This window comes from Camarhynchus parvulus, chromosome Z, assembly GCF_901933205.1.
Source record: "Camarhynchus parvulus chromosome Z, STF_HiC, whole genome shotgun sequence".
In the NCBI taxonomy this organism is placed as follows: Eukaryota; Metazoa; Chordata; class Aves; order Passeriformes; family Thraupidae; genus Camarhynchus; species Camarhynchus parvulus.
The window spans coordinates 28,368,766-28,512,944 of record NC_044601.1 but is presented as its reverse complement, the minus strand read 5'-3'; the positions used below and the strand labels follow the sequence as shown (position 1 = coordinate 28,512,944).

The following is a 144,179-nucleotide window of genomic DNA, read 5'->3' as shown; positions in this document are numbered from 1 at the left end:
ACCCCACACTCACGGGTCCCCCAGATCCCAGCAGACACTGTCCACTCACCTGATAGCCCAGCTCAGAGCTGAATCTCCCCTCCTCAGCAGCTGGGGTCAGCCTGAAGATTGCCAGTGGGTGCACACACACACACACACACACACATACACAGACACAGACACACACATACACACACACACACATACACAGACACAGAAACACACATACACACACACACGCATACACAGACAAAGACACAGACACACACACACACGCATACACAGACACAGACACAGACACACACACACACATGCATACACAGACACAGACACACACGCATACACAGACACAGACACACACGCGCACACACACACACACACACATACACACACACACACGCATACACACACACACACAGTATCTCTCTATCTCTCTCTCTCTCACTCTCTGTCCGTGCACAGCAGGTTTTGGGGAAGGTACAAACACTCACCACCCCTTCCAGCAGCTGGCACCTGTGTGTGACCCGTGCTCCAGCTCCAGCTGACAGTGCTGAGACCAGCACTGGCACTTCTCACCCCAGAAGTTGGTTTTCAGGGTACAGACAGTTCCTGCCCCAGTGCTGGGGGTTAAAGACCCGCCCCCCCTCGCTCCAGCTGCTGCCCCTGAGACCCCCCTCAGTCACTCTGAAGCCAAGAGCCCGGCCAGAGGCACCCACAGCCGCGGCCTGGCCCCGGCAGCCACTCCCGGGCCTCACATGCTGCTCCCCCCGCAGCCGGCACCGAGTCCTTGCAGCCCTCACTGCCTGGCATGGGGAATGAGGTGAGCAGGATGAGAGCAGGCAGGGCACACGGTGGTGATCAGCTGCAGGGCTCCCCCAGACAAGCCCAGACCAGGATGAGAGCAGGCAGGGCACACGGTGGTGATCAGCTGCAGGGCTCCCCCAGACAAGCCACTGAGCAGCTGCAGCTCACAGGCAGCAGGCCCCTCCTGTCCCCTTGTCTGCCCATCCCAGCTCTTTGTTCCTCCCTGCTCCCTCTTCCCTGCACATCTCCTCCGTGGCTGGTGTAGTCTCACTGATGCGCTGCAACATCCTGGAGCCTCAACTTTACATTTTTATCCTTTGCAAATTTCCAGGTTTGCCTACAGATTGTTAAAGCTCATTAGCTGGTGTCACTGACCAAGTTTGTTTCTGGTTATTGTTTTCAGCAAAGGTAATTGTCCAGATTTGAATCTGATTGTTTCTTTTCCTTTATTTATTGCCACAGCTGAGAAAATAAAGATTCTCACATTCCATATACCTGTACAAAAGCATCTAATTTATAAGCTTTTCTGTCTACCCCTGTATTCTGCCCTTTCCCCTGCATGTCCCTTGATACCTTCACTTTCACCAGCTGGTTGTCCAAGAACTACTTGGGTTGGAAGGGACTGTAAAGATCACTCAGCTCTTAGCACTTTGCTGTGACAGGGACAGTTTCCAATAGAGCAAGCTGCTCTAAGTTCTATCCAACCTGGTTTTGGACAATTTCAGGAACAAGGCACTCTCTAAGCAACTTGTTTCAGTGTCTCATCACCCTTACAGTGCTTTGCTGGTATAAAATTCTCTGCACCACTTCTTTCCTTACCAGTTAGTGCAACTGAGCAGGCTTCTTTTGGGCCATTGTCTTTATTCACAGTAGTTGATCAGGACTTCTGTCCTGTGAGACAACCATTTGCTCCTTCCTATCATCCCAGTTTTGCAAAGGCCCTTGTTGGAAAATCTTCAAGGAATAAAGATTGTCACACTTCCTATATACTTTCATTCTTGTGTACCAGTTGTCTTCAAGAGACTTGTCAAATAAATTCAGGAGTAGGTTTTTCCAGTTATTCATCTGGTTTTCCAGGTGAGGCCATCAGGTAGATTCGTTTGTTGCTTAGTTTGCACAGCTCCCAGATTTCCAGTCTTCTCAACTTTCTGGGCCGCTTTTTCCACAAATTAAATTATTAAACAAATTCATTTCTGCTGCTTATCTGTGTTTTCATTCCAGTTTAGGATAGAATAAATTGATATTTGAAAACTTGGTGTTTTTTCCAGAGAATTGAAAAGTCCATTTTCTAGTCTACTCTTGGTCTTGATCTCCTTTTTAGAAACTTGGTAAAGTGCTAACTGCAGTATGCATAGTCACATACTGAGGAATTAATCACATTTTGTTGTATGCATTTTTATCACAGACAAAATCTCTCAACCATCAGAAATCTCTAGGGTTTTCTGTGTAGTCTCACTGAAAATATGCAACTGAAAAATATTCAGGAAAATATCAGTCAAGGAGAGGAAACTAGCTGTGTATCGTTACACCTGGCAGATTGATGGCTGAGGGAAGAATTAGGATTCTAGGTAAGCATCTTAATGAACTGAGCTGAATTAGATGAAAAATACTTAACTGTTAGGCATCATGACATTTCTAATGCAGTGAAATATTAAGCACAGGAAAATAACCATCCATTCTGTATCCTTTAGTACCTGTCAGGGTAATGATCAGAAATTCATTGCGGGTAGTGGGAATGGTCTTTTTAGCAGAAGAAATTGCCAGGGGCCTCCTAGTATACATATTAATATTTCGCTTCACAAAAACTTCTGTATGAATTCAGCATACTAATAATAATACCATAGCAGCTCTGGAGCAAAGACCACTTCTTTGTTGTGGGTGCCCCATAACTTGCATAGAATTTGGTTAATTAATGGCCACTCAATGCATCATTTTCCTTTCTTCAGCCTCAACATCCTCTCTTAATATGTAGCTGCAATATTTATACAGTTTTTCCTGGGGGACCTCCACTGGGCACTTCTGTCAGTAGCAGCATTTCTCGTGTGTGTATGGTTGATAATTTCCAAGGGAACTCTGATGAGCTCAAAGGGCACCCCTTGCCTTTAACTACCAGATTCTGTGAAACTAGACTGACAGGGATACCCAGGTGAAATTAGGATTTGAAAATTGCATCTGGCTACCTACGCAGCATTTCTTTATGGTGTCTTGGGACAATATTTAGAGGGCCTCGTGTTATGCCTCTGCCAATCCCTTCTCTGTGTACAGATATGCAAGTAGAGGACTTGTCTTCTCCTGTGAGAAAAGGTAAAGATGCAGTCGTTCATTGAGCACCGTTGCCATCTTAACCCACAGCTTATAATTCAAATGGCAGGGATTCAAATGGATTCAAATGACAGGGCTTCGATTTGGGAAATTGCAAGAGCTCTGTATCCAAACACTGCGAATCAACCAAAGTCTTAGGGCAGAAGCAGCTTCCAGACATTCGAGTATTAGTAGAGTCAAACTGCTTCTTTCTAATACTTAAAGTTCAGTAAATATTTTGTGGAGAAAACAGATTTTTGAAATGAATGTCAGCAGAGCCCTTTCTTCAATACAAGACATATGTATTTTGAAACACCCTTTTATCTTATTTTGTCTTTTTAAAGCATAACTTATATGTCCAGTAGAATAAAAATGTCTCTTGATCTCTGCATTAGCATTTGTCTCTCTCTGTTTATCCCGCTGCAGACCTGCGAGTGGATCTGGACAGTTTTCACCAGTCAAAAAATTACTTATCCCTTTCCAAAACATTTATTTTTCTCTCAGCTCTTCCTTTCCTTTCCTTTCCTTTCCTTTCCTTTCCTTTCCTTTCCTTTCCTTTCCTTTCCTTTCCTTTCCTTTCCTTTCCTTTCCTTTCCTTTCCTTTCCTTTCCTTTCCTTTCCTTTCCTTTCCTTTCCTTTCCTTTCCTTTCCTTTCCTTTCCTTTCCTTTCCTTTCCTTTCCTTTCCTTTCCTTTCCTTTCCTTTCCTTTCCTTTCCTTTCCTTTCCTTTCCTTTCCTTTCCTTTCCTTTCCTTTCCTTCCCTTCCCTTCCTTTCCTTTCCTTCCTTCCTTCCTTCCCTTCCCTTCCCTTCCCTTCCCTTCCCTTCCCTTCCCTTCCCTTCCCTTCCCTTCCCTTCCCTTCCGGAACCTTCCCGGAACCTTCCGGAACCTTCCTTCCCGGAACCTTCCCTTCCCGGAACCTTCCCTTCCCGGAACCTTCCCGGAACCTTCCCTTCCCGGAACCTTCCCGACCTTCCCGGAACCTTCCCGGAACCTTCCCTTCCCGGAACCTTCCCTTCCCTTGTCTTGTCTTTTGTCTTTTCTTTCTTTCTTTCTTTCTTTCTTTCTTTCTTTCTTTCTTTCTTTCTTTCTTTCTTTCTTTCTTTCTTTCTTTCTTTCTTTCTTTCTTTCTTTCTTTCTTTCTTTCTTTCTTTCTTTCTTTCTTTCTTTCTTTCTTCTTTCTTTCTTTCTTTCTTTCTTTCTTTCTTTCTTTCTTTCTTTCTTTCTTTCTTTCTTTCTTTCTTTCTTTCTTTCTTTCTTTCTTTCTTTCTTTCTTTCTTTCTTTCTTTCTTTCTTTCTTTCTTTCTTTCTTTCTTTCTTTCTTTCTTTCTTTCTTTCTCCCTCTCTTTCTCCCTCTCTTTCTTTCTCTTTCTTTCTTTCTCTCTCTCTTTCTTTCTCTTTCTTTCTTTCTCTCTCTCTTTCTTTCTCTTTCTTTCTTTCTCTCTCTCTTTCTTTCTCTTTCTTTCTTTCTCTCTTTCTTTCTTTCTCTCTTTCTTTCTTTCTTTCTTTCTCTCTTTCTCTCTCTCTCTTTCTCTCTTTCTCTCTTTCTCTTTCTCTTCACAGTAGCAAGATGAAAACTGTAGAAAAAAGCAACAAAATTCCTGAAAAATTAAAATGCCACCACTTTTTAAAGTTCCAAATCAAAATCTTATTGAAATATCTCAAGGGTTTCACTGAAAAAAATGGTTTAAATTTTTCATAGGGCTTTCAGTCCAGAATAAGCACTGACAGATAGATAGGAATCTTTATGTGGAACACCATGAACCTGATCTTCTGCATGTCTGACACACTTCAGGTGATCCCCATTCTTGTTCTTTCTCTGTCCCTCCCATTTACATACAGCACTGTCATTATTTCTGTGGGATTTTTTTGTCCAAATCAAGTTTTGGACCTTCCAAATCCATCAGCTTTTTTGAGTCCAGTCACTGACCTGCAGAGTGCTACCACTGTGTATGTATCCTGGGACATCATTATGATTTCCATTATGTAGTTTACCGGTACTAGGCCAATTCAATCAGCTTTACAACTGATTTTATTAAAATGCATGGATACAGAGAAGTGTATTTAGATTCCCCAGTCATGCCTACTTGAAGCCATATGTGGTATCTCTCTGGTTCTGGTGTTTCCAGAACAGATTCTGTCAGTTTATCCAGAACATACTTTCATGTTATATTTCTGCCTTTTTAATAACACTTAGATTTCTTTTTACAGCTAATTCATTTCCTAGGCATTGCAATTGTTCTGCCTTACATTTTAATGAATTAATGAAAATAACAGGACCCGGTATCATTGTGCCCTCTACTTGTGAGCATTTCAAGTGTCCTTAGGGGTTTCCTTTATGCAAATGACAATCTTTTTTCATTTGGCTTTTATTGCTCAATTTCTCCCTAATGAGATGAAACTATTTTATACCGCTTTGGGATACTTTTTAGTGTTTTTGTCTCAAAGGTTATGATTCTGTGGCTGATTCAACTAAATGGAAGAAAAATCCAGAGAATCCAACAGAGCAAGTGTCTTATCTCCTAAATGGGAACACATATCCTTGTGACTTCAGCCTGTCTCATACAGATTTCTGATGTTTCATAAGAGTTTGAATTATGTAAGCCTTTCTGTAAAGCATTATATCTCCTATTAATTGAAGATAGGTAAAAAGCGCCACATGTAAAAAAAGGAATGTCTTTTACTTGCACAAAAAACACAAACAGTAAAACACTGTAATTGACTGAAAACAATGGTTAGCTTAGAAAACGTAACGATGATCCTGCCCTTATACTGAGCCTTAGTGAGGCACATCTGGAGAGCTGTGTCCAGTTCCGGGCTCCTCAGCACAGGAGAGACATGGAGCTCCTGGAATGAGTCCAGAAGAGGGCTAGAAGATGTTTGAGGGATAGGAGCATCTCTCTTACAAAGAAAGGCTGAAGGAGCTGGGCCTGTTCAGCTGAAGGGACAACTTAGAGGGGACCCTGTCAATGTCTATCAGTATCTGAAGGGAGGTGTCAGTGTAGGGAGCCAGAGGAGGAGGGAGCCAGGCTCTTCTCAGAGATGCTGAACAAGAGGCCATGGACAAAAACTGACCCATAGGATGTTTCACTTGAATAAGAGGAAAAGTTTCTTTGCTGTGCCGGTGACCATGCTCTAGAACAGGCTACCCAGAGAGGTTGTGGAGTCTCCCTCACTGGAGATATTCAAGAAATATCTGGATGAAATCCTGTGCAATGTGGTCCAGGATGACCCTGCTTCAAGCTTGAGCAGGAAGGTTGGAACAGATGGCCCACTGTGATCTCGTCCACTCTTACCCATTCTGTGAGCCTGTGATACATTTATAAATAATTAGTTTTAACAAAAGTATTTGTTGAAATTACTTGCTTTTTTTGTCCTTTAAATCTAAACACATTCCCTGTTCATTGCTTACGCTTTGCCACATTCTAGTTACATTCCGTCCTCTATATACTGTGGTATCTTTCTGCTGACACATGAAGATTCCCAAAATATTCATTACTTACAGGAAGGTGCATATCCAATGTCTGCCCAATGCAGTATGCTTGTCCCCTCAGTTTCTGATATATTTGCAGTAGCCAGGAGTGAGAGAGCCATTCTTGGGCCACTGATGGAGAGCACCAAGTGTTTCCCTCCCTACTTGTAGTAAAGTAGTTCTCCAGCCAGATCTGGAGTTCTCTATAGAGGGTAGAAAATGTAGACAAATGAGATGGGTAATTCACAAGCCTCCCAAGGCTCTGAGAGAAGGAGTAGTGCTGCTGGAAAGACTCCAGTCAGGAATCACTTCTCAAGGGAGAATACAAAACCACCAACACAATGACAACAATATGACACAGGATCTTCAGATCCATCTCTGAGACATATTTGATTTACTCCAGGCAAATAAGACTGGAGGAACCTGTGGTCCCAAGCTGTTTGAAAGGTTTTTCCAAGGTCTTTTCTAATTATCTTAAGAAGGAGCAAATATTTTCTGAAGATCATTCAGAGTTGTGAAAGATTGTTAAGAAGGACGTGCTAGATGTATCACAATTCCATGCCAGCTGGGAACAGAAATTAATTAAAAGAACTTGGGAACATTATTCCTATACACATGTGTTTGAAATGGTGATTGTTGTGAATGAGACGCTGAAGATCATTGACTGAAATAGTTACCTCAGGTTGTGGATCTCACCTGTCCTCGGAGTTGAGAGGCATATCTATCTTTCACATTGATGAGTATGAATGAGGCATTTGCCACCCTTCTTATGGTGGCATTACTCCACTGTACAAAACTACCCCAAAGAAGTTTGGAGCAGGAATCAACAGGTGCAATTTGCTCAGTGCAGCACCATGGACCAGGTTAAGTTTCATACTAAGTGCTCATGTCAGTACATTTTTTCTCCAAGGATGGGTGAATGATAAAGCTTCTTGCAGAAGAGGTGATATTACTGATGGCAAGTCCTGAAACTCTTTTGAAGTTTGGAGTAGGTAAAATTTGCAACTGTGCTATTTTTAGTTTCTGTGCAACAAAACATTCTATTTTAATAGCTTTATCCAAATCTATATTTCTGTTTGAGCTGTATCTCTGTGCAAGATGCTACAATACCAATACCTACAATGTGACTTTGTGCAGCATATATCAGACAAGAACCAAACAAAGCCTAACATGCAAAGTGTTTTCTCTAAGTCTTGTGAAGACCTAGATAGAAATCATGGTAGCAAGAAATTATAATACATATGCACCTGAATTCCAGACATTCCTGGAGTTTTTGCCAAGTCATCAAGACTCAAGTAGAATTTATGAAAAAAATGGGACAAACTTTGTTTCAGACAGGAAAAAAGTTCCATGGAACTGAGGTATTCTGTGTTAAATGAAGAGAAGGATGTAAGGGATGTGAAAATTTACAGGCTTACTCTAATAACTTCTGAGTGGGAAGGTGCCCCATTATCACCAATTCCTACACTTTTGAAAAACCAATCTAAGATTCAGCTGCCGGGAGTAATTTCCAATACTTGCTCACAGCATCAGAAAAGATTAGTTACATCTAGCACTTCAGTGTGTCTGTAGCATTTACTGTGGCTGCATATATTCTGTGTGATGTTGTTGATTAATTAGATTTCTGATAACAAAGGATAGTAGAAAACAGATGAACAAAAACTGGACTCTATATGAAGGGCAACTTGTCTTGGTACAAAAGTCCTCTTTTTTGCTCTGGCAAAGCCTTCAGAGTTGTTCAAAAGCCTCACAGCTGGTAATGGAAATATAAGATTTTTGGTTTTCATGACTGATTATAGGCTGGGGAAAGAATTTACAAAACAAACAATAAAACAAACCCCCTCAAAACAACAAATGAACGAAAACTTAACAGCCAGAAAACATAGAGACTTTCTGAGTATCCAGCTCTTCTTCCAGGAGAAACTTTCTCTGTGATCATGCTCAGCTCCAGAAAAATAACAAAAAACCCAAAATTATTATGTGTTTTTTAAAGGGAAAACAAATCCCAGAAAGAATACTTGTCTAACAAGAATAAAAGAAGGTAGTGTCCCAGACCAACAGGTTGAGTGGCTTTGAAGTGCCATTGAAGTTCTTGCTTCTACAAAAACCACAGTCCTCAATTGGAAGGGAAATGAAAGTGAAGCAGTAGAATTGTTTGCAAAAAAAGAAAAAGTCATGAAAAGCACATGTGGAAGGAATAAGGGCTAAGCCGCTTGAACTTATTTGAAGTGTACTTGTCTTAGACACAAAATACATATTGCTGAGCATGTGGCAAGGAAAGAGTAGTGTTTTGTAGACTTCTTTATAGGACAAGGCAAGACTTAGAGGAAGGGAGAGAGGGAGGGGTGCAGAATGCAGAGGACTTCCAGATTTCAGAAACATATTGTGTTTATTGAAGCTTGGAATGTAAAGACCTCCTTATGCCAGCGGCAAGAATAAAATGATCAATGATATTAAAAATATGTCCAAAGAGATACAATCTAGGAAAGCAGAAATACTGCATTTTGCCAAGTCTTATACCTGTGGAGGCCAAGTGGGGACTGCAATGTCTTCTAATATCTCTTAAAGTCACATTTACAGACAAGAACTAATCCAGACAATCATTAATTTTTATCAAAATATAGTGGTCCATTCTGGATGCAGCCCTGCAGATGAAATCTTTTCCCCTCCCCTGGAATGTGGATTCAATATTCCTATTAATACATCCCAAAAGAGATGCAGCAAAATCTGGCTGTTCTTTGTGAGTTAGATTCACCCTCAAATCCCTAACATTATACTAGAGACCTGGTTGCCTTTCTCATAAGTGACATTTGGTTTTTTCCCCTCAAAATATATCACTTGTCTCTGTGGCATTTCATCTTGGTGACCCCAGGTCAACTGTCCAATTTGTAGAGATTGTTTTGAATTCTGTTCCAGTCCTCCTGCATGCACCTCTCAGTTTGGGTCATCTGCAAGTACTGTAAATGCACTTACTCTTCATCTTCCTGGTCATTAATGAAACAACTGAATAACACAAGGCTCACACAGACCCCCATGGGAACCAATTTGCATCTCTTCCCACAAATTACAATGAATCTTCAATAATTATTCTGACTGTCTTCTAAGAAACACGTAGACCACCACCCAGCCGGGTCTGGTTCCCAAGATAGCTCCCTAGAACCACAGGTTCATTGTGTGTTAACAAGGAAGTCATGTGCAGGTTTACTGAAACTGTTATGTCTTACATCCGCTGAGTGTACCCTTACAAGTGAGGCCAGATACTCCACCCTTGACAAATGCCTTCTTCCTATCTTTGCCTTCTTTTCCTCTACAGTGAGCTCTGTTTGGTCCCAAATTCTGCGGTTTCTGTGGCTGAAGTTAGAGTGATTACCCCAGAGCTCTCAAAGGATCGTACTTTCCTTTTGCAGAAGCGGTTGTATGTTTGCCCTGCACTTTTACAGGGCTTCACATTCCCTCTACTAGTTCTCAAAACCAATAATCCTTATGATTACTTTGGCTGTTTCCTTCACATTTCTCGAAACTTGGCCAGGTTTCATGGTGTTTTTATGCTGCTCTTTTCCTTACTGTAGCCAGTGGTTTTCTGTGCTATAATGCTGTCTGAAAGAAAAAGAAGTGCAATATTTGATCGTATCGCCCATTGTTTGCTCCTTTTTCCCATGTAGCAACAGATCTATTCTTTGTTTTCAAATATTCTGTTGTTCTAAAGAAGAGTTTTTTGTTGCTTTCTCATGTGTCTTATGCATATTCCTCCCTGTTCATATCATGGTACTGTAGCTTTTGAGCCTCTAGGGTAACATTTGTAGTAACAGCTGTGAAGACTTCCATCAGTGGAAAGGAAATTCTCCTGCAGATGAGATTACCAATAAAAATGCAGATGTGATGCTGTAAAAATGCAAAATGTGAGGAGCTGATGGGGCAAGCATTAAGTGTGGTTGGTAAGGTCATAACAGACTAGTAGAACTGATCTCTGAGAGATAAGACAAGAACATAATTCGCACTTTTGCATTCCCTTTGTGTTGCTTTATTACCTACCTTCCCCTTGTTAGGATGTGTGCCTGTGTGATCAAGAAATAATTGGGGAAATAAGAGAACCGAGAGAATTTGGCCAGTACGCTTATTTTTGCTCTTTTGCTATCATGTCTCTAGGCCACAGACTTAGCTTCAGTCAGTTCACTAGGAATAATCACATGCAGTTGCTCTCTAAAGACAGCTGAATATCTTAAATGGCTTGGTGGCATAATCATTTTATATATCTCTCTCAATGTGATGTTTCAGGCTAATACATATTGCAGCCTGTGGAACTTCAAGTATAAATTGTTAATCAGAGTAATTGGAAGCAGTTTAGGACTGACATTGATGGAGAAGTAATATTTGCAGTTTTTCAGACTAATGTAAGAAAATGAAAGACTAGTCTTATTGTTGGCCCAATCTTAAAAAGTAAACGCCCACAAAGTGACAGCACAGATGGCTTGCAAATCTTGTATGATAGAATTGGCATTAATTGCAAGGCTGAGCTGGAGAACAGTTTCAGATTCCTACTGTTGATTAGGGTGTTTCTTATTGCAAGACTAGTCATTACATATCAAACTGGATATGAAATTAATTTCCACTGGCTAGGTACCTAATGGGTAGAGGTATGAGTGACAGTACCTGACCATTACAGTGCTCATTCCCTAGGTGCCATCATGTCTGCAGATGCTACAGATTGATGAAACACCAGAAAACTATTTTTTTCTTAGTGAAGGTGACTGTCACAGCTTCTTGTGCCATGTGTACTTGTCCCTATTTAGGAACTCTGACCTAACAGCTCTGATCAGCATATACCACAGTGATGATCAGAAATGACTGCATGTGAGAAGACTCCTTCTATCAGGTCAGCTTCTGCTCTTGTGAATAAGAATACAGAGACAATGTGGTCACAGCCAGCAGGGTCACATCTGCGTGTCTAAAGAGTTGGAAAGCTGACCTTCTAATTTCTTGGAAACAAATAGAGGGATTCATCCAGATGGCCTCCTTGAGGATTTTTATTAAGATTCTGGTCATCAGACATGTGTGTTGAGTAGGCAATAGGCAGCAGATACATGTATATGCTTAGCTGACTGATGTTGTGTGGCCTATTTGGTTTAAGCAAGTTTGGAGATACTATGTGTTTTTATTTCAAAAGCTACTTCTCTGTAGAATTAATTTTTTTTTTGTTGACAAGACAAGAAACAAGCCATAACTGACACTCAATAAATGTTTACATGTAAGTGTAACTGACCTACATTATGACAGAGATCATTCTTCCACAATACTACTTCAAGTGAAGCAGTATTATGTATAGGATGTCTTTTGCCACCATGGAAAATTGTTAAACATATACAGCATGCCTGCTTGGAAAAAATACCCTGAAGTCTGAATTAGAAGAGCCCTGTCCCCATTTTCCAGCATTGCATTGAATATGAAGCCTATTGGTACTTGTTTAATGGGATCTGGATAAAGCATACAGGAAGTTAGAGACAAGATGCAAAGTGTTTGACACTGTCCCACACAACATCCTTGTCTCCAAAGAGACATGGATTTGAAGGATGGAGCACTTGGTGGATGAAGAACTGGCTGGATGGCTGCACAGGAAGGGTTGCAGTCAACAACTCATTTTCTGTGTGAATACCAGTGGTCAGGGGTGTCCCTCAGGGGTCAGTAATGGGGCTGACACCGTTCAACATCTTACCAGCAACAGGTACAGTGGGATCAAGGGCGCACCTCAGCAAGTTTGGCACCAACACCAAGCTCTCTGGAGCAGTCAGCACATTGGCAGGCAGCAATGCCATCCAGAGGAGCCTGAACAAGCTTCAGGGGTGGGGATGTGCAAACCCCATGAAGGTCAGCAAGGCCAAGTGCAAGGTCCTGTACCTGGATCAGAGCAACCCCAGACAGAGCTGCAGGAGGGAGGGGATTCTGCCCCTCAGCTTGGATCTTGTGAGACCCCACCCTAAATACTGTAAGCAGCTTTGGTGCCCCCAGCATAAGAAGGGCATGGAACTGTTGGAGCAAGTGCAGAGGAGGGCGACAAATATGCTAAGAGGGCTGGAGCACCTTGCCTATACAGATAGACAGAGAAAGTTGGGTCTGTTCATCCTGGAGAAGAGAAGGTTGTGTGGAGACCTTCTAGCAAGCTTGCAGTATCTGCAGGGTCCTGCAGGGATGCCAGAGAGGAACTCTGCATCAGGAACTGTAGTGTAATGTCAAGGAGTAATGGGTACAAACTGCAAGAGGGGAAATTTAGGTCACATATTGGGAAGAAATTTAGGTCACATATTGGGAAGAAATTCTTTACTCTGAGGAGGGTGAGACACTGGTTGCCCAGGAAGTCTGTGGAGGTCCCAGCCCCGTCAGTGTTGAAGCCCAGGTTAGACAGGGGTTGGACCAACCTGATAGAGTGGGAGTAGTCCCTGCACAAGGCAGCAGGGGTTGGGACTGGATGATCTTTAAGGTCCCTTCCAACTCTTAATTTGCGAGTCTATGAATCTAACCTATTCAGCTTTGCCTCAGTTTTCTGCACAAAGCTTCATGTCCCCTCTACTAGAATTTCTCTCCATTGGAATAGGCAGTCTGCTGTCCTCAGACTTCTCTTTATTTCCTTCAGCACATCTCACCACTCATGGCTGTTGCTTCTGCTTTCACCAAGTTCCAGATTATTTGGTTTTAGAGTACAATGAAAAGTTATAACATGAAAATTCTGGCTATTTCTGCTCAACCAGGTGGGCACTTCCTTTGCTGTCCTCTGTCAGGAAAAAAAAAAAAACCAACAAAAGAAACCTGAATCTCTGGTCCTGACTTTGTCTTTAGGAAGTTTTAATTTTTCTGCAGTTTCACAGGGTGAGACCAACGAGAGATGAAGCAAGACTAAGGAAAACCTTTTTTTTCATGCTCGCTGCATATAGGACTGTCCTCTTCCTCCAGTCTAGAGCCCTGAAGGCTTTCTTCTCCTTTCTTTTTATTCCAATTCTCCTCATTTTCTCCCATCAAGAAGTTGATTATTTTCAAGAATTTATGTATCCAGTCCCATTCACTCCAAAGCAACTGGATGGGAATGTGTCAAGAAGGAAAAACAGTTCTTGATTACAATATCATAATAGAAGAAAAAGCGGTTATTCTGGAAATGTTCCCCTTTATCATATTTCTTCATGACATCTGTCGAGACAAGCTTCATTCCAGGTTCCCTGAGGACAGATTTACCAAGTGTGCTTCAACAGGAAGGGAGGAAATTGAGAAGTACATTTTGGAGTTACAGAGAGTCCTGCCTTGCAGATTAGATCCATGTGGGTCTGGATCAGACCATCTTTAGCATAAAACTAGATGTGAGGTGTTCTGTTTATTACTGTTGAACAAAAAGTCTTACTGTAAGAAAAGAATTTACAAAACAAACATTATAAGAAAAACGCAGTTTCAAAGGAATAAAAAGCTTTTCATGCTTAATTGACAAATATCATTGTTTAGAAATGAAAAAAAAAGTCAAGGAAAGGGTACATATAAGATTTGAAACATTATTTTTAAGCTATGGGGTTTCTTTGAAGTTCGACTTTAATATCAAAAGATTGCACAATCAAAGATAGTATTAAAGTCATTTATTTGTTTGTCAGGCTCAACACATCAAAAACCCAGACACCTTTGGTCATAAAAGGTAGAAGAATTAAGGGGGAGGAAAGTAGTCCTGCAGCTCCACACTGTTTGTTTCTGCAACTGAATGTGGACCCAGTGTTATGTATAAAGGGAGGTTTGCACTGGCAGAGAGCATTATACCAACATACACAGATGTCCAGCACTCCCTGGTTGTGTATGACCTTTCACAACAAACAGGTTTACACAGTTTGGGACAGAGCACAGCTTATACTGGGCTGTTTATGATCAGCACATCCGGGAAGGCACATCAGAGCACCCGTGTGGTAGGCAGTGCTAATAATGCATAGTAAGTAGAGAAGGCAATGCTGCAGTTTTCTAAGAAAGAAGGCAAAGCGGCGGGACCCTAGGGACAGCTTTGGACAGAGATGAAGGAATTCACAGGGATAAAGAGCTGAGGAATATCTTGAAACACCAAGTTCTGAAGAGGGTAGAGTAGAAGAATCAGTAATTGCTACAGAATATGTTGACCTGTTCATGAAAGCTTCATTAATTTTACAGAGGTTCATTTTTTAGCACTAATGGAATGCATTCATAAATATATAAAGTTAAAAGAAAGTTTTGTGATATCCTTAAGAAGATATTAACAAGAAGGTAATTAAACCATCTCTAACTCAATGCTGTATTTTGACTAACATGTAGAAAAAAATGGCATCACAGCTTTGCGATGAAATGGGATGAAGCATAAACATTTTTGAGATGGAAGAATTTGAAATCTTTTAATTTACTTGGAATTAAAAATCTTGGAATTCAGTTTTGCAGCAGAAGTGCTGATATTTCCGAGTGCAAATTGCTTCTGAATGAAAAACAGGTTTCTATTTATGGAAAATATTTTCTGTTAACAACTTCCGAAAAAATTTTATGCCTTTGCAAGGGGAAGAAGCATGCAATCGAAAAATTCCTGACCAGGAGTAGCTAAAAAATAGTGAGATTGATTTCTTTTTCTCTTCCATACTATTAAAACCAAATGCTATCCATGTAAAAGTGTCTTTGAACACTGTGCTTCTGCTAACAGCATAAATCACCAGGATTTCCATGTATTTTGAAGCTACAGAACAGTGAAAATGAGAGATCTACCAGACTTTGTGTTAAGTATAATCACATCAAGACATAGAAAATAAGACTGCTTTCCTGCCTAAAAGAATTGGTTCAAGACAGAAGAGGTCACATGCCTTTTATCCAGGAACAATGCACAGTACAAGTTATATAAAGAGGTTGGGATATATTGACTGCGCAGTTGCTATCTGATTGTGATAAAAATTGTGAACAATTGTGCCAATTAGACAGCCATAAATCACCCATTTGAGACTAGATATTGGTGGAAACAGCAGGAAATAGCTGATCATGTCTATGCAAGCAGTATCTTATTTCCTAGAAGCAGGTAAATAAAAATGAACATGGGCCAGGCTAGTCAAGTGTGTCTGTCAGGTGTGCTGTGTAACAATGTACTAGATATTGTATTGTGTTCTGAAACAGATCTCTGGAAAAACTACATTTTATTTTCCTTTGTCTCATTTCTCTACTTCTCTCAAAGGGGAGAAGGCAGGTCCTGGCCTCTGTACAATTAGCAGATGTTCTGAGAGTCATTTCTATTTTGGTTTTGGTGTTTGCTCTTAGCTTTCCCTGTTAATGGAGCTGCCTGGAAGAAAAAAGTACTGTTTTCTCAACAGTAAAGAATTAAGTATTAGTTTGTTTGGGGTTTTTTCGTGTAATATCTTGATGAAATTAGCATTTTCTTTCACTGTCAGTTTCCAGAGGGGAATTTAATCTTACTTGAATTTATGGGAAAAAGAAACTTTTGACTGGCAAGTTTCCTCACTAAAGAGGACACAATAAACCCTCAAATGGCATGAAATATTTACCAAAATAAAGCTAAAATATTTACCAAAAGAACAAGAGCTTTTTGATGCTGCTACTGAAAAACTGCAACAAGCACATTCCCTTTTCATGTTCTTTCATCTTGTCTGAAAACTCAGAAGAGAATAAGTATAGTGGAAGAATTCTCACTGCCTCTGACAAGATTTTTTTCTACTTACTCTAAAATCCAGAATATTTTTTCATACTAAAGTGAACATTTTTAATGAGCTTGGACTGTTCCAAAGACATTGATGTCTCTGGGATAAATCTGCCAGAATGAGAGTACCTTCCCTGGGGTTTACTTTATAGAGCTAACCAAAGTAGCTGTGGTGCTAAACAGTCTTTCACCTGGATTTTTGGAAGAGTATATGCCCAGTTTATTTCAGCAGAATGAATTCCACTGAAAAAATGCCACAGGAGAGTTCAGAAAATAATCTCTGGGCACCTGCATCTCCTTGTGTTAGTTCTTTGACTTTCTCCATCTTCGTAGACACCAGAAGGTGTCTGAAAGGGGACCTGAAGGGGACCTGAAAGGTACTCAGATCAATATGCCTTTGCTATGAGGTGACTTCTCTTTTCCCCATGTTCAAGCTTCGCTAAGGAAAGCATTCTACTGTGTTTTGTGTCTTGAGAGAAACCTCCTGCTCCTTCTTTCTTTTGCTCAGAATTGCACACGGTACATGCCCTTTTACTGGAATCTGGGAGGTAGCCCATCTAGATGCCTTGGATATTTCAGGTTTGTAAGGTCCAATGGTATTCCATGCAGGAATCAGTGGATAATTGCCTGCTGCTTTTTCTTGCTTGCATGAAAATGACAGCCTAGAGTAATGTCACTCAACATGGACTCAACAAGACCATCTTCTTCCACTATGGACCCAGAAAATGAAAACAGTCTACCCAGGAATGAAGGATTTCTTTTTTTCTCCAAATCACGTCTCCTTGCCTGCAGATCTGCTTTAAGCACAAACTACTGTTGGCAATAAGCATGAACTGAAGCAATGGGAGATGTATCATAACTTTGAATTGGGGAGCAGATGTCACACTTACACTGCAATGGCCCTGTTGAGCATAGCAGCGTCCCTAAGATAATTTATTATCCAGTACAACTGGGATTTACAAGGATAAATATCTGATGGAGTCTTTTAGTGTGAGCTAATGTGATTAATTCATTTGGTTCCCTATACTGCTTGGCACAGGCTCTCTGAGACCAACATTTTTGAGAACTCTGTGAAATTCTGTGATGGTAAGTCATTAGGGAACCTAGCAGGAACATGTGGCAGCAGCAGATTCTTCATCTATGCTCCCAAAATGTTTGTTTGTGTTTAATATTACTTTGATGTAGCATGTTAGGGGTTTTTGTATATTAATGTTAAGAAATGTATGGATTCTGGTGAGTACTCTTAAAAGTCTCCTACCTGATCTGTTCCCATTTGAAACTGAAGAAAGTACTTGGATTTAAAGAATAAAAAACCCTTTAGATTACTGTCACAACCTTAGCGGGTGACGAAAGACTGACGTGTACAAACCCATGGAAACAACAGTATTGCAAATAGAAAAGGGTCAGATTTCCCCAGCTGACATGAAAATGATTAAGGCCCTAAAGCCTGTTAAAGCTTAGTTTATCAGGGACTTCACTTAAGCTTTCCAGGGAACAAAGGAATTAGTATTTGCTCAAGGAAGGGATCAGCCTTCTGTTGCAGCTGTGCTTCCCTGTACTGAAAGATCAGAGCAAACCACTATGATATTAATTTCAGCAAATGCCCTCACTACTTAGTATAGACTCACACTTCACTGCCTCTCCATGTAATGCTGTAAGGTTCAAAGAATTAGCTATATTCTGTACAAGATGAACTAAGCAATCAATTTTCCAGGAGTGCTTTTTAAGTACTAATTTTTATAAAAGCTGGTATCTTAAAATAATTTTTTGCAATTTTATCTCCTATGTAGTGATGAATCTGCCTGCTCTGTACTGCTATTAAAACCATGTACAAAACCTTAACTCTTGCATCAGGTTTTGGTTACAATGTTATTCATCCTTGTTAGTCAAAATGATATCAAATTAATGAATGGGAATAAAAAATGGCAACAGAAGGACCAGGAAGTAACTTCATCTGCATGAAGAAGCAGGCCTAGTTAGTAGCTTGTGCTAAAATAAGGCTTTTTCCACAGCTGCCAGGCAGGAGGGTCCATGCTCTGTAATCCAGTTCACAGCATTATTCTGTGTGGCCTGAATACAAGATAATCTTTGGTTAGCAGCTGCACTATAAGAACACGTACTTTGAAAATGTTTTCAGAAGGAACTGGGCAAAGCTCATACAAATCACAAGAAATATACTGATTTTCAGTACACACCACACGAGCCCTTCTCTTTGTCTAGATCTGCATCACATAACCACAAGTATTTTTATTTTACCATCCACATAGGTATTATTCTTCCCAGAGTGCCGGCCTAGGGCTGAGTGTGTGTGAGTGTCTTTTTTTTCTCTGGTCTCTGGGGCTGCTATGAGAAGAAACCTAGGAAGAGAGTTTACCTTCAGCTGCTGAAGGTCACAACCTTCTTACAGCCTGCCTGTTTGTAGTTTGTACCTGAGGGGTCAAAAATATCTGCCTGTCCTAAGAAACTTCCAGTCTTACAGGAATGCAAGCATCCACGTTAGCAGGAAGACAAGCAATTCACAGACAACATAGAAATGCACTGTGGTTATCATGATGGCTGTCTCAAAAGGAACTATTTGAAAAGGACTCAAAAAGGGAAAGAATCAAGGAATTCTACAACTGAGGCTTTAATTCAGCAGAACAAAAGGCTCAAAGCTGAATTTTCCTGTCTCCTCAGTGGTCCTTTGAATATTTTCTGTCTTCAAGGAAAATGCATTTATTTTGATGGAAGCACATTATTCATTGTTTCATTTTACCTATAAAGGCCACAGACAAATGCAAATTATAAAGAAAGCACTAATGTGAAATGGCAACTTCATGTTACCATCTATAAAAATAACTGGAGGTAGTAAAGCCCATTCTGAATAGCATTTCAAAGCTGTAATTTTCAAAACTATCTAAGAAATGTTGAATTTTTTTCTTGATTACCTCATCTGAAAAATCTTTTAAGCTTTTATTCAAAATCTCAGTGCTACCACTCATAGAAAAAGTGTGAAACAAGACAGAAATTAAGATAAACACTAATGTAAAATGGTGAATTTTCACTATCTTCACATCTGTAAGCAAGAAGTAAGGTGTCAGTGAAAGTGTGAGAGAACAAATACTAACTTCATCTGGTTAAGAGAAGAAATCAGAACAAGGAAATCCAAGGTAAAAAAGTCTTTTTCTCAAAGTGATAATCCTGACCAGTTTTTTTACATGAAGTCCATGCAAAACAAGTTAACAGAAAAACCGTATGCGCTGGTCTCCAATTTCCACAAGAAAAGTGACTAATGACAGGGAACAGTTTTTGCAGAGTTGTTGGACAATCCACTCAGCATTGACTACTGAACTACTTAAAACCCCCATATATTATTATCTTTCACATTTTGCATGAAAGACCTAGAAAGCAAAGAATTACGTAGGTTTTTTTTAAAAACTCTTTATCAGACAATGAAAATATCCTTCCTTTTGATGGTCTTAAGAAACGTTAAGTTACTTTTCAGCTTTAACTTTTGCCTTACTATAGCTGAGTTGGGGGATTAACACAGTGCATATTTCATAAAACTATATATATTGTCTTCTGGGAAAACAGTGTCCCTGCTGTGCCTTCCATAGCCTGCTTTCTCCTGGCAGGCCAGTTCAGAAGATTGATTGAAAATGAGTCATTCTAAAAATACATTGTTTTGTAAATCTTCTTGCAAATTCAAGATTTAATACTGCAAATATATCACTATGACAAATTTAATTAAGAAAGAAAAAAAGGCAGATTAAACCAATGTCTTTCCTAAATGATATGAAGTAACTTTCAGCCAATTAAATTATGTCAGCTTCTGCTAACCATTTTCTTGAGAAGTACAATTAGAAAAAAGGCTCCTCCAAAGATAGCTGAGAACCTGTAAAAAATGTTCTCATCTGTGCTGAAACAATATCCTTTAAACTCCAATTTAAACTATTGTTCTTAGAGTACTTGCATCTTTGCAGGACTGCCACTGCTGAAACCCATTCATTCTGGAAAATAAATGCTTAGCTAGAATTACTTTTCACATGTTAGGAGTGTAGTGATTCATTGTATCCTCAGAAAGTTGTCTCACATAGGTGAGATTAGTTCGGGAATGATAGTGATCCAAATTGACAGCAGGCCATCCTAGTTTGCTTTACAAAGACTTCCTCTTCATCCTTCTGTTGTGGGATGAGAGCTGAGCACAGATCCTGTTTAAGACAGAATTGGCATTAGTACCCACTACTCAGCCTAGCATGAACACAAAGCAATGTTAAATCCCCTGCAAACCAGGACTGGAGGAGGGAGAGAACAGAAAATGACAGAAACTGGATTCTTAGTAAGGCATCAGGCTTTATCCATGAGGAAGAACTGAAAAGGGATTCAGAAAGAGCACAAAGCAGACCTGAAGACAGCAGCTGTTGAAGCAGGAGTTCAGAGCTGTACAGACGAGGTAAGGGATGTAAAACAGTATCAATCCTCCGCCAATTTTGTTCTGCAGAGAGGCAGCTCTGAAAAGCAATGAACAATTAATTGATTGGAAGATTAGAGCAAGCATTTAGCAGCAACAGGGATTAATAGTATTCTTAAGCCCTGTAAACTTGTTTACGTTTTTAATTCAGTTAATGCCCAAAAACATGGAAAACTACTCTTCTACTAAACTCCTCCAAGGAATCTGTCAACATCATCAGCCACACTTAGAAAAGCTATTGAAGGAAATTTATCTAAGATTTACAAAGTTTGGAGATGGTTTCAGTTTTATATCATTTCCCTTACTATCATATGGATAAGTTTATAAATTATATCACCCTCCCAAAAATAATATTTGACACAAAAATTAAATACAAATTGATTAGTAAGAGGAAAATTTCAGTAAGTTACTATCTCTCTGCATCATTACAAATGCAAGAGGTTTTCTATTTCCATTTTCTCATCCCATATTCTTTAGCTCATTAACTAAAGATCCTCTCATTGCTCTGCTGCAGTTAAGCTGCATGACTCTATTCTGGTCTTCTCATCAATTTAAAATAGCACTGTCATTTCTTAACTGCAGCACATTGAAATGCACAATAAATATGTGGTTAAAATCCAGTGTTGCCCAAGTTTTATCAGAAAAAGTTTTTACTGTCTGTGGATCTCTCTTTTTCAAAAAAGTCTTGATGGTTATTGACTATGGATCTAAATTTTATGCTTATTCTTTTGAAGAAGTCCCATCTTCCAGCATGTAACATAAAGATGAGAGAATGTTTTTCTATATGTGGAAGCATCCCCTTGAGCATTTTGATAGCTTTAAAAATTTGATACCTTCACATATTTTGCATTTATAATTCATGCAGATTTCAGTCTGAAATGCCTCTTTCTGGAAGTTTCTGCAGATGGAAATCTCCTTGGAGTCTCAGATGTCTTTTTTTTCCCTTGCAAGAGGAATCTAATAATTAATCCATACCATAGGATATAAACACCCAGTTTCTATGGATTTCAATGTTTTTTAGTTTGAAAGCAGGTTCAGCTCTGTCTTGACAGTTTTCTTCTTCAATGTAAATAAATATCTATATCATGATTTATATTCTAGGAGTGTCTCATAGTCCCAGACACCTGAAGCCACACTGGTACACAGCACCTGAAAAAAACATCAGTGCAAAATTTCTAGATTTGAGGTGAAAGTAAACAAAAAGAAGAGGCAGAGAAAAGGCACAAAAGCATGGTCTGATGACCTAGCTCCTTGTCCATCTTTTTTTCTAGTGATGCTCCAGCATTCTTCCTCTGGAATGCAATTCACCTTCACTGGAACAAGCGAGATTTTCCCCAGGGCATGAAGAAGAGCATTGTTCCTCTGTCACCCTGTACTCATTCAGTCTGGTTTTGTCTCAGCCACAGGGTTTCCTAAGAGCAGGATGAGACACCAAATACTGAATCTTCATTTTATTTTCGTGATACCTTTTACTAGCTAGGTCTCAAAACCAAGAAAAAGGTTCAAGGGAAAATAAGCACTCATGTCATGTTTGTCAATGAGAAAGGAGAATTTTGCTAGCAAGAGCTCAGTGTTTGTGACATAACTTTAGCAGGTTTTCTAGTGGGCTAGGATATTTTGTCTGCCATATGTGTATATCTGAGTGTGTTTGACTGATTGCATGTTCTATAACAGCCTTTTCTCTCATGTGGACTTTCTGGGTAATTTGAATAGGTCAGACCCACTTATAGCCAGCTCTGACAAGTGCTTTCATCTGCAGCTTCCTATTAGCTCCACAGTGTTTATTCAGTTCTTGTCCTTAGTATGGGAGGGAGGTTTTCAAGGCTGTGTTTATTGCTGTGGGATTAGTTCCTCCACTTCTCCCATCAGTTGTAATTGTTATTTTCAAGCAATTCCTTGACAGTGACAAATCTACACTTGCTTACAGGTTTTCATCCTCAAAACTGTGACTGCAATAAAATCCATACCTCATTTGTTGGTCTCTCCTGCCTTTATTTCCCCCCCTTTGTCTTGAACAGTTTAACTTTTGTCCAGCTGCAAAAGTAACCAGGATTCTTTTAAAGCACTGGTAAGCTGTAATGCTAAAATTCAAAGTAATGCCTAGCTTGAATTTTGTGGCCCCACTGGATTCTTTTCTGCAGTGATGGCTACTAAAATACCAGTGCTTGGTAGTGATCACTGCATTTAGAAGTTATTTTCATGTAGAGTGGACATGGTTTCATTATTGTGTTTTACCCAACAATCTCACTGTGAACCAGCATTCCTTTTATGGCATGTTTTGTATGTGGAAAAGGTCTAAGGCAGAGGCTAAAAAGAATAATCTATTCATTTAATTTTACCATTTTACATGCAATGTTATAAAAAAATCATCCTATGCTTTATATCTGATCTTGAATTTAATAGAAAATTGGTGAGTAATTGCCAAGTAAATTGATAGATGTGGTTTTGTGGAAATGACAGGTGGAAACATTGCTAACTGGGGCCTCAATTTGTCACTCTTAGCTTTAGAGCATGAGTTCACAGAAGATGTGCAGGACTCCAAGGAAGGTATAACCTTGTTATTATGAATTTCCTTGTCCTGTGCTCCATCCCATTTCATATCTTTTGGAAGACACATAAGGACATTTGGTTGCTCTTTTTTCTCAATGTCTTGCCAAAGAAGAGCCAAGCTGTATCTGATGACTCACAGAGATATAACAGTGTATTATCTTCTTAAAAAGACATTTCCACTGCACACCTGACCACAAAGGAAGATTAGAAGGAGGGAGCTGCGGAGGGAACCCCTACTCTGTGGAGTCAAGTCTCGGTGGTGTACCATAGCCATGCATCTTCTGCCTTAACTTTTCACAAGAGCTTATGACATAGTTGAAATATGTTCACTAGCAACATGTCCCTGGAAAGCGATTTGTCTTTAGCAGTTAGACTGCAAAAGCTGGTAGTTTCCCAGTGCTGTCTGGTTCTCCCTTCCATTAATCTCAATGTTATTTGTACCACATTCTGCCCACACTGCTGCCTTGCAGTAGTGGCCAAAACATTAGAGCTTCTATTTGGCACAGATAGGGTATGCTACAGTCACATGGCACCCATGGTCCTGCAGAATGTGTTTCTTGATAGAGTCTCATCGCAGAGGGTGACAGAGTGACATAGTCATGTTGAGATGATGCCCACTCACGTGACCTCAGTGCCACTCAGAATTGCTTTGAACCTAAGGGCCTGGCTTTGGATGCAGTGCATTTTCTGTTAAGACAATTCAAAATTTTAGGTATTGAAGGGTTTTGCCAGATAAGTATCTCTGATCGCACTGGGAAATGGCAGGAATGTGCATTATTTGATGAATCAATTAAAATTAATTTCCCCACAGCCAAGCCATCTTTGTGCTTATTAATATGGGTAAATTTCTTGTTAATCTGTCATTTTTTATCACATTAATATCATCCCAAGAGCATGGGCAGCTTAGTATAGTTAATCCTCTTGAAGATGAGAGTTGTTGCTTTTTTTTCCCTCCCTAGAACATGAAGGGCTTCCTTGGAGAAGCATAAATAGTTTCTTTACTGTCAACTGACAAAGCCTATTGGCAATAGCAAGGCAGTCTGTGAAAGATGTAAGCTTAAGTCTCCACCAATTAATGAACCAGAGCACTGTTAAATGCCAGCAGAGATCTAGCATGTACCAGAGCCAGACATTCTCTGCCAAACAGCAACACACTGGGGAAAAGAGAATGTGCATTAGCTCCAAATACGAGCTTACAGATGTGGCTGTCTGTTGTTTTTCTTATTTAAACATTCTGGGGTGACTGCACTTAAAAATGTTGCAAAAAACCTGGGTGAAGCTCTCACTCTTGGGAAAGAAATGGAGCAAGCCTGGCAGAGAAATATGTTTCTTAAGCCTTCTGCTCACAATAAACAAATCCTAGGCTCCTAGGCAAAAGGAATGTCCTGGCATTTTTACCCTAAAAGCAAGGAAGCTCAGTTAGAGCTCAGGTGTGCTATTTAAGGGAAAGGATCTGTTTCAAATTTCCCTCTTTGGCCCACTAATACCCAGAAGTCTGAGAAGGCCCCAGATTCTCCATAAACATATTGGTAACCAAATAATCAGGATGACCATTAGGCAGAAGGAAAGAAGCATGGAAGCAGAAAGCAAAGTATGAAGATGCTGTGTGTTGTCACTGAACTTCCGTGTTCCAGTGACAGCTGGGCAACCTGCTAGCACAGTGTGCAGTTTCTGGGGGGGTCTCCCAGAACAAATGTGGACATCAGCTTGCCAAGCTGCCCTTGAAGGCCAGGCCGAACAGCCTGGTCCACTGCCTGAAACCTAATTCTCACCAGCTTCTTTTCTGCCTGGGAAAAGTTTCTAGCATGCCTGACATGGCTGGCATAACTGACAAGGGAACAAAGAAGCTACTAATCTTGTAAATTGGTGGTAGTGAGGGCAGAGGTCCCAGCTGCATGTCAACAGACAGAAGTAATGAATCCTGCAAACGTGGCAATGGAGATAAGAGTCATTTAATGCAAGGGCGGAGCTGGCCAAAAATGTTTTCACCTGGAAATGTCTCATCCTTTTTCCTTCCAGGTAAAAAAGAAAGAGGTTTGGAAGGACAATTATGTGATGTGTAGGTCTGGGATTTGGAGTAGGCCATGTGTTTCTCTGTAATCATGAGGCAGAGCAGAAAACAGCTTTCTTTGCTAGGCAAGGAAGGCAAATGTGTTTTCTGGCAGAGATTAGTTGACATGAGAGATCAGCAGACAATGCAGCAGCTCTATGAAGCTCTTCCAATATTTCCATAGCCAAGCCCTGAGCTTCTCACGTTTATGAAACCTTTCCCCTAGCAACTGCAAGTCCTTCACTGTCAGCAAGCAGGAGTACTGCCAAGAGTAACAGTGCAGAGACTCACAAACTGCAGAAAGGAGAGGTATGTACCCTAGCCTTGTCTCTCCAGAACATTTCAAGGAGATGTTGAAATGTTCAACATTTCAGCCTTGCTCAGCAGCCTTTTCTTGTTCCATAACATGCCACATCACTATTAGTATGTGTTTGTGCCCTTCCTCACACCTTCTGCTTTTATTTAGTCATAAAATCTGTGCATCCCGGAAAGAAGCAAGCCAGAAATTTACAAGCTAGGGCAGTCAGGGCTTAAGAGGTCTTTCATGGTCATCAGTGGAGAAATGTGATGAGTACTTAGCACAGTAAGCCACTTTCTCACTGCAATGCTCTCTCTCTCACACACATTTCTGCTCTCTTGACCAGACAATCTCCTCTGGCACAGGAGATTTGCTGGGCAGTGGGCTCCCAACAGGCCTGTGCCACTATCCCAACTACAGCTGGTACCTGATATCTGAAACCTTGGATGCAGCCCAGCTTGCTTCCATGGGGAACTGTTCTACACTGGAGACTTCCTGTCACCTATCTGACAGTGACCATGACCAGTCACGGGAATGTGGAACATCACTCACAATGAACTTGGCTTTTGTTCTGTACTAAGCATTGCTTCTCATGCTGATTACAGCCTCTCTTGGACCCTCACTCAGAGCTACTAATGGGAAAGAGGCAGGAAGGGGTCTTGCGAAAGTTTTGCTCTTTGTTATCTCTTACGTTATTTACTAATATGTAAAGCCTTTAGAGTTTTATTCTTTATCTGCTTTATCTGCTTATCTGCTTTTTAAAAACAATTTCCTTTAAAAGCCAAGGTTTTTGTCTTCTTGCTCTTCCTGAAAGATCCTAGGCCCTGACTTGTAGAGGTACTTGACATTCTGCTTCTGCTGGGACTTTAACAAACATTTAACAACCAACAGCATCTGCTGAATTACTTGACTGATACAGGACTGTCTTCTCTCGTCACTCAAAAGAGGAAAGGAGGATTTAAAGAAATTTTTTTGGATGAAAACCCCTTGTAGTCCCTGGGAAATAAAAAACTTTTAAGTGAAAGACGGTCATTCTCTGGTCACCTTTAAAGAGGCTTAGATCAGCTCATGCAGAGGGGAAAAAAGTCACCAACAGGTAAGATTTACCATCAATGAACATTTAATTGTATTGAAGTAACTATTATGTATTGACCTGTTTGCTAAGCTTCTCTAAGGGAGCACTCCATGTCTTCTGCTGCTTAAGTATGGTATAGAATTTAAAGCAGGTAAATAAATTTCCACCTAAAAATATATCTATTTTAATATCTGACTATCAGCTAGGTTGCTCTAATTAATATTCTTGGTGTTATAACCTGCAGCAATGTTTAGCAAAGTGATATCATTTTAATCTGTTTCATCTCTTCAGTCCCAGGAGTCTTTCTGACATAGATTCCTTCGATGTTGTTGACATCTGTTTCAAGAGTCCTCAGAGAATGCTGCTTATGTAAAGTACAAGGTGTCTTGCTGAAACAGCTCAAAGATGGTTATCATTACTCTCACTTCAGTAGTAGGTGAAAATTATTAGCTCTAGCTTCCCCTACTCAGGCAAGTGAACTGACAATGGGCAGTGTTCTCTCTTTTTGCTTTGCACAAGGGTGGATCTCCACAACCGGCTTTTGAGAATGACTTTAGTGTTCGTGCTGAGCTATCTTCCATAACCACAGTAAATAAGAGAACTTGTATAGTCTGCCTAGGAAATTTCCACTAAAATATTCTACTCTCATTTTTCTCCTCTAAATGTAGTGCAGAGCTCTGTCAAATTAACCAAAAGGAAAAAAAAACCAAAAAACAAACAAACAAACAAACAAAAAAACAACAACAACAACAAAAAAAAAAAAAAAAGAAAAACCAAAAAAACACCAACCCCAAACTCATGAGCAGTTACCATCTGCTTGCCCATTATTTTGAATGTGTTGTGGGCTTTTTTTTCCCCCTCTTGTTGTCATAGCCTATTAAGCTATTCTGGCTCATGTCCACACTAAAAAAAGCTGCAATACCACAAGAAAAGGAATTATTTTATTTTTTAGGTAAAAATATGAGATGATTAGGTGTTTCCTATCTCTATACTATAACAAAATGTGAAAAATTTCCAAATGCCCTGCATCTCATTTCCATTTAGCATGGTGAAACCAAATTATTTTTTTAATCATCTAAATAAGAAAGGCTTTCAATCTGTAACTTGACTGTCAGTTGGCAATACACATGTTGGAATTTCTTCAAATATTACTTTGAAAGAGATAATAATGGGTTTTGTCCCCAAGTGTCCCAGATGAGTTTCAGTAGCAAGATATTTTTTCAGAGAATCAATCTCTATTAAACTATTTATTTCTAAGTGCATTCACTTTAAAATGTTCAGATTTCATCTGAGATTCCCACAGCATTCTCCTGGTGGAGAATGTCAGGATAGCCAGACCCAGATAGTGGTGGTGAATGGAGTTACATCCGGCTGGGACCACTCGCAAGTGGGGTTCCTCAGGGACCGGTTTTGGGGCCAGTCCTCTTCACTGATACATGGATGTGTGTGTCCAGAGAAGGGCAATGGAGCTGGTGAAGGGTCTGGAGCACAAGTCCTGTGAGGAGCAGCTGAGGGAGCTGGGGTTATTCAGCCTGGAGAAAAGGAGACTCAGGGGAGACCCCATGGCCCTCTACAGCTGCCTGAAAGGAGGGTGTACGTAGGTAGGAGTGGGTGTCTTCCCCAGGTAGCAAGTGACAGGGTGAATGGAAATAGTCTCTAATTCCCCCAGTAAGGTCTAGACTAGATATTAGGATATTGTTTTTAATTTTTTTTCCCCAGGAAGAATTGTAGAACATTGAAACAGACTGGAACGGGGAAGTAGTGGGTGGAGTCACCATTCCTGGAAGTATTCTAAAAACACCTGAATATGGCCCTCAAGGACATGCTTTAATGGTAAGCATAGGGTGGAGCTACATCGATGGCTGGGCTTGAGGATCTTAAAAGTCTTTTCCTTCCATGATTCTATGATTTGCCATGCTCAGTCTTCACAAAAAGGAGGTTTCTTTGTGGCTGAGGGGTGAATGTCTGATGAGCATCTGCTCAGGTCTTGATAAGATATGGAAACCTGAAAATGTGTCTCAATTTCAATAATTTAAAAGTAGGCTGCTAGATATTGGGTTTGTATATGCAGAAAATTCACAGCTTATCCAGCTATGAAACTGATAGTCCCATATCAGCCATACACTGGCTTCAGGTTGATGACACACATAAACAAATTAGAAATGACCGTACACAAACTTTGGCTATTTTCAGCAAAAGTAAAGTGCAAATTGAAACAGAATATGAAGTATGAATACCTTAATTACATTTCAGTACACATTCTCCCTTTTTGTGCAGACTGGCTTTTATTGGGTTTGACTTTTTTGACCAGCAGCTGAAAAAATTGGAAAGATATGTTCTATTATCTGTAAATTTAAAGATTTTTTATTAAAGATTTAATAGAAATGAACTATACTTTCAGTCAGACAGTTGTTGTTTGTGATGGTCTAAACCTCTCATAGCCCAGCTGAAATGTTCACTGCACAGGTTTTAAATAAGTCCTTTTCTAATTCAAAATATGCTCAGCTGCTGCAGCTTGAGGTTCCCAAACACAATATTATATCTGACCCTCTCATACAAAAATAGTTTTTTTCTGAGAAAAGCAAATCTCAAATGAAAAAATTGTTTCCATCTCATGGCACTAGCAGAATTCAGCTTCTCAATACCAAGGGCTCAGGAGAGCATGGGTGTTTGACATCACACATTCCAGCCATTTGTCTTTTTCAGAAATACAGTTACCACCTATCTCAAACTGTCTGTAAAATCACAGGTGATGGGCTGTAGCAGAGTTACCTTCAACAAGGAATACCCCAATGCAGTTACATTCTTGATGTGGGGGTTTTTGGTGATGGTGGTGGGTTTTTTGGGGGCTTTTACTGAAAAGGGGAGGGTAAGTTACAGAAGAAATAAAAATCTCAGTTGGGATTTTTTAACTCAGGATGTTTACAGTTGCCACAAACCGCCGGGGATCCCAATACACAGAAGAGCATCGTGCCAGCATTGTTCAGTAGCCTTCATTTAAAACACATATTTTCAGAGAGAGCTTTATGGACCCTAGATCATCCATGGCACTTCAGGAAGAAAATGAAATTAACACATTAAAATGGACTTAATCAGGTGCATAATGAGTATCTTTCCACCCAGACTTTCATTTTGAAGTTAAATATTTGCCCCAAATATGTAGTCTATGCCACCCCTGCTGTCAGTGAAGAGAAGGAGCTTGCAGAAGGGCTAATCATTTCATCCTTTCATCCCAGGATCAGTGTCTGAGAAATAAATCACTAATGCATCTTCATAACTGGAGCAATTTTTAACTCCAAAGGCCTTCATGATGATTTCTTCTTTATTTTTTTTTCCTCTGGAGAGGATTTTACCGGACAAAATGTACTTTTTAAATGGGAAAAGGTAGATTGCACCAGCCTAACCACTGGAATTTCTCCTTCCTTTTTTTTTTTAACAAGAAAGCAGAAGCTGTTTAAAAAGAACCATTTACCTCAATTGCAAAATGAAGAAAAGGAAGCCTTTCAAAATCCCTTGCTTTCATTCTCCAGTATCTGGATCTTGTCCCCAACACTTGTCTGATATGATAGTTCTGGTTCCCTTAAGCTGTCTGTTTCTTGGGGAAACCAGTGAATGGTACTTTCTTGCCTTGTTATCTTTGTCAAACACAGACCTCTCCTGGACCCTGAAGTACATGGAGAGCCTGCCCTTGAACTCATAGGCTGCAGCAGCATGTGTCAGTTTTAGCAGTGTTGGGCTCAAATTCTGAGTAGGCGTTCTGTCACTTAAATAATATGGGCTGATTCTCCATGACAGTCCTGTGGCTGCTTCTGTTAGTAAAACACCCCAAAAAAACTGAATGATCAAACAATGGTCCTAAGGGAGGGTAGGTAAAAGGGAATTGGGTTTTCCTATGAGATGTATGGTAATATCTTTTTCTAACGTGATGCAATACTCATGCTGAATACAACAGCTCATGATTTGTGCCTAAGCAAGTAAAATGAGGCTTAGCTGTGTGGAACTTGCCCATCAAAGAATTTTGTTGTATATATCACAAGTTCTGGATCCTGAGATACATTTCATGTCATTGCAAATCAGTGTTTTACATTTTTTGTCTAAAGATCCAAACATTCTCACTACACCATAGCTAAATGTCTGTGTTTCTTTCTGTGTGTTGTTCTGCTCTTCTTAAGGAAAACTAATTCCTAGTGGCAAAACTTGTTTAAAATTTGGTAATCACCTGTGCACATCAAAAGTCATCAGTGTTTCTGACAAATGAAACAATGAGCATATTTATTCAAATAACATCCATGTTGTTCCTCAATTCTGTTACCATTCTATTTGTATATGAGCTACCATGCTTCGATTTCCAAATGTAGCCTGATGGGAATTTCACAGGAAAGCATTGCAAACAATTTATGAAATCACTGGGGTTTTTTATTGGCTGTGATTCCATTTTAAAAGAACATCATACCATTTACCCACATCATGCAGGAAAAAATACCAGTAAAATAACAAATTAAAATCACATTCACAATGTCTCTACTTTAAATAATCTTCAAGTACTGCATGCATCTGAAAGAAAGCTGGGGAGCATTTCTACTAGAGAATGCATGACTAAGTTAAATTTTTCTCTGTGTGTATGAAAGAGAGAAACAGGCAATTTTTTTAATGACAGTACTGAAACATTTTACTAACTCAGTGCATGAAGAAACAGTTATCTTGGTAACATATATTCAGAACAAATACAGACAACTTTCAGATACAGAAGACGTTACATTTAGATCACAACAGCTAATTTCTAACAATGCTTGTTCTAGCACAAAAAGCTTGGCAAAAAGATGTATTCAGCAGCACTGGTATGGTCTTTCTTGATGAAGGAGAGAGGCTGGGAGGGATCTGAGCCAATGTATGATATTAGAAACATAGACAGAGGAACTCCAAAGTGATTAAACACATGATCTTATATTTTGTTTTATTCATTTTAAACACAAGAGTAGCGTTGATAATTAATATTGCAGTCTGATTTCATATGGCTTTCTCTACATATAAATGTGAGTTCTCAAGGTCAATGGCAAACTAAATCATTTACCCTCCAAATGAGAAGGCCCTTTGACTATTTTTTTACTAACCTGTAAGGTCTTGGAGTTGTGAGGGAAAATGACTGCAGTGTCTAGCCAACAACCTTTCTGTGTAAATAAAAACTACTTATAAAACTAAAATACCTCATTTACCTGAGATTGAACAGACCAGTGATGCAAATAAAACAATGCCATGAAAGACAAAAAGATATTCAGAATCCAAACAATGAACCATGCTTCTCTTTGGTCTCTTGTTTAAGTGCTTCATCACCTGCTTGAGTGCCAAGGGGAGAAGTATGTGACACAATGCTTCTGACTTCCACACGTGAGCCAAAGGTGTCTGTGTCCCTTGTTACCAGTTCTGAGTGGGCACGGAAGTAGATGGGCAGAAGAAAAGGGAGAGTGCCTTGCTCTCGAGTCTGTTCAGCATGGATTAGGCACTTCAGGACCATGGAATGACTAGAGGAGAGGTCCACTCTACTCATGAAACATGCCAAAGTTATGTGAGGCAAAACCAAGCAAAACCTATCCAGTTCCTGTGGCAGATCTTCTGTCATGTTTCTTATGGCAAGAAAAGGAAAATGGGAACTAGCAGCTCACACCTGGAGGAACTCCTGTCAATGGAGGAAGGGCTGGTGCAGGTGTGGCTAGTTGAGATGCAGAAGTGATGAAATTGCTGAGCTGGGAAGCCCCCACAATGAAAAACACTCAGTAAACACTATTTAATAAACCACCTTCCCTTTCCGTCCTGTTCTGTGAACCTGGAATGAGGCCTATATGACTCAGTATAGTGATTCTATGGCCCTCTTCAGGGGTTCAGTCCAGATGTTCACACAGCTCAGGAGCTCAGCTCACAAGGGCAGTATTCTTAGTGTTCTGAGCCCAGGGAATAGCACTACCTGCTTAAGAAATTTTACTACAGTCTGCACAAGATCCTGACTTAGACGAGTCATTCAATGCCACAGCTGCTGAGGCACAATTATCTAAAATGATACCAAACACTATTCCTTTCTCTCTCTCTTCTCCCCATTTTCTCCAATTTCCCCACCTTCTGCAGATGCGTGCACGAACATGCACATCAAGCTGCCAGAGAGACTGTGAAAACAATCAGCACTAACATTCTGCAAGGTGAATGCTAGGCAGAAAATTCTGATCTTACAACAGGAACAGTATTTGGTTGGATGAGGAAGGGAATCAGTAATGGGGGCTAGGGAAAGGTCAGCAAGCAAGTGGTAGAGAAAAGCCAAAGTAAAGGAGAATAAACTTATCTTCTCATTTGTTTGTTTGTTTGCAGAGTTCTCCAGCACAAGGGCAGAGGAATATATGAATAGATGTGTTCATTTTAGCACAGGCATATTTCTGCTGGTTTTACTTATGTGTTAGAGGATGCATGCCACAGAGATTAACCAAGGCATTTCAAAAGTATTGATGCCTGTATGTCAGTGTTCTGTGTTAGGAGATTTAGTGGCCAGTGAGTGGCTGAAACCAAGAGCCAGGGTCTGCTTTTTCACTTTCGGGGATGTTGGATGCTCTGTAGCAGAGCATTAAAATGAGCTGCTAACCCTGTGACAGAAATAGAGTTTCCAATTTTGTGAGATTTACTTAAACAGCCTCAAATTACTAGTTGCAGAATTTGCATGGGGCAAGTAGGACACTCTTCCTAGAAAATGGTAACTTGTTCAACACTACCGTGCTGTACCCAAGCACAGATTCATAAAGTGTTCTGGGTTTATTGAAAGTCTCAGGAGGGAAGCCGTCATCTTGCTTTAAATGAAAGTTAGGCGGAAAAAAGTCCCAGTGACATTATCCAAATGAGTAAAACTTGCCTTCTGGATAGCCCTTGGCAGCTTGTACTTGAACAAACAAGTCTTTTTCATAGATACAGCCTGAAACAAGTTGCTTCTTTATCAACTTGTTCTGACTTGTATATCAGTCAAACCTCTTCAGCCTCTGCCTTGGATTCAATAGAAAATTATGATTGAAATTATTTGAGAAGAAGCAAGGATGGCAACACCTGAACAAAAATTGTGTGAGGAGGGCATACTGTATTATTCTCTTTCAAATACTCTTTTCCTATTGCAACAGATGCTACTGGAAGGTACAGAGCTCTAATGCTCAATTCCTTAACCATGGTACAGATTTCTTCTGCTTACCTGGAAAGGTGATAAATGTCTTCTAAAAGATCTTATTCAGGATAATATTGAGATGTTTGCCTAAACTCAGTTGCACTGAACAAGTGAAAAGAAAATCCATTGAAGTAAAATGTTTAATTTAGGTAAATAAGTAAATGTCTGATATTATCCTCTTTTTTGTTGCCAGCAGAAAGAGTGTATTTGCTTTCAAATCTCATCCATGTACTTAGGAAATTTTGTTGTTCCCAGGACAGGGACAAGCAATGTCCTAGTTCTGCACACTGCACACTGATTCTCTTGACAAGATTGTGAGACTGAGATGGTAAGTCTACAGCATCAGCTACAGAGACCTAGCCAGATGCAAAATTTCAGGATTAGCTCTTCAGATGACAAGCCAGATACCTGATCATGAGGACCTGCTTTCAAAATAGGTCTATCTATGTACTGAATCTATGTAGGTATTACCAAGTCAACATCTCCCATAGAGTTTGGATTTTCTTATGCAATTATGTGATATCTACAGTGTTTCATTGAGGAGACCTCTGTACCTGTGTCTGCAAAAGGCCACAAAGATAATGGTGAGAAAAAAATGTTCTCCACCCTGCTAGCATCAAGGGATACCACACACTTCTGTAATATTAATTAGGTCCTGCACAGCACTAAGAAGCATCCTCACTTTATGCTTTTACAGTAGGTAGAGACTGAAACCTACATTTTACAGGTGAAGAATCTCAGTGGGGCAGAAAATAAGTGACCTCCCCAAGGCAATGCAGTAATTTAGCACAATAAACGTAATGGATATTTATGGGTCTGCCATGACTAACATTCAGACCACCACACACTCCCACACACTGCAGGAAAGGGTGGGCAGGACATAGCCACAACAATGTGCTGGAACCCAATGTCCAACCCGCAAGCACTGCTGGAAACAGGATGGTTGAATATGGCAGAAAGAGGAAGATTGGTTAAACAGAGCAGCAAACACACTTGTCATTGGCTTCAGAGGGGTTGGGGAGGTCCTCTACCAGAGCACGGTGCCCTCTTCTATGGTTTCAGCTCTCTGTATGGCAAGTGCCTGACCAATTTGCTCATTCAAGGTAAATGTATGGCTAATTCCCAAAGTAACATGACTCTTGCTTAGATTCTGAGGCATTTAACTTCTACAGCATCTGAGGGCAGATGACTCACTTCTTCCACGATTCTGAGTGATGTCAGCTGTGTAAGTCATGCATGATTTACTTTCCAAAGGATCTATTATTTATGTCACAGATGGAATTACAACAGAAAAGCTCTGCTTCCATGAGAGAACTGAGATATCCCTTCCGAGAGCAGATGTGCTCCAAAAAAATGGCTAATGTGACCCAATCAATAGGAACATTATAATAATGACTAATTATTATCAATAATAAAAATAAGATAATTTAAAAAAATTAAAGAGGCCACTGTTCATACTTAGTGAACACTCGTTCTTGCATTGGATGGAAATGAGATTGTTCCTTTTCTATGCTTGATGTGCAGTGCTGTATTTAACATACATAGTACTATGGCTTATAATAAAAGTTGTGTAGTCTGCAGCTTTTTAATCTTTACATCCATTCAGAGGCATCTACTGGATGTGACTATGTACAAAATTAAGGAATGGATGAGTCTTGGGGCAGAGGAAAGGGAAAGAGGCAGTTGGAAGGGAATGGGAAGCGAAGGGACTCTTAGTGAGCAGTAGAGGGGGGGAGGACTGCGGGATGAATGGCAAGATTTAAATCCCCATTGGGCAAAAGAGAAATCCTTTGCAGTACTGTTTATGCCCATCTAACAGTCTGCAGCTATTACTTCTTGAACATGTCCTGCAGGGGCCCTGGTAAGTATTTGATGACTGTGTCTAGGATGCTCTCTTCTTCCTCCTCCTCCTCATCCCCACAGCCAGGAGGGATCGCCTTCTTTGGGCGTGTCAGACTCCCTTCAGCATTAGCTTCCAGTGCAGCCTGGGCCTCTGCTTCCTTTTCTTCCTTCTTCTTTATCCCATACTGCAGGGGAGAGATAACACATTGTCTGAATCATGATATGAGAAAAAACACATCTGCCGAACAGGAAGCCAGCCATTGCATGTGGTGCCTCATATTCTGCAGTAAGAACATCACATAGTCTCATTTTGCTCTTTTACACAGATACTAAAAATATCCATACTAACAACCCTCCACTAAGTATAGCCCAGGGGATGGATAGCCTTCACAAGTTGAGATGGTGAGATCCCTCAGAAGCAAGCACAGGGGAAAAACTGGGACTGTGCAGCCATGGGTCACTAGTAAAGAGAATATAAGCTCTGGGTTAGTGAAGTGTTAGGGAGGCCTTCTACTGATGTTGATCCTCCTCTTTTCTGTTAACAAGTCTGATGCTTAAGTCCATCGTCCGCACTGATTTCGAAAGTCCATCTGCAGCATTTTATAGTTTATAGATGTGGCAAAACTTCAGGGAAAAATTAGTTAGCAACAAAAGAAAACAAACAGGTCAGGACAAACAAGACAGCAGTGAAGACCACAATATTTAGATATTCTCATGTGGGACATATCCTATAACATTCATTCATGTTCTCTTTTTATAAGTGGGACAGAAAGACCTCTGTGAAAATAAACTATCATGAGAAAATCAGCTGACTCATATTATTTGAAGAGAAACACTCTGAACCCTGTGAGTAGAATGGGTACTTGAAATTTGCTACTTCCACTAAGAATTAGCAGCATGCCACTCAGAGATTACATAAGTAACCAGAATCCTATTTTATATTAGATTCAAGAGGCTAGATTTAATACAGGACTAAACATATGCATGTGCTGCTCTTTCTGTAAATGCTTTTTGCACTGCTTGAGAGATTAAGGTTCTACACAAGGCAAAAAAAATCAACTCAAACTGCCACATGCAAATCTAGAGCAAAACATCTATCTGCAAGCTATCCTCTGTACTATCAAATCATAGAATGGGTTGGGCTGGGAGGTGAATTTCAAGGCCATCCAGTCCAAGCAGTGAGTAGGAACATTTTCAGCTAGGTCAGATTGTTCAGAGACCTGCTCTCTTTACTCAGACCAATTCAAATTTCCCAGACTGCTTCCACTTTTTCTGATGATAACTGGAGGTTAAACTTTCTTGGTACCGTGATCATGATGCAAACGCAGGGAGCGTCCCATTTCTCAGTGCCCAGCTGAGCTTCAAAGAGGCCAGCTGTACATTTTAAGGATGCTTGCAGTCCCCAAGCTCACAGCTCCCTGTCTGGCAGCAGTATTCTTCTGCTTATCCTTTTCACCTTTTGAAAAGCTACCTTAATGGCTGCTCACTATCAGCTCCTGAGCCACCAGTCACCTCACACACACCTGCTCAATTGCTCACAATCCATGTTGCATGAATACACTTGAGAACAACACTGAAAAGAAAATTAAATATGATTTCAAAAACATCAAAGAATTAAGTTGGTACCACGTACTCAATAAGTATCAATAAAAGCTTACTGTTCAATAGATGTGAATTAGATGCTATTTTCATTTTTTTTCATGTTTTCTACTTCTAAAATTAGTACAAACTGTTAACCAGTAAAACCAAAAGTGCACTGCTGCATCCATGACTTTCTGATTTCAGAGGGCTGTTGGATGTGACTTTTCTTCCTAAACATTTCTGAGCAAGGGCATTATTTTTGATTCCCTTCTCCATCATAATTTATATTTAAGATGACAGCCTGCAAAGTTGAAAGCAGGGGCTTCGACACACTGTAGCTCTGTAGATCAATTCTCTCACACCAAAATGTTCATTAAGGACATTTGTTTTATAATTTTTATACCTACTGGGTGCTGGTCACACCTGATTTCACGGGAAAGATATTAAAGACAAATGATATCTCCATTCTTATGTGAGACAAAGAAAGAATTTGACCAACTTGTAGTTACAGGGCTGTATGCCACAAAGGAGATTCAACACAGGACCAGCTACCACGCAGATGGAATGACATGCAGTGCTAGATTGCAGCCAGACTGCCCCATTCTCCCTCTCAGGTCACAAGTAGATGTTTCTAGGTGATTCCCAGTGTAATATATATGCAGATTCTGCCTTCCTTCGCCAGCCAGAGGACAACAGTAGTGGAGACACCATAAATCACAGTAACACACAGGTACCCGGCATGCTTTCAAATCCTCCATCTCAAAACAAGTATCAGCTCAAGACGCATGGATCCTCTGGCTCAGGAACAAATATTCAGCTCACAGGAAGGAGCGAGTGGAACAAAACCAACCAGTTATGAGAATCCAGTATTATCGTTTAAATTTGGTAGTATTCTGTAATGCTTTGCATTAACAAAAATGTAAGCTGTGAAAATTCATAGGTAAATGACATACTTTAGGTTTGAAATTGTTTCAGAGGAAATAAAATTATAGAAATTAAATTCTTAACATGAGAAAAATTTTAAAGAAGTGTCTTCACTTGGAAGAAAATTATTTCTTCCATGAAATCATTTGTGTGAAGTCAACAAATTATTTTTAAAAACATGACTAAAAATAATCATCCTGGTGCTCTGGTTTTCCTGAGGATAGGAAATTTTTCATAACTTTCAAAAATTTGAGGGATGAGAATAGTTTCATTTTTATTCAGGGTTCAACCCCACAAACTTTAATATCAAAAGCTGTATCATTACAAGACGTGAATATGTGACTAAGCTTGGTCTTAGTCACATATTCATGTCTTCTACTATAAGCAGAATTATGGAGCTAACCCAGGAAGATACTGAAACATTTTTAGTAAGCCCACCCTCCTGCCACTCGTAAAGTTATTACTCTGTGGCCACATGGGTATTGGATTGTTGCCACTGGGTTATGTTAGAGAAATACTGTCAGCCTGGAGTCCTCAGTCATCAGCTGGGAAGAGTAGGGAGAAAATACCTGGGCCCTCACTGACTGGATGTCAGGAAAAGACCAGACTAACATACTAACATACAACATCAGCCTCCTCCCCATCTCTTTTCTTTCTTATTCCTCCAGTTTTTCACAAGGCAAAGTAGGTGCATGAACTGGGAACATTCTGGAAATTTGATCTAATGACAGTAAAATTGTCAGAGATTAGAGGGCTGTAGAGCCAATGGGATCTGCAGCCCAAAATGTGAACCTATCAAAAATACAGTTACAATTTCTTAAGACGAGCCAACAGTTTCTACTAAAAATGAACATGTTTATCTAGCAAATATCTAGGCCATGGAATGAATAAGCAGTAATACCCTAGTTAATAGACTTGCAGAAGTAATAGCATGTCTTTGGGTCAGGAGTGGAACTGATTCTGCAGGAAGACAGCAGCAATCAACGTGCAAGGGAGTGGTTTTCCTGGGATGAGATTTCGAACTGCCTACTTAGAAACAAGCAATTTATCTGAAAAAGCTAAAGAACTAAAAAAGGAGGTTTATGGGGGATACAAAGACTACTTGAAGACTATATGGTTGGACAAGAGAAGTCAGGAAACAACTCTTCCCTCCAAGTGCTCTGAGAGCTTGAAACTGGACCTCAGTCCAAATATTACTGCATAGGAAATAATATTGTGTGAAATAATACTGTGTATCACATAAGACTGAGCTTTGTCTTCTGGGAAAAGGTTGGCATGTGAATTGTAGTGGTTTCATCTCTCTTCAGGGAATTGAACTTAGCAGTGGTTTTGCACAGCTTCAGGTAGAGCACTGCTGAAACTATGTCCAAACAGCTGTGGCAGATACAGCCATCTTTGGAATTACTATTTTATTTACATGCTAAGGTTTGGAAAGCTACTGAGAGATTTAAATGCTTATTCATTATCTTGTTTCCTATAAATGTTATAGTCTATACTAACAGCTCTGTCTGTTAAGTTTCATTCATATTCTGAACCTCAATACAAAAAAAGGAAAAAAAAATTAGCCAGACATCAAAGCATATGGTTAGAAAAGACACTGGAAGGGCAACATGCACATCATTTTACCTCGAGAGTTAACCTGACCTGAATAAATCTTTTTCTTAGACTCCAACTACTGAAAACCTCTCACCTGTTCTGGAACTTAACTACCCTTTGCAAATAAAATATTTCTCCTCATGTCTAATGTGATTTATCATGAAATGCCTTAAAAAAAAATCTGGAAAATACGCAGCTCCTACAAAAAGACTTATCTTTCACCTGTCCTATCGGACATTATTTATCAATTGTGCAATGTTCTTATTTTTCTCTTCCATTAGCAAAGAGAACATCAGCCCAATTTAGATATTTCCAACAGTAATGCATGGAATTTTCTGCCAGGAATAAATGATACATGTAGGACTGAAACAAACCAAGAGCAATGGGTAGGGTTCAGCACTGACCTTTAGTTGCACAACTGTGAGAGTCTAGGGTACAGAAAAAGACCCCCCTTTTATCTGATTTCTACAAACTTGGAAGTCTTTCTGCATGATTTCTTTGGTCTCTCTGTGAGTGAACAGGCTGTCAAATACAGGAGGTGAGGGTGCTGAAACCCAGAGGCCCAAGTACACTGTTCTCACCACTGTTTAAAGCACAGAGCCTACTTTGATGTAGATCTGCCCAAAAATGTGTCCTGGCTTTTCTTTCACCTCAAATCTGCTGATTTCATTTTGAGCTAAATTTGGCTCTTTTTGCTTGTTTGTTTTTGTTGGTCTACTTGTCTTTCTAATCAGTTCATTCATCCTGAGCTTGATAGTGAGGATTAGTCCCCAGAAAACTTGTGGGGGAGCCTTTCAACACATATGAAAGGAGGACACTCTCTTGGTCTCTCAAGTAACCCATTTAAGTGCAAGGTCTGCCATACAGTGTTAGAATTACACAGACTGTGTCAGGCAACTCAGACATGCTGACCCTAAATAATCTCTTTGCTTTCTGAGGAGTAATGAACAAAGAATCACAACTTGTCACATGGGCAATCATGCCAATTTCAATCTGTGGCAAGGAATGAAAGGTATGAGAGAGAATGCAGGGTGTCTCAGTCCATGACACACCAGCAGGGTGTGTGGGGGGTGTGCATGGGGGCTCTGTGTGGAATGAGTGTAGGTATGGGCGTTTTCTTGACTCTACATGCTGCAGCACAGCTCTGTTGACCCTGTCAATGTGTTAGCAGAAGACTAACTGATTAATAATGGCAAGGAACAAGGCAAAGTCTGGCAACCGCAGTCCTAAACTACATTGTTCAATTGTGTGCGAGCCAAACAGGAGCACAGCTCAGGATAGAGGTGGCAGAGAGAAAGAAAGGAAGACAATTAAACTTCAGGTAGGGGACACTTGAGATGCAAAGCCAGAGCCTCCTCTCTCCTGGAGAAAGATGTTCCAAAACCATCTCCTTGGGGGCTGTCAGAGTTTTCCAGGCAGTTTTCCAGCAGTGATTATTTGTAAACCTCACTCATGTCCTTTGAATCCTTTATCTCATCCAAGGTTCCAGTTCCCCTGTGGCTACACATGCCTAGCTACTCTGTGCTAGCTCAGGCTTTCAGCTCTGTCAAAATCACAGCAATTCTTCTTGTATGACCTGTCTTGTTTCAGGTCTTCCAGTATGTTCTTCAGTCTCATCCCCATTTCTCTCAGGGGGCTCTCACAGCAAACACAGAGGCCTGCAGCTTTTCTCTTGCACCACAAGCATAAATCAGATGTCAATGCAGATTTCAAAGAGCTCATCTGACCTTCCTTGGCCTCCCATCAGCATCTTCTTCTGGTGACACTGGATGAATCTAGCAGTCTTTCCTTCTCCCCCATGGCAATATTGCTGCCTGAGAACCACACCCCGGCTTCCATCCCAATTAGCTCTGGAACTGCAGAACAGTCCTATGGGAATATCCAGTGCCCCAAGCATCCAAGAGTAATGCTACCCTAAGCAATAGATACGAAATTTGCTTTTCTGCTGCCCCACAACAGATGGAGTGCAAGATAAAGCACTGCTCTCTGGAGGAGATCAGATCTATACTCAACAAGCCTTGTTTGTTTACTTTGATTGAAAACAACATCATATCTATCCACTGTTGCTGTTTAAGTGAAAACCAGAACTACATCAGGTTCCTGATTGCAGAAGCCATCTCTGAATTTTCTGCAAACTCATATTAAGGGGAATTGTTTCACTGGTTTCCATAGAGACCAGCCCAGACAAACCTACTCAAAAGAAAGGGATCATAGGATTATAGAATGGCTTAGGCTGGAAGGGACCTTACAAATATCTCCAAATCATCCCAAACTCCCTACAGGCAGGGACACCTCTCACTAGAATAGTTTGTTTAGAGTTCCATCCAGCCAGGGGAGAGAGGAGAGGTGCACCAGGCCTCTAATCATCCTTGTGCCCCTCCTCTGGACTTGCTCCAACAGGTCCCTGTCCTTCTTATGTTGAGGAACCCAGATCTGGACAGAGAGCTCCAGATAGGTCTCATGAAAGCACAATAGAAGGATAGAATCACTTCACTAGATCTGCTGGCCAAGCTGCTTTTAATGCACAGTGATTTTCTGGACTGCAAGTGCATGTTGCCAAGCCATGTCAAAGTTCTCATCCACCCTCAAGTCCTTCTCCTCAGGGCTGCTCTCAATCCATCCACCGCCCAGTCTGTATCTGTGCTTGGGATTGCCCTGCCTCAGGTACAGGACCTTGCACTTGGCCTTTCTGACCTTCATGGGGTTTGCACAGCCCCACCTCTCCAGCCTGTCCAGGCCCCTCTGGATGTCATCCCTTCTCTGCAGCACATGGCTGCCCCACACAGCATGGTGTCTGTGGCAAACCTGCTGAGGGTGCCCTCAATCCCACTGTCTGTGTCACTGACAAAGATGCTAAATAGTGCCAGTTCAACACCGAACCCTGAGGACACCACTCTGTCCACTTGGACATTGAGCCTTTAACCACACGTAGAATCCTAGAAGACAATGCTAAATGTATATGTCTCAAACACTGATAGCCCAATAGCTATGGAGCCAAACATGCTGGTAATAACAGCCAAGAATTGTTGGTAGTAACATGCCATGGGAAAGAACAAGACATGGCTGGAGATGGGGGCTGTGTAGAGGTAAGTGCAGAACTTTTCCAGGACAAAAATCCTTTTTCTGGCTTCTGTAGATAAGCCAAACACAACCACACAAATGAGGTAAAGAAGTGGGCATGGACTGTAAGGAGGAAACAAGAACACCCACGACCCCTGACAACAGAACCTGTCCCTGGTTACTCCCTCCCTCCCTCCCCTCCTCCCTCCCTTCCGGCACTTCCTTCCTTCCACCATTTCCTTCCATCCATCCATCCATCCATCCATCCATCCATCCATCCATCCATCCATCCATCCATCCATCCATCCATCCATCCATCCATCTCTTACTTCCTCTCTAATTAATCTCTTCCCTTCTCTCTTCCTTTTCATCTTAACCCTTTGCCCAAAATCCACTGCCATGTGCTTATATGGTAGGTCGGAGACTAGCTAATACCAATTTCCATGCCAAGTGTGTAATTTACTAATAAAATGTTGTGAGTTTTTGTGGACCCTCTGACTTTTGCTGTTACTTTTGACCACAAGGATTTTTGAATTTTGCATGTTCCCTCCCCCGTGAGGATGGGATGTTACACCACAGCTCTTTATGCCGATCCAACCAATTCCTTAACCACCAAGTGGTCCAGCCATCAAATCTGTGTCTCTCCAGTTTAGAGGATCTGCTCCGTGATCTTGCTGGGCATTTTTGTTGGGATTCATTGCTCCTGAGTTTGGAGGTAGAGATCCGTGTATATTGAACAGCATTTTGGACTCCTATTCACTTCAAACTTCATCCCATGGTATTCTGCCAAGCAGATCCCTGAAGAGCCTAAGGTCTGCTCTCCTGACACCCACTAACAGGAGTCATCCACCACACCCCTGTGGTGCCAATTAGGTCCTGGCCCTGCAGGCACATGTGCATCTCCAACTCCTCCTGTTTTGCCCCCATGCTGGGTGTGTTTGCATAAAAGCAGATGGAAAACGCATTTTGGCTTAATCTACTATGTGTGCTGACTCTGACAAAGCAAACTGGCCATTCTGCTCACAGCTCAAGTCACAGGACAGAGCTGTTTTCCCAGTCAAATGCCTTTTTTCCCATTACTACACACAAGCAGTGTGAACTACAATTTGTGAACAAATTTACTACTCTTTGGAAACAAAGACACTGAGAAACAACAGACAAAGGTATCATATACCATTCATTTTTCTGAATACTCAGCAGAAACCATGTTTTCATTTTCTCTGTGTTTGCAAATTTGTTTATTTTGTTCCATTCGTGTGTGCAGCATGTATATTAAAATAATGCCTTTCTGCAATATGGTCAGCTTCAGTGCGAGGGAATGAGGTCTTGAAAGCTTCAGGAATGGAGATAATTAAATTACTGATGACTAGCAAAGTTCTCCCATTTTGTAACCAGAGAAGAAATCTCCAGAGTAAGCAGAAAGTATCTGACTCATGAAGAAGAGCATAGGATCAGAGGCTCTAAAATACTGATTTTAGGTACCTGGAGGGTGGACTGAAATCAGTGCACTGACACATGACCACAGGGCCCAAGATACAGTACATACTGAAATCCTAAACCTATTGGGTCCAGTGGAAAAATTTCTCCCCCAGAATCCAACTTGCAGCTTCAGTTAAAAAAATCTGGGTCAATTTTATTCTTCAAAGCAGTTAAGCAGGATAAGAAGAGAGAAAATTTACATATTCCACGGTAACAACTGCAGTTTAATTGCTCACAGGTTACTCATAGGAAAGTTTAGATTTGCTCCATGATCATCAAGATGGGGTCAAGCTGCAGAAGGTTCCCATGAGGCATTTTCGAGTGATGCAGAGCAGGTGTGCTCCTAGCCAAAGCAGGTTCTGATTTCTTGTGTTTCAAAGTCTACATTTAGTTTTCCACAAGAAAATCTTCTCAGAAGCCAATGGCAGGATCCTGGTAATGGATAAATGCAGTTGCTTGTATGAGTTGAGAAGAATTTACGTTATAGCTACATATCTGATAGCATAAATAAATCTACAGGATATATCTTTTTTTATGTGTGTGCTATGTAAGATCAGAACATAGAGTATAAGCTGCTCATCCTTCTTCCTGCCTCCTGCATGTATTGCCTTTGCCAAATGAAAGCCTTTATTTTAGTACAAGGCTGGTACAATTATTTCCCCAGGATACTGAAGCAATTTTGATTAGACACAACTATTTCTTTTCTATAGCCTGTGTTTACCATGTGTGACAGCTCTTTTTTGTTTTGTTTCTTGTTTGGTTTAGGTTTTCTGGGTTTGTCTTTATTTTTGCATTACTAAATCTTATTTTGAAAGCTCTAGTCCAGTCAGTGTGTTTTTTAAAAGAACCTAATAATACAAGTGCTCCAGAGGATAAGAAGCGGTTCACCACAGGATGAGGAGTAATATTTTGTTTTTTGGAATGCAAAGCATGATGAAGATCCAGGTAACTGCCAAAAGAAATATAGTTTGTACTCTCCCAGGCGATAGGGAATTCATTGTTAGCTCACAAGGCTTAAAAATTAATTATTATCCTGCCTTGCTAGATTTGTTCTTGGGGGGGTTCAGCATTTCAATGCCTTATTGATCACAAGCACTTCTGCAGATTGGAGCTTGAAGCCAGCTGAAACTTCAGCTGTTGAGCCCTAAGTGGCTGATTCATTTTAAGTTCAGCTTTCAGTAGGTAAACTGTGTGAGCCCTCTGTGTCTCATGTCTGCAAATCTTTGGGAAGCCATGAAAGCAAGACTTTTTAAAAAACAGTTTCTTACTATCAGTTTTGTTTCTAGCATATTGCTAGATCATTTCTCTGTGCACACATAGCTATAGATAAAATGAAACTTCAGGTAATCCTTGGTGTTTTGTAGTACACTAAAAAGAGCTCATGAACATGTAGCATGGTGTTATCAGCAAAGTAATAGGTTAAAAGCGCTCATCACAGCAGAGCAAGAAGGAACTTAGAAAGGAGTCTGTAAGCGGTACCCTCGTACATGACTGAAAGTATGCTCCAGGTAAATTTGTGTTCCCTAGTGTACTTCAGCACTACAGTGAGGGATAGCTGCATTTGATTGTAGTCTTCTATTAGACAGTAGTTTTGAGGGAAATTAAAAGGATAATTTTCTATCTAAAAATATTCAACAGATCATAAATATAGATTATTACATTAAAAAAAATAGAATAGACCCTACTAACAGGCCCAGATATAAAAGTAGCACTCATATCACTACTGCTAAGTATTCTGGGGACTAACCTGGGAGAAAAAGAGGCCCTTAGACCAACATTTAGGTATGCATCTGCAATTTTCTTGCTTTCTGTGTGACCACATGGGAGACAATTTCTTCTTGGTGAACAGAGAATTTACGTAAGATTTACCCTTCCAAAGGGGCTACACTGTAAGCTCTGAAACACAGTTATTGCTTACAGTGATGCCACACTGAAATATAAGTTGTTTCTCTGTCATTTTCATATGTTATACTGTTCTCAGTAACTTCCCTGGGTTGATAGGATGAATTTGACAGGACAATAAACTGCCTCAAACTTTTCAGGAAGAACTTTTTTTTAAGTAGCCTACACCAAAGTTGTAAATGCTGACTTTGTTGACAGCACAAGGTAATGTAATTCAGCAATAATAAGAGATCAGGAATATTAGTTAGGTGATTATCTTTAGTCCTTGCTTTGAGACTATTTAATTGTTGTCATCAATTCCTTGGGGATTCTTCTGCGTGAAATAAATCCTGCCATTGCAGCTAGGATCTAATTAGCACAGCCACCCTGCCAGTACCTTTGTGGAGACCAAGGCATTGTCACAAACTCTGAGCCAAGACTCAGTAAAATCAAAGGTAGTTAATCAATTAGTTTCAAACCTTTGACACACTCTTGCCTCTGAAGTACAAAGAGTATTTCTCAATCCCATTAACTGGCAGTAGAAGTGAGAACTCTGACATCAAAATGCTTTAAAAATAGGAAGAAAACTCTTGACATCCAAAAGAGCAAGTAGAAAATTATGAGTGTTAATTCATATGCTGCAGCTTTTCAGAAGGACATGAAAAAATGAAGGGCAAGTCACTTCTTTTTCTCTAGCCCTTTTTGAACTGGCACACCAGCCTCTTCCTTACATAATTCAAGGTAGTTTTCTTGCTTCCCAAGAGACTAGAGAAGACATGTTTGTAGTGAAAGCTGGTAAGGGAAAATACCTGGTTCATCTTAACAACCCAACCAAACAGCAATAATGGTGTTGAAGTGGGAGACCCACTCAGTCTGTATAGTGTTGCTATAGGTGCGTTGCTATGACAAACCTCAAGAACTATTTTCAACTGTAAACAGCCACGGCATAAAAAAAATCTCAGACTATTGCAACAGTAAGCAACTGGGTTGATAACTCAAAACCCATTCTAGAGATGAGGTGCATGTTTATTTCCTCTATGTGGAATCAGCTGTTGAGCTTTGCTCATCCTTTCTCTTGGCTGGACATGGTCAGAGAACAAATGTTTTGTATTGTCAGGGATTTGTGAGCAGGGGCAGAGCCCATGGAGCTCACAGCCCACATCAAGCTAAGAGCTGTACAGCAGAAGTGGGGGAGACAAACCTTATGCTGAGGAGCTTGCTGTCTCTACTGTACATTTCTCCCAGGCATACCTTTGTCCTATAGCAACAAGACAAAGGCATTTCATCTCCTACTGGCATCCATTCACTAAAGTACCAAAAGGAGCCTTTTCAAAAGCTCTTTAATAATTTCAATAAATTTCAAAATTTCTCAAGGTCTTGGTTGGGGTTTCCAGTTTTTCTTGCCCTCTCCATATATGCAGGACCTCACAGCAATTCAGACAGAAGGGTATGGAACAGCTGAAGTGTTAACCTCTCAATGCACGGAAGCATTAATCTTCCAGACAGTGAGTCAAGAAAGAGTAACAAGCCCATTTTCTTTCTCTTTCTTGATCTAACTGGGTGGGGATTTTCTGCCACAGCAGTGGATGGAATGCATGAAGCGTGGTGGATTTTTGTTGCGCCCACGTCAAAAAGCAGTTCAAAGAACTTACTTATGGGGTAACTGATACCCAGCCATGCTCATCTTATTCTCTGCAAGCTAAGCAAAGGGAAGCTGGCTGCCTATTTTATTTTCATATTGCCTGAGCACTTTGATGTCATTAATGAAACTTCCAGTTGCTGGGTGTGGGGTGTGGCAAGCAGAGCAAGAGGGCAGAGAGACCTTAAATCACACCTCGGATGACCTCAGGGGGCAAAGAGTGTTGGAAGGGAGCACATTGGTAACTGAGCCTGCACATAAATATGACCATGCACATCACCAACATACTCAGCTGATTATGCTGCTTTGTATCCCAAAACCATTTATCACCTTCCCATCATAAAATATCTGTACATGCCTAGCAACGCCATGAGCCACTAGGAATCTTATTACTTAGGAAAACTATACTGCTTCAGGCCATTAATGAACAATTATTCTTCAGATGCAAAAAAAAAAAGAGTAATAAAAAGGTCAAGAAAGAATACACTTGACTAGCTTTTTAGGGATCACGTGAGCATCTTTTCATCAGCTGCTTGGGGTTTTTGGCCAAACCCTCAGCCTCTTTGGTAGTGGCCCTAGTTATCCAAATTGCTGCTAAAACCTGGAATCTTTTCACGTAACAGTTTTGGTTGAGAAACTGGAGAAAAGCCATTTCAAATCTCAGTCTTTGCTACCATAAGAGAAGTCCTGTGTTAGTGGAAGCATGCCTTTTACTAACAGTAGAGTTCTTTAAAAATTACTACCATGAAAGTACATGCAGAAGTTAGCACAAACTCAGTGACAAATCTAGGAACTCTGATACTGAGAGAAGGAACACTGTGACTTTGAGATGCACCTGAAAAAAGGGCTCTATGTATGCAGAAGAGTGAAGCCACCAGTAAGCTCAGCCCACACTAGAGCCTGGGCCGAACAAATAGAAATAGTAGAAATACTTCCCTGTGTCTGAGCTGTCTGGGATAAAGGAGTGAAAAGAGGTGTTGTTTCATATCCACTGATGGACAGGTCCTGGCATCATGAAAACAGGTTAAGCAAGTATATACTCTGTGATTACCTTTCAGATCTTGCTTGGTAGATGCTGATGTGTCTGAGTTCAGGTACTTATTGTTCTTGACCTTATGTGCTTCATGGGTGGAAATCTGCAAGATTTTTGTCAGAGAGATTTGTAGAATGTGGGAGGGTAGGAAGTTTGAACATTGGCAAAAAAATAGTGCACGGATTTTTAAGTTGGGCACAAGCTTCTAATTCTGGAGTATTTTCAAGAAGAGTGGGAAACGGTGTGCATCTCTTTGCTGATAGAAAATCTCCCTTTTATTTATATATTCATGCATTCTCAGCATCCTTACTGGTAACAGCTTGCCTGTCACTTTCTCAATGTGGCATGTTCCTCAGCCCCAGTTCCTGCTCTTGACTTCCTTCTCACCACAGAAAGAAACTAGCCCCTCCCACTCATGTGTCAGGAGGAAAAAAGAGTTAAGTCTTAGACAGACACAGCCTCTGATTGTCTGAAAACAAGCACAACTTAAAGACATAGCACGATCAGAGCTGGCTCTAAAAGCACCTGCTTGCTCTCTAGACTGCCCCTCAATATTCCATCTCTCACCTGCTTCCCAGTGCAGCCACTGCAAGCCTGAGGACTCTGTGTTATTCAGTAATGCTGTGTGAAAATATTATTTGTTTGGTTATTTGGCCTTGTGTTTAGAAAATAATTTTCTGGGGCACTAACTTCATCAGCCTTTATGAGAGCAAGCATGTGGCTCCCAGGAGGAGAAGGTGCCAGCTCATGCTGGAGGACAGACAGAAACACTGCAGACAATGGAGAGCATAGGAAGCAGAAAGATTATTTGCTTCAATTAATTTAATTAGGAGACATTAACAATATTTTTCCACTTTGTCCTGTGGATCTTCTTGCTCTGATATAATCTGAAAAGAATATTTAAAACAAAAAGTAAAACTCCAGACACTAGAACAATTACCCTCTGAACCTTACCTTAGAAATGCAGGTCATTTCTACAGCAGAAGAGACAAAGTCTGGGAAGCTACACAGCACTGGGTTCATATTTCCAGGTGCTGACAGCAGGGGCCTTACAAGGGTCGCCTCTGTGACAAGAATTCAGGGGCCGCCCTTTGCCAGACACAGCCATCTCCAGCTCCAGAGAGAGAAAGAGACTGCAAACTGGTTTAAGGCCATGACTAAGATTAACTAAGCTGCCTATTTAGCATGATGTTCTCCCATTTTGGGCGCTCCTCTACACAAGGGCTTTGCAATGCACCTGGCAATAGAACATGAGGAGTGAGAACTTGCTCAATAGTTTGACAGCTACAAGTTAATCATCTGTTCAAAGCCCTTCTGGTCAGTGGGGAGAGGCATACACTGTGGGCAGCAGTACACTCCATTCCAAGGTGGGCATCTGGAACGTCATGCTCTCAGGTATGCACTTCTCCCTACCAGGTACCAAGGAAGAAACAACTGCCAGCTCAGGTGGAGACAATGAACAGCTTGATTGCTAAAGGCTCATAAGGCAAACTCATTGATGAACCTGGTTATCCCTGTAATGATCCCAAATATTCTCAAACCTTTCTCATCACCTGAATTCATCTCTCATTCTGATCTCTCCAAGTGCCCATTGTGAAGTCCTTCAATTTTTTAAAACACAGGTACTTGATTACTCATTCTCATTCTGACTGATTCACTAAAACTAGAAAGAATTGAGATTCTTCTTCCATTTTCTCCCTCCCTCTTTCTCTCTCTTTCTTCCCCCCCACCCCACCTCATCTTAGCCATAATCCATTCCTTCAACAGAAATGGAAACAACCATAAATTTGGGTTCAGCTAATGAAAGCTGGTAATAGCAGTGAGACAGACTTCCTGCAATTCTCGTTTCCCTACAAGGCCATTTTTGTTGCTTACGAGACACTCAGCTCTTTTTAAATGTGGTGCCTATTATTTTGAGCAGACCAAAGATAAGTGTCACTATCTCTGATGACTAATATGAAAGACCTTTCACAGAGTTAATGGGTTTCCAGTCAGGATGATAATATTCACTACCTGCCCAAAATTATAATTTCAGCAGGGGAATGTACAGTAGGAACAGATGAGCTCTAGCAAGGTCAAAGCTTGATGCCCCACCTCACTAACTCTCTTTCCCCCTGTAATCTGTGGACCTTTTTCAGTGATGCAGCTAAGCTGGATAATTCCTTCCAGGAAAAGGTCAAGGAATGAGCCTGGAATGTTTTCTCTGCACATCCTGAGTTACAATAAGAGCCATCTTCCAGAAGTTCTTCTCTTTGGGTTCTGGCAAGCCACCACTGTTCTCCAACAATCTGAGGCCCTTGAAGACTGTCTCCTTCAAAGGAGCGAGTGGGTCTTAAGCTTTGCATGGCTGCAGGGTATTTAAATCTCATTGGCTAGTCAACGGTTTTGGAGAATATTTTCCATTTCTGGTGAGAATTAAGATATTGCTCCAAGAATGAGGTTTCATCAGATGCCCCTTTATGACAATCTGAAGAAATTATGCCAGTAGCTGTGTGCTGGGACAATCTGTGAAACTGAACATCATGTATGTTTCTCGCAGCAGAGGGGGATAAAACTGAAAGAGAAAGGAATCTTGGGCAGAGTGTGTGAAGGTCCATAGATGTCAGAGTCAAGTGCAGAAAGACAGAGCATAATGCTGTGTAAAAATATTATCTCCTTAGTATTTTTCTGGTATGTACTATCTAGAAGACTACAGTGACTTTGTCTTCCAGCCATTACATTAAAATTTTATAGCCTTGTTTCAGCATCCCAAGTTCTTTCCAGTCCTGGCACTCCCCTAGCAACTGTTTCCTTTCCTGCAGAAGATTAAAATCATAGCAAGATCTTCTGCTGGGCTTCAAGCAGAGCAGTTGTGCTGTGGTTTGAACAAAGGACTCCATTCAGGTTCCTTCCTTTCTACATTACAGTACTCAGACACATTCATTAGTTTCAGGATGAATAAGAAGGAAATTTGAAGTAGAAAACATGGATTTGTGATAGAGTGATTTCTGTGCCCACCAAAAGGGGAGGGGAGGGGAGGGAAGGGAAGGGGAGACACAGTGACCAGTGTTAACAGCCCAGACTTACTTGCTTCTTTATATGCAGTAGGGATAAATCACTGTCTGGACTTAGAAGGAAAAGAAAGGAGAAAAAACCCACCACAGCTGAAAATGCGTAGCAGGAATACAGTGGCACAGGAAAATTGTAAATACGATGTTACAAAAAGAAGTTGATGCTCTAAGGAGGATTGCAAGAATTAGGGTAATATTAAATGATTCTGCTCTGGCAGCAACTACTTTCAACCATCAGCAGTTCAGGGTCATCATGAAACCAAGCTTGCACTTGGGTTGTCATTTATCTCTTCTCCATGAATGGATGTAATTTTTAAAAAACTCTTGTTATATTTCTTATTTTCTATTCTATTTAAGTACTGCAGAAATGACACTTGAAAACTGTGTGCAGGCTGCAACTGCAACCTGCACACAGTACCACTGCAACACACCTGAAACTGTGACAAGGATTTTGTAAGATTACATTCCTCCTCCTCTGATGAGCTGCTAGGGTGACTTGCCAAATCCCACTCTTACCGGGCATCTCTGAGAATTGGCCGAGATGGGTGCAATTGTCATACATTCTTCTGAGCTTTCATTTTGCAGCATCATTCCTCAGGTGCTCTTTAAACAACAGCTAGAGACTGAACTACTGCATTAAGATCAAATTTCAGAGAGCAGGAAAGAGATTGAGTGTTGTGGGTGGATGTGAGCACTCTTTAATCTGAAGGAGTACTTGTTCAATAAAAAGGTTATTATTCAACCAAACGTGGCACAGTTAGATAGCCTGTTAATAGTCCATTATATTTATTCAAAGATATATGCATAGGGCTAACTCTACAGCCACATGGAAATCTGAGTTCTAGCAAAGACTGGATCCTGGAGAACATGCCTTATAACTGGTTTCTCTTGCTCAAAGCTTTAGTGCAGAGTTGGGACATATGCTTAGAGAAACACTTTGGTGCACAATCCTCCCATTCTGTGTATTTTAAGTTTTTAAAGCTTTTTAAAAAATCAAATTAAACTTAAATATTTAGTGAAATCAGTTCTTTCCAATTCCTCATTTGTGTTCTCTGTCTTTTCTGGGCAGAACTGAAATAGTTTTCCAGTGTGGCATGTCACAAATACTGGTAATTTATAATTGCTCAAAATAAGCTCAGAAACACACCACCTCTTTTCTATATTTTGGAAGTGTATAATTAGAAAGAAAAAAAAGCTTTCACTAAATACATATCAAATAATCATAAAATCTATCCTATAGCTTTATCACACTGTTCTTTATAATTAAGTGTTATAGTAAGACTTTATTGAACTCAATACTGGTCTGAAGATACAGACACAGGTCAGAAATTGCTTGCTAATTTTCAAGATGTATTAATTTCTAATTGCTATGCTTACTCTTTTCTGAGGTAACCCCATCCATATCCTTTGCCAATTTACATTTTATAAATATTAATGACACTGGGGCCATATTTTATTTATTACTTTGTGTCCTCTGATCTTCATACAAACTTTCATTTCTTAATATATTTCTTAATATAACATTGCATTTTCAACTGTGGTTTCAAGCTAACTTAATGTTCAAAAAAGATCAATTAATTCCAATTAACATTAATTAAAGTGTCTCAGTGATTTCTCCAAGCAGGGATCAGTCTTGGGACTCTCCTATTTCTTCTTCTCATCTCTGCTCAGCTGAATAATTTTTACAAATATTATTCTGCTAATTTCTTCAGAGCACTTGCACAAGGCAGGCTGTTTTGCCTAGTCTGCCAAGATCTAATGTACATGAGTGCTTTGCCTTTCTCCATACCACATGAATAGTGTGTCAATCAGACTCCTTCTCTTCTTACACTGTTGGAAATCAGTGGGATTACCAACTCATGCTGTAAAACCATACAGTTAAGCAGGTATAGGTTTTCAAGAAACATGCAGTTTTTCCAGCTTTGCCACTAAATTGCTAGGTCATCCTGATGATATCACTTAACTCATTTTGCCTCCATGTTTTTTATCTTTTCTCAGCTATTCTGAGCTCCTTGTAAGCATTTTTTTGACATTCCCTAACACCACTGAAGTCAATGGTACTTTTGCTTTACTTTAGGCTTTAAAAAAATCCTCAAACTTTTGAAGTTTTGAAAAACAACTTTCCATGTTTGATTTTTTTCCTTCCTCAGAGCCTGAATTGATCTGTTTTAGTAAAATCAAGATATTCCACTTAAACTGATCTTTTTACTCACTGTCAACAAGTCCTTTTTTGAAGAGCTACTCCAGTGTTGCATAAAACAAGTGTTTCCTGAGACAGGGATGCGTCATCAGGCTACAAGCATTTGGTTCTTCTCTTGCTAGATCAAATCTCTTCCAAACTGATGTATTTTCTTCAAGGATCTCCAACATCAGTGTTTTCAGCAACATTTTCTGCTCCGGCAAGGGGTTGATGGAACTTTCAGTGCTACCCACTGCATACATTCTTTTTGCTGAACAGTGGTTTTGCTTTAGGTCTCTAATGCTTCTTTGACCAGAGTGGAGATACACTTTTGGCAGTCAGCTCAAATTTGTCTGAAATTCATTCTGCACCTCTCTGTTCCTCTGGGACAAGCAGAGAATTTGAGCCAATGAACCTGCAAGTACTCCTACCAGGAAAGGGAAAAAAGCAACCTGAAACCCATTCATATTTCAGAAAGGTGATTCAATTCTGGCTGAAAGCATCAATGGCTTGGGGGTAGCTAAGTGAAGAGAAATCATCAGTAAGCAGAGCTGGTCTCCTATCCTAGCATTATCCAAAACATAATTAGGTGTTTCATTCTTTCCTTTATTTTTCTGAGAGAATGCAATTTCCAACTGTAGGAAGCAGTTTTATCTTTCAATGCCTTTTTCTCCTTTTTCTTTCTCTTAAAAATAATACATAATTTTAATGAGATTCAATAATGGCTCTCAGTAAAGCTGCAACTTTTGAAAGAATTGGATCTGCCTTTATTTCCACTACTGAACCACAGGCTTGATTGCTGAAATGAAATCCACAGCCATTGTTATGTCACACGATGATTCAGATGAATTTTTCATGGGACATAATCGCTCTTAATCTGTCCTGCACTTAATCTGTCCTGCAGAAGAGAAAATAGATATTCTCTTCTTTCTATACAAAACTGCCTCACTCCTTAATAAAAACATTCATTAGGTCTAGAGCCAAGGACTAATCATCCATAAGACTTAAAAACTACCTATTTGACAAGGATTCTGTTGGGAAAATCTTTATTTCTTTAGTAAGTATTTCAGGCTAACAATTTGGAAGAGATAATACACCAAGTCTAAGAATGTCCCATTAAAGTGCAAACCAAACTTCTAAACTCACACAAGAATTAAATCTTCCAACCTCATGTCATCAGATGCAGTCTTACTGGCTCTACGTATTTTTATTTCTGTTCCTGATGTACCCACCCTGCCAGCCTCATATCTGGTACCTACAATCTTAGTCATCCAAGTTTCCTCTTTTCACTTCAGTGCTGTTAGCTTGCATCATCTTTGGCTGTGAATAACTTTTTAAAATTTTCATCTCACACACATTGTTTGCATCTTCTATACCTGGAAAAAAACTCCAGCATTATTAATAGTTGTGCAAAATTTATTTAATAGTCAATTAATATTACTGGAACTATTCTCTGGGGGACTGTTTGGTTTTGTTTTTTTTTTTAATAAACATCTTATTGTCTTTAATTCTGCCAGTTCTAGAGTTCTGCTTTTGGTCTTATTCTTCCATTACAAATTCTGGTACATTTTAATAATAATCTTGATGGTACTATTCTTTCACATTTTCTTCATTCCAGTGTATTTTCTACTTTTAATACTGATTTTTTTCCCCCTCCAAGACTGCCAGGATTTTTGTATAATGTGGGCATGCACATGAAATGATTTCTTCAGCAGTTTCAAATTATTAATTATGTTCTCCTAGTTAAATATGATGTTCTAGCTCATTTAGCCCATTATTGTTTGGAACTTTCTAAAGCCACCCACCAGAATATTTAAACTTAGCCTTGACAACATATTCAGGCCATAATCACTTGAATCTGAGACTAATCCACCCTCAAGTATTGAGATGGATTCCTACTTTCTGTCAAGATGAGGCCTAAAGATAGAATTTCCCTGGGACTGGCCAACTGGCTTCTGGAACAAGTGGCAGAGATCTACCACCATTTGCACACATACTGAAGTTTCTTGCATGAGTTATTGACACAGTAAAGCAAAATTTATCAGGACTTAAAGAATTGAAGGACAGAGAAAATATTGGCAACTCTTCTTAACACATAGAGAATATCTCCAATCATGTAAGAACATATTACATATAATATCAGGTTATGACATTTTATTATCAGTTTACATTTATTGTTTAAAAAATGTGAAATCACCTACAGACTGTGTGAAAAACAATCATGGAGCAGAAAGACTGATACCTTGTGTCAGATAAACCATAAAAAGCTATCCCATGAACACCTACACCAACAAAACGTGTTTAACTCTCCACACAGAAAGCATTGTAAAGCTTCCTCCTTCACAGAATGTGCAATGTACAATGGCAAAACAATCCTGCCCTTTTTCCCAAAAAATATGCTGGTTCAGAACAAAGAATGAGAACACAGGCAGTTCTTATTCAAAAGACAGGAAAAAAAAGTCTTGAAGTGGAAAAGACAAAAAATTTTTGGATTAGCGTAACAATAAAAATATTCATTGTTGATCTATAAATTTGCCTTTAAACAAGTTAAATAATGAAGGATATTTCTCTGCAGTTTCTAAATAAAATTATAAATAAAATTGTCAGTTACTTTGAATTGTAGATAACATTTTGGGCTGGTTTTTCTAAGTGGAAAAATATCCATGCATTTATTATCCTGTTTAAGCTTATAATCAGCAACCTACTGTGACTCTGAATTAATTGGCATTCTTTATTTTTTTTTCCTGCTCTGGGGGTGGTGTGGAATTCAAATGTGGTAAGAGCCATAGACTCAAAAGAAGCTTCTACCTATTCTTGCTATGTTCTGTGATGGTCTCCACAGTGGGATGTCTTCTTAAATGAATGATGTAGCACAAGGGACAGGAAACATGACAGATTTAAGTTCTGCTGTCATTATTAGCATAACACTCTATAGTAGAATGATTAATAACACTTCTCTATCATGGTATTATTCTCTTAGCTGCAGTATCATCTTCCTAAAATGTTCTGCCTCCCAGCTCAAGGCAACCAGCTGAATAAAGGAGCCAGAGGAGGACCTGCAGCACCATAAACCAGTGGTTCAAGTAGGATGGAAGAAATCACTGATGACTAGCAAAAGCCCTGTCATGGGGCTAGACCACACCACACACTGTCTCTGCATCTGCTTTCCTGTCACTTTTCCCAGTTCTCTAGGAATGCCCACAAGACAGTGGGAACCTTGTGGGCATACACAAAGCATATGCTGCCCTTCCCCTGAAGGACTGGGGAGACCACATCAACCATCTCACAGCCTTATCTCAGACAAGAGATGGAAACAGAAGCTAGTCTGAGATGACAGAATCATGGAGTCATTAAGAAAAAGACCTTCAAGATCAACAATCCAACCATTTACCTAGCGCCACTGCGCTCACTTCTAAACCACATCCCCAGCTGCCACATCCACACATTTGTTTAACACGTCCAGGGTTCCTCTTCTCCAAGCTATGCTGGAGGTGAATGTGACATAAATGTTACTTCAACTTTCACCCTGTCACAGTCACCATACCTTCTATTCTGGAAAGCCTGAGGCTGCTTACTGGGCTAGAATTTACTGCAATTCCCAGATTATAAAGCTGCTGCAATTCCTGAAATTTCACAAGCGTTACCCGTAACTACAAATGGGGTTCTTTCCTTTAAATTTCTACTTTTGTAAATCAGAACGTTTTAGCCACTGTGACTAGGACCATCTTGCATGCAATACTGGAGGTTTTTAAAGGAGCTGAGCTGCATTAAATAGCATAACTGCTGGAAAGTGCATAGATTACCCTTTTAATTAGACTTGTGATAACAGCTTTGTGTTCTGTTATCAAAACCATGACAAGACAGTCCAACATAGCCTTTTGTTAGTTCTGCAACAACTTATAAATTAGTCTGTTTCACAGGCATCGTGTTGTGCAGCTTCCAGTTTGATTTTTCATTCATATTGTAATGCTGTTCACTAAGATGTGTCCTTGAGAACAGTAAAGCCAGGGAGACCTGGCATCTCCTAGTGAGACCCAGGTGCTTTAATAACTTTTATTCCACTTAGGCAACACTTCAGAGCTTTCAGGTTTGATTTTAATTAGAAGAGCTGTGATATTTTTAGTATCTTTTAAGCAACTTCCTTACTGCACAATCATGATGCTCTGATTACAGAAGACTCGGCAAACAGGCACTCTGCAATGCTTTTGTAAGATAATTGCACTAGAAAGAGCCTAGTTTTGTCCTATGGGGCTTTTACCAAACTCCTCCAAAGCTGTAGTTACCTAGAGTTAAGCTTTGAACTTGTTACTTTGGATTTCTTTGTCAGGACTGTTTACTAAGTTATATGTGCACAGCAGTGCAGAGCTTACCACATTTCTTCTGAGTCATCACTGAGCAAATGTCAAGAAATTCTCCTGAAAACAGTAGAGTTACATTTGTTGCTAAAACTTGCAGGTTGTACAGTTGGGGTAACAGAATGGATTTCCGGCTGTTTGGTGCTATCAGGACAGACAAAACACCTGCAGTGGTTTCTCTGCATCTCAACTACCTCCATCCTCTGTAAATCAATAGCTGATTTCTCAACTCCATATTACATCAGGTTTGGGTGGAATTGAGGAATTTTTATGTTTAGATTTTGAATGAAAGATTTAAATTCATTTCTGAACTACTTTCCACAACTAGAGGTAAACAGTCCTTGTCAGCCAAATAAATAGCTTCACTAAATTTGAGGTATACTTTTTTCTTTTCAGGACATCCTTACTAAAAGCAGATGACAAATCAAAGACAGTCTTTCATAGAGATATTTTGGTTATGCCAGTGCTCTTATTTATACTGCTCTGTGGTTAGGACACTTGCCAAGATACACATTATAGAATTAGACAAGGAGGAGCTTCACACTATCATCTCCTACCAGGACTTCAAATATTGGTTTTGTCTGCCTCAATAATATAGGAAAAAACCACAAGGGGTGCCCAAAGCACTAGGACTTGAAAAAAAATTGTCTCAAAACTGTCCAAGTGGTGAGACTTCTTAAAACACGTCACTGAGCTCAAAAACTTTTATGAAGAAGTTTTATCAAAGGTATGGTTTCATAATTGTCTTAAGCAGATTTAATTTATTTTAGTAAGTTCAAACTATGTGTTATTGTCAGGTATTTGCTCTTGTTACCTGTTATGTGGCACCTCTAACATACATGCACTCATGTATGGATCATTAAACTGAACAAAAGCGACAAAGAGTTTAGACAGATCAGTTCCCAGTTACTCAGTGTGGGAGTGCAGAATCTGAGGCCAGACTTCTGTCCCTTTCCTGATGCCTCTGGAAGTGCTCTCAGTATCCCAAAGTCCCAGGTCTGCCCTTGAGAAATAGCTATATTTTGCAGAGAGAAGAGGCCTGTTGGAAACCCAGAACCAGAGAAGAAGGAGAAGAAAAGGAACACAATTTTGTTTGTTTTGAAATCTGATTTTTCATTAGTAAGCCAAGAAGAGATCAGAAGCAGAGCTGGAAACATGAACTGACCATTTTATTTGAACCACACAAGTGAACAGCCAGAAGGCAGAAGAGAAAAATCAATACCAATGTTGGTCTCCTGAGTTCTCTCGTAATCTGTGATTTCTTTTCCCCTATCACTGTGATGGCTTCTGCCAACAAAATTCACTCACAAATTCTTGTAAAAATATTGCTGATCAGACCTGTGACTTCAGTTTCTGGAAGGCCCAGAGGATACAAAATGCCTTTTACACAGGCTCCAGTGTGAATTGTCAGAATGAGAGGCAGATTATGAGTAGTGTGACAGGCCTTTCTCCTTGACACTCACTGAGCCTGTCAAACAAGGTCGAGCGCTACATCTCTGAGAAAATTGAAGCTTAAACAAGGGACTGCACACACTTGTCAGGGGAAAGAGCCTTCAGAGTAGTCCTGAACCAGTTAGATTCCTGTTCCTTCCCTCACAGTCTCAGATGTCCTGCAGAAACAGGCATAGCTTGCCAGCTTCTTATTTGACATTCTCACACTAGCTTCAAAGTGAAGACCTGAAGCACCCCCTACCTCTCTCCACCTCCAAATCTACACCACAAAGCTGCCTTAAACCACTTGCCAGACACTCAGCCTGAATGATAAAGAGTGGACATTCATCCAAAGGTGGATCAGTGCTTTTCCATTTGTTTCTGTTTGCACATCACCCTTCCCTAGCAAACGTCTTAGAAGTGGAAGGAATACTTTCACCATGCACAAAAATTTGACAACAGCACATTGCTTTCCTTTGCAACAACCTGTAAAAAACATAACATGTATTCTTACACTAACCCTGTAATTAAAACCATTGTTTTGGGATAGTATGATCACTTTTCAAACATCTGTAGAGAGATGTACAGCATTCCCACTGTCCAAATCACGCTCCTCTAGCAAGAGCTTAACATAATGCCCCTTTGCAGCTCTCAGCTCAATCTGTGGTTCTCAATTCCTCCTCTGGAATCTATCTTCTTTCTTAAGGCAAGGGAGAAAGGCAGATGAAGGGCAAAAACACATATCGAGACTCAGAGACTCTTTCAGAACCACATAGAGCTTAATGACTTTTTCATGGAAAGCTATTTTACAAAGCACCACCAAATTTTCAGGAGTTAACTAAAATGCTTTTGTTAAACAGCATCAGACTGATCCTGGGAGAATTCAGGGAACTAACTGTTCATTCATATTTCCAGAAGGCTCTGTGTCATGTCCAAGTCTTTGCTGAGATGCAAGCATACCTCAAAAATATCTCTCTCTGTTTGTTCTTTATAACTTTCCATTCATCTCTCATATCAGAGCTGATCAAGAAGAACAAGTGTTGCAGAAAAGAGTTGTTAGCAATGAGATATGGATAGAGACTGTCTCAGAAGATCTGGTCTTACTGCAGCCTTACTTCTGGATAAAAATAAGCTAAATTTAAGCCACAAATTTGAATTCCCAACTTGAGCTAAACCCCCATGGAAAATAACTCAAAGTGGACAGGGACAGAAATGTCTCCTTTGTCATTCAAACAGAGATTGTCTGCAGAAACTGGTGGTGCTGCCCTTACTTCATTGAAGGCAGCTTACTAGATCCTTCCCTTCTAAACAAATCTAATCATCCTTGCAGACTACAGTGTATGGAAAACTGTGATTACAACACCAGAATGTAGGAAGCAAGAATTTTCTGGCCAGGTATGCAGCTGTATCAAGCACACAGACATGATGAAGCTGATCCTCTGCTTCTCTACAACACTGTTTTTCCCCTTCCACCTTTGCAGGCCAGATTTATAATTTAAATTGGTAGGTTCTGCCTAAAACATCTTAGTCACTTATTAAATAAAAGAAAGAAACACTTTCAGCACCACCCACTAGTCAACATCCAGGGATTCATCAGAAAGCTCCGTATATAAGAGAACAGTTGAGGGATTTTCAAGAAAGGTACACTGGGATGCCACTATCCCCAAAACAACTTGGCAGCAGCTGGAATAAACTTTCAATCAGGCATGCAAGTCCTGATTAAAAAGCACCTAGAAACCCCACTGTGCTTTCTGTATTATCCAAGGGGCAATTTATCAGCTGCTTTTTCTCACATCAGGCCTTGGACTATTTCTGTCTCTGGCTGAAGAATCCTTCCTCTAAATTACAGTCAGCCTGTTAAACAAGAAGACATAATTTACATCCCTATAACTAAGCATGACAGAAATAATGCAGCAGCTGTAAAATTAATAGTGAAATCCTACCAAAGTATGAGGTGTCAGTTTCAAAAGTAAGCTCAGCCCTGTTATGACCCTAAATTCCTAAGGGGCTGCTGGGAGGTCTGGCTTGGGATCCACAGCATAAAAGCAGCGTACAAACTCCACAGTACTTGGTTCAGACTGATACTCTTGTGAAGACCATGTCAACAGTTTCAGGAAATGATGGGAAAATAGAACGTGGTGGCCTGGAGTTGAAAGGCTGCATTCTTCCTCCCTCCATCCTAACCAAGGAAAAGAAATTCCTCCATGAAGCCTTCAAATGAATAACCTGAGTCTGTGCTTCCCAGCAGGAGCAGACATAGAGAGAAGATTCAAGGCTGTACCGAAAAGGAAAGGAGACAATCCTAGAAAACCACAGACAACAGAAATTATGAAAAAGCAAATGTTTCCCAAAAACTTCTCTGCTTCCCTCCCAGCAGCAGCCAGTCTCTCTTCTCCAAACTCTCAGAGTCTGAGGAATATCACAGCCTTTCTTCTGCATCAGCAAGAGGATTATCCTGGCCTGGAGCCCCGGAGAGGGCATTTTGCACTGGAGTCTGATGAGATTAATTTGGCCCTATTCATGACTGCCTAAAAACTGGCCAGTGAGGGAGAGAACTCTTGAGACCCTCAAGAAGGCCATATGAATTGCCAATCACTATGAACAAGGCATGCAAACTGTCCTTTTCTTTCCCAGCTTAAAAATAATCAATAAGAGTCTACGGGAAAATAAAGACACAGAGCAGGCAAGGCTACACAACTATGACAAGGAAAGCGTGGTTAAAACTTTATCACCCTGTCCCATGCATGAACTCAGACCTTGCCTTGGATTAGCCCTTCTTCTTTCAGGCATGGGCTGACTAATCCCCTCTGACAGTCTTAAATCCCAAGCTGATGTAACTGAGAACACTGCCAGAACAGATGCAGAACTTCATGCTGATGCCAGGACAAAATCACATCTTGCTCTAAGGAAGCACCAGCATTTCAAAAGCTCAGCCTGGCTCTGATGACTTTCATCAGAAAAGAATGATGCATCCATTAGCTGAGCCATGAAGGTGCCAGGCTGCATTCTCAAGCAGGCATAACTCCACTGGTCTCATTAATTCCTGGTGAGTTATCTGATCATTCAGGACTCAGATAACTAACTGCCAAAAGAAGAGACATAATGTGGCTATTGCCTGATTTGAAGCACTAATGGGAGCTCTTTGGCTGCAGCAAAAATGGAACAGACCTTTTAATCTTGTTTGGTGACCTTCACAGTCCATTAATTTGTTTGTCATAAAAGAGAAACAACAAATTGTACAAGCCCTTCCCCTTGCATCTGATTTGTAAGCTTGGAAAAGAAAAGTTACAGGAAAAACAATGGTGCAGCTGTACTTAATAGAGGCAATGGTACTGATCAAATTACTCTCTTGTAATTGCATTTTTTTGAGGCTGACAGAGGTAGTATGGTAGTATGATCCAGCAGAGTCCAAAGGACAGAGTTGTCTACCTTTAAAGTTAAGATGAATGAAAGATTTAAAGTGGCTGTATTTGAAAAACTCAGAGCTTCTCCAGCCACTTAGTCAAATTTTATACCATCCTGACTGAGGATTTTTTCCACCAAGGAAACAGTATTTTATTCCCCAAAGCAGCAGAGCAGCAAATAAGCTGCTCTGCTTTTTGATGTTTTCCCTTTTTGGGTTTTAACCAAGAAAAGATTCCATGTAGTCTTAGCGCTACTGGCTAAAGGAATTCCAAGTGGACAGGAGTGAGCATGGCAACCAATTCTAGAGACCAGTGGCAATGGGAACATGTCATAGAGACTCTGGGGTGGCCTTCATTTTTAAGTTCTTCTGCTCCCTGTGGAGGTGTCCATGTTTTCAGGAGGAGAAGAAACCCTATTTACGCATGGGTTAGACTATATCCCTAGTCCTTCCAACACAGAAATGTGATTTCCTACTCAACTACTGCATGATTTTGAGCAGACTGACCAATTTCTCCATCTATAGATCACACACACAAAAAATTAATATTAATCACATTATTAATTGAATGAATAAATAATATTTAATACAGCATGTATTATATTATACATTATATAATCTATATAATTTACATATATAGAATAGAAAACATTAACTAATAATCACTTAAAAATTAGATTTTGGAGATCTCTTGGGAAAAACCCTTTCCTCCGTGCCGCTGGGTCTTACTGGCTGATATGAATAAGATTCAGCCACATTTACAATCACAAAGATGCATGAAAAAGCCAGAAACTGAACTAAATGGTATTTCAGAGGTGAATGTAGAGTTGTACCGGTACTGGAAAAGAGCTTGCAAATGACCATTTGTTGAGGCATATATTCTGTGTCTTTCCAAGTACATGAGCCAAATGCTTGGAGTTTCAACGAGTCACACCCAGGAAGGTTCGAGACACCATTCAGATACGCATCCTAGTTGACTCCCAGCACTTCTAACTGTATGTCATATGTTTGGGGTTATTTTGCACCCGGTCCTGAGTGACTGAACTTCTCAGTGCCATGTCAGCAATGTGCACAGGTTCTGTCAGCCAACAAGACAAAGGTTGTTTAAGTGAGGATTTCAGCTGCATCACTGTAAAGGACACCCTAGTCAGTGAGTAACAGTAAAATAGGCTGCATTTCAAGAGACATGTGAGTAACTTCAGAAGCATCACCCAGTGGGATTTTGTTAGCAAGTATCCAAAGTGACATCTACTGGTGCAGATTTGGACTAGCGCAAAACACAGAAATCAAGTTAGAGCAAGTCAGAGCTGCACAAAGAAGCAGACTAATGAGCCCCAAATGTACCAGTGAGGTAGTCAGCAGCTGGTTCTGCTGGGATAATTGAACCTCTGACTATTATGGAAGCAGATGAAAATTATGCCAATTTTCTTCCGAGTTCCAATGGTTTGCTAAAGATGCCTTCCCACTATGAATTTTAAAAAGTAAAATGGCCTACAGCTACAGAACAAGAAGGAATGCATGCAGGTTTTCCCATAAGGGAAGTTCTGTTAGTTTAATGCCAGGAGATAAGGCCTGGAACACACCTTTTCGTTCCACCTATGGAATTCTATAGATCTACCTGGTTGGATTCACCAAGACCAAGACATGGTGCATATCCTGGGATTCTAAGCAAATATAAAGATGAAACTTCTCAGTTCAGGTAAGAACAGATTCTCTAAAATACCCCTGAAGATAGCTTTGTCTAATAATGGACTTGGAGGTCCTTGGCAGGAACATCAATCCCTGTTCTGTGTTGAAAAGTGTATCTGGGAAGGCACCACTTCCCTCTCAATTTGCAAGAGAGACTGCTAAACTTGGGCATACCCAGATAACTTTATCAATTTTTTTCAATTTGTTATTGTATTTCCTCTTACTGGAGTAGGCTAGTTGATTCACCCTTTCACAAAAAACAGCCACTGCCTTACAGACAAGGGGATGTTTTTAGAGATACAAACCAGAAAATTAAATTTTGTCTGGTATTTCCAAAGGTAAAACGTTCTAAAGAAGTGGGTGATTTAGTAAAATTGCAAAGGGCTGCAGTTTGGAAATAAGTTTGATGGTAAAAATCTGTACTCAAGTCTACGTAAAAAACTGGTAACAGAAACTCCAGAATGTGACTCAGAGGCAATATAGGCCTCAGTCAGGACATCCTTGCATACAACTGATTGTGGGTAAAAGTCCTGGCAGAAGGGCAGAAGTCTTGTCCAGGTCAAATCACTGTATCCCCTTGGAAGCCTCTGAACACCAATATGAAAATGATCTGCAGGGTTATAATGCTCTTGATTCACAATGCAGAAGTGTTTCTTTCTTCCAAATCTGCCTGGACTTCCTACACCCTGCCCTCAATAACCAGCGTATCAAATGTGGGCAGAACACCAAAGGATGCTGTCTTTGCAATGTTCTTCTTCCAGGACAGCCTGTGACTTAATGCTGCAAAGAGTGCAATTGTTATCAGTTTTCACTGTTAGTGCTGTTATGACTGTTCCCAATCATCCCATCCAGCCATTTCACTTCATGGAAGGCGCAGCATAATCCCTGCCTTGCAAAGTATCCCACCGGGAGTGTCACAGCCAAGTCTTTTACTTCCTCATAGCCAGAGGACCTGTGACCCAGTTGTAAACACTTCTGTCTCTACCACAACGAGAATCTGCACTGAACTAAACTAAGCTGGATAATTTTTGGTTTTTTATCCTGATTTATAAAAATCCACTGTAGAAGCAGAAGAGTCCACTTAATGATACCTCTCCATCTGCACAATACATACAGATCTCTGAAAATCTATTTTAAGGCCCCAATACTGATCAGTAGACTTATCTTCATTAGATCACAAGGGCTGTATAAAAATTTACACCATTGGTTTAATATCAATGATTTAAAAGGGAAGAGATCGGATAGAATCTTCATGTTCATAGTAAGATTTTCATCTTTGGAATTAAAGAAAGTGATTCATTGCTGAGGAAAATATTTTCTTTGAGATCTTTGATTTTTTGGCATGCAAATAACACAACTTATACACTTTTTTCAGTTGCCAACAGTCTCCAATAACAGATATACTATTATATTTCTTGCTCACAAGGCAAAACTGCTCTATCAAAATTACATTTTCTGGCAGTGAAATTTCACTCCTTTGTACAGGGATTTTTAAAGCCCTTGGCAATATCTGCATCTGAAATTATACAAGAATGAAACACCAAATAACGTCTAAGAGTTTAGCTAACAGTGTGAAGCTATTTCATATCAACAAAATTCTATCAAATTTAAGTTTGCACTCCTGAGCTGGGAGTTTAGTTTCAAAGCTCTGATGTTGCTGAAGAACAGACCCAATTCACATTCTGCTATTTTTCCTCCCCTAAAATGGGATTTTAGGAGCTATGCACCAGTTAAATAAAGAAATATGCTAATGAAATATTAAAATTAAATAATTACATGATATTGCATCTTGATTATCTGACATAAAAATCTAGGACTGCAGATGTAAATCCTGATTCCCTTGTTGTCTGAGTGATTTAGTGTTAAAGTAAGTTCAGCAATCAGATTAAAAAAAAAAAAAGACAGAAAAATGTTCCTACATTCCTAAAAAAAAGTAAATTCCAATATCATCTACCTTGAGCCATGGAAGACCAGGAAATTACATGAGTTAAATATCCACAATGAACGGAAGAATTTTCATGGTTTGCCTAGCACACAGAGTGCTGTGTCCAACTCTGGGACCTCCAACATGAGAAGGACACGGGCCTGCTGAAGAGAGTCCAGAGGAGAGTCACAAAGAGGAGAAACAAAGCCTAAAGAACCTCTCCTGTGAAGACAGGCTGGGATGGCTGGGGTTTCTTTAGCCTAGAAAAAAAGAAGGCTTCAGGGACACTTAGAGCATCCTTCCAGTGTGGAAAGGGGTCTACAAGAAGGCTGGAAAGTGACATGGACAAGGCTTTGGAATGATAGGGCAAAGGGGAATGGCTTTGAATGGAAAGAGGGCAGGTTTATATTACAGAACAGTTAGAAATTCTGTACTTTGAGGGTGGTGAGGCACTGATGCAGGTTGTCCAGAGAAGTTGTGGATGCCCCATCCCCGGCAGTGCTCAGTGTCAGGTTAGATGGGGCTTTGAGCAACCTGGTATAGTGGCAGGGGCCCCTGACCACAAGAGGGAGGGGCTGGAACTTGATGATCTCTAACTCAAACCCTTCAATGATTCTTTGGACAATTCCAAATATTGCAGAGAATCTTACTGCCTAACCACTGAAAGCACATTAAATGGCCCAATAAGGAATACGAGAAGAATTAGTGGCACACACCCAGAGACAGAAGAGACTCAAACAGAGCAAGGACTTCACATTCTCCTGCTGTCTGATATGCTGCCCGTAAGAACAAACCTCAAACCCAGATTTTGCCATTCCTCAATTGCCTGCAAAGGCACAAGCAGTTTTGAGCATTTCTTGCTATTCCACGGAGGGTCACTGATGGAACAAGCTGTTAACATTCTTGTGCCGCCAAAGCTTAGACCACATAATGACCCTTCTGCATTCATACCTCGCAAACAGAAAAATCTAAAAAAACTCTGTCCCCCCCACCCTGAGAAGTATCAGAATAAACCCTGCTTAAGATGAACAGAGCTATGTTAGTGAAAGCATAGTAATAATAGCAATAGAGAATTAAACCCTCAGATGAGGAAATTCATTATACTACCATCAGAATTTTGATATTGCATAGTAAATGATCTTGAGAACATATGTTGTAAGCCACATCAGAGATTAAATACTGAACATCTGCTTATTAAGAAAACAATTAACTTTGTCTTATGCAGCGGGAAGGTTGAGGTTCCTATCATCACTACCAGAATCCACTACCAGAATTGGTACCAGGTACCAATCATCACTACCAGAAGTATAAACAAACAATCATGCACTTTGTCACACCTTTACATAGCATTCAACAAGGACAATTACAATTGTAGAGACAACTTTAAATTTCCACATTACAATTTTATATTTGACACTTTTCCATACTTTTCATGCAGATTTCATGCTCCATTGAAAGGGCAGAAATCCTTATTAATATAATTAAACTTCTGCTTATTGGACATAAACTATGTGCTCTGTAGGACATGAATCCTTAATAATGTAAGCACAGGAATCCTTATTAATGTGGTATAAACCATGGCTGTATAGCATGTGACCAGCATGTAAGGCTGGTTAAAGACAAGCTGGGCCAGAGACACTTCCCCCTTTCACTCAGAGAACTGAGTATAGAAAAAAACTACTGAAGCAGCTCATGCTCCAACTCCAGTATGGACCTAAACCTAAATCCTGTCCTGCAGTTGAGCCATTTGGACCATGCTTCCATCCCTTTTGGTTTAAACCCACTATTGTAAGGATATCTCTGAGCTTCTGCTACCTTTCAATAGGATTCACAATGCTGAATGCCTGAAACATGTCTGAGATTTTCAGGAAGCCAAACTGTGGACATTGTCTCACTAAGACAGGTAGAATGTTAACTACTGAGCATGGACTAGGGGCTCCTCAGGACTGGTCTCTACCACAGTGGTAGAAATAATTAATCATGTAAATAACTAATTATTACACAAAGAAAGTAATTAACTTTCACTGCTGAGGTGTGCACATACACAAACAATTCATTTATAGAAGGCAGTATTCCACCCAAGAGCACTGGAAACAAGAAAGCGGCTGCAGCATGGCAAGCTGATAGTACTTGCTATTAGCAAGGTAACAGCGATATTGGCTATCCATAGCCTCATCTGCCAGACAAAGGGGCACTGGAGACTCTCAGTAGTCATGCCTGTGCTGGTCAGGAGTGGTAACTCTCCCCAGCAGCCACTGGGATAGGGCCGCTGGGATAGGGATAGGGATAGGGATAGGGATAGGGATAGGGATAGGGATAGGGATAGGGATAGGGATAGGGATAGGGATAGGGATAGGGATAGGGATAGGGATAGGATCTGTACCGATCTGTGAGGCACTAGTGTCAAGACCAAAACCAGATCAGATCAGAACGCTAGCTGCATGCACCCCTCCTGAGGTAGGAGGAAGCTGGAGTATACCCCAGTTATGCTTTTTACATTCTTTCAATCCATTTTCACTACCAGATGCTGGACTTTGATACTGGGTAGTAGCTCAGGTGGTCCAGTTATTTCAAAATGTCATGTTCAAATGCTATTCCTAAAAATTTGTTTCCAAATGAAAACGCACCATATTTTTAATTGGGGGGGGGAAACCCAAACAACTCATTTCTGGGTAATTCATATTACCTCTCCCTAAGTAATTTCCATACCCAGCTGCCATGCTGGGTTGAGACCATATACATCTCAATTTCTCAATTTAACAGACTGAATTTAAAAGGTAACACAGGCTGGAATGTATCTGTGGTATTTGTCATCATTCTTTTTAAGCCCTGCCATAGCTCCCACATCTTCTGAAGCTCTATACAAGAGAATGCATTCATAACACTTGTTGGAAAGCCAAGGCAAAAAGTCAAAAACAACAAACATGATGAGTCCATCCTTTCTGTCAGCTTCACCTAGAGCCATATGAGCTCACTTGTGAAGCTGTGATTCCCTGTATTGCTTCCCTAGCATCCTGCAGCTCCATCAAGGAATAATTGTGACTGTGGGTTCATAACCTATGACACACACTTTCAAACTTTTATTCTGCATAAATAATCTGCCCCTATTCAGTCACTCAAACTAATTGCTCGTTTTTGACTCTCTCACATGAGAAATGAGCAAATATTATAATGGAGTTTTCTAACTTAAATGTCTTTGATTTTATTCATACCTGCTAACAGCAACTTGTGCTTGTACACATACCAGACAGAACATGTATTTCAGTTTTTTTGCTTTCTGCATTTTTGTTTTTACTGAGTTATAGAAGAAATTAAGGCAACTGCTAAATAATTAAGTAATGAAGGAAATAATCCATCTCTTTTTTAATTCTTTCAACATTTGTTTCATATTTCCAACCACCAATCATCACTACCAGAAGACAAGTCTTGTATATCATCAAATCCATCTCTTTGTCAGGACAAGGTGGGAAGAGAAGAGGAAGAGAAAGAGGAAGAGATATAGCTCCTTTCTACAGCTTTATCCATCTTTTCTGATTCTCCAGAAAACACCTTCATCTTTCAAATACATGCTACTTGGGATTATTCCCAGGAAAAAGAAAACCACAGGAAAATGAGCTTGCAATCCAGATACCCTGCCCAAAGCAAGACTTCCTCATGCTAATCTCAAAGGTACTCCACCACACCAGTCCAGAGCCTTGACTGAGGTCAAATAATGTTTCTCCAAGTATTCCCGTTCTCCTTTTCTTCAGACCCAACTCCTTAACAAATTTTCAAGGATTCACTGCATTTCTACGAGATTTTGCCCCTCAGTGCTCAGCCAGCTCAGCAAAGTCCAGATAGTTGCCTGTATCATAGGGAAATCCCCTCCGGCTGTAGCTCAGGCTGTATACATCCTACTCATGAATGAGATCACCTTGAAATTATATCACAGGACATCTCAGATTTTTTTATTGCTTTTACAGCAGTTCTCCCAAGAGCAAGAAAAAGGCAACCCCTATCTACATCTGGGAACAATTCAGTAGTCCAGAAGAGACAGTCACTAGTGAAAACTGGGCATTAGCTCATTTGCCTGCAACTGAGAAATTTCCTACTCTTTTTTTCCCCCTCATGACCTTTGTCAGTGCTTAAAAACAGTTCTACTGTAAACACACATTTAATATATTATGCACACATTGGTATGCTTATATTAATATACTAGATTATCTAGATATATATTCATTAAATACATTGTTGCTGGGGTTGCTCAGCCTGGAAAAGAGACAGCTCCAGGGAGACTTCATTGCAAACATCCACACCTTGAGGGAGCTTATAAAAAGAAGGGAGAGGAATGTAGTGACAGGATGAGGGAAATGTTTTTAAACTAGAAAAGGATTGGTTTAGATTAGATATTAGGAAGAAATTATTTCTTCAGATGTGGTGAAGCCCTGGAACAGGTTGCCCAGAGAAGCTGTGGCTGTCCCGTCCCTGGAAGTGTTTAAGGCCAAGTGGGATGGGCTCTGAGCAGCCTGATCTAGTGAAAAATGTCCTTACCCATGGTAGAGGGGTTGGAACTAGATGATCTTTAAGGTCCTTCCAACCCAAACCATTTGACAATTCTATGATTCCATGATTATAAAGCAATTTTTGACCAGGTAGAGGTTCTGCATTTCTGTCAACCAGTAGCCTCTTTTAAATGATCATATGGATACCTTTTTCTGGCAATGTCAAAGGTAGACAATTCCCTCTAAGTCTTTTCTTTTCTTAGAAGCATAATCCCAAATTTCTTTATTTGCAGAACAATTTGCAGTAACTCTTTGCAAGCTGCACTGTGTCTCCAGAGAAATTTACCCTCATTCATGTTTCCATCATAAATCATAAGAACTGGGTCAGAAGGTTGGCCCAATGCAGATATAGTTTTGTTTATGTCTGTTCCAAGACATATACTTAGAGCACAGATGTAGGAACTGCACAAGGGAAAACCTCTTATACTGAGCAAGACTTTCTTCTTTTATCTACAGGTTTTTTCTTTGGCATGTCCTGTAAGTCACCTGACAGGCCTTCATCATTAGAAACCCTTTGTCCAACCATTGCCCACATTTCTTTACAAGATATCTGAACACCAGGAGATCTTCTTACAAACACACCTTATTCTAAAGAGACAGTTTTGAACTGGCCTTGAGGGTAAGGCGTCAAAAGGCACACATCAAACCTTAATAGTTAATGTATAAAAACTTTCAGATGAATCCCATTTGAGTGGTAGAAACCTAAATATTAACAATAGAGGAGATTTGTCCCATATCACTGGTCAACACAATAAATCTTTGGCATCAATACATGAGATAACTGCAACAGAAACTCACTCTCAGAAACTCACTGAATTATGACTTCTCACAAACCACAAATGCAAGCTTAGAAAGCATCTTCAAAGGGACAAGGAAGCCTCTAATACTTAATTTAATGTGAGTGCTTAATAGATAATGAGAAAAATAGATGGGCTTCTCCCCTCACCTTCACTCTCCATTTCAGCTTTGCAGGGCTTTGCTCTGCGGCAAGTGTGTTTAAACAGGAACAGGACATGAGGAAGAGTGCACAAAATTATAAAGTTCTGTGTGGCAGAGTAGATACCTGGTTCTATCCAGGTGCCTAGGGAAGGGAACTAGTCACAAATCAGCTGAAAACAGGTGTTCTTTACTGGGCATTACGAGCTGACCAGTGTGTGTTGAAAGCCAGTTACCTACCTTGTCTCGAATCCCTTGTCTCATAACTTCTCTTTCAGCCTCCATCTTGGCATATTTGGCTTTCCTCTCTTCCTCTTGTTGCCGAAGGGCTTCCTGTCGTTCCTCTTCTTTCTTAGCAGCATCTGGGTCTTTCTCCTCATCCCCACCCAGCATCTTTCCCATGTCTTTGGTAGCCCCTAGAGAAAGCAAAAGAGAAAATCAGCCCTGTAAGAATGTGGTGAGACTCCTAGGATGACAGGTCTCTCCTTCCCCCGCTCAGGACCATCTGGCATTCCCTCTGCATCTGGGAAGGTTTCTCCTTTCACTGGGGAGGCAGCGCACCCTCCCCCAAAGCAGGAGGTGGGCAAAGCACTTAACCTGATCAGGTAAGTTACCTGGAACTGGCAGGAGAAGCACAGCAGCAAAAGGAAGAGACCAAATTTGTAGATCTGCATGATGGCAGCACAGTTTGTTTGCAGTCCTGAAAAGGACAGGCTGCCATCCACACTATGTTTTCACTTTATCAGCTCAGCCAAGTGACTGAAGATTGATTTTGAAGGGTCTTTAATGTAATAGGCAAGTAATACATCGAGAAAAAAATGACACCAGGGCTGGGAAAGTAGTTTGAAATCTTGATTGCAGGGATGAGTAATCACACTCTTAATTGCTGTCAGAAATTACACATGCCATGACAGGTAGGACCACATGGCTTTAGCAAACAGTTAGTGTTGATGAATTATAGGCTCCTACCATGGATCAGAAAGAAGCAGCATCTCTGCATGTCTCTTATCAGTTCTTGGACACCACCACCTCTGAGGCTTAGTACCTAGGTGAGATCATGGCTTTGTCTTGTTCCACTGCTGAATACACATTATTCCCAAATTTTCATTCCCTGTGTGTTCCTGAGGCAGTTTTTTGTTGTTGTGCAAAGCCATTGCACAACCATGCAAATGAGGTGGAGGTTTCCTGCATGCCCTTTTATCCCCAAAGTGCTGCATAAATCCATTTTTCCTGTATTTCAGTGACATTTTTATTAGCAATGGCTGCCAATAATCCAGCCAGGAAGAAAAACAGTGGCTGAGGAAAGGGAAAGAACATGTACTGTGATGCAGCATCATCGGGGCACTGGAGGGCAACAGCAGGATCAAGCCTGGTTACATGGATGGAGAAGACATATACCCTTTGGAAGAAGTGTTGGACCTTTCCTGCAGCAGGAAAACACTCCGTTTCCTTTCCTAAAAGAGGTTCCTTCTTCCTAGAAAAATGCTGTAGGTCCTTAGATGCTGAGTCACAACACCTCCATATTGGCTCATTGCTGGCTGAGATTTAACTGATTTAATCTGAGATAGCCTGGTTCTTACACATAGTCACAATTACACATATTCAACATCTCTTGTTTTCCATATAGCAAAGATTTCTGGCCTTTACAAAGCCTTGGGCTGGAAGGAGACACTATCAAAGACTTGCCAAGTAATTGCTGGTTTCATCAAAGGCTAAGTGAAGGAAAGAGGATCTCACAACCCTTTATAAATTACCCTTATAAATTACTCTTTGTGTGTCAACACTGCTGAAGGACTGTGATTGCTCTTGCTTTCTACATCAGTTCTTTGGATAGCGATTGTGAAACCTTGATCCTTAAGGGAAAAAAACACCTGCAACCTGTCACAATGACTCCTCCTGAATTGCCGTAGTGACGGCACTTACCAGATCAACTATTGTTTCTAATAACCACCAAGGAATTTGTAAAGAGGTAAGCAGATGCCTTCTTTTTTCCACATTTCTTTTTCAGGTTAAATGTTTTCCCAGAACCCTAAGCTGAAAGCAACCCTGAATCAAAAATAATCCTCCAATCCCCCCAAATGTGACAGAGAAATGTCCCCTTTACATCTCCCTCAGAGATGCATGGGGAAACTGGTAATTTTAAGCCCTACAAGATCTGGTTGTAATACACAGAGTTGGGGTTTTTTGACAGGTGGGAAATAACAACAGTAAACACGTATTCAGCTGCCTTACCACAAACCTCTAGACGCTTCCATTGCTAGGAAATCTGTGGCTTAAAACAAAAAGGCACCTAGGGATCCCAGACAAACCCCACCTGGAATATTCATGGTCCCTGTCTACTGTCAGCCTTCCTCTACCACCATTTTACATCCTTCATTGCAGGATCAGAGTAATACAGAAACTCTTGCATATTGATGGAAAATTTACCCAGACCATCTGGCAATTTCTTTTCTGTAGTGCAAGGAAGGCTAACTGAAATTGCAAGTAAGCTAAAACTTCACAGCAAGCAAAAAGGAAATATAGCCTAGTTGTGTCACATATCCCTACTGCAGGAATCTCTCTAAGTAGCCTTTTTGTGCAAACACCAGTGATCACAAATCTCACTAACACCTTTAACTTCTGGGTTCTCTTCAAAAGATTTCTCCACTGATGTTCAAACTGATTTGGGTTCAATAATCCATCGAGTAATAATCCATCCATTGGGTTCAATAATCCATCCTTTTTTAGCTTCCCTCCAGTTAGAGCTACCCAGACAGCATAATACTCCAGTTACTTAGGAAACAGAATTCAGCAACAGAGATTTTTTTTTCCATTCTAAGCGCTACTTCTGGACTATCATTAAGCTGTAATGTCAGCTCAGCTCATCACATAAGAAGAGAAATTGCATAACTATTTTTTTATTTCTTAGGCAAGACCAAGCTTTTAAATACATAAGGCATTTTGTTCTGCAGCCATTCAGCATACAAGACACTTAGAAGAACAAGAATGGATTAGAATCCTCATAGATTCTCTTAATTCACCTCTGATTTCAAAGTCACCTTCTAAGTGTTCAAAATGCTACACTGTGGTATCACTGTTAACTAATTGGAAGGAAATGTGTTATGACAACCAAAACTTTACACTACATTTTAACTAAGGACTCTTGTATTACTTTTAGAAAAGCTTTTTTTCCATCTCCTTTGTTCTTCATCCTAAACTGTAGACTTTGTTGTCAACATTCCCTGGATAACAGCTTATGTTTTTAGCAGTTCAGCAGCAAAGATGCCAGAGAATTCATCTACGTGCAACTGAGGTGCATCAGTTATGGGCACAAGCAAAAGGAAGGAGCAATTGCTCTGTCCAGTTTTGAAGCTTCCAAGGAAACAGAGGACAGACACACTTACTGCATCTGTTCATATGATAAACCTGGGAGTTTTTGTCTTTATTTTTTCATTTTGTCTTTCCCACCCCACTCATGACATATACCTTGACACAAAGAGAAGTTGTGTCAGAGAGAGAGTGCCACACTATTCATCAGTCAGTATGGTGTGTTTCAACCAACATTATTTCTAACATCTCTAGACAAGGCTACAGAAAGGAAACAGAAACAGCTAAAGCTCCAGGACAACATTTGCCAACTGTCACCTTTCTGGTTACAAACAGGAACCTGTCCTCAAAGAACAAAAAACTTCTATGTGGAAAAAAAATCCCAGAAGCGCTGTGAAAACAGGTGGCATGGCAGTTCTTTCAAAGTAATTGTAGTTCCCTATTAGGGAATTAGTCCTGTATGGACTAACTCCCTTAGTCCATATAGGGTAAGTAGCTAAACAAACAGGTGTTAAACCAAATACTACAGGTGCACTCAGATATGATGTGCTGGTTTCGGCCAAGGTGGAGTTAATTTTCTTCACAGAGAACTACCTATGGGTCCATTTTGTATTTGTGCTGAATACAGTGATGATAGACACATTTTTGTTATTGCTGAGCAGGGCTTACTCAGAGAGAAGGCCTCTTCTGCTTTTTTGTACTGCCATACTGGTGAGGAAGCTGGGGGTGAATGAAAAATTGGGAGGGGACAGGTCACCCAAACTGACCAAAGGGATATTCCAGAACAGTATTTAAAGTTGGGTGCAAGAAGAAGGGAGGAGGGAACATTTGAGTGATGTCATTTGTCTTCCCAAGTCGCTGTGAGGCATGAGGGGGCCCTGCTGTCCTGGAGATGCAAAACACCTACCTGCTCATAGGAACCAGTGAACTAATTCCTTGTTTTGCATTGTTTGCATGCATGGCTTTTGCTTTCCCTGTTGCCTTCATCTCAAACCCACAAGTTTCTAGCTGGTGGGGAGGTGAGTGAGCAGTTGCATGGTGCTTGGTTGCTGGTTTGGGTTAAAACATGACGTACACATTCATGTGAGTTTTGCTGGGTTAAATCATTATTATATATCTGAAAAAGAGTAATATGGTTGTTTAGACGCCTGTAGGAGACATTCCCCAGCAAAACAGCAGAAAAGCAAATCATCTGTCTGAAAAGTAGTTTTACAGTGAAGGCTTTGGGGTTATGGTGGACAGCATGAGCTCACAATGTATCCTTGCAGCAGAGAAGGTTAACAGTCCTCTGGGCTGCATTAGGAGCACTGTTGACAAGAGGTTGAAGGATTCTTCCCATCTACTCAGCCCTGTTGTGACCAAATTTGGAGTGATACACCCAGTTCTGGGCTTCGAGATACAAAAGAGAGATGGAGCCGCTGGAATGAGAAAGCAAGGAAATGAGACAGCCATGAAGACATTCAGGATGTTCAAGGACCTTTGATACAAGAAGAGCCTGAGAGAGCAGGGACTGCTTAGCCTGGAGAAGAGAAGGTTCAAGGGGTTGCAGTAGTATGTGTAAACAACCAATGAAACAGAATGAATATGGAGACAGACAGGTACCCAGTGACAGGAGAAGAGATGTGTACAAACCCAAGTACAGGAAATACAATTTAAATATTAAAAAAAAAAAACAAATTTAGTTGCAGAAAGTCACTGTGGAGTCTCCATCTCTGGAGATATTTAAAAATTCATGAGCCACAGCCTTGAGCAACCTGCTGTAGGTAACCTTGTATAAGAATGAGGTTGGACTAGACAACCCTTGTAGACAGAGCAAAAATTTCAGTGTGTGACTCTGTGAGACCTCATAAGTAAGTGTTTTGAATTACATCTGGAGGGCAGCAGCAGGATCAAGCCTGGTTACATGGATGAAGAGAAGACACCTACCCTCAATGGCGAAGGTGTACATGCCCCAACATGTGAAGAGTACATGCCCAAACATATCCTGTATCTGAAGAAAAGTAAATTCTTAACTGCCAGACCTCTGTTACAGAAGCACCACCAACCATGAGCTAACCCCTCAATAGCTGACTGACATCAATCCAGCTTTCATGAAGAAAATGTAAACTCACAAATCAACTTGCAAGAGTGATGCTGAATTTGCCACTTGATAAAAAAATAAATGTCCTAAATATGGCAGGCAAAGCTGTGTGCTGGGAAAATGACAGGATTAGGATTACTAGGGATGACTTCCAGAGAAATAGGAACATTTTAGGCCTCCTTAATTAATTAAAGAGTGATGGAAATTTGCACACAGCATTGTTTCAGATAAGATAATTACATGAAATCAAAAGCTTTTCTTCTGCAAAAATCTCATTTCATATTGTAGACAAGAAGTACCCAAACCCGTCTTTCAAAATGTATGCATGTGTGTATGCTTAGATCAGAGAATGGTGCAAAAGTTCTACCTCTAAACACAGGTTTCACAGGAAACAGAAAGAGATTTACCTGAAACAGGCATGTGCTGAGAGAATTTTACAGGGTTGTTTTTTGGTTTTTGGAAGTACTATTTGTGGCTGAGCCATATTTAGATTGAACAGACAGGACAACAGATTCCTCAGAGCCTCTAAATCACAGCATGTCTCTTTATCACATCATCCAAACATAAGGAGCTAATCAGAGAGTACTGTTCTGGAGCAGGAATGGGTCACTCATTTTTGCAGAATCACTTCAGAATCAGAACTAAGTACATTTTATTAATATCAGGGAACATCATCAAGGCTATGATATAAAGCTTATGTCTGGAAAAACAACCAAAACATCTGACTTCCTCATGCTACAGTTTCAATAAAAGTGAAACAGCCTTCCAGGAAGGTATTGTGTAACATTCAAAAGTGGTACTTCCATGAACAAAAAACCCCCATGCTTAAATATTAATACTGAATAGCTCTAAAGAAACCATCATATTTTCTCAATTAACTAAAACTAATACACCTAACGAAATGGATTAGTGATTCCTTTTGTAAACAAAGAACTGATGCCAAGTTCAGTTGAGGAGCTCATTTGAGAAATCATAGTATCTTGGAGAATGCTGTTTTCTGGTCTTTTTGGTAATGTGAGGATCTCTGATAAGGACCATTAACATTTTATTAAATTAAGAAATTCTCTATGAAATTCAAAGCTCAGAGTAGATAGAGATATCTTTCTCTCCTTACTTTTCCTGATCCACTCATCACAAATCTTAACACAACTGAGATAAGATGTATTTGTATGCATTTGTGCTTCCTGGGACAAGCTATGAGTTGATGCTTATTTCTAAGTCAGTGAGAAGCTTATCTTCTTCAGAATTACGTTTTCTTTGATATCATGGGAAAGACACTAGGAGGATTACAAGAGGTTCATTTAGATATGTCAAGTGATGAGCCACGGGTCATGTGTCCTGCGCAAGTTAGGTAGTGGCAGAAACACAAATGGGTAAGGGGAAGGAGTAGAAAAGGAGCACTCAAGGCTTCAGTTCACTTTGTTTATAAATTAACACTACTGAAAAATAGACACCTCCTGAGGACTTTTACTTCAGCCATTCCCACTCCCCTTCCCCAGACTCAACTTTCTCTGCCTCTGGTATTTCGCTTCAATCTTTCTCCCTCTACTCCCTAGACAAAATGTATTGCTAAACAAAACTGTTTTTCTTACAGGGAAACAAACTGGTAAACTGAACAAATTCTCTCTAAAGGTACATGAGATATTTAAGGATATTTGTAGGTATTTAGAACACCAACTATTTTGAAACATCATCACTATGGTAATGTGTCATTTCCCTTGCAGACACCAAGGCAGACTTTAAAGGCTGATGTTGAAGGGCCTTTTGCCAGCTTGGTACAAAGCCAAATGGAGACACTTTGAATTCTCTAGAATTTTTTTCCACATTATCTGAGGCCTATATTATTATATATAGGTTGTATATATAGGCCTATATTATTATATATAGGTTGTAACATGTGCAAGACCTATAATTCACTCTGCAGATGGGTACTGAAGACCAAAAGTGAATGAGGTAGATAGCCACTTTAACAGAAAAAGGTTTTTCTTACCTTACAAGCTGCTGAACAGTCTTCTTTGGTGGATAATGGAAAGTACATTTTTAAAGCAAGACCCTGTCAGCTTTATTAAAATAATTTTTAGTCACCACATTTTTATCTCTGCAATCTCCATCTCTGCACAGTGACAGCTCCTCTCTAGCTACATAGGACAGTACAGTACTTGCACACAAGTCAACATCAATCTCAACAAATGGATGAATTGCTTTCCTGTTGTCTCCTTCTAGCTTACAAATAGCAATTCATATTTGTAAGTGAATTCTTCACTTAGTATTATTTATTTCTTTGCACTGGTATCATGTCCTTTTAATACAACTTTAACTAAAACAAAAAAGTTCCCCATGAAATTTATATGGAGACATAGTTTTCAGGTGACATTAATTTCATCTGATATTAGACCTATAGTCCAATATCCTGGACATTTGGAGCTCTCTTATTTTTCATGGAATCATAGGATCATATAGGTTGGCAAAGACCTTTAAGATCATCAACTCCAGCTTCTAACCTAAGATGGTGAAGTCCACCACCAACCATGTCTGCAAATGCCACATCCACGTGGCAAAATGTATTCCATGTATTTTAAATCCATGTATTTTAAATGCCTCCAGAGATGCTGACTCTACCATATCATTGTTACAGTCTGTTCCCATGTTTGAGAACCCTTCTGCTGGTAAAATTTTTCCACATATCCAAGCTAAACCTCCACTGGAACAACTTGAGGCCATTTCCTCTTGTCCTGTTCCTTGCTACCTGGGAGAAGAGACCAACACTCAGGTGGCTAAAACCTCCTTTCAGGCAGTTCTAGAGAGTGATAAATCAGTCTCCTTTTCTCCAGGCTGAACACTCCCACCTTCCTCAGCTTCTTCTCACAGGACTTGTGCTCCAGACCCTTCACCACCTCCCTTGCCATTCCCTGGACTTGCTTCAGCATCTCAATGTCATTCCTGTAGTGAGGGCCCGAGAACTGGACACAGCACTCAAGGTGTGGCCTCACCAGTGGCAAGCACAGGGGAACAATCCCTGCCCTGGTCCTGCTGGCCACACTATTGCTGCTAAAGGCCAGGATGCCATTAGCCTTCTTGGCCCCCAGGGCACACTGCTGGCTCATGTTCAGCTGCCATCAATCAGCAGCCCCAGGTCCTTCTCTGCTGGGCAGCTTTCCAGACACTCTGCCCCAACCTGTAGCACTGCATGGGGCTGTTGTGACTGAACAGCTGGACCTAGCACTTTGCTTGTCATTTGTTGTTGAGGTTTTTATTTACCAATCACAATTTCCATTTCATGACAAACAATAAACCAGCACTGGGCTAATATATATCTGTAATTAAAAATGATCCTATAGGTGTTTTTCCAGGCTGAAGCAGGTATTGCATTTTATAATAATCAGTGTCTGAAAGATGTGAAACACTCCTGATGGCCTGTCAGTTGTATCTGATTTGTACGCATCAGAGTTAGCGTTCTTCTTATAGTGTGCCATGCACTTTTGATTCAGTACAGTTAATATCTCTGAGGAATAAGATATTCACTTCATTCATTAGCTTCCAAAACTCCTCTGCTGTAAAAAAAAAAGAAAAACAAAACAAACAGACAAAAAACCCAAAAAAACACACACTCCCTAGCTGAAATACATTCTTCTGATATTCTGTGATGGACTCTTTCATTCTCCTTCTGCTCTGTGACCTTTCATGAAGCCTACCAGGCAGCATGAACAATTATTTTCTGATACACGAGTGTATGCCAAATACCCATAAAATTGGTAAGATGACACCATTTCATGCTGATAACTACAAGATGGTGGTACATTATGAGGTGATTAACAAAAACATACAACACAAATGTGCAACGACAGAAGCTGCAGGAAGGTTATCAGCTGCCTCTGATAACCTTGGGTAGGGTGAGGCTTTGCAGAAGAAAGAAATTTAGTTTCATTTGTAAACCCATTTCACATTCTGCATGGGTTTTATTTTCATCTGACTGCATCATTGTCCAACTGAAACCATGGTGAAGCACTTCTGCCACTGCCTTTGAAGACATGCAGGCTGTTAGGATAAGCTATTGCTTCAGTCACTCATAAAAGTAATAATTGCATTGATTGGAAACAGATTGTCAGGAAATGTCATGAGTTCACATAAGCAAGTCCTGTTGAAGATGAAAACAGACAACTGGATCAAAGAATAGAATTTTAAAACATCACTTATATTCCAGTTTTGTTATACAAGGTGTTACTTCGGTGTGGATATGTGTTTAAGTAGCACACACATAACTACAAACTTGTCATACAAGGAAACACCTGATGAGGCACATGCAAAGGTCAGTGTTAGCAGTGTCAATGTGTCTGGGTCAGCCTGACCCAAAAAAATGCCTTGGGCTGGGGACACATCATCAGAAAAATGCAGCTCATCACATTGCTGTCTCAGATCCCTCCACAGATAGAACTTAGGCTTTCTCTCACACATACTTCACACAGATATTTTAATAAACAGGCACTGTGATGGAGCACTCTCCCTTCCCCATTCCACACTGTTGCCTGTGCCCACTGCAGAAGAGCACTAGGTTGTGAGTCTTCAAAATCCTGCAGCTGTGCAAAGAGAGCCTGGAGGAGGTATCTCTGTTCCTGAGACCAACGCACACAGCAGGTAGGTTCCTGAGCCTCCTTTTACCACCTCCTGCCAGTCAAATCCTGCTACAAGGTGGCAAGAGGGAAAAGCAAAAAGCTGGAAACAAAAGCAATCATCAGTCTTCAGCATCAAGCACTAAGAGAATATTCAACCACTGTGCCCCCACTGGCTACAGGCAGCTTGCACAGGAAGAGAAATGAAAATGATGAAGGTATAATGGGGATTGATTCTGGGGTAGCAGACTGAGCAGCCAGCTGAAGAGTGCAAACGTGACTCTGCTTTTGGAGGGATAATTACTACTCCAAGATACCTGGAGGGCCACAGTCTTCTACTTCTGCTGCAAAGTGTGAGCAACCCTAGCTAAAACACACTCTGCCTTGCTTTCAGGCACATTGTAGAAATACATTTCCAGATGCGCTACACAAAAATAGCAATCCACGCACTGTTCTTTTGGACTACGACACAAATCTTTTCCCTAAATGACAAAGTGATGCCTTTTGTTACTTGCTAAGGGATTAAGAAACATCTTAAGATTAAGAAGATTTACAGCAATTAAGATAATGTAAGTTTCTGTTACTGCCTCTGCTCCAGAGCTGCTGCATGCACCTTTGGGAGGTTCTCCCATTTCTCCTTCTCAGGAATTGTGTTCATCTTAATTGTCTGCATTGTAAAGCTGCTGTATGCAGGCAATTTTGACCCAGATCTACACCTAAAAGGGTGCAATCCCTTTTTCAGGGGAACACTCCATGCAACCCCACCACCATAAAGCAGGAACAGCTCCCTGTATAACATAAATGCAGTGCCTTCTGCTCTGGTGTTGATCAATAATCCCTGGCAAATGCTTGGCTTGTCCTCCTGACTGCTATGACCCAGCTAGGATGCAGCTGTAAATAATCTCTGAGCAGGTTCCCCTTCTACTTCATGGAGATCTACTGTAGCTAGTCACAGATCTTGGGATGAGATTCTTCAGGCCAAGTGGAAGCACCCACCTCAGTGGGAGAATTCTCCTCTGGACTTGCTTGCCTGATATCTACTGATGGAGAAATGAATATAGGCATCTTGTTCACAGGCGCCCACCTGCACTGCAGCATTCTGGCATTAGTCACATGCAGCTTGTGGTTCCAGCAGGTAAAAAAAACAAAAAAAAAACCCCAAAAACCAAAAACAAAACCAAAAACAAAAAAAAAAAAAAAAACAACAACAACAACAAAAAAAACCAACAAATACTTGAAAGTAGATCTGCTTACCACAGTATGTATTTGCCTGTGATTTATGATTGTTTCGGTCCTGCTTCCCTGCTTCAGAGAAACTATTCACTTTGGCACAGAAAGAACAGCTGAATAAAAAAGAAAATTGCTAACTGTGTAAATCTCTGCTGCTCTAACAGATTTCCTAAATTCATCCTAGTGACAGATTCCAGACCTTCTCTGTTGCCTTGGCAAATGATGGTCTTCTCTGCAGTTTCTGACTGACAAGGATGATGAGTCTATTCAGAAACATCAGTCTGAAAAATAATCCTGCTGACTGGAATCTTCCTGTTGCTTTAAAGAAAGGCTAACAGAGATTGAAGCAATGCCATAACAGTAGATTTGGTGACATGTTTAGTACTTATACATAGAATGTTTCTCAATTGGCAGCCAGCACAAATCTATCTGAAAACAGCTGTGAGACCTAGGAATTCAGAAGAACATGACAACTCTCTCTGGTGGGAAGCAAGTCACCTATTTCTGTTGCCATGGAGGGGCAAATGCTGCTCCTATATGGACTTCCAAGTTCCAGATTAGTCATGTTATACCTGGGGCAGGGGTAGAGGAGGATGTGAACTACATGACCTTTTAAAGGTACCTTCCAACAAACTATTCCATGATTTCTTACAAGATGCCTTAAAATAATATGTTAGCACCAAAGCCAGATGAATTTTTAAAGTAGTACTAAGAGCAAAAAAACTTCTTTTTTTAATTAAAAAAGAAAAACAAAACCTGCAAAATCAAACAAACAAGCTAAACAATACCAAATAAACCAGAAGACCAGACACCTTAGCAAGACATTATGGCTGCCTCATTTGCTTCCACAGGAACTTGGGTGGGAGATTGCAAACTGTTCCCCTGGGCCCCTGAAGATTTTCTAAGATGGGTTGTCTCCTTGAAATATTGACAGAAAGAAATGACACTGCATAAGGGCACTGGGATGAGCCATAAGCTAAACCATCACCGAAACACAACATCTTCACACAGGAAGTCAAATTTTCAAGAATCTTTATGAGCTTTTACCATGCAGTTGAGCTCTTATGGTGAGATGTCATTGGGAATTTCTACATAGCAGCAAGTGAAGTTTAAATAGCTCTAATGAGCTTAGCTGGTAAAAATACTTACATAATAGGAAAGATAGGAACTCCTTAGAAATAATTACTTCACCTTCACTTATTTTCTTAATATACGTCAAGAAATGTGGACGCTTGGTAACAGCAGTGTAGCAATACACTGGTGCTGTGGTGCTTCTTGGTAGCTACAGTGATTTCAGTGGGATGATACTATACCAGAGAAAAACATTTTTGGAATGCACCTTTACTCAAGTCAGGAGCTTGTAATTCCCATCTTACTGAATAGAATGAAGTTTTCTCTGAAAAAATGTTAACATAATTTCTGTCAGTGATCAGTCATGTTTTCTCAAGCCTGAGGGCCAGTAGGCAGGCTGTGAGTGGGGGAGACAGAGTTTTCATAAGAAGCTGTGGAACTTCCATAGTGAAGCAACACCAGTGATTGCAGACACATTGTGACCAGGAAGAACTCTTTAAATTGAGGTTGCTCTCAGTAGTTTCTTCATACACCCACAGACAGAAACATAACATACACACACACACACACACACACACACACACACACACACACACACACACACACACACACACAAAGCATTGTATCTGCTAGCCAGAGTAGCTCTCCATCCTCTCCGTGCAGCTTGGGTTATTTCAGTTCTATGTGAGGGTTCCATCTAGGATGCAGCACTGATGGAACAGACCAATCTATCCAGAAGAAAAAATTAAAGACTAAATGTCTAAGTGTGCCTCCAGGACTTTAAGAACAAAAACTATCCAAAAAGTCATTACCTTCCCTTAATTTAAAAAAAAAATCATTTCAGAGATGTGACTTATCAAATCACTTGTGTTGTAACTACCACGGGCTTATTAACAGATTTGACATCACCTAACATCATTGAGGATTCTTTTTCAATACCATTTACTGGACTATTTTTAGAAATCTGCAAAAATGAGTAGAAGTACCCAAAAATAGGAAAAGAAGCACTGCTAGAGTACTTGGTCCCTTTTAAGTTCAAAGCTTTCAAGAGATCTAAGATGCCAAAACTGACATGAGAAGAAAACAATGAAGTCAATTTCAGTGTAAGATTTAGGGGTTTATTTGAAACATTTGAAACATTTGAAAAGTAATAAGAAAAATTAATGGCAAGGCAGTAATTAATGTATTACATTGTTTTATATTCTAACAGACAAAGTTGAAAACAAGAGAAATAACTTAAAGGAAAGGTCTGCTGAACAGCTGTTCATGCTTCAAGTATGATAATTAGGTAAGATGTGTGAGGTTCTTTTCAAAACTGTCATTGTTTAGTTACTATGTGGTGGCTGTTTCTCACTTACAAACCTGAAAAATCTTTGTCCTGGCACAATGCAGATCCAGTATGAAACCTTTGCTCTGCATAAACTTCCATAAATAAGTCGCCTTCACAAGCATGTTGCTAAAGAATGTCAGAATGTAAACCCCTGTGTCTCTGGACTCAGGAAATACAGCTCCCATATTTGCCCTGTGGCTATTGTCTCTTTTCATACACACCACACTCTGGTTTAGCCTTTAGTGTTGATTAACACAACTCTGAAGTCCACATCATTATCTTCCCCTCTATGAAGGTGACTTCACACTTTTTTCACTGCCTGCAAATGTTTTTCAAGGGTCTCAATATGCAGTTTGCAACTCAGGCCTTTGAACACCTCAACAGAAATATGGCCTCATAGACTGTGAGCAGGGAATCTAATCTGACATCCAGAAGAACCATCTCCCAGACTAAGAAAGTCCATTTCTTTAAAATATCTGGAAAGAGAAAGATCTATTCCCAAACTGAGGCATGTCTCTTTCTGTTGAACAGGTTCCTACCTTGTAGGTAAGCCTCCTCTCCTACTCAATTTGTGCTTCTGGGTCCTGAAGACCCATACAGGTCCCGCTCTCAAAACAAAGGCTGCTCTTTCTTTTTACTTGGGCAGAAACAGATTTGTGAGACAGTTCCCCAGATAGGCTTCATCGTTTATTGACAAGCCTAAGGCCACTCCAGCTATCTAACTTCATGTCTACTGAAGCCTGTACTTCAGCATTTCTCTTGGTGCCTCTTTCATATCCTGGTGTTTTGTTCAGTTTCCATCTGTGGGAACTGCACAACACATTTGGAATATGCGGATGTCAATACAAATGTTCCTAAAGGAAGTTACGTAAATTTTCTTGCAGAATTTCATAGTAATTTGCTTCAGGAGACGAAAGTCCCACAGGGCTGATGAACACTCAAGAGGCAAAGACCTCCTCTAAGTCACCTTGTAGCCTTGACTGAAGAAGATGTGCTTGTTCTATTTTCAGTCTTCCATCAGTAGCTCCTTCTTTCACCCTTTTTAATATATAGGCCATGCCTGCTATTGATCCACACATTTTTCAGCATAGTATGGAGTTACCTTAGTCTATAGAATTGCTCAGAAAAGCTCAAGGGAACAGGAGATAATTGAGCAAGAAAAATAATTGATGTAATTTCTGTACTTTTTACTTCAGGAGAGTGAAAAGAAAATTGAAGGGCATGAAACAGTTTTGAACCACAAGAAAATGGTTTTTGAAAACTTTTCTATGAAAGACTTTAAACTGTTGCCTAATTTGACATTTCACATCCTCATTTAAGGACAAAAGATGACAAAAACAAGATTTCAAGAGTTCACAACTCTATATTAACCTCAACTCAGAGAAATATTACATAAATGAAAAGGTAACAATACAATACTAAAGCAAAAATATTTTTATGTATTTTTATGTATGCCTATCTAGTGAAAAGGACAAGGGAAGAGTTGTTCTGACTGTTCCTCTGACTCTTTAAATTCATCCTGATTTACATGGAGAAAGCTTGCTATGTAAGCAACACAACTGCATTCACCCTGCATTCATTACTTGTATGACTATCACCTTCTCCCTTGCTCCAAAGGAAATATTCCACATGATGGTCAGGGCTGCTCAGACAGCTATAGCTCAAGCAATCACTTCTTTTTCCTTTGGGCAATGTTGTCAATTGGTTCAAGTCTACTAAGCCTGTTCTCCAGACACGCTGTATCCCTCTTCTTTCCTGAATGGAAGGTGCAGCAGGAGTGTAAAAAACAGTCCTTCACAAGGTTCTCTTTACAAGCCACAGCCACATCTGTTGCCTTATCTGAGCAATAGAAAAGTCAGAGTTTGAAAGAGCCTCTGAGGGGACAGCCCAAAACTTGATACTACACTGTGGTATAGGTAGGGCAGGAAGTAACATATATAGTTCTAAATACCCAAACATCAAATCCAACACAATCAAGAGGGGACTATATCCTGCTGTCTCTAAGCATTTTAAGGTAGGGGCAGCAGAATCCCTCAGAGCCATGAAGAAAGGACAACCATATTCTTTTGGTGTATAAAATGATTGCTTCCCGTACCATGCTAAAAAGCAGTTTTTGTCTTGTGGCAAATAGATATCCTATTCAGGCACATTGGTCCTTTGTATTCATAGATTCACATCTGAATTACTACCAAACCAATTGTTTTACAAATGTGCAGTATTCAGTGGTTTGTCAGGTAGCTTAATTGTGTTATGGAGGCACCGCAGCAAGGTCTCTAACCTAGAGGAAAGATCACTGTCAAATTATCTTTTTCCTTTTTTTTTCCCAGTATATCCTCTGTGGATTATATTGAATGTAAATATGACTTAATATGTCATTACTGCCTAAATGGAAGCAGAAATAGCATCATTCAGACTTAAGAATGGACTAACTGGAAGACAACATGAGACTTTGGCAATAGCTTACCTTGAATAGAAAATTCTGCAGCTCTGAATTTGGTCCTGTTTGATGTTTCTGTCACCTGTCCTCTAGACTCAGGAATTATCCACACACATGGGCATTGATTGCACTGACCTCTCCTTGCTGTGATTCTGAGCACTGCAGTATTAGCAGTTGGTAGGAGGAGAGAAAACTGTGGTCAAATGCCAGTACAGTATTTCTGGCAGCTGCAGAGCTTCTCCTGTACCTGCTCTAGATGTATGCTCACAGTAGTAGCTAATGTAGTTGAATTAACCCAGGTGAGGTATATTCAGGGCAGGTCCTCTAACACATTCTTTTCCAAGCTCTTGCTAGCAGTACTGCTCAACCCAGGCATTCCCAGCCAGCTAGGAGCCCACTGGGTTCCCAAGACTTCCAAGAGACAGTGGGGCAATACCAGAGCATTTCAACACATTTGTGATTATCTACAGAGTCATCAGATCCAGAACCAGAGTGTTCACTGTACAATACTAGTGATGTCCTTCCCTAGCCCAGACCAAGAGAAAAAAAGCCCTGGATTTTTAATACCTACTTACTATGGCAGGATGTGGAATTACCATGTCATAAAACCCCCTCATCGTTGAAGGATGTTCATCTATGTCCACTAACCTTGAGACCCAAGGGACCACAAGGACCAAATATAAAGCTTTCATTACCAGAGACCCCAGGCCCTTATGCTTCAACTGGAAGAGACTGGTATGAACTCTACTGTGAGCAATGCAGTAAACCCATGCTTCCACGGTGAAACTCAGTGATGACAAACAGAATGCATCATTTGCCATGAAGAGACTTGTTCAGGTTTAATTTTTTTTGTACCCTTAGTATTGCTCTGGAATCAAAGGTCACTGGAGCAAGGCTGACATGACAGCACAATCAAAATCCTTTCACAGCTATAGCTTGTTTGATGTTTGGAACATAATCCAACATGTAGCCTGCTGTACTAGCTGACATGTAGTGCTGTAGTCATAGACAGAGACACATGCAGAGGAAAGGAGGGAAAAGCACAATTACAAGCTTTGCATAGAGAAACAAGTACTGGTCACTCCAATAGCCAATTAAATATATTTAGGATCCTCACTTACAACCAAGAACTGCAACCACAAGGAGGGATATCAAAAGGACAGTTTCAGCATTGAGACATTTAATAAATGCTCTCCCAGAAGGATCAGGAGGAGGGACTGTTATTTTCAGTTCGTCTGTGATTACAACTGCAATTGAATTCAACCTCATTTTTGCAGACAGATGGGCTGCAATACTGAAAAGCCACCCATTTTTTCCTGTGAAAAGCCAAGAGCTTGCCATTCACTCTATGTTTGGGGGGAAAAATGAATAAAAAAATATTTAAAGTTTATATATCCTCAGCTATAGGAAGTGAACATGTTTTAAATAGAATCAAAAAATGTATCCTAGTCAAAGATCTTTGGAAAGATCTTCTAGCAGTGGAATAAAGTTTATGAATTCACCTACAGCAAAAGTAGTCTGAAGGAGTAACCTAAGAGAAGAACAGAGGATTTTGTGGGGTGTGCAAGCAGATATCACCTGTCATGAACACATTCATGTTTATATGTGATTTAGACTCCTTTTGCACTATATGAAAGGTCTGTACTGTTTGTCAAGGTAAGTGAGATGCCATGAAAGTAGGTCATCAAGAATGACAAGAATGTGACAGCCTGGCTACAAGAAACTATTAATGGAACTTTCCAGTCAGGGAAACAGACACCTTGCTGGAGCTCCTCAGCATTGGGAGTGACTGGGAGAAGGAATGGCTTCTCGCTGTCTTTTTAAACAAAAGACCTACACAGAACCTAAGGAGAAAGCAAGTTTCAAAGAGTTTCAAACAGTCTAAGAAGAATTCTGAAGAAACAGAAGAATGTGGTTGTTCTTCAAGCAAGTAACTGCCCTGTGAAGATCCTTGCCACAGGATGTTGCAAATCCAATGCACTATCATGGCATGGAGAGGAGAACAGAGAAGCTCTGGATGAGCAAAAGAGGGCTGCTAAATACAAAGAAACTGTTTTCTGACAAAGAAGTTCCCGAACCAGAATGGCTGGAAACTGGAAAAATATCTTGGGAAACAGCACTCTAAGCTTCCTCTATTCGTACAGCCTTCACTATGAGTAGCCACAAGGAGCAATAACATGTGGAGTTCAAATGACCTGTGCTTTGATCCTCCTGGACTGCTGTTCCAGCTATGCAGGATGTCGAGCCTATAACAGAATTAATGTAAAATTGACAATTATATCCATGGGTTATTAGGCTTCAGGACTGGGCTGGGAGTGGAAGAATGGATGGGAAGTAAGGCCTTTGTGAGGAAGGAGGCAAGGAAGGAGGGAAGGAAGGAGGCAAGAAGGGGGGGAAGGGAGGAAGGGAATTTCCCAATATCCTAGCAAGACATGACTTTTTTTTTGTTGCCATTTATTTCCCAAAGTGAAAACAGCCTGTGGGTATTTGTGTGAGTATTTTACAATGTTTCTATCTGACATGGATATTTTTTTTGGTGTTTGGAAGTTTCAGAAGGGCTGTTACCATCAGAACAGCTTGACATACCAAGTCTGTTCTACCAGAAAGATCCTTCAGTAAGTAAAATGCTTGCTACCATTTCTTCCCCAGATGGTGAAACATTCCTTCAGGCCACAGGAGTGGACTCTTGTCAAGGGAAAGATCATGCTGACATCACTTTCACAGATGAACTGAGTGCTGCAACAAAAATCTCTTGCTAAAAATTGAACTAGTCCTTTCTGTCCCTCAAATACACTCACTTCTAATGGGATTATTTTGTCCTTCTTGTTCAGGAAGAAGCTGTATCCAACACTAAGGATGTTAAAATGCAAGGAAGATATAATGACAGCCTGACATTACATAGCTAAAATGGACCTCTTCAGAGCAACTAAAAATAACTTTCTAGTGTTCTTATTTCTACCTCACATATATGAACTGCATTTGTGGATGACTAAGTATATAAATGAGATCTAAACCATGTAATAGTCAAGTAATTGTTAGTGAAGGTGAAAAACAGAGCTAGACTGAAGAAAATATTATCCTTTAGCATGTGGAGCATGTTACATACTGGCTTATGAGTTTAAGAAGATAAGCATACTATTCAAGATAATCAGCTCTTTGGTTACAGACATTCAAATTAAGCATCTGGATATTTATTTCTGCTAGTAATTTAAGTGCACAAGCAACCTAGTCACTCAGAAAAAGTGTCTGGAAGATACCATCCCCAAAACCAAATAGAGCCATTTCTGTCGTAATTTTGTTTTGAAAGTTAACACTTTCTCTGTTACATGTGGAACATACTTCTACCAAACAAGGAGTTTCAAAATAACTAGATCAACAAGATACCCAAGAATACTTCTGAATTTTGAAGTACAGTGTTAAGTCTACATATTGAAATCCAAGGTTTTTGGAAATCAATATGTAGACTAACATACTCCAGTATAAAACTGAAGGTCACAACAGAAATTAACATGAAGTTGAGAACACCATCAGAATTTGTAGCAGGACAAGGAGATAATTCCAAACCCATCATAAAACATTTTATTTATCCATAAAAAGATTTTATAATTTAACAGAAAAAGATAAGTTGCTTCTTTTTCATACAGCTTCATTCTTTTGCAAGAACATAGATGTACATTCTTTAATCCTGCAAAGTCCAGAATTTTGAAAACAGTTCAATTCTTAAAAAAAAAAATCCCATTATATAACCCTACCATTTCAACAGGCTGCATTTTACCTCATCAGTATTTTTCCATCAGCAGTAGTCAAACTTCAGCTGGGAGGGTTCATCTGTGATGTACAGCGTGCTGTCTACATGGAATACAACATGCAAGAATCCGTCATCTTCCCATCTGCTCAGTGACAGAATTACAGGGCACCCCACTGGTCATGCTTTGTCAAACACTGACACAAGTACTTCTGAATTGAATTGCAAATTTTGGGGAGCTATTTATCTAATACAAACTCTCCTCAAAGAGGCATTTACAGTTAGTGGATTGTTCCCTGAAGAGGGAAGAAGGAAAACATATCTCTTCAGGATTTTTCTATTCTGTACTTTATTTTGGCATTTCCTTACATTCCAGGTTCTAACTTTGTGCATGCATTTGATGTTTGCCTGTGATCATACTGTTGTGCTAAATGTTGCTCCACAGTGTAGCTGAGATATATGGATGCAGAAAAACTTGCCATGAAGGAGTCTGGTGCCCAAAATCTTCTCTGCTTTTTTCTAGAAGCAGGTAAAGAGTCTCCTGCCAGGCTAGTAATTTCTGCAGTTATTCATCAAATTATACACACTGGTTGATATTTTTCCCTCAGTCACAAAAAATTATGAATTCCCAACTCATTCCTCTTACTCCATCCCTGCATTGTAATCCCAAATGTTCCTGTGTAAATTGTTCCAGGGCTCTCCTGAAGATTGGGATCCACTCACTACAGGCCACCTGATCAGGGGGAGGTACCAACAATGCCTTCTTCCCTCAGGTACAGGAAGCATCATGCTTGCAAGCTCTCATCATGATGGGAAATTTCGACCACCTGGACCTCTTCTGGGAAAGCAGCTCAGCTGGCTTCAAGAAACACAGGAGACTCATGGAGTATGTAGAGAACAACTTCTGGTGCAGGTGTCAGGCAAGCCAGCCAGAAGTGCAGCATTTCTGGGCCTGGCACTCACCAGTGCAGAGGGACTCCCTGAAGAGGTTATAGCTGGAAGCAGCAGGCACAGCCTGGTCAAGTTCAGGATCTCAAGGAATGTGAGGCAGCAAAGAGAAACTCCAGACTCTAAAATCTGGAAGAGTGAATTTCCAGATGTTTAAAGGGTTAGTGGATGAGATTGCCTCAGAAATTCCTTAAAGACAGAGGGGCTGATCAGAGCTGGCAATTCTTTAAAGACATTTTTCTTAGAGCACAAGAGGTCTTTACTCCTGTGTGTAGGAAACTGAGCATGGCAGGGTGGAAACTGGCATAGCTGAGCTCAGTTTTCTCCTCAAACTGAGGAGTAAAATGGTGGAACCAGATACAGATGATATATGGAGAGTGAATGGATACTGTTTAAATGCGTAGAAATAGGCTCAGGAAAGCCAAGGCAACACTGGAACAGGATTTGGTAAGGGATAAGTATACAGTCAGAAAAGAAAGGCCAAGGAGAGTGTACTGCCACTGATATACAAAAAGGGTGAACTGGTGACAATTGATATGGAGAAGGCTGAGGTAATCAATGAGTTCTTCCCCTTTGTCTTCACAGGTAGTCAGGCTTCCCACTTCTCTCAAATCCCTGATCCTCTGAGTGAGTTGGGAGGGGGAGAGGGAAATCCCTCCCCCTATAAGCAAAGAGCAGGTTCAGGTTCATGAAGCTACATAGCCACAAGTCTATAGAACTTGGTGGCATACATGAGGAAACTGGCTGATGTTGTTGCCAAGCCATTATACCTCAAATCTGACAAGTCATGTTGGTCAGGCTAAGTCCCCAATTACTGGGAAAAGGAATACATCTCCCATTTTTAAAAGGAGAGACAGGAAAATTCAGGGAACTACAGATGGATGAGCATCACCTTTGTGCCACGGAAGATCACAGAGCAGCACATATACCTCCTTGCACATATACCAAGACATATAAAAGACACAAAAGTGACCTGAGACAGCCAACTTACCTTACTGTAGGCAAATTGTGCCTGATCAATCTGGTGGCCTTCTATGATGGAGTGATGGCAAAGACCGACAAATGTCACCTACCTAGACTTCTGTAAGAACATCAGTACAGTCCCATATCACATCCTTATATGCAGGCGAGAGAGACATGGATTTAATAAATGGACTATTCAGTGGATAGGGAATTGGCAGGATGGATGCCACCAGAGAGTTGTGCTGTCTGTCCAGGTGGAAGCCATGACAAGTGATGTCCTTCAGAGCTCTCTGCTGGGACTGGTGCTCTTCAGTGTCCTCATCAATGGCACAGACAGTGGGACTGAGAGCATCCCCAGCAGGTTTGGAGATGACACAAAGCTGAGCAGTGCAGCTGACACAACAAAGGATGGGATGCCATCCAAATGGATCCAGTCAAACTTGAGAACTGAGCCTAAGAACTTCATGAAATTCAACAAGTCCAGGTGCTGCACCTGGATCAGCAACCCCAGATATAAATACAGACTGGGAGATAAACTCACTCACTGAGTGCAGCCCTGGGGAGAAGGACTTGTGGGTTCTCATGCATGAGAAGCCAGACACAAGACACCCGTGTAGCTCAAAAAGCCAACTGCATCCTGGGATGCATCAAAAGTAGTGTGGCCAGCTGGTAAAGGGAGGTGATTTTCCTCCTCTACTTTGCCCTCATGAAGACCCACCTGGAGTACTGTCTGAGTTCTTCAACACAAGACATGAACCTGTTGGAGTGGGTCCAGAGAAAGATCACAAAGATGATCAGAGGGATGGAGCACATCTCCTATGAAGACAAACCAAGAAAGCTGAAGTTGTTCAGCCTGGAGAAGAGGCTGAGATGAAGGAGACCACATTACAGCTTTTCAGCACCTTTAGGGGTCTCATAAAAAAGTAGGGAGAGGGACATTTTATATGGATAGACAAGGGACAATAAACTGAAAATTTTAAACTGACATAGAACAGCTTTAGACTAGATGTTAGGAGGAAATTCTTTACTGTGAGGGTAATGAGGCACTGGCACAGGTTACCAGTGAGAAGATGTGAATGCCCCACCTCTGGCTGCATTTCAGTTCAGTTGAATGGGGTCCTAAACAACCTGACTTAGTGAATGGTGTCCCTGCACAGGGCAGGGGGTTGGAACTCAAGGATCTTTAGGGTCCCTTCCAAACCTAAATATTTTGTGATTCTATGGATGGGAACCTGTGACAGAAGAAATTGCTGTACTGAGGACATCAACATCCATGGAAGCACATCTTGCACTATTTGCTTCACAGCATGTGAGGCTGAACATAAAACCAGACCATTTTTCAAAAGCCTCAAGAATCCCATAGCAATTTAGCTCTTTTCAAAAAGCCATCCTCTTTGCTGTGTACAGACCACATCTATATAGCTAGGATTCATTATGTTCAGGCATTAATTCCCGTCCCTTCTTTTTCCTACCAGAAATTATCTTCCTAAAGTCTTCAATTCCAACCACATGGCTGTGATCCAGGATGACTATGAAACCAAACCAGCCAATTTGATCTGTTTGTGAGGCCCCCAGTGTCAGTGAAGCAGATGAATGACACTTTTTTGACCCTTCAATATATTCAGCTGTACAAGGAATTTTGCTATGAAATACACACTAATATAAAGGTGCTTCCAATCCACTGTTAATTAATTCCAGGCCAGGAAAAAAAACAGGTTAAAAGGGTATAAGGCACTTTGATACAAAGCCTGACTGTCTTTGGGTGCAGTCATATTATCAGCATAATTATGTACATATATAATTAGGTAGTTATACTGGTGTATTTTCATATTCATCTAGTAACTTTTCTTTGAGACCGCACTGCCTAGTACAAGAGTACTAGGACTATACAAAATACAGTTTCCTAATAATAGACTCTGAGTTATCCAATGTATACTTCAGGCTACAATAATAAGAGACTCCAGCTTAGTATTAAGTGACTACTCTCAAAAGCAGTTACTGTTGCTAGTTATAATGAGTTCCTGCTGGCCCAGGCCCCACAAACACCACTAACAGCCACAAAGGATGTCAAATCATTCCATAAGACTGCTCCATAATAGAGCATCCAGTCTTAGTCTCAGTAGCACCACAGACCATTTCTGGCAGTATATCTTTTCTAGCTCCACCTAGATCATTAAGGACTATCAAGCCAAGATTTTTCACAACTAGCTTTGTTCTTATCCTTGCCAGGCTAACCAAGGAGAAAATATTTAGTATGCTCCAAAGTGAAAATATTACAAACAAAACATTCAAATCTCTCCATACAACGCCAGGGTTTGTAGAGACAGTCTCTCACAGAGGGCCTGTGTTTAAAGAAACTGGGGAAACATCAGAAGGACCAAAATTCTTGTGATGTACGGGGACAATCTTGGAGAAGTAATGAATTTGCTAACCGATTCAGGCCAGAGTGAGTATTCCAACTAGAGAAAGTCTGACTCATGCTGAAGCAAAAGTTGCAACAAAAACAGTGAAGAGACACTTACTGACTTCAGTACACAGTGGAACATATTACATCTCCGAGCACTAATAAAACAACAGATCTCCTAATAACAGGAAGCCTAGTGCTTACAATGTATTATCAGCTGAACAGGATTCTGAGAAGAAACAAAAGTGGTAACTTCTGACACAATTTTTGGGATAGACTAAAACTGCCAGTATTGAACTTTTCCTCTAATCCTTCAGAAACCTCAGTGCTTCCTGCCTTGGGAACAATTATCCCTTCACAAGTTCCCCTGACCACAAATTAGTCATCAGAAGACAAGATAACCTTCAAACTAGCACATATATAGAACCTAGACAAAGAGCTTCTTTTAATTAGTTTCTAGGTTACCACAGTGTACATGCCCTGTACTCTTCTGCCTTTTGCTTTTCAGAGAACATAGAACATCAGGTTGAAAGTAACCTCAAATATTATTTGGTCCAAAATTTTCTTGACAAAAGCACAGGCTAGGCAAGATGGACCAGAAGCCCATCCAGATGACTATTAAAAGTCACCAACCCTGGAGCATTCACCACTGTCCTAGAGAAACTACTGCAATTGCTGATTTTTCCCATTGTGAAAAATGTTCCTCCCATGGCCAATTCACCAGGATCTCACCAGGAGTACCCTGTACTCTTCTTCATCTTTTCCATGTGATTCACTGTAGAAAGGGAGTCTTCATCTTCCTTGTAGTCCCACTTTAAATACTGGAACATGGTGTTAAGGTCTTCCCTAAACCTCCTTTCCTCAAGGATGAACAAATCCAGCCCTCCCAGCTGCTCCTTATATAACGGGTTCCTCTGTCCTTTGATCCTCTTTGTTATCCTTCTCTGGACCCTCCCCAGTCCATTTTTTTTTTTCTTAGAATCACAGTATCATTTAGGTTGGAAAAGACCTTTAAGATTATCAACTCCAACTACTAACCTAACACTGTGAAGTCTACCACCAACCATGTCCCTGAATGCTGCATCCTCATGTCATTTAAATGCCTCCAGGGATGCTCACTTCACCTTTCACTGGTCCGATGCAATGCTTGAGAACCCTTCTGCTGGGAAAATTTTTCTACATATCCAAGCTAAACCTCCACTGGAACAACTTGAGGCCATTTCCTCTCACCCTGTCCACTGTTACCTGGGAGAAGAGACCAACACGCACCTGGCTAAAACCTCATCTCTCCTGTAGAGAGATAAGGTCACCTCTGAGGCTTCTTTTCTTCAGGCTAATCAATCCCAGTTCCCTCGGCCATTCTTGATCAGACTTGTGCTCCAGACTCTGCAACAGCTCCATCACTCTTCTCTGGATGTGCTCCAGCCTTTCAATGTCATTCCTGTAATGAGAGGCTCAGAACTGGACACAGCACTCAAGGTGTGCCCTCGCCAGGGCCATGTACAGGGGGACAATCCCAGCCCTGGTCCTGCTGGCCACACTATTGCTGATAGAGGCCAGGATGCCACTGGCCTTCTTGACCACCTGGGCATTTGATGGTTCATGTTTAGCCAGCTGTCAACCAGCAGCCCCAGGTCCTCCTCAGCTGGGTCACTTTCAGCCCCCAGCCTGTGTCACTGCTAGGGGTTGCTGTGACCCAAGAGTAGGATCCTTGAATAAATGGCCTCAGCACTGCCCAGAACTCTCTGCAGTGTCTTCCTGCTCTCAAGCAGATCAGCACTATTCTTACGTTCCATCACATTTGCTGCTGGCAAAATACACCAAGCCTTGAACATCTTCTGGGCTTGACATACTGACTCTATTTGTCATTTAGTGGCACATCTTGAAATGTAGCTGTTCTTAACAAATTCAGGAAAAATCACAACCTTCCTTCTCGCTCAAACTGTGAAATGAAGGGATTTTCCCTGATTTGCCCAAGTTAGTTGTTTGGGATTTTTTTAACTAATCATCAGTTCTGAAATATTACATTTAGCTGGCAAGCTCCATCAGGCTTTCTGCTGATCTCCCTGCAATGTCAGGTTGCTTTTCCTCTCTCTGTTATTTTTCTTGTCTGTAATACAAAACATAAACAACGTCTAAGAGAAAATTGGCAAGAGCTTTGTTTACAGTGTACGTAATGTTAGATTTGTATGCAGCCATCAAAGAAATCTACTCTGAATATTAATTTGATAGTGCTAAAAATTTATTGCTAAAAACCAATATATTGGTACAGCAGCTTACATATTAACATCAAAAATCCATGCAATGAACTTGTCAACATTTATAACTAAATTAACTATCATAATAACTCTAAATACAATCTTGTTTCTGAGTTTCAGGCTGCATTCAAGGCATCAGTCAACAAACTGCAATGGTGCACCCTGATCTACCACCAGCTGGGCTGCAGCTCACCATATGTAAAGCTCAGCTTCTTTGACAGAGTCCCTTGCTTCCATCAATATTTCTAGCCTTTCTTGAGTACTTCTTCAGGTACCTTGAAAAATGTCTGGTCTGAGTCTAATTTGGATTGTCATGTAGCATAAAGGAAAAGCAAGGAAAGAAGATCTCTTCTTACACATTTGCATGGACTCTCTCATATTACTGCTAGCCCAAAGTATAGAAAACTGCTAATATTTACTGTCATGCTGGTCAAGAACACACTTTCATTCTAATGTTGCACAGAGGTGAATAAGAAGATAAAGAGAGGATGGGGAATGCCTATCTGGTGTCCTACTCTGACCATGATGGAAGTACTGTTTCATTTTAAATGAGGCTTGTGTTTTTACAGCTTAAATTTGAATACAGAATTCAGTTGTTTCCACCAGACAGCACAAACAGGCCCTTGAATACAGGAGTGCTACCCTTGGGAAGAATGCTAGGCCGGATCAAGTTGTCATTATAGAATACATATTGAATCCTATCACATCACTAGAGAGTTATCATTTTGATGATTCCCCCAAATCTCCCAGGACCCACTGGGAGGGAGAGTCCAAGTTCCCTTCAGGGAACAGGCTGGGCAATCTGTTCAACAGCAAGATTTATTGTCAATATGGAACACAGAGTCTAAACTTTCTATTACAGACTTTGCTATGCACCTCTCCCAAATTATGTGTCTGCAAAACCTTTCCTGGTTAATTCACTTATTGAAAGCACTAGCTAAAAAGCAATTGGGCACCCTACACCTGGAAAGAATACTGCAGATAATATGGGCAGTTTTGGCAAATCTGAGTATAAGCAGCCTTAACTCTCTGAAAACCATCAAGCCATTACTTAGCACTTGGCATCAATGTGCCATCCAAATAATGCAGATTTTTTGTGCCACTTGGGAGGGTCATGAGACCAGCTGAACAAACAGCAGCATAATGATTTACATCTACTTTTGTCTACTCAGCATAGGCTCCCCTGCCCTTCCCTTGCCAGTCACCTAACAGTACACAAAACTCATGCCTTCTGTTTAAAATGACATTCTGAGACAGATCAAGGATTCAGCTTTAGTCTTTCAGAACATGTCCTAATGTATTCAATAAAACTTTATATCCTTATATGAGGATAATACCATGCAGTGTCTACCTTCCTGTGTTCCATAACCTAAGGCAATTGGGTTGCAACAATACTGCAACTCTGTCTTGCATCTTTTTCCAAATGGATTTGGTTTAGTATGACATGATGTAATTTTAAGAAAACATGTTGACTGGCATTGATTAAATCACACACATTATAGTACGTGCTTACCTTCCTTGTGTGATTTTCTCGATCTTTCCAACATACAGATGAAGCTGGGTCATCCTCTTTCCCTTCAAACATGTAACTGTGGAAGTAATACCAGTTTTCTTCTCGCAGTATTTAAACAATGTACCATGAAAACAAAATCTTACTTTTTCAGATTTCCCTGGGCACCAATTTTGAGATCTTGCAAAAGCTCTCCTTATCTTAGGATGGAAATATTTCACCACTTTTAAGCACTATGACTGTACCATTTGTTCTACTAAAAGTACTTACTGAATGTATTCCTTCTTGTGCAGAATACTTAGATGTCATTGAAGAAACTAGGTGTAACTATTTGCCCACTTGGTAATTCTTCATGCCCCCCTTTGTGTCTGATTGAGTTTTCCTTTCAATGCTAGCTTGTGCCATTTTGATAACATATCCACATAATTCACGCTAATTTATTGCCAGAAAAGTATTGCTTCATTGGAAGTTTTTGCTCAATACTTAAAGCACACACATACTATTTGAAACATATGGGTGAATGGTGATCAGGCAAGAAACATGAATCTAACCTAAGAGAAGTATTTTCACATTTCCAAGAAAAACTGCTTTAAATTACTGTTTTTACTGGTCTACCAGTACATAGAGAGTTGTTTGCCTAGGCATCACTCTAAAATACACACATATTATCTCATTTCTATTTATAAGAATAAATGCTTTTATTAAAAGAAAACAAAACATACACACAAAAAAGCCCCACAGTGGCAAAATCTATTACCATCATGTTTTCAGGAGCTAATTCTGATAGCAGCCATGAACTTCCTTTAACCATTGGTAAGAACTGAGTGCTAGTATGGTCAACAGTCCTACATAATGCAACTTGCCATGTGGCACATTTCACCTAAACCATCCTTCACATAAAAAGAAAGTGTCAAGTGGAAAATCATTGAAAGGGAATTAAGGTACTCTAGACTCCAACTGATTTTGGAACAGGCGTGTCCAGACACACAAATATTTGCAGATGAATTGTTCTTCAAAAAAGAACATTCAACTATAGCTTAAGAGAAGATGGGTTTGATTGCATTTCTTGTTAATAATTTGCAGAGTTTGCTCACAGACAGAGTCACTTGAATGCTAAGAAGTACTGGAAATATCAGTGGAGCTGCCAAACCCAGGTATAAATTTACAGAAGAGAAAGTGTAACAATTCTAAACTACAGCAGACATTGGAAGGAAAAGAACTTCTAGGTCTCCAGACTTATGAATGTAAGCCTATGATCTCCTGGAAACATGAGGCTCTATCAAATCTGTTCTACAGAAATGTTTCATCACAAATTCGTCTGATTTGAATCAAAAATTAAAAGCTTGCCCACAAGAGAGGAAAGATGAGGACCTTTCCAGACCCTGGTTCTATTAGGAGATCCTTGAAAAGAAATCAACAGGAAGTTTTTTGGGTGACCTTAGAGCAGTTGATAAGGGCCATCTCATTACAGTGACCAACAGAAGAGCAAGATTTAACACTGGATGAAGAAGAATCACAGGTCAAAATAAAGCCTGCAGAGCTGACGTAAAATGTTGCCCTGGTTTCAGCCAAATGCAGGGTTAATTTTTCACAGTACCTGTGAGAGGGTGGAACATGGAACTGTGTAGGTATGGCCAAGAAACAAATGCTGTTTGTCTTTCATCATTGGCAGGTTCAGAGAAAAGGGATTCTCTCTCTTCCAAGAAGGAGATCTCATTCTGGTCAGGAAATCAAGCGTGGTGGGCATAGCGTCTCTCCACCATTGTTTCATTGTCCTGGGTTTGTTGAGCATTTTGCACATAAATCACCCTCTCTTTGTATGCTTTTATTTCTAGTATTGTTGCTGATGTTTCTGTTCAGTTTCTTATTTCATTGCTTTTCCCAGTAAATTGTCCTTATCTCAGCCCATGATTTTTGCCTTTTGTGCCTCTAAATCCTCTTGCCAGACACCCATGGGCAGAAGAAAGGGAGGGAAAGTGAGTGAGCAGCACTGGTTTTGGAGTCTCAGGGAGGGGGGGACAAAATTTCGGCATACCATCCCTAAACAGCTACAAATGTAAATTGAGGCAGTGCCAGACCTTGCCTTTTGAATAAGTCTTGGTCTATCAAGCCTTCTCTTTGTCTTCCTTCTCTTCCTCACCTCCTTTTTCCTCCAATGATAGACTAGAAAGTATAGGGAAGCTGGCTACTGAAATACATCTGGCACTGAAGCAGGATTTTGGTGACAAGGGTTTGGAGGGAAAAGCTCTCCCATGCACACCATTATCCCCATAGTGCACAGGATGAGCTGGTAAACTCAGGTCTGGATCACTAGCTGAAAGAATAGGGTCTGAAGCACTTCAGGCATTAGTATAGCATCTTTTGGCTGTGGTACAGCCCATCACGCTGAGCTTTTGGGAGCTCTAGAGGAGATTATGCTGCATGCACATTCAGAGTCACACAGGCAGCAAAGAGGTCTTGATGAGCTCCCAAAATTGCAATTAAATTGATTTTAATTGCACTATTTCTTGCCTATGTCCCAGCTCACTTGTTTTATTTCATACATGTCAAGGAAAGAGTCTGAGATTTCACACAGTACAGAAGACATTAGCAGAAAGTCTCATCATGTCCAGAACTTTTTAATGACACGGGGGCTTTTGAAAAGCTCAGTTAATGATTGATACCTCCAGTTTCTAAGTTCAAGCATCAAGCTCAGATAGATCAGACCATCAGGATTTTTCAGTTTGATACTGATAAACCTCTGCAGTCCCTTGACTTTCTGCTGTCTTTTGAGAAATGGATGTTTCTGTAAACATAAATCCAAATCTATATTCTTTTTCTCTGCCAGCCTTACCTGTTAAGATCAGCTTTCCACCAAAGACAAAGGTACAGTTTTTACAGTGAACTGTCCTGCACCGTCTTTTTTTTTTTTTTTTTAATTGAGGAAGATATTCTTCAGGAAAGCCAAGGCCTTCCAAGTATGGCATCTAGAGCAAAACACACAGTATAAAGTCCCGAATACCCTCCTATGACTCCAACAATGGCTAAATGGCTAAACCACTGAATATTTCAAGCTGGAATGGATCTCTGGAGACCTTTAATAAAAGCCTTCCCTAAGCAAGACTAGCTACAAAGTTAAATCGGGCTGTCTAGAGCCTTGCACAGTCATTGTTTTGAAATCTCCAAGCACAGGAATACCACAACCTCTCCCTTTAAAATTATTTTCTAAGCGAAAGTGCAAGAATTATAAAAGCTTACAGGAGGTGTTAGCTCACCCAAAATAACTGCAGGGCAAAGCCTCTTCCTCATCCAGATGTCTGGTATTCTTCAACATCCACACCCCTAATATCCGTGACCAAAATATAGAATCATATCAAGATCTTCAAAAATGCCTTGAGATGTTTCTATCTGCTCCCTTTCTATCATGCTCATTGGCACTTACACATCTTTGACTCCCTTTGGAAAAGCACTGTGAAGTTCTGTTTTGAAATTACAACAGACTGGGCAACTCTTTACCTTGGTTTATTTCCAAAGATCTTCACCCTTCTGTTGCAGGACCCCTTCACCCTTCTGTTGCTACTGTCATGTCCCACCCTTATTTCCCCCCTATAATTTAGTGACATTACTTGTTTTTATACTAGACACCTGTCTGTCATACACAAGAAACTGCTATCACCCAATGTACTCCTCAGCCCTGCCTCTGTCCCTTTTTTCCCTTTATGCTTTGTAGATAAATTAAGTACTTCAAAGAGAAGATCTAGGAAAGAGTCTTTATTTTCAGCTTTCCCTCCTATTTCTGTCAGATATGATTTGATGATGACATAGACATTCTGCCATCTCTGAAACATAATAAATAGCAGCACACAATGAACTGCATCACATGGCTCATAGATTCAGTTAACTACTTAAATACTCAATGCCTCAGAAGTAAGACTTGTTTTGGAACTGAGAAAAATGGCCCAGCCCCGCAAGAGAATCTCCCACAAGTTCTCTAGGATCCTGGCTTCTTTGCGGCCTTTTTCTTTCATCTTTGCATTAAGTACTTCTAGTCCAATAACATGAAGTCTACCTGACTTCAATTTTATGTTTAAATATTAGCAGAATGATCATATTTTCTTCCCATTTTAAGACTCAGTGTACCCTGGAAGGATAAAGAAAATGTATTTATTTGACTTCATTCTCTTTAAATAAAAAGAAGAAATCCTTAGTAAATAGCAGCATTGGCACTGTTTTCCGGGGTTTTTTTCTGTTATAGCATAGATCTATTAGGCATGAGTTCAAAAACCAAATATCATACCAGACACTGAAAAACTAACCCTAAAAAACCCAGACAACTCTTATATATGTCTCTGTCTGAAATTTGCTGAAGGTTTACTTTATAAAAATATATTCTGAGTCTCTGTGGTTTTCCAAAAGCTCTCATCATGTCATGATCCACAAAAGAGTGATTCTGCGCATTACCAAAGTCACATTCTCTGGAACTTTGCTGAGTAGAAACACTACATCCTCCTCTGTGGTTTCCAAGGAAAAATGTCTGAACAAGAAGCCGATCACACATTGCTTCATAGTAATCATGAACAGGGAAACTCTTACAACTCACTTCAGGTCTTCCATCATATTGATGCTATTTCTTCCACTGCTTAGGTGGGAGTCTAAGAAAGGACTAAGCTGTAAAAGTTCTAAGGAGGCAGTAGCAGGCAGTTTTCCTGCCTTCCACGCCTCATGTGTGTCTTCTTTATGCTGCAAGGCTGGCCCAGCTACTGCAGAGGTAAGTAAACCATTTCCAACACAGATACAGTCGAACTTAATTTAAGGATTTGGGCTCTGTATGAGGAGCCATCCAGAAACCTTGCAATGGATGTGGGAAGAGTTATCAAGCCAACCAAACATCCCATCCTTTTGGCATTCAGTCTTCTGCAAAGACTGCTTTGCAGCCAGGTATAACCCATGCAAAGGTTCGTCTCAGGTCTTGTAGTACCAAAAGTGTGCTGACAAAGATGTGGCCAAAACAACACTCTAGCTTCTTGAATTTCATCACCAGCAATCAGGGTTCACAGAGTAAAGAGAATTCTGACTAAGCAGAAGAGGTTTTTATCTCAAGTCATTAATGTCCACGTATTTTCCTTCTGCTAGTCTCACTTCTCCTTTATTTTGTACTTTCCGAGGTCATGACAGAAGGCTATGAAGGCTATGCAGACTTTGCTACATAAATAATAATGGAGCAGCCCTCACCACAGGTGAATGGGAAAGGGGATGTCACACTGCTTTTGGTGTGGAATAATGCTGAAGCCAGTGATTGACTCATCAATCCCAAAGCTAAACACCCTGACAGTGAGATGAAGATGCGGCAGAGAGGGCAAGGGACCTGATAAAGGAACAAAGAAGTGATACTACTGATGACTTTACCTAAAGATGCTGAGATGACACAGCTGGCCTGGAGACATCTGACTGACAGTCAATTATCTCAGTCCCACTTTCTAACAGCAGAGTTTTTTAACATACCCCTTCTAGGAGAGTGTACAGAAAATTTTGCTAACTTTAATATAGTTGCTTCAATATAACTGCTTTAATATAATATTGCATCAACATACAAGAAACATGCAAGAAAAAGTTGTATAAAGATTCAGTTACACCTATAGAATCCTTTAGTCATAAACCATTGACAAAGTCTGGGGCTAAGAGTGGATCCAGCCACATACAGACTCCTCCCTGAGAAGTTCATAAAGCAAGGCAGTCCTTTCTGCACCTTGTGACTCAGTGGAGGGCTTCTCTAACCAACTTTGTCTGAAACTCTCATTCTGCCCACAACAAGCAGGGAGAAAACACAAAGGTTAAAACAAAGGTGAGAATGTCTGAGGTCCAAGCTTCAGCATCCAGTCTTCCAGTTGGGCCTGTGTCAGTGTCTCATACACTTCTACACCAAGTAAGCTGAGTGGATCACCCAAGCCTCTACAAGGCTTAAGCTGTCAGTCAGCACAATGGCCTTGCCCATTCTTGCACCACTTAGTCTTCTAAACACTTGGAATTTACATCCTAGCTTTGAAATCCTAAATAGATACAGGACCAGAATGGAAAAAAAGCTGGTTTTTTATCAAAAGTACATGCGAAGTTTGATCCAGAGAAAAAAAAGCTTTTCAGAAAATGCCTGCCTTTGTAACATGCTGACTGAAAAGATGGTAAGAGCTGAGCATTGCACTAGAGTTTTGACAAAGATCATGGGTGCTCCCTCAGCTGCCAAACAAGCGGATCCATAATGGCTCTGTCCTCACTCAGCACACTTCCTTTCAAAATCAGAAAGAAGATTCCCTGTATTTTCAAAAAGCATAGAAAATCATGGGAAGGTATTACTTATTTCAGCCCTCAGCATTGGCAGAGATCATCTGGACTCTAGACTGCAGCTAGACTCGGCAGGGGGGTGAGCAGAGCAGTGCCCATACCACTATGAGCATAAGTGAATGCAGGCACACTTCTACCTCCCAAAAAACTGTTCAAAACAGGATAAAGTGACCCAGGTATGACACATACTCTATTTGACTTTACGCTCTTATGGCTCATTGCAGAAACCAAGAGGTGAGCCACTGCTGTCACTGGAGGTTGCTATCAGCACTGTCTGCAAGCTTTCCCAGCACAGGAGACTGATGGGGACTTGTGAAGTAAATTGCTGCTCTATATATATAAAGAGAAACACACACTGAGTGGAAGACAGGCTAATAGTTTTGTGGAAGCTCATTTGTTCATTACCGCAGACAAGAAGAGACTTCAACCCTGCTTTAACGTGCAAGTGGCTGCCAGTCCTCTCTCTAGCTTATTATCTGGGAAACATCTGTGACACTTTATCTGCCTCCATGTAACAGAGGTCACACGACCCTCTCCACTGAGGCATTTCTCTTCCCCAGCACCTCCTACACTGGAGCGCAACAGTATGCTCAAGTGGCCATCCTTCTAATGGCTTGTGTTGATCTCCACCAACAAAAAAGTACCTATTACTCAGATGTTCTGTTTCCCACCAACAGACAGGTTCAGCCCAGGTCTTCAGAGGATTTGGGAGTAAAACCTATTTTGTAGCAGTGGAAAAAAATTATCCTCCAGAGCCGAATTCCATGCCTTTCAAAGAGACCAGGAAGAGAGGAGCACAGCATTAGGCACAATGACAAATCCAGTCCTGTCTTGGGAGCTTATTTTCCCAGTCAGTTGTCTCTTAGGTTTTGTGACAAAATAAACCAACCACAGAGAGGATGAACGCTGCAAGTTTTGTGAGTGGTAAAAATTATTCTTTACTTCCCTGATCACGCAGGCTGGAAACCTGAGTTTTGGATGAAACCTTGTTTCTCTTCCAAGTTTGGAAAAAAGAAATTATAGTCCGGCATACTCCTTAAATTTCTCTGTGGCATGAAGGCTGTGATTCAGTAAACCTAATGACCAAACTTGAAGATTTGAGCAAGATCAGTTAATTCCCTGGTTAGGCTGTAAGCCCTTGAAGCGCTTTTCTCATTATCCTCCTACTTTGATTTCAGTCTCTCCCACTACCAAAAAACCTGACTTAATTCAAACGAGCAGATTTTCCCTTTTTCCACTTTAAATGAGAAAGAGAGCAGTAAAACTAGTAAGGAAAACTTTGCAATCTAATAATAAGATTTCTGTATATCCAGATGTTCAAAGAACACCCCTGCAGCAAGGATCCTAGTTTCCAAAATATAGGAAGTCCCTGCAAAAATAATAATATTTCAATCAGTTTCTTAGCATGATATTCATAAAACAGATGGTTCATTAATCTACAGGCTTTTTATCTACATCTTTAAGTGATTACTTACTACAAAAGCCTTATTTTCCAGGGGAATCCTGTGAAGTTGTCAAAACCCAGATTATATTCAGTAAAAATATCTGGAATAGTTGGAGCATTGTCTTTCTCTGAAAGACCTCTCTTGGCAGGGCTGGACAGGACATTTTTGTCCCCTCAGAAAAAAAAAATACTATCCACACTACCTTCTGCATCTTTTGGTTTGGTGTTTTAATCTGTTTGGTTAGGTTTGAATCTTCCCTGACTATTAGCTTGCTTCCTTGGAAGCTTATTAACAGGACACCACCCTGTGGTATAAACTATGCCATACCATTCTTCTTTCTGCTCTCCCACTGACAGAGGGATACAAACAATTTCAGCCCTGTTTTCCAGTTGTGCACAGATAACATGGAGCAGGTCATGACCACCAGCTTTATAACAGTATCCCAGCTACTTTTTATACCCTCTTTGTTACCACTCCTCATTTTCTTTGTTCTTTCCAATACTGTCCATCTGTATGGTCAGCATTGGTGGTTGAAGAAATGCCCACTGGTTTTCTGATCAATGCCTCTTGGGATAGTAAAGGTCATCACCTATGTCTTGTGAGTGCTCATTTCAGTTCATCGATCTTTCCTTATCTTCTGCCTTTTACATAACAAGTATCTTCTAAACTTACCCTGACACCACTAATCAGTATTACTGTGACACACAGAGACCTTGTTTCGAACAGTTTTACTTCCACCAGTAAGTACTTCCTAAGACCATCAAGGAATTCTGCTGGCTATTACCTTCCTGTCTAGGAGTAAGACAAAGTGAGATCTACCCAGCAGCAGAGCCAAGAAATGTTTTCACTCACAGTCAGCTAGCCATGCACCTGGTGTTGGCTTCGCCCACTGCCACAAAAACAACTGTGGTAGGAGTCAAGCTGGATCCTTGATTTCACATCATGATGACTTACCAAACTTCACTGGTTAACCCTGGAAATGCACCTGTATAGTGCACACTCAAGAGTCTTGGGGATGACACGCCAAATCAAACCACAGAACACTGCAACCATTCTGGAAGAATAGCTGTCTACCAGAGAAAAAAACAAAACAACACCTCTACCCATCCTCCAAAGCCCTATAACACTTCTTAAACATGTTTAAAGACAGCAAAAAGATGCAATACCAAATGCATTGTATGGCAGAACTCAGGCTATCTCTACAGAGTGAGCCTCTACATAGGGCTCTTGATGAGATATTTGGAAGTCATTCCTCATTTTAACAGTGATCTCATCATAGATTCATGCTCTTTTTTGCACCATAACCCATCTTATCAGAAGCAAAAGGGCCAGGGCGACAAAATTTAGTGTAACTTGAACTGACCAGGTGAAAATGCATCATCCAAACTGCACAGTGAGAAAAATAAATGTATCTGAAGGGAAAAAAAATCAATGACAAACAAACAAGTAGAAAGAAAGAAATTTGGCAGTTCCCAAAGAACAAGTTAATTATTACTAATGAAGTAATTAACATTTTTTAAAACCTCTAAAAAATGAAATTGGCTATGCACGTTCTAATTAATACTGTAATAATTTATCACAACGTAAAATGAGAAATCTTTGCTCCTCATTAAAGCAGTAACTCAGAAGAATTTTATCAGGAAAAAACAACCATGGGAAATAGGGCTGGAAAAATCTCAAAGAAACCAAGTACTCCATTCTCCTACCACAACTAGAAAGCTATTTCTGCATCATTTTATCTGATGGATTCTTTTTTTAACTGTTATTTCTTCAGAGGAAGAAATTCTACCTCATCCCCAAGAAGGAATACAGATTTTTCTCTACCAATATATGAATTCTGTCCACTTTTCCCCTCCCCCTCCCTACACTAGTATAAACTTTGCCATCATGTGCATGGAGAACAGTCATCTCTTCCTTCAGTAGTAAATATGGAGATGTTTCAAGCCTGTCTGTGTACAGTCATGGGTAGTTTAATCTGCTTAAGCAGGGAAGTTGAAGATCTCAAGAGATCTCTTTCAGTTCCTGATATTCTGTGCTTCTGTGATAAAAGAATAGGAAATATCCAAACCAGCAGGCACTATTTGTTAGGTAAGGGTTTAGTTGAAGGCAGACCAGCCTGCTTTTCTGGGATGGAAAGAAGCTACTTGAAGACTTCATTAGTTCACTTTCTCTAGCAGTCATGACAAATTTTGTCATACAGATCTGTCCTTATGTATTCTAGACAGCTCATAAAGGAATCTGCCTCAATACAAGATATTGCAACAGTATGGAGCAAAAACTGAGCTCTAAAATGCAACCATCATCTCCATGCCCAGTGGCTGCAGCAAGGGACTCTGCTGTCACTGCTGTGACACCTCACTGCACAAAACAAACAGCACATGGTCCAGATGACAGCTGTGCTCACAGCTGAAAAGGCAAGAGCAACTGAAGGACAAACAAAGATTCATAAGCTTTTTTCTGAGTGCTAAGAAAATTCTGGGCTGTTGGCTGAATCAGAAATAACAGTTTGCTGTTTGCTGTGTGCCTGCAACAACAAAAGCTTCCAAGGCCTCCATTCTTTTAGTTGTTTTCCCAGTTTCAGGTATACTTTAGGACTTAGATAAGTTATCATGAAAAAAGCAAAAAGCGCAACAACAGCAATATTTCCTATTTTATATTTTTCTCTCACCACAGTGAGTTATGAGCAGGCTGAGTGTCTAAATGTCAAAAAGGGATTTTAATTTTCTGCATGTGCAAAATTTTCTTCAGGATGACACGTGAAAAGCTGTAGATGACAATAACTGGTACACAAGGAAGCCATTAAAAGCTGGATATTTATGTTTCCTCAAATCTCTTATCCTCTTCATGATTCTACTCACTCCTGCTGAATATCAAATCTAAATGGTGTCTTCTTTCCCTTGCACTCTGGTGATTGAACTGTAAACTGACTCTTTTTCTCCAATCAAGGCATCCTATCAAATGTGCTTAGCACCATATTAAGAAAAAGAAACTCACCGTTCTCCTCTGAAACTACTCAGACAAGGGCAATAGGTAAAAGAATGCTGCCAGTAATTTCGTCTGCTAGAACTCATATCCACAGGCAAAATATTAAGGAACTTCTCTGCTTCAAAAGAATCAGCAGCCACATGTGTATTTTTTCCCCACAGAAATTAATTTTTTACCAGATGTTGTGGCCTGAAGAACAATGTGTCACTAATGGGATTTTCTTTGGAGGAGAATGAAAAATGGTAAGGCACAGCTAACACAGTTTACCTGAGACCCTCCAGCAGTTTGACAAAGACAGTTGTGGACTACAGACTATGGCTGATTGATAATCAAAAATCATTAAATTTTACACCACAGAAGCATGCTAACACACCTTGAACTAAGTTATGCTGTACAACTTCTTCACAGCAGACAAGGAAATATTTGTGTTTTCACCAGCAGGTTGACTACCATCCTGGTAAACCCTTTCTAATATACCTTTGCTATAGGCAAAATTGTTGCAACACAAAATTACTGTTGCTAGAGGAAGGCAAGAGCAGCAAGCCAGTTCTATAACCTGCACAACATACAAGGCTCCTGGGAAAAGAAAAAATAAAACAAAGAAACAAAAAACCTCCCCGCCCAAAAAAAAAAAAAACCAATAACAAAACAGAAAGGAAAATGAAATACAGCAAGAAAAGCACTTGTGCATTATACTTGTACACAGAATTTTCAATTTAACTTCAGAAGAATTTTTACTGCCATCTTGGGCAAAAATAGTGCCAAGACTTGACATATTCCACGGCCAATCTTTTTTCTGACAATTTTACAGATATCTTGTGCTAAAATTATTATATTGAGTTCGATAATAGAGAAAGTCTGAATTCCCAGCCCATGAAAGTGTTTAATGGCTTAAGCCATGATTTAATCAACTAAAAAGTCTCTTGAAAGTTCTTAGGTCTCATGGCCACCAACACATAGTTGTGTGTCTGGTTTTAGCAGATGACAGAGGGAGTTATGGAAAAAATTATGCTGGAAAAGGTGATCAGTTTTTTTACATCATTCCATTTTGCTAAGAGCTGAGGTTCACATATTTCTAAGCATCTACTTTTAGATTTGTTAATTCAAATTTATTTCAAACAGGTGGCTCTCACAAAACCAATAAAGAGGAAAGGTGCAGCTGCCTAGTTTCTGCTCTTCTATAAAGACTTTCCCACTTCAGCCTCAACCACTTGATTTACCAATCTGTTTTCAGCATTAGAGCATTTTTATCCATTTTTTAAACTAATGCTATTTTTTCAGATTAGCTTAAAAACTAAATAAACACAACAACAACAACAACAACAACAACAATAATAATAATAATAGCAATAATAATAGCAATAATACTTTGAAATTACCAAGAGAGAGCTGTCTCTTTCATCTGAAAGCAAAAAAGATAGAGAAAGCTAATCTGTTTTCTTTGTTGCTTTTCTTTAAGAACATTCTTTCTAATCAAATATGTGGGGCAGTGACCTGGGTTCCTATCTAAAACCACACACATCAACTTGTATAAAATCAAAATCATACCTGAGTAAATCTGGGAAAGAACAAACAGGTGAGACATAATATAATTATTCCAAATACACTGTTATTTTGCTGCAAATTTAGCAGTATCATTCCATCTTCTTTAATATCTGGGTTGCTGTTGTTCATTCTTCACATTTTGCCAGCAGATCATAGGCAGATGACTGGCAAGTGATGGAGCTTTCAGAACTCATCCTGCTGCTTCTTTCTTACATCAGAAAAATAACTACTTATTCAGGTGAGAGAGCATTTTCTATGGCTCCTTAACTGATCTAGTGAATATTTAGAGCTTTGCAGAAACAGAATATTCAGCTTTGCAGAAACAGAAAGGTTTATGGTAAGTAAACAAATAAATTCTATTAATTTATGAAGGCTAAGCAAGTGTTGTATAACAAGAAAACTGTACAGAGGCTGTGCTCTTGATTGATCAGATTCAATTACTGCTCCAGATCAGAGCTAGTGCTTTCAAGAGTCCCATTTCCTGCAAATGCTTTTCAAGAGTGTTTGTGAGTCTGCTTCAACAGCACAGCAGTGTACCCTGTGTCTTTCACAAGTCCTCTTAGAGTACCAGGAGACAATGTGGATTTTGCCACTGAGAATGAGATTTCCCATTTTGATTATGCAACCACCTTCAATAACAATTTCTTGAACATTTGAAATGTGCCCTGAGAATCACACACCTCAGAAGAATTCCTTTAGGTGTGGGGGTCATAACAGATCTCACTGCGTTTCCCCATTCCAATTTAAAATCCAGCAAATCAGCTGAAAGATCAAGTGAAGGAATGAGAAGCAAAACACAAAGCCCTCATGCAGTAATGGATCTTCAGGCAACATCCAGCAGGCTGGTGGAACACCTGCATATAGTGCTGCAGACACTGGAAGGTTCCAAAGGTTCAAGGACAGGCTGGGCAAGCTCACAGCAGATAATTCCAGTGAGGGTCATTAGAAACAGAAAACCTAACTATATTTACAAAGCCACTGGACTAAAAGTAGGGAATGAGAGGGATGGGAAAATATTAGGGGAAAATATTTGCCTTGTACTTCTATTTTCATAAAAAGCATTCCTTTGGCCGGTACTGGTGACAGGATGCTGAAATGCAGCAGACCATCGGTTTGATACAGTGTAGACATGCCCTCCTACATACCTTTCTGGAGTATTGGATCCCAGAACAGTAAAAAGGCCCTACAGTGAGCAGATGATGTGAGACTCTGGTGAAACAGTGTCAGCTGCCCACACCACACATAGGATCATAAAGGTCTGTGTTTCTCTGCTCAGCCTTTTCAGAACTTTAAAAAACCTACACATTAACCTCAGTGGTACAGGACGTAGGCAGAAATCTGCCTACCTCTTTGCAGAAAAGGACAGCCAAAGCTAGCATCTAAATGACAGTAGGCAACAGCTTTTTGGTAAGATTTTCTAAATATTATGTATCCTAATTACACAAATGGACAGCCAATGAGTTGCAAATTCCCCAGTAAAGCCTGCCTAGCACAAGATCTTTTAATTCTACCTTTGAAGTGAGTGATTTACAGGAAATGAGCTAGAGATTTCAGTGCTGACTGCAATCAAGACCCTTATCTTTACAATGAGCATGATTTATCGCAATTTTATGCTAATAGCTCTCACCCATCATTATCACAAGAGAGAATATATGTCGAAATTCTTTATCCACCCTAAATCACACATCAGCCAGGCTTCCCATTCAAAGTATCTGATTGGGACATACAGAAGTGGAAGGCACAGCATGTGACACGCAATGACTTTCACAGCCTTTTAAGCTCTCCTCTTACTTTGGACAGCTTATAAAATGGCAGAACATTGTTTTGAATGACAAATACAGTTCAACACAAACTGCAGGTTTGGGGGTAGACATCCAGTTTTAGAAAATTGATGAATATCAAACTTTTGTCCTTCTTCTAACATGATACCTAATAATTTTTTAGGTACAGAGATAACATGCAAGGATTTGAAATCCACAGCTACTGCAGGCTGAACAGCATTCTGGGATAGATCCCCATTACACTCACACAGTTGCTACCTTCCCAACACATCCACTGTTGGAGGCAACACTGGGGCTAGGCAGTCCTTAGATTTGATCTGACAGAGTCCTGCCTTCTAAGATGCCTTTGAACTGACTATAGTGAAACAGACTGCACATAGTTCTGGTGTGCCCACTATCCAAAAGGAAAGATTAAACTTACAGCATGAGGGTGTGCAATAGGAATTATATTTTGAGGGAATTTCAGGGATCGTAGGTGCAAAGTAGCTCCTAGGAACTAACAGGAGCTAGGGCACAGAAACAGAATTTTCTGTATTAAGGTTTGTCTGCCCAGTGCTTATTCTAACTGGATTTGAAGTGAAGAATTTCAGCCTACATGATTGGAATTGTGTTGTTTCCAATGAGCCAGCCCAATCCCACAGCTTACTGAACAGCAGCACTGAGTGCCACAAGGTGGTATCTTTCTTGCTCAGCACTTTTTCACTTCCTATCAGGATCCCCTCTGCTCATCCTGCATCTATTTAGAACAAATGCTTTCCTATAGGCTTGCTATGCCAAATACCAAAAATTGCTCCCACTCACTGCAAGGCAGAAATTCTATTCCTGTGTAATTTATTCTGTCTTTACATTTCTAGCCTAGAGTAGAGTACAGATTCCAACCATTTGCAATCTTTCATTATTTTCAGATGTGTGTATACTGCAGCACTCTTCTCCCACAGAGGTTAGCTGGCATCACCAGTAAGTAAGCACATGTAAGGGGGACACAGAAGCTTCTGCTTTTGAGAGGTATCTGTAAAAGATGAGTTCTTACACTTTGTGAACTGGCCTGTATCTCTGTGAAGTCATATCAATGGAGAATATGCCCTGGTAATTAGAAACCTGCAATCTATTTTGGTATATGTCAGAAGAAGTGCAGGACAGGTAACCTATGAAAGGTTTTCGCAGGTAACCAGTGAAAGTCAAAACTGTGGCTCATGCTAAGAAAAACACCCCTGTTTTCAGGCATGTGTCCTTGTTGCATAAAACCTGGGACTGGTTCAGGCTGTAATAATCAGTGTATGATCAAGTATATTTCCTTCCCGGGACAGCCTTCCTGATCATTTGTTATCAGTAAAAATATTGGTATCTTTTTTAATACCCTCCACTTAATTCCTTTTAATCCTTTCCAACTAGATTGTGGATGCTGCCTGCTGACACATGTATTTTCTTCTTCAGTACTCTTAAGTTCCCACATGAGAGTTGGGCCTTCTCTCAAATTCATATCTGGGAGCTATGCCCTGTATTCACCTGCATGTATGAACAGCTGCTCAAGACAAGTTTATCTGTGGGAGCTTTTCTATATGACATCTGCCTCACTGAGGATGCCTGATTGACCCCAAACTCTAAAAAAAAACTACAAAAAAACCCTAAACAAAACAAAACCAAACCACAACTATTGACATCTTATCACCAAATCCCTTCCCCCTAACACAACCACCACACAAAATCATACAACTAAAACAGAAAACCACCCTACAACCTGTACAAAATAACCCTACAACTAAAACTGAATACAAAAAAACCCAAAAACCAACCATACAACCAATCCTAACACAATCCCAACCACAATTTACAACACAAACACCAAATAACCATCAACGAACCCCAAACAAAATATTAGCTCTTTCAACACTTCAATCCTCCCTCAAATTAAAAAAAATACAATTATGTGGATCACCTGTGCAGAGACCCTTTTCCGTGACTGGTTAGCCACACTCCTGGGATCAGATTGGTCAGTGCTGTACAGGTAAGACTTCTCACACAGCATAAACATGACAAGTAAAAAAGTAAAAGTGATCATATGCATGCACTTCCTTTTGGTTAATCTTGTAATAACAGCAGGTTATTATTAAGAGAAGTTGTGGGTGTTCTGTCATTAGAAGTGTTCAAAGTCAGGTTGGAAGGGTCAGCAACCTGATCTAGTAGAGGGCAGAGACATTGAAAATAGATGATCTTTGAAGTGCCCTTCAGATCCAAAACATTCCGTGATTCTAAGAACTTGACGAAGGTTTTCCAATACACATGATTCAAGTCCCCCTGACCCCAATCAGATCAAAACTATCTCCCTCAGGACATCAAGACACAGTGAAAGAGCAAGCATCACAAAAGAGGGTAGGAAAATAGATACTAGAATGAGTGTCCTCATCCCAAGGTTATCTCAGGTACCCACCCCCAAGGTACAACCCCTGCTCACTGAGTACAATGTATAACTAAAGTCACTCAAGCTCCACCTAAAGTAGTAGTAGTATAAAAATTAGCTAAAAATAGAAAAATTGTTGGAACCACGAGAAATGTTTAGGGGAAGACTCCATCATAACTTCTGGGATCTGTCAATACACTGGACCTGTCTTCTGCCCCCCCAGGAACACCTATTGGGTAAGAAAAACATTCTATGCCTGCTGAGTTATTATCTCAAGGGAGGAATTAGAGCTTGTTAGTGTATTGCTTTGAATCAATATTACTTTGAATATACTCTCACAGTCATATATCACCTGTTACAATTTTATTAATAAAGAGAGTTACTTTAGTCAGGATAGCAAATTCACCCACTTCACATCTCAGTGATTGGTATTTACCTTTGAGTTTTAATTCACTCTTCTGTGAAAAACAGTAAATATCTTTCCACTCTCTGGAAAATACTTTACTGTCTGGCAGTTCTAAAGAAGCAGGATCCATTGTTAATACCAAAAAGGTGTTCCAGTGCATGCAGGACGGATTAGGAGGGGTACCACCTCTATGGCAGACAACAGTGTAAGAAATCTATCTGCTTTCTAAACAAATGGTTCATTTTGCTGCTACTTATCACATGAGAAGAAAAATAGTGGCTACTCAGTCCCAGGAGGACGGACAGCCTTCAGACATTGTAATTAAAGGGTATCATAAGCTCCCCCAAAATGCAAATGAAAATGTGTCTCTGTGAGCTAATGAGCCCCTAAACCTCAATTCCAACTAGCAGCTGCTTATCACAATATAAAATCTGCTATGCAAAAGAACCCAGAATCACAGCTGCATCTGAAGCAATACTGGAGACAGAGAACTGATGCAAAGAAAGATGGGACATGACCTAGAAGCATAGCTGGAAAAATGTGTGACTTCACACTCTTCAAATGGGCCAAACACCAAATGTCTAAAATGAGGGGTGAACAAAGTTTTCTGCTGCCAAGAATAAATGCCAGTGGCTGCATGAAACAAGGCCTAAGGACTGTCTTATAAAGAGAGTTAGCAACTGATGACTGTAGCCTGGATCTCCTTAGAAGTCTCAAAATGTCATAGCTCTCACTGACGTTCTGGCTAGCTGTCAATAGCTCTGCACACATTTTCAGTTTTCTGTCATGCAGAGATTGCAGTCTAGGCCAAGACAACAAAGAAGGAGAAAGTATAAAGGCTCTACAAGTTTTAGTTTCTTCACAATGTACAGAAAACAAGAGCCCCAACCTAGTAAAGGAGTAACACATATGCTTAATTTTAGCTCATGCTTTTTACTTTACTAAACATTATGTATAGCTTTTCAAGATTAAAGACACAAATCATTAGCTGGGATCAGAGCAATCCCATTGATCTACATCTACATATGCTAAACATCCCAATTTTTCAGCTGTAGACAAAATCTACAGCTGTTTTAAAGCTTCATTGGATGAAGCCTTATACTGGTAAGGCAAGAATCAACGCAACTGTTTAAAAGCTGATGATTTTTTCACCCCTTTTAAGTTTGTGGCAAGGGGAACAGATAGTGACTTAAAGAGAGATCTAGAGATGGGGGAGATGGAAAATATATTTTTAAGCATTATTTTTAATGCATTTTTTTAAACATTGGTTTTGCTTAGATACTAAAGCAAAGTCCCAGTTTCAAGCATCACAAAAAAGAGAGAAAACCAGAATAGAGAAACATTTGAATGCTCTTGAGGAAAGCTTTTTTGTTGAGTGTCATGCCTCAATTGCAAATGGGACAATCTGATTAATCCTTGAGTAATTTCCATTGTGTTTCTTCCTTTTGCAAACACCACCAAGGAATTTCCTGTTGTAAAATTTAAAAAGAACAGACCGAGTTATCTTGTTTTGAGTACACTGTTTCCCAGTGCAAAAAGGACTCTCCCGACCACCATGCAGGCAACCTACACACACAAGGCCACTACACTGGCCACAATCACTGGGAATCACACCTCCTCCTAACAGCTGTCATGAAAAGATAATTAAATGTCAGTGCTGCTAGAAGAAATCTTAAACATGGCCCTAAATTAGCACACCTGAAGACCACCATGAGTTTCGATTTTTTTTTCTTACAGAATGGAAGACAGAATTAAGAAGCATTGTCTGCCTCTTCAGGCAGGAAACTTGAAGTCTTGTTTGACTGGTAGGTTTGTCCAAAATTCATGTGTCAGTTGTTAGTTTATGCCATTTACTCCTGTTCAAGAGAAGTGCAACTGTCATGGATAGTCAGAAAGAAGGACAGAAGATTTTATTCACAGCAGCTTCAGGCAATTACTCAAGGGACCTACTCCCAGCACATGCCACTGTACTCTTTTTTTCAGCTCCTGTAAATCCTACTTCTCTTGTTGTGAACATGGCAATCTCAGCTATTTCCCCCATATCCTCACTTCTCATCTTCACTATATTGGTCCTTTTCTAAGACTAGCCTCCTATTGATTCTGATAAGGGAGCCACAGCACATAAAAATGGCTCATGCTAGTTATGTCTCCCTTTCAATCAGAATACAAACCAATGTCCTTGAAATACATACCACCATGCAAACTGCCTCTTGCATACTGATTTAAGGGTTAGATGCTTCTTGCTTTGATATGAACAGAGCACTCCTTTGAGAGGACTCCCATAATCATAGAAGGTTTCAGTTTTTTCCAAAAAACACCAATATCCATCAAACCAAAAAGCAGATTGAAGAGTACATGAAGAGAGGTAATAGCACACTGCTAATAAACAATAACCTGTTCTTTACACTTATAAAGAATCCAATACTTTCGAAGACATAACACTAATAACAACTTGGTTATTGGTTAGAGTGTAACACCAATCACAAAACTCACAGATTCTTTGCCAGCATTCCTTTCTAAATTCTAGAAGATTAAGGGCATGTGTCAATTCAAGGATACCGACAGCTCTGAGGCAGTAATAACATGAGACCTGTCAGGCACCATATTCTGTTGTCAGGATACATCCTCACACCACTCTAAACCTTCCTTAGCTCCACAGTACCTCTCCTAATTCCACTGCCCTACCAAATTTTCACAGGAGCAAGCAAAGAAATAAAAAGAGTAAACCATTGCAATAAACCAACAGACTGCTGTTTAGCAGACTTGAAAGCAACTACAGACCTCCTTCTTTTTGCAAACATTCCAAACCAGGGTAAATTGGGTCTGTAGTTGGGACCTCTCTACCTTCTGCCAGGAGGAAAGGAGCAATCCTGGAGGACTGGAGCTCCTGATAGGAGCAATCTCAGCAGGTATGGTAAAAAAACACGTCTGATGTTCTCTCCTATCACCTTAAGGGAAGCCATTGCCTCTCACAGGTTCCTTAAAAGGTCAGTAAATATTGCTTCTTTGAGGGAACCTCAAAATTCCCCTGTTAACAATAGTAGCTGTAGCCATCAGTATGTTTGTAGAAGCTACCATAAAAAGGCTTCTGGAAAACACTTATATTGCTTTGTCAGGTATGGAAGCTGATGCACAATTGATTTGCTGTCAGGTTGGAAGAATGTGCTGCTGGTAGAATATTCTGCAAGGTTTATCCTTCATTTTAATTAATGGTTTGAATGACAACATGGACACTTATCCCATTGTAAAGTGCAAACAAGGTGATGTAACAAAGCAACAGATGCAAGGTTCATTAGGAAACAGAATACTTTGCATTATCAGAGAAAAAAACAGAGCAGCTTTCAAGCACAATGGCCTTTCCACAGTTCTGTATCTGGATGAAAGCAAGCAAAAAAGGGCTGCCACACAGAGCAAAATTAGCATTATCAGTCTTCTCAAATAATGGAATGAAATAGACAAGGTGCAAAACCAACAGTGCCTACTAAAAGAGGAATATTCAAGTGCACAAGTACTTGAACCCTTCCTGCAAGGAACTCACTGGCAGTTTTGCTGAAAAGATCAGGACAGAAATCTAAATTACTGTCACAGCTAAGGCATGGAATACATGAGATTACATTTTGCCCTGCCCCTACAATTATTACAAGATCATGATGAGAGGAAGATCAATGCAGTGTGCCAGGAAATAGCTATACAGGAGTTTAAAGAGAAGAGCTACTAAATACAGCTCTTCCTCATCCTGACATAGTGTGAGTATATCAGGCAGAAAATCCTCCCAATCTTCTGAACCATTGTGTTCTGCTAGAAATGCTTTAATGACCTTATAACCTTTATCCTATTCTTTTAATTAGTGGCCAGAATATATGCCAATACTGTATTTCATCCTTCTCCAGCAAAGAACTACCACCTTTTAATCAATTCATTATCACCTTTTGGGTCAGAGAAGGAACACATGCTTGCTTATAGGAAGAATCTGTAAATGTTCCCCAGAGATCTGCTCGGGGAAGACACATATTTTAGATGTTAAATAATGAAATACTAGTCTCTAGTTAAAATGATACATGTTACTTTCTGATATCAAACTCACCTATCCATTTGAGTTCCGCAATGAGCATGGTCAAGATCTTCAGCTGGAATATTACACAGACAAGTTAATCAAACTGAAGTTGACATAACGAATAGCTTTTCATGACAAATACATCCTTTCACCAAAATGAGTCTGGGGATCTGCATCCTTTGATATTGTGTGGTTTAAGTGGTACGTAGTACAGCCATGTATCTGCGCTTATGCTTAGCAGCATTGATCACACAGCAGTGGAACCATTTTCTCAGATAGACCATGACACCTAGGTCCAGCCTACTTGTGCTGTGACACTGAACTGGAACACTAAAGGCCTTGACCCAAAAAGCAGTGGCAGCATGACTGCCAGTCCAGCTGGCTTCCTCTCACATATTTGTTGCTCTAGGCACAATCTCAGAAGAAACTAATGCTGGGTTCACGCACACATTCTGCCCTCTGGTATAAACCACATTGAGCTTCTCATAACCTAGAGGCCTGTTGAGAGTACACTGGCAGCCTTGAAAAAATGTCTAACAATTGACTGGTCATCCAAGACCAGAGGTCAACAACATGTCAGGAATGAGAGCTAAAGAAGTAGCTCTGCTTCTGATAGCGGGCTGAGGTGATGGTGGGCAGAGGGAAGAAAGCTTTTGGCTTACACCTTCTGTTCCTCAATATCCTTCAAAGGCCCAGAATACCCTGGAAAACAGACAGGACTTCCCGCATCACCTGTGAAAAATTATCCTATGGGCCAGAAAATAAGAGAAAAATCTGTAGATAGACAATTTCTCTCATTTACCATACTGGCACATGCTTGTGACCAGAGTCAGCTAAAGTCAGCCAGGTTTCTGAGTAGCTGATTACAAGCATTTTGCTCTCTGTCCTTAAGCAACAAGGCTGCAAGGTCAGGCCAGCTTCTCCAAGGAGCTGAGAAACTGTGACAATACTCTTCTCTCATCTCACTATCCAGGTGCACTACTTGTTTTGTTTTTGAGGGCATGGAACCAGATTTAAATGAGAAAAAAAATCTGAACAAATCCTGTTCTACCCAACACAACTAATTTCTTATTTTTTAGAGGGCAATTACTGCCAGTTTTAATACACATCTTAATAAAGACTGATTCATGAGCTGACTCCCTTAAAAGGGCTTTATAGTTAAAGAGACTGGGAATAGGAACCTTGTTAAAATAAAGCTCTACTGAGCATTTTGCATTTCAAGACAGTTACCTCTTATGACTTTCTCTATTTTGTTCTCTAATTAAAAGGTTAGCAAACATAAACAGGGAGCATTTTACAGAACATAGGAAACCTCAGGTCTCTGCGCTTGAGCCCTGAACTGAATTTAACTACTCAGAGACTGTCAGTGATATAGCCACGGCACATTAACCCCTACACATATGCTCCACTGGCAGTTGCAACAGCACTTTCAGCAGCACCATGTGCATATTAGCCCTGTAATCCAGACTGGTGAGCTGTGCAAATTCATGGCTATCATTTCTCTGTCCTTGTCCCCACTGCTGGGCTCAGCAAACACCTGGCTCTAAATAGTGGCAAGCACCAGAATCTAGACACATGCCTTGCAGGAAAAATGTTGTAGCAGTTCAAAAAAGGGTAACAGGTTTATTGGTGGGTAAGTGGAGAGCTGAGCCCTCAAACAAGAATTATTGTTTCACTTCCCTCCATCATTGTGATCCATTTTACCAGATCACTGGTAAGAATAATCCCCAGAATTTCTATGAAGCAGACAGAAGCTCTAGCGTAACAAATACCATTAGCAAAATGTCAGTAGATTCATGCTGTTACCACCCACCAGCTGCACCATTAAAGGGTGTCTGCTCCTAAGGAGTACATAAGAAAAGGACGCCCAACAGTGCCATGGAGGTAGACAAGGGTGATTTACAGCTCTGCGCAGGGCAATAACACGGACATGAATCACCTGGTGCCTTCAGAGAGAAGCTAGACTGGAGTTTATGCGGTGAGGAAAACAGGAAAGAAAGCATTATCAGGTCTAAGTCCTGCCCATCTTTCTTGTATGGAATATGTAAACCATTCTTGATCCTGGGCATGACTAAACAAACAAATCCCCTCTGTGCCTTCTCAGGACACTGCAGCAGTCCTCAGGCAGCTGAGACAAGTGATGCCAATTAGATCCTCCTGTTAGGCACCACATTTTAGATGAAGATAGTCTGATCCTGGTGGATACATCTCAAGAGACAGTTCCTAAGCTCTCCCATTAAGTGGTTGCAGTGCTATCTTAGCACAAAAGTAAATCAAAGAGATAACATTCTGGCATGAGAGTTCTTGGTATGAGGAAAATAAAGGAGACTGAAAGACAAGCCAAGGTCCATATCTATGCCTGTCAGCTATTGAGAGGAAAGAAAATTAACCATTAAAGTCACCATAAAAACACAGGTAAGAAGAGGCACAGAAAAGAATATGAAATCATGTGTGTGTCTCAGATACTTTCAAATTTCAATTGGCACTCCAACCATTTGAAACTAAGTGTGGCCTTTTCCATGATGTCAGCCATCTTTAAACCAAGGCCTTCTAGAACTTTCAAGGTCTTCAAATTACATGACTATCTATTATATTCTATGCTATTTCTGATTAATCCCTCTCAAAAGACTAAGAATGCCCTACAAAGATGAATAGCACTTCACTCTTATAAAATACTTGAAGATGGAGCAATGTGATCTTTCTCTTTTGCTGTAAGTGAGCTGTACTTGGAGCAGATCTGGCCCTTGTCATAACCAATGAACTCAGTCATCAGCCTTGTACACTGTCTCCCAGAATATCTGCATACTACTTCCTTACTAGCCCACTCCTCCCTGATAGGGAAGTTCAGCACAAATGCAAGAAGGAGGATTTCCAAAGGCCCTTGTCCATCAGCTCTTCTCTGATCCTTGAGAAAGTTCTTATGGTCCAAGATATGAAAGGAAGATTTTGGCATAGATGGACACTTCTTTCCTGTTTTGCTGAAGTAAAATGGGAATCCAGGCAGATAAGGACAGCAGCCATCTCATACTGCAGAGAACAAACTCTCCAGCTCTGAGACGGCTTTCAAAAACTGAGCAGCAAGACACTGCAGCTTAAACTGGGTAATGGGATTTTCAGAAGAGGAAGGGGTTGGCTTCCCCTATTCTGCCATCAAGAAATTCATTTACAGAATCAGCTTTCCCCACTGTCAGAGACAGAAGCAACAGAAGAATTCCCATTGCTTTATTGCACCTGGTTAAGTCATCATGCTTGAATGTGCAGGAGGCAACAGTGATGCCATAACACAGCAACAAACCATACTCAGCATCCAGCCCAAAGAGACAAGCCAAGGTCCTGGCACCTGGAGTCCCTGCATAAATCTGATGCTGGGTTCTAACCACAACTTCATCCCTGCTGCAGATACCTCCCCAGAGATATTTGCCTAGCAATGTAATAGATTCTACATGCTTTCAGGGTTTATGGGTTCTTATCGGATCCTTTTCCTCTTTAAACTTCATGGGAAGAGGAATTTTACTTTCCAGGTTGCCCTGCACTGAACAGATTTGCTTTTGGTTTGTTCCCTGGGCCTAAGTGAGGGGAGAGAATAGATGAGGAAATTTACACAACACTAAGCCAATGTCAGTTTTCATTAACTATAGTGTTTTTAGCACGGACCACAAGCTACACAGCTGTCATTAACTTAAAGGGTAATTTCATAACCAAGGATTGCAGTATGGGAGCTCCTCTTACCTGGATAACTTATTCACTCTCCTAATGCCTCTAATGATTTATCAGAGAATTTGCACTGCATGAAAGTTATAAAAAATGCAAAAGTGTCAATGTGTTTCATGTACTCACTTCAAACAAAATATTAACCATGCTGACCTTGCATTTCCTGACTGTGGACCTCTTTTGGATTTAAAGCTTATTTCAAGTCTTCCATAAACTAGACTATAACCTTTTTTTTTCTTGCCATTAAATGAACAACTTTTCATAGAATCACTTTTGCATTCCATACCGCCAGCCAAGGCTACTGCGAAATATCTGTCACCCAAAAGCTACTAAACCAAATGTTTGTCACTTAATCCTAATCATAATTTACAGCTAACTAGTAAGGCAAAAAATAAATTACTTTATCAGCTCCACTCTTTTTACATCTGCTTTATTCCCAACTGTAACATAACCAGTTATAATTGAGTTGCAGTTTAATCAAATAAGTGGGCCACCCTGTGAGGAAAAACGGAGGGAAAAAAAAAGAGGGAAAAAAAAAAGAAGAAAGAATCTAGGTCACTCTGTTCTGAAGACAGCAAAATAGATAATTGCTTCACTCCACAGCATCCATGCTGCACTTGAGGTATGTTTGAGATTTTATGTAACTAATACCATCCCTAGGTTAGCCAGACCATCCCTAATAAAATGCCATAAATATCTCTTCCAAGCATATGAAGGTGATGGATCTGACTTACCCTTTACAGACTGCATGAAAACAAGAAATATTCCAAGCCAGAGATTTTGAGGCGAATTTTGTGAGTTTTTAAGAGGAAGAAAACCCCTTTGATTATTTTATTTGCATCTGCAAGAAATTAATAAAAATGCTTCAGCTGCTGTAAGATTGACAGATCTCTGTCAAGGAAGACAGCTGAAATTTCTAAATTACATTATGCTGTATCAAAAAAGTGCCTGTGAGTGCTCAGGCCGATGTTGTGCAGAATAGAGCCCTGAGTTTCCCTGGTCACCCAGAGATCATCCCTGTTGGGCTAGATTAGTTCTACTGTCTTTTAGTTAGAACTGATTTTTGAGCACATAAAAATGACCCAGTATAGAAGGATCTTGTACAGTCCAAAGCAAAATGTACACTAAAGTGATCCCTAAATAAAAAACAGACAAATAACTACATAAGAACTAATAATAAGACAGGATGCCTGTAACAGAGAGAAAAAATTAAGGGGTGCTGTTAACTCAGGGCAGCCAGATCACAACAGTCAACTGGGGTAAAAACAGGATTGAAACTGACATACTCTACTTTTAAACCAGGGAGATTCACTATGTGAAGCAAAGCCAAAACTTTGCACTTTGACTTCATTTTCCTGTGTGGAAATAGAACATTCTTGTTTGTGGTAGTGGTTGAGAGGATGCCTTTTACCCAACTATTTTAAGCAGCTGTTATTGCATCTGCTAGCATAGCAGGAGCACATGCAACAGTTTTGGAGGAGAGGTGCTGAGTGTCAGGCAGAAGGAGTACCAGGTAGAAGAAGTACCACCTGTAAAGTTCTACCAGATGACATTCAAAACACAAAACCAGAAGTCCCAATCAAGCACTTCAGCCATGAGGCAAGTCATTGTGTCCTCAACAGGGGATCTCAGGCCACATGACCAAAAAAGGTGTTCAACACCCTGACATGGTACTCAGAGAGATGTGGGATCTCTGCCTGGCACAATGTTCATTGGCAATATAATAAAATGCACAATCCGAAGAAAGGGATGGCACATTCATCCTCTTCCAGAAGCCAACATCTTGCAATGGCAGTGATCTGGTTTTCTACCACTCACGTGCGTGCCCTTGCTGAAGGTTTTGGTTGGGTAGGCACTCCTAAAACAGTCAGGCAGTTTGAAGGAGACTCGGTTGAAAAGTTATCAGCCATGGGGAAGGAGCCCAAGGCACCCTCTGAAATCACTGCCTAGGTAAGAGTGCCTTATGGCCTAAGTCATACTGTAATGTGAGCCTGAATCTAAAATATTGAGATAGCAGAGAGCAGGTGACAGACTATGGAGCACATCTGAGTCTAACAATCAGGAAAATAGTAAATATTAGTACTGAGGAAGATGGAACGTCTTATTTTCAGACAACTGTTCAAAACCAAGGAGAGGTCACAGAGAAACACCTAATTCTTAAATTACTTTTATCTCAACAGAAGTATAAACCAAAAAAATTACTAAATCCATTGAAAACAGCAGTTTCCATGTAAATTGCAGGTAGAAGTCACCAAGGAGGGAATTTCAAGCTATGCTTGTAATATGAAACTCAAAATTCTTACCTGGGCAGAAACACCACAGCTGGGAAGCTATCCAGTACAGTCATCTTTTCTAGAAATTAATTTGTAAATCCAACAAGTCCTTTGAAATAAAATTACTTTTAATTTTAATCCAAAAGCTGATTTCAAATCATCCATGAGCATGGACATAATATATCTGGCAAACCTCTTCTGTTATACAAACACAAAGGGGCTAAAATGTTTTCAGAAAAGGGAAAATTTACCACCGCTCTGTAACTAGTTCACCTAGAGGAACACAATGCTGGTTCCCACTAAGCTGGGTTTGCATTCTAACACCATTAGATGTTATCACAAACTGGAAAAAAAAAATTAGTGTAAAAATGAAACCACTTTTTAGGTAAATTCTGTTATTATGGACATTCTTACAAGTGAAGACTCAAAGACATGAACTCTCAATTGAGGTACTCAGGACCAATAATTATTTCCTGCCTCACTGGCCCTACCTCTCTGAGCATGTACAATTATTTCAAATGCACCCAAGACTCAGTTTCCATTTCTTCCTGCTTGCTGCAGCAGCAGGATTTCCCAGAGAGAGCACCTCTCTTCTCTCCCACAAGTCAAGTGACAATAATTACTGACTCAAGGATGCTCATGGCCAATTTATTCACATTACCCTTTTACCAATATTGTTCCTCACATTAAGTAGTTCTTCCTTCACTGCAGTGTTCACGTCTCTCATGTATTTAGAGAGAGTAGTGGTGACCCTGCTTAACCTTTTTCCTCAGCATTTTAATCTATCTCCATGTAATTATAAATTTCCTTTCATGCACCTTTTAATCTCGTCCTTCTGCAGCCTGGGCAAAATGGAACAGCAACGTCTGATATTTAAAGGAAAATACAGAGGAGAACGATGCAATTGTCAAGAATAGTTTTTAAATACACTGATTTCAAACAAAGAAACAAAAACACAAATCAAAATTTAAAAATATTCATCTGTTTCTAATGAAATCAAGATTTTTTCTAAATATCATTCCAATCACTTTTATTCCAGCTACAACTGTGTATAGGAGGAACTATACACATATATAGGCAAAATCTGAGTACTTTCTCCTTCTCTTCAATTTTTTTACTTACTTGTATTCTCTTTGGGATTTTTTTTTTTATTTTAGGTTTAAAAAAATCTGAAGGAAACTACAAAGAGAAATCTAATTCACAAAGAACAAAACACTTCACTGAGACTCAATGAAGAGTAGCATGCACAAACTTAATTTCAACATAAAGTAAATATGCCAGAGATTAAAAAATACATTGGTTTGGACATGATGTCTTAGTCTCATGTAGTCTTTCATGCTTGCAAGATGTCTTCTTTATTTGATTGTTGAGGAAAAAAAACAAACTTAGGTGCTTAAAAGCTTTTTATTAAAAACAAAAACCAACACAGCCTTAGTAAAACCTTTCCAAAGTCCTCTTGCAAATTGAGATATTGATTAATACATGCATTTTCAAAGAATTCAAGAGACAGACACACCTAGGACTGTCACTGGAACAGGGCCAAGCAATCCCACCCAGTTCCAGCCCCTTCAGGCAGTGTGCCGAAAGTTTCACACTATACTCAGTAACACCATGGCAGTGAAGTAGAAACAACAAGAAAGTTTCATTGCCTATATCAAGTCAAGGACAAATTTTCAAGTCCATTAAGTCCAGAAGTTCAGCTCTGTCTAGCACTAAGAAGCAGAAGGAGTGATAGAAGTACAGAAGAATAGTGTTCACTTCCCATGAAGGGAAGGGCAGTGCTCAGAGTTGAGCATGTGTCTAGTTGAGTCTGTTGTTTTCTTGGGATAATGGTGTCCTGTAATGCTTTCTATGCAAGGAGACTGGGAAAGACACCATTTAATACAGAGATCAAGTGACCTTCCCAAGCATACGCAGGGTTCTCCCACAGACAAGGCCAGCAATTGAGACAACCATCTCACACTCAGTTACCTTCTACAAAAGGTTCAAATGTCTTTTCTGCTGGTCAGATTTGCCTGAGCTCACCAGCAAAAACAAAAAAAAATGAGATAGACCCAGGGATACAGAGACATGGCAGTTCAACTATTTGTCAACACAGGCATTGACACATATTTCTTTCCCATCTTTTTTCCTTTAATTGTTGTCTGCCTTCCCCTTCATTGCTCTAATTCTCTCAAGAGACTGAAGTTATCAAAACAGTTCCATCATTCCCCACTTTTTTTTTTGTTGTTGTTGTTGTTTCTTCCCTTATTTTCCACAGAAGATAATTCACAGACATTTGAATCCCAAATTCATGCTTATGTTGTATGTTTGACATTCCTTCAAGGTCAGTACCATTGCAAATAAGCCACGAGACTCAAATAACGATGCAAAAATACAAGCAGCTACTAAGCAGATTCAATCTTGCAGGTAATGACAAATTCAAATTGCAAAAAGATGCACAAAGTCAGCAGATTAAATTCATTGTTTGTATTAATGAACTTCTGCAGTGACAGCATCCACCCAACTCAAAAACAGCTCATTTAAAAATACAGGAGAGAGGGGAACAAAAAAATAATCTTCAAATTGCACAGGGTGGTTGTCAATTTGTCTGCAGCAGAGAGATACAAGTTGTTTGAAGTATTTTGTTTCTAATATGCACTGTGATTTGTACCAGCGATAGATCACTAGTAGCCTTTGCCATGTCTGTAATTGCAGATGTTACCCTTTAGCAAACCACATGAGCATCTGGTTCAGTGATCAGTTGAAATTTTCAGCCTTCTCAGCAATGTTCTACATCCTGAGACACATACTCCAGACCCAAAAACTAACCTGAGAGAAACATAACTGACTATTCCAAGCTCTCACAATCAGACTGTACATGAGAAAGTATGATGGCAACCAGAAAAAGTGCTCAAAGCAGTAAGTTAGCAAATGTTTAAGGCACTGTGTTGCCTTGATCAAGTACTTGATTTCAGCACATGGAATGAATACACAAAGGCAGTGCAGAGGTGCAGCCTCACCTCAAAGAAGAGCATCCAGTGCTAAGGCAGAGTACTTTCTGCCCCACCACTGAAAGAGAAGCAGAGACAGAGAATTTGGAAGAGCCTTCAGGACGCTGATGAGGGTCTTTACAGTTGTTGGAAATGGGCATAGAAATTCTGTAGCTTTGAGGGGCTAACATACCAGTTACCACTTCATGAACCATATCCTCTCTCCAATGGCCCGAAAAACTATGAATTCTCACCCTAGGTAAACACTAGTGCCTGTATTTGTGTCTGACTCTCAGCATCAGCGTCTATTCCCTCTCTTGTCTGAACACTATCACATAAAGTTCAGAGAGGGGACCTTGACCATGGAACAGAAGAACATGCCTTTTGCATGTAGCCCTCTGACATGAGACAAGCCAGTGGCAAAACACTACAGATCTGTCCTTTTCTTTCTGCCAGCCTTCCCTGTTTATTGCCATTCCTCTTCCAGGCTTCCTCAACAATTTAGCAGATTTCAAACACTGCCAGAAGACTTCTCATCTCCATTCAATTGCCACATGAAATTTCCTATGATACCATCTTGTTTTCAGGGTGGATTTTTGTGCTGTTGCCTTTGGGGGGTGTCCCAGCATGAGACACATTCCCATTCCTGTAATGGCAGGATGCCTGTCTTCCCTTAGTGGAGTGTCCGCAGAGGTTACTCAGAGCTTTTGGAGCCCTGTACTTACTGCAGTGCTGACAAATACAGACCATACAGTCTTGACTTCATTCAGCAAGACTTGTAAACCCAGGCAGCCTTCATAGATTTGATTTCACAGCTTTATGAATTCAAATCTTACCCTTCTAGTCAGAGAAGAAAGCCCTCCCATGTACACCAGCCTTCACAGACATCAGTATTCTCTTATGTCTGTGCTTTTGCCAGCACATGAGCAAGTGAGTAGGCCTCCACAGTTAACAGTTGAACTACATCCTGAACTTCCCTCTCCTTAAGAACCACCACAAATGCAAGCCAGTAGCTTATATTCGGAGCATCCCATTTCACCAGGAAGATCTCAGTAGCTGTAATACATCATCCATTAGGCTCCTGCCCAGCTCCAAATCCACTGCTGTAGATAGCATTTCCTATGCAATGCAGGCTAAAATTTCAGCACTGACAAATCCTATTTGCGCCAAAACCATGCAGCTGGCAAGAAACCACCACTTTGCTTCTATTATGGAAGGTAAAAAAAAAAGAAAAGTCAGAAAGATGCAGGTATACAGCAACAGATATTAAAATCAAAAGAATGTAGAACTTCCTTCAAGTGGACAGAAAAACCAAGGAGAAGAATCCTTTTTTCTGCCATGTATAAATTCTAGACAGACTACTTAACATATGTGAAATTTTGTTATTTCTCCCTCTCCAGGAGAGAAAACTTCCCAGTTATCCATGTCACTCCACTGCAAGCAGGCTTTTGACAAGCAGATGGCCTGCAGTACAAATCTTAGTTAAGCTCTTTGTGGCCTACCTCTACAATCAGCTGAAGGTTGCATGTTTCCTCCAAGGATACTTCAATAAGCACACTGCTCACAGTGCCTGCTTGCAAGTAAGACAAACATAAGAAAAATCACAGCAGACACAAGGGAAAGCTTTGTGTGATTCTAACAGCAACAGGCCAAACAGAGGTAAGCAAATATAAAAGGAAGCTTTCTCCAGAAAAGAACAGGGAAAATGGTCAGTTTTTCATCTCCTGGTTTGGATTATGGATGCAATGAATCAGTTGACCATCACTATAGTTGCTTCTCTGGTATCATCTCAACAGCAACCATTTGCTTCCTTGGAAGACATCTTGCAACTTAATCAAAATTTCTCAAAGAAAATCTCTTTGCCACCAGTTTACATTAGGGAAAAAAAACACTTTTAATACTATTCCTTGTGAAAAATGTATGCCACCTACCCCAGGTTCCTGCCTCCTATCACTGGATCCCAAGAAGAAGGGATCAGCACCTCCCTCCCCACTTCCTCTCTTCAAAAAGCTGTAGAGAGCAATGAGGTGACCCCTCTGCCTCCTTTTCTCCAAAACAGAAAAGCTAGGTCCTTAGCCGCTCCTCAGAAGACATTCATTCCAGCCCTTTCACCAGTGTTTTTGCCCTCCTCTGGATGTATTCAATACCCTTAAAACTATTTTTAATTCGTGGGGCCCAGAATTATACACAACACAGGCAGAAGTTATCTGAGAATGAAAGTAAGTGGCCTCCCAACACCTATCACATGCTACAGTGGTCTTGAGATCACACGTCTCTGGTCAGATTCTCCAGTCTTTGTAATTTGGATGCACCTGACTGCAAAATGAAAGACCTCATGTGTTAAATGTTTCAAGGATTACAGACAAAAGAGACCCCAGAAATCAATACCAGCACTATTTGTTAGCACTTAGACTTGAAGTTTTGCATTACAGTTTCTGTCCTGCTCCGGAACATCACACATTAACATAAGCAGCGGAGCACAGCCTAGTTGATTCATGAGGTTCCAGTGCAGCACAGGGGCTCAGCACAGAAGTGGAAATGTGAGAAATAAGAGAGCGAGTTGGAGAAGGAGAACACAGAAACCCCTGTGTTTATTTCACAATGTGTTCCACCCTGAACTGTATTGCCTTTGACTGCACTCAATCTTGCTAACTTCTGCAGGAAAAATTAAGGACTTAATCCTCACTTCACAAGCTACTAAAGTCAGGCAAATGCAGCAGTAGAATATACAGAAGGTCACTGCTAAGATGTTGAACACTAGTGTGGTTTTCATTCAGGCTTATCTGGCATTCACACACCCTCACATCTTCCCTAATGTAAGCTTAGCACAGGAGCTGCTCTTTCAGAGCTTAAGTCACACAGTGACTTAAATCCCATTATCTTCATGAGGGCTTGGATCTCTGTCTGTCTTCAAGAACAAGGGGACTCCCTCTGGACTGTGTTTTGTGATATACCCAGCTGAAACAAAGTTCTGGTAAGGGACCTGAAGTAGGCGGTGCCCCCCTGCTGGCATGTTACAGATGGCAATCTGGTTGCATTTGTCTTGTGTCTATAGTATTTTAAGAATCCTTCTGAACCAAAACAAGTGTCCACTGATTCTTGACAGAAGAAGCAGATGGGAGGCAGGAGTCCCCACTCTAAACTGCTGCAAATAAATCAGCAAATCATGCCTGTATTATCTATCATAGTGAATATCCAGAAACTCAGATGTACCTATGCTTCCTCCTGTTGTGGTTGCACTCCACTATGAATTCAAGGGGTGCTGGAAGCATGAAGAAGAAATTCAGACAGTACTACTCATATGCACAGTTACATGTGAAAGGATTTAGATAATTTATCCACAGGCTGACATTAAAAAAATTCAATATTTAAGGCAGAAATTCCAACCTTTTACCATCCAGTTCTTGCCATTTCTCCCATTCATGGCAATAAAAGTAGCACATTAAAAGGGCTCTGTGCAGAATCATATTTAAAGCTACTTTTTGTTCTGTATACCACAATTTCACAATATTCTTGTCTGCAGAATGTTGCTTTCTGCAGTAGGAAATCTCTCTCTCTTCAAACACATCATGATCCAACATTCCAGTAAATTCTCCTCACTTTGCATAGGCTTCCTCTTTTCATTTTCATAAGAAAATATCTCAGACCTTGGCCCTCAAATCACCCAGTAACAGAATGAGACCCAGAAGATCTTCATGAAGTTCACTGTCTTTTGTTTCAAACCAGTTTCCCTACTTGTCCAAGCCAGCAGTGATAGAGGAAGTGATGCAGTGTAGTACAACATGGGAGTCAGGTGTTTGTGCACAATTTGCTTTCACTCAAACTTAGCAAGAAATAAGGAACACAGAGTGAAAAGTATTATAGCTAAACTCCTTCAGGACCCATTCCAGATCATCCAGTTCCTGCTCTCTCCTGGGAAATCATACACATTGGTCATTATAACACTAGCCCAGCTCTGACCTGGCTTGGCAAAGAGCACATCTAATGTAAAATATAGTCATTAAATGATTCTGATTATCTTCATTTAAAGAACTGTCACAGGAACAGCAAAGTGACAAATCACCCCGGCTACACACCTCTGTCAATGTCTGTGATGTAGCAGGGTCAGAGGTACAAAATATTCCCTTGCTGTTACTTATGTCGGAGAAGAAGCAGCAATTTTAAGCCTTTAACCTCTTGCTTCTTTCTTCTCGTTTTACACAGCTAATAAGGTTCATCACTTCTCCATGGCTTCTGTCACTGTCAGACAATAAACAGTGTGATTTCCATATAGGGTGTTGAAAGGTCTGAGAAGCACAAAAAGAAAAAAAAAACTACAGAAGGAAATCAGCCAAATAACCTACTATTTTGTACTGTTTTTCCTGGACCACAGTCCCCACTGCTAATGCTCACTCTCTTGCTAATGAAAGGGTCAAGGATTTTGCCATGAAGAGGCCAAGGATTTAAAAAGACACATTTCAAGCTGGTCAACCTTCAGGCAGAAACTCTGCTGCCAACACAGCAGCAAAATCCCAGTGCTGGCACAGCAGAGGATGACCTTCCACTGCACAGAAACAGCAGACTTCTGCATACCCTCTTTTAACAACAAGACAGGGACAGGACACATTCTACCTCAGCAATACAGTAACTGTCAAACTGATTTCACAAAACCTAAATACCCTCATCAAACTTTCAAACAAAGCAACTTGTCACCACATAACTGCCTTTCCTTGGCTGCTAACTTAGCTCACCTACCTTTCAAAACAACTCATTGCCTTCCTCCCCAATGGGCAAAACTCCAAGGAAAACTAATCTGATCATTCTATGCCATTAGAGACAAGACTAATATCTTCAAAGTTTGCTTCAAAGGCAATGGCAAAACTCCCACAGAAGCATTCTGCTAAGGTTAGTGCTACTGCTAATTAGCAGAGTGAGACCTCGTCTTCCTCAATAAGATGAGTGAGGAGGTAAGAGTTTTTCTATCAGTACCTTATTTGACCACTCCCAAAGACAAAACCTTGTTCTAAACTCCTCCAATGCTTCAGAGACCTGCATAATCCTGTACAGTAGAGAAAGGTCAAAAGCAACCACCTGCAAATAGATTTCAAATCCAGTCTCTTAGCTATCAAAAGCTCTGGCCTAAGCTTCATTTTAGGGCTGTACGCTGGGAAGAAAAAATTACTTATGAAAATTACATAACCATTATGCTCTGTCAAGGACATCCAACTGGCCCTCAGTCTTTGTGAATTTTCACCATCTGAGATAGCTGAAGGGTTAAGCTACCTTAGCTGTAGGTGTTCAGCAAGCAGAATCTATAGCAGGTCTGATTCTGTGTAAATTAGAGGGGACCTAATGACAAAATTGCAGTATTTTTTTCTTTCTTCCGGGAATGCCATAAGAGATTATGAAAATGGTATAAGAACTTCCGCACCATTCAAAAAATCCTATCAAACAGAAGATTAATTCAGAGGTGTTCTGGGAAAAGCCATATTAAACTAAAATCAAAGAGCCATGAAATCCACCCAAAGACTCCCAGAAAGTGAGGATAATAAAAATGGTGACTAGCAGATCAGACCACATATCCTACCAAAGCAAGCCTATCAACTAGAGATTTGGCGCTCTGCTCAGTTTGATCATCCTTGTGGACACAATTCACAGATTATTCTGAGCTGGAAGGGACCCAGAAGGATCAGTGAGTCCAACCCTTTAGTAAATCTCCCTTTGGATATCAGAACTGGCAAACAGAAGGGGTTCTGGCCTCAAAACTAAGGAAGCAAACTGTAACTTTTAGTCCTTGGTTTGCTGTGCCAGTCTGGCCAACTTGGATGATTTGCATCAGCTTGGGCTTTAACTCCAGCAAGAAAACAGTGTCCAAACCCACCTTTATTTTCAGTATTATATTTGCACTGGGAGATCTTGTTTGATCTTATTGAAACTATTTGTAATTTAAAAACAGGACTCTGCTTAATGAATTAGCATTTCCTGGATTTTACCACTCTGCAGAGACTTCTCCTTTATTAAGTGGGTAAGTTCCAGACACATTAAGTCATCTGGTGAAGAGCTGGTGCCCTGGACAGCATCTTAACAGACCTCAGGAGCTCAGACTTCACTAAAAGATGCTTTTTGAATTTACCTTCTCAGAAAGTCCTATTATCATACAAATCCTGACCTTGGCATGCAACATCTTGTTAGAATGAAGGTCTGCCCAGGGTGAATGCTGTTAAGCACAGGCAGACAGTGCTTCCAACTCATGTTAAGTCACCAAGCTGCAGAAAAAAGCAGCCATCATAGATGTTATTCCTTTGCTGCAGCCCTCCTGCCCCCACCCTTAACTGCAGTCTGTAAGCAGTTATTTCCCTTTACTGCATTCATGGATCTCCAGCTGTAGTGGCTGTATCTCCAGTTTGCAGGTACATTAGTTCAATTCTGTGCAAGCAACCTTGCACTACAGCAAACAGTGCAAAGCCTACACATCTCAACACTAATTCTCCTTCAAAACAGGTACTGAAGAGTGAAATGGAACACAGCACTGCTACAACACAAACCACTACCTTCTCACATAGATGTCTTCATAACTCACTATTTTGTGCAAACAAATCAGTCCCTTTCTTCTCCAGTTTGATCTCCCTATTCAAAATACCCCAACTAAAAGTTTGGTTGTTTCCTCTGTTCTTAACTGTGAAAATCTTGCTCCTCTGGTGAAAAACACCTGCCACTTTCAGAGATTAAAACATTACTTTCATGTCATGGGATAGAGTCCTGCAGTAAATGTTGAAGTTGTATATGACATCAATATCACCACACATTAAACATTTACACAGCCTCATGATTCTACAGTTTCTTCAAAGAAAAAAAGTATGAAAAATGCACACATGAGATAGAATACAAGAGAGAATGATCAACTTCCTCTGAGGCCAAAATTCAGTTCCCAACAGCATCCAGCATCATCTCAGTGATGCTTAGACCATTGCTTAGACCAAATGTCCAGATCAAGCAGCCTAGAAAGTAACTGTGGCAGAATAAAGGAACCTCATTCCCAAATATTTGTCCAGTGTTTTCAATTTCTCCTACACACATCCCTAATTTTTCTATTTCACACCATTAGGTTAAAACAATTCCTCACATACACCATAGAAGATTGGCCTTAAATCCAGGTAGAGTGTGTAGGAATACTTTATTATCATTTCCATCCTTATTGTGGTAGTGTTCTTACTCAAATTAACTCTCAAAATATCAGAGACATAAATTTCTGCACTGGGCATTTTTTGTTCAGGACTTGGCCAGTCTTTGGGGCAAAGATGAAAGAAGGCTTACATACATAAATAAAATGTCACTCTTTGGGCTTATTCTGCCTAAACCAGTCTTCGTCCTTTGTAATACCTGCCTCTGTGACATGGCATGAAGCAAATCAAGACTTGCACACTGCACAGTTGGATATGCATCCAGGTGGTATGGTGTGAATTAGGCATGACCCAGGGCCAGCACACCCTTTGTGGGAGGTCTCTCCTCTGACTTGGGGCTTTGGTCTCTGCATGTTGCTGCCCTCTCCTGCTCAGACTCTCCAAACACTCCACTCCGGAATCACGAATCAGTGACAGGCATACTCTTCCAAGTCCTCAATAAGCCATTCCAGGTGCAGACACTACCAGAGTAGACCATCCCCGCTCTTTCAGGGTGCAAAGGGGAGGGGTAGGTGGCCCCTTGTTTGCCAATCACACTTACCTCCTAGAGCTTGTTTCATAACAAAATCCATGATTTGTTGCTTGGGGTCCTGCCCACCTTCACACCTCACAGGCACAGAGACTGGGAATCCTTGGAAGGCAGCCTGCAAAGAGGCACAATCAAAACAGAAACAGTATCTCTAGGAGAAGAAAAAGCTAATGCCTGATCTTCCTCAGCCCTCTCCCCACAGCCTTCCTCCCTTTGTCTGAGTGCAGACAAGTTTCCAGCCTTCCATCCTTTCAGACCCTGCTTTGCACGACAGGGCACCCGAGGGGCAGAGCTGCATGCTGGCGAGCGGTCAGCGGCTGGGAGTGCCCGGCAGCAAGTGCGGAGGACAATGCGGTCCCCTTTCATGGCTTGTTATCTGTGGACGGGCAGGAAGGAGTTAAACCTTTGAACTTTCTCGTTTCCCCGCCTGCTTCTCGCCCTCTCGGTTTTCAGAGGGTTTGCTCCGAGGTGGCAGGTCCGCCCGGGACCGCCGAGGGGGCATTTGAAGGTGAAGCGCCCTGCAAGTGCCCGGAGAACAAGCGGGGGATGCTGGGCGATCAGGATGCGGATGCAGTCCGGGTGGCGGGATGGAAGGCCCCCCGTCGGAACCCCTCGGAAAGCCCCCAGCGCAATGCCAGGGAGGGCTGCACCTCCTCAGGGTGAGCCGGGACGGCTCAAGGTTGAGACCGGCCGGCCCCAGGTGCGGCACAGCTCCGGCTGCTGCATCCCACCCCCCGCCCGACTTCGGCATCGGGTCACGGCTGTGCCAGCACCTGGAGGGACAAGAGCTGTGCCTGTCTCTGTATGCCCGCACCCTGCCTCTCCTCTCTGCCCTTCCCGGCTCGGCACGGCCCGCCCGCCCCGGCGCCGATACCTCGCTGGGCGGCAGGCGCTGTGCTGAGACGGGCCGGGCCGGGGCAGGTGGCTGCGGCAGGTGCCGGCTGCTGCGGCTCCTCTCGTCTCCCGCGGGCTCCGGCCGGCGCCCGTGTGCCCGAGGGTTGCCGGGGAAGTTGCGGGCGCGGAGTGGGGGAGAAGGAATGAGTCCACACCTTCTCCCTACTTTTCCCCCGCGCCCCTCTTTTTATCACAGCATTTCCGGACCATCCCACCGACACGGTCCCTCCTTCCTCCTCCCCTCGTTGCGGGAGCTGGACTCTCTCCCTCCCCCTGCCTCCGGCTCCCCCGCCCCTTCCCTGCGCCGCCCTCGCCCCTCGGTGCTCGCCGCCGAGCAGGCCGGCAGCGCTCTCCGAACCCCGCGGAGGGGTGCGTGTGTCTGCCTGCGTGTCCCCCACCCCATCCCCGGCTGTCTCCAGCAACCAGGTGTCCTTGGGCTTTGCCGTGGGGGGAAGGAGGGGTGGCTGCCAGCCCGCTGTTGCATTTTGCAATTGGTTCCTTGCCTCTCCTCGGGAGTCAGTGTGTGTGCCAAGGGAAATCTCTGCAACCACGGCTTCCTGCAAAAGGGGGAGGGTGTGGGAGAGCGTTCTGCATCCTCTGTTCTGAGTCCTTCCCGGAGATGCCCTCTCATTCCCTAGGTCCTGGAACGAGTTGGAGAGGCAAGGAAGAAGACAGGGAAGAAGAAGACTTTCTCCTCCCTCTTGCTTCGCCTCGGATTAACTGTGGCCGGAGAAGAACCTGTGCTCTCGCTATCCAGGTTGGGGGGGGCGAGGCCGGAGGGGAGAGACAGAGAGGGGCGGGATGGGGAAAAAGAGGAAAGTCGTCTCCCTGCGATTGCCGCTGAAGGACGCGAGCGCAGCTATCCGTTGTCCAGCCCGGATTCGGAACGGCATCTGAAGGTGAGAAGGAAGGAGCTGTGTACGGTGCGAACGCTGCGTGGCAAAGCAGACAACATCCACTCCAGAGCACCGGTGCCCACCTTTAGGGATGCCGACAGCCGGCTTGGAGCTGGATGGGGAGGAGACGAGCCCTGCTGCTGATCCGCCCTTTTGTCGCTAGCAGGAGAGGTGGGACAGCAGCCCCGAAAGTAACCTCTACGGGTCTAAAAGGAAGGAGGGGGCTAGAGCGGAATGCTGCCGGCAGTAGTGGGAGCCCGGGATGGGGAGCAGCGGCGCCTCCCGGGGAGACGCTGGCACGGCCCGTGGGCGACGTCGTCTGAAGGTCAGGAAGGACGCCGGGGCCGCACCTGGCCCCGCGCAGAAAGGCATGCAGATCCTGCCGGCACGACAGGCCAGTCAGTCCCTGCCGGGGCAGCGACGCCGACCATCGGGGTTCCGCAGTCTGAAAGCTTTCAGATGCCGATGCGGGAGTGCATGTTTCTACACTGAGGGCAGTGTCTACTGCCTGGGTCTGCCTCAGTGCCCCGTGCCTGTGAGTGTTTCAAAGGCATTTGGATAATGCCCTTTATAACATCTTTCAATTTTCTATCATCCTGAAGTGATCAGACAATTGGACTAGATTATCTTTTTAGTTCTCTTCCCCTGAACTGTTTGGTTCTATTCTGTAGCCTCCCAGAAAACCACTTTTGCAGCTGACGCTAATGTTAGTCTAAGAACTAACCTGGGTAAGCATGTGCTGCACTTTTTCTAACAAATTTCAGAGAGGAAAAACTAATACCAAGACAGGGTGGAAAACCCTCTTATTTTATACCTTAACTCACCCCCAGAAATTACCATTCAAAAGGCATAATGCAGTAGTTTTGATGCTTTTTCATACATAACATAGGAGTGTGTCAGCATAGATTACTGTGCTCAAGAAATTAACCTGGGAGCCTGCTGGAGCTGTGTGCCTGGGTTTCTGTGCTATTAACACAGTGTTTCCAGATCTGTGGTGCCTCCCCAAGTGTCTATATGACTTTGAGCAGGGTTTATATTTTGGGTCTGTCATATCACACCCCACATTCCTTTTTCATCATATGATTGCTCTTAGAGAGAAGGACAGTGTCCCCCACCCCAGACTACCAAACCTCCATACACACCTTGCTCTTGTATCTCAGAGTCTGGTAAGGAACAATACAAATACCCTCAAACAGAAGGATCAGAAAAGTGTAAGGTAATAGTTAGAACATCCAGTTGCCTAAAATCAGCTTTCTTCTTCCTATTTTGGGAATCCTGGACCATGCTACATCAAGAAACTCCTGCAGCAGCTGAGGGTCAGCATAGCCAAGTGGGGTTGCTGAGAAATGTTCCTGTTTACAGGCTCATTACAAGCTTTGCAATAGCGAATGTCCTCCCTTCTGTGCAGAGCAAAGTGATGTCATCCACAGGGATTTCAGAAGCCAGACAAAACAATAGGGACATCCAGAAGTCCCTGAGAGATCCTTGAGCTTCTTGTTGACCTGTTTAGAACTGCTGGTCTGTTTCCAGAGCCAGCTGACTCTCCAAGGGTCATGTACCTGTGGTTCTGTTTCCAAACTGCACCCACCTTTTCCAGATTACACAGCTGACACAGAAAATCATGATACATGAGACAGTGAAACATATCTCTTAACACTGACTACCTCACAGTTCCCTCCTCTTCAGGAGACCAAGACACATCATCATGAAGTCACAAACTCCACTGAGATACTCTGAATCCTAGCTTCAGCATCTCTACCCTGCCTCAAGCACCAACTTCCATGTAACTCGCACAGGATGTACCTTCCAGATGAAAATCCAATCACTTGTGAGCCTGATTTGGGTACCTCCTGTCCAGGTGATACCCTGACTATTCAGTCAAGAAAGTTCCCACCAGTACACTCCTCACCACATGAGGATCAGGCACAAAGGCAGAAAAGGACACAGTTGAAAGAGATGATGTAGTCTATAGATCTGTGTCTATTCATAGTCTCAGAAAGGCTTCTTGAGAAGGCATTTACCTCGGAGGCAGAACCTTTACTAAATTTTCCAAGAAACCCAGCTGGAAAGATAGACTCATGGGGATCCGCTAGGTGATTTACCTGCCATACATGATGTCTGCTACAGGAGAAATAACAGCTTCTGCAGCCCTGGTAATGATATGAGCAATGCCACATGCATCCTCTTTCTGATGGCATATTACAATATCCCAGGTTCATAATAATTTATGAGTATGAATCTAGCAGTAATGCAATTTTATAACATTTACTGGACAGTAAAGCATTCTCAGAAACAGCAGCGTTTTCTCACCAGAGTGAGGGATAGAGACTGGTGTCTGTGAATGGGATCTATCCCAGCACCATGGACAGAGAACAGCCAAACGTGCCCTGACACCTCCAAAATTTCCCCAAATGCCAAAGCCAGTTCATAGTCTGGTTTGCACTGTGTAGCTGACATATGCCTGGTCCTGATTGTGGGAATAGGCTTGTTCTTCCTTGCAGAACCAGAACAGCAGGGATCCACATTATAACCTTGCTTGGTGCAGATGAAGAGTACAGAAAACTGAGCAAAGATCTCCTCCATAAAGTTTTCTGCATGGAACTCAGATTTCTTCCTTGGCCACCAGCGGGCAATCTGTGTAAGAAATGGAATAAGCCAATAATTGGGTTTGGTGACATTTTCCATAGAAAAATGTATATTTGGATTTCCAAAAGGAAGGAAAAGTCTGTTTTCAGAAGAAAAAATAAATTAGTCAGGATGTTTCATTTCAACATCTTAAAATGCAATGTTTGATTATTCATTTCCATATGGTGTTTAACTACTAAACTGAAACCAATGCCATGTGAAAATGATACTAATAAGAAAGCTCACAAACAAAGTGTAAAGGTTATAGAAAATACTTAAGCAGATGCCCAAAATGATCATACTCTGTTTCTTTTTCTTTTTTCCCCCCTTATATTTTATGAGCTCTCACTATTGGAACCACTGCACTGTTCAGTAGACTGCTGGCAAGACCTGTGCAGGAGCAAGATGATTAGCTTTTTATCAAAACAGCTACTGAGAGAGAGGAGTCAGGTGCTTTCTAATGGTAGTTTGTATACATCAGCTGCAAATCCTTCACTGGTTTAGTTTACTGAACACAAATCTACTATATGTTTCATTTTCTCTTCAACTGTCAATTCTGACTGTCAAAACATTTCAGAATTTAAGCATTTTTTGCCTTTTCAGAAGTGTTGCTTTGTTTCTTGTTGTTCCATTCAACTTACAGCAGGCTTTGAGTAAGGTCTTTATTTTCCAACCAAATAAAAAAAAACCAAAAAAACCCATAATATTCTCTTTAAGAAGTGTGTGTTTCCCTTAAGCCAAAACTATAAAAGGGTTTTTCAGCCATTTCTGATAGCTCTGAAGCTCTGGTCCCTTGAGATTTCTTGAAGATGAACTTTCTAGTTGAGCATTTGCTTTTTTATTTTAATGAACAGAGATGCTTATTTTATGAATAAGCCACTTGGTAGGCTGCCATTTACAGTCTCTAGCTTCTAAGCTGACAACTTCTTGTTTGTTTTCTACCTCTTCTACTCCCCTGGTTGCTGTATCTCTATTCCTTTCTTTGTTTCCTGTTCTCTGGACAAGTTCTTGCCTTACCAGACTGATTGAGAGTCCCTTCTCAGCAGGACCTGAAGCAGGTCCCTTCTCTGATTCCTGTGGATAGGCGTGGTCAGGTAAATATCCTGCAGCTTTTATCTCCAGGATTTAGAGCTCTACATTACAAGGCTTCCTTGCCAGACAGAAGTTGTCCATAAAGCCAAGAATTCATCTTTATCACTGCAGTGATTAAATAAAGCTGCTTCTATCCAAAGCATATCAAGTTTTTGTCATGAGATTATTATTTCAAGTACTTTTGGCAGGAATTTTTCCACCAGTGAACAAGTCACCAAACCAGAACATTTTGTGATGTGTCAGCTTATTACATGAGTTCTGAAGTAAAGAGGTAAAAAAAATTACTGTTCTATATTTAATGCTGTTGAAACATTCTACTTTGAGGCATCAAAAGTGTTGCATGTTTTTCATGACAAATCACTTTGCCTTGCTTCAAGCAATACATGCATGTCTGAAAAAGAAACAAAATCATAGCAGAGTAAATTGGGTTTTTTCAAAATTCTTTTGTCATGGAGAGGGAAAAAGAGGTCACACTTTTCCTGTTTGTTGCAATTTAAAGTGCAAGCAAGATTCAAAATGTCAAACACACTTTACAACAGAATTTCTATTTTCCCAGGTAATTCTGTGCCTCACATTCTTTTATTACTCTGTGTCTTGGAAAAGAAAATTATCAGAGGGAAGCAGCATACTAGGCTGAAATGATAGCTTGGTGTCAGTTGATATGGCCTGTAGTTCTTTTCGCAGTTTAAAAGAGTAGTCTCAAGTTCTGATCTCATCTTGGAAGGGAGGCTCTCGCCTCCAAATGTCAATCTCTGAGCCATAACAACAAATTTAATTGTTTAACATTTTAAACTTTTCATTAAGCATGAAGTGAATGTGTGCTTGTGTTA

The 144,179-nt window shown here is 40.7% G+C and overlaps 1 protein-coding gene across 1 annotated transcript; it reads right to left on the bottom strand.

Moving 5' to 3' along the window:
* Positions 1-31,141: 31,141 nt before the first annotated feature.
* Positions 31,142-138,891, bottom strand: CPLX1 (complexin 1). The gene is made up of 4 exons (XM_030968641.1): positions 138,717-138,891; positions 137,855-137,957; positions 72,620-72,795; positions 31,142-35,863 (listed from the first exon to the last, which is right to left on the bottom strand). Exons 2-4 carry the CDS (start codon positions 137,883-137,885, stop codon positions 35,666-35,668), a joined length of 405 nt encoding a protein of 134 aa, XP_030824501.1. The 5' UTR covers positions 137,886-137,957; positions 138,717-138,891; the 3' UTR covers positions 31,142-35,665.
* Between the last annotated feature and the right edge of the window lie 5,288 nt (positions 138,892-144,179).

Excerpts from the sequence above, each read along its gene's own strand:
- CPLX1 (XM_030968641.1), bottom strand. The coding sequence starts at position 137,885 with ATGGATTTTGTTATGAAACAAGCTCTAGGAG. Across the intron at positions 72,796-137,854 it reads TATGAAACAAGCTCTAGGAG|GGGCTACCAAAGACATGGGA; the intron begins GTAAGTGTGATT and ends TGCTTTCTCTAG. Across the intron at positions 35,864-72,619 it reads GACAAGGGATTCGAGACAAG|TATGGGATAAAGAAGAAGGA; the intron begins GTAGGTAACTGG and ends TCTCCCCTGCAG.